We start from the raw sequence: 144,179 nt of genomic DNA, 5'->3' as shown, positions 1-144,179 counted from the left end.
AGTACCAGACTACCCCAGAGGCATACAGCCTTCCCTGACACTGAAGGTAAAAACATTTCTATAAGTTCTTATGCTTGTCCTTCTTCCTCGCTATCGTGTAGGGTTTCAAGGGTTAATTGTCCAATGCCTTCCTGAATCTCTTGCAGTTCCGGTAGCTGTTCGGGTGGGTCGGGTTCTTCTTCAATAGGTGGGGGGTCGGGGGTTGTGGGAAGCGGTGGGCACTTTTTCAGCCTGCTGGCGTGGATCCAGGTGTTTCCTTGGTCAGTCAGGACCGCAGTTCTGGACACCTTTTCAACCTTCCAAGGTCCAGAGTAGATTGGTCCGATCCTCTTTTTGTGGGCCAGTTGCTTGACTAGCACTTGATCTCCTGGGATGAAGGGGTGTGTTGGCTCTGTGGAGATAGGAGAGAAGGTGACAGAAACTTGTTCGTTCATTTCATGAAGCATACTTACCAGATTTTTCACGTACATTGCCTGTTGGGAATAAATGTCAATATCAGTGTCTTGGTCTAATGGGGGTAATTCTATGTTTGCGGGGACTCCCATCAAAATTTCAAAAGGTGAAAGTTTCGTTCTGGCGTGGGGTGCCGTCCTAATCTGGAATAACACAGAAGGGAGGTGATCAAGCCATCCCTTCATTGTGCCCCCTGTGGCCTTTTTCAATTTATCCTTTATATTTCTATTCATTCTTTCCACTACCCCTGCGCTTTGAGGGTGATAGGGGATATGTAGTTTCCATTGCAGCCCTAACAATTTAGCCACAGCCTGGGTAACGGAGGAGCTGAATGCAGGTCCCCTATCTGACCAAATAGATGTTGGTATGCCAAACCTACAAATCCAGTTATTCAGCAAGCATTTTGCTGCTATATTGGCTGTCTCACCTGCACAGGGAGTGGCTTCAACCCAGCCTGAAAATTTATCTACGACAACGCACAGGAATTTTAGGTTCCCCTTTTGTTTTGGCATGTGTGTGAAGTCTACTTGTAAATCTGTAAGGGGACCTATTGGTGGGGGTAGATGACCATGTAAGCCATGCCGTTTGCCCTGCACATTGTTTTGAGCACAGGTAAGGCAACTTGTGGTCAGGAGTTTGACTTGTTTGTTCAAGGCGTTTGTGCAGAAAGATTTGGTGTACATAGTGGCTAAAGGGACGGCACCTATGTGTCCTGGACCATGAAGGTAGGAGAGAATTAGAATACTGCTTGCCTCAGGTATTCCCAATATCTTCCCCTCTTTTGACCACAGACCCTCTGGGTCTTTGGTCAAGCCAGCCTTCACCCAATACAAGACATCTTCCTCAGTGGCTAATGATTGCATTTGTGCCACTACAGATTTAAAGTTAGGACAGGTGAAATGATCCTTAAAGTACATGGACGTGGGGGTGGGCTCCTGGGTGGAGGACTGGGCTGCCTTTTTCGCTTCTCGGTCAGCTAAAGCATTTCCCTTGGAAAGTTTGCTATTATCTGAAGAATGTGCTTTTACTTTAATTATTGCCACCTCTTTTGGGAGCAAAATAGCCCGAAGAAGTGCCTGAATCTGGGTAGCATTGGAAATAGGTTTATTATCTGCTGTTTTAAAACCTCTTTTAGCCCATATTACTTCGAAGTCATGCACCACCCCAAATGCATATCTACTGTCTGTGTAAATATTCACCTTCTTATCTGTAAATAAAATGCAGGCCCTGGTGAGGGCTTCTAGTTCAGCCACCTGAGCCGAAGAGGGGGGCAGTGGTTTGGCTTCTAATACCTTGTTTGGCAACTGGACTATTGCATATCCTGTTTGGAAGGTGGAATCAGAGGGACGGGAGCAACTACCGTCCACAAAAACATCGTCTGCATTGGTAATTGGTACGTCGGTGAGGTCTGGTCTTGGTGATGTGATAGACTCCACTTGTGTTATACAGTCATGAAACTGGTCTGGGTCTCGTGGTAGGCGTAACATGGAGTGCAAAAGACGGACGGCAGGGTTGTTGGCGGGAACATATTTGAGAAACAGATTGTCTGTGTTCATGAGGGAAATCTCATATCCACTGAGTCTTTGTGAGGTCATGTGTTGGGTGTTCATGTTCTGTATGAGGTGGGTGACAGAATGTGTGGTGTAAAGCGTCATCGGGTGTCCCAAGACCATCTTGTTGGCATCTTGTACGGCCATAGCACAAGCGGCTAAATTCTGAAGGCATGATGGCATGCCTTGAACCTGAAGGGGGAGTTTTTTAGATAGGTAGGAGACAGGACGGTAGCCTGTTCCATGCTGTTGTGTCAAAACCGCGGCAAAAGAGGTCCCCGAGACCACACAGTATAGTTGAAAAGCTTTACCATAGTCTACCAACCCCAGGGCGGGTGCACATGACAAACTGTTCAATAGGGCCTGGAAGGCTTTAAGCCGTTCCTCTGTCCAATCAACCTGCCTAGGTGCTGTTGAGGCGGTGGCCTCTCTTAGTATGCCATCATAATGAGAACAGTCAGGGATCCACTGGCGGCAATATACCACAGCGCCCAAAAATGAGAGCAGGGCTGCCTTGTCTTTTGGGGGGCTCAGAGCTTGTAGGGCTGCGGCGCGTTTGGGGGAGACCATCCTTGTCCCCCTTTTTAGTATGCACCCCAAGTATTCCACTTGTGGCATACACCACTGTATCTTCTTTCTGGATGCTAAATGCCCGATGTGGGCTAGATGGTTCAACAGAGATGTGGAATCGACCGCACAATCTTCAGCAGTTCGACTGCACAAGAGCAAGTCGTCCACATACTGTATTAGCACCGACCCTCGCTCAGGCGTCCAAGACTTGACAGTCTCATTGAGTACCATAGAGAAGGCAGCAGGACTATCAACATACCCCTGAGGCAGGCGTGTCCAGGTTAACTGACCCGTCAACTGGCCCTCCGTCCAGGAGAAGGCAAACATAGGCTGGGCCTCTTCCGCAATGGGAATGCTAAAGAAGGCATTTGCTAAATCAATCACTGTGTAGCATAGAGAATGTGCCGGTATACATGAGAAGATAAAAGTGATGTCTGAGACTAGGGGTGGAAGTGGAATCACTTGTTTGTTAACTGCCCTTAGGTCTTGTACAAGTCTCCACTCCCCACTGGCCTTTTTTACGGGGTAAATGGGCGTGTTCCAGGGACTGATGATTGGTTTCAGGATACCTTTTGATATGTAATCATTAATTTGAGGGGAGATGCCTTTGACTTTCTCTGGGGGTAGGGGATACTGTTTTTGATATTGTATCCCCGCATCTGATCGCATTTGGGGTGCATATGGTGTGCAATTAATAAAGCCCACACTACCTTTGTTTTCTGCCCAAATTGTGTGATGGTCAAGGGAGGAAGGTATCATTAGAAAGAAACTCCTGTGTGCATGTCTTTTTGGGCTGTGTAAGTCACAAAGAGGGGAACTCGCAGTGAGGGAGCCGTCTTTGTCAAACTTAATGGTAATGTTCAACTGGGACAGTAAATCTCTGCCCATTAGGGATACTGGACAGGAAGTCAGGACAGCGAAACTCTGCATACATAGCTCTAGTCCATCCGGGGTAGAGACTGGTAAAGGCGGGGTGACAGAATGAGTAACCGATGTCCCATTTATTCCAATAGAGTGTCCCTCAGTACACAGTGGTGTGTCATACCTCTCATCATTTAATGAGCTAAAAGTGGCACCTGAATCAAGCAGGAAACACACTATGTAGTTGTCTACGCGTAATATAACTTGTGGTAGACTCTTCCATGATAGGTTGTGGCACACCAGACTGAGGGAAGGGACATACTCTAGGCATCCCTATTGGGGGTGTGTTTGTCGGGTAGACGGCCACTGCATGGGGATTCGAGGGGGAGGTCTGTTAGAGGTTGGGGTGTAGGGTGGCTGCGCAAGCGCATGGTTTTGAGATGGTGTTTGGGGAGGTGGCGGGTATTGGGGGTACCTTGTAATGTGAGGGGGGGCGATTAGCAGCGTTGTACCCCCTTCCCCTGCCCCTTGGATAGCTCACCCTCTGTCTGTATGGGCACTGTGATTTCCAATGTCCCTGTTCCCCACAATTGAAACATCCTTGGTCAGGTGGGTAGGGCTGCATGGTCATGAGGTGCGGTGGTGAGGATGAGGTTTCAGGTGTGACTAGGGTTTGTGTTTGTGTCAAGGAGGGGAAAATTCCCCCTTTTTGTTCAAAGACCCCTGAAGTCTCTCTGGACCTAGCGTCCTTCATGAATTCATCTGGTGCTTGCTCCGCCCATTTGGGGTTTGTGAATTTGAGCAATTGCGTCACTTTGGGATCGCCTCCCGACATAATGGTAGTAGTAAATAATTGTGGTGTGGCCCCATCTACAGCTTTCCATAGGGAGTATACTCTGTTACAGTAATCATAGAATTTCTCTTTAGGTTCCTGCTTGGCTAGGATCAGTTCTTGGAGTGCAGATGATCCTTTGTATAATTTGGACCAATGACCTCCCATGCCTTTCCAAAAGGATATCCAATCCTTATCGGTCTGGATATGGGTTGTCCATAGATTGTCTACAGGGGCTTCTTCTGGGCTGTCTGGGTCTACAATGCTAAGAATACCTTTTATGTCATCTTTGTCAAGCCCTGTGCCTGCACTATATTTTGCCAGAAAGGTACCTGCATCTCGTGGATACTTCTTGGGATTGGGACATAGTTCTTTTATTTTGGAGAGTGTACCCAAAGGTAATGGTATATGCACTTCGGTGTCCCCTATGGTCATCAAAGGTGCTTTGAATGAAGCCCCTACTGCTTCTTTCTCAGTTTCCTCTTCTATGGATAATGTCCCTTTTTTGCTAACTGGACCTGACTCCTCAATTTTGGGAATAGGTGTCTCTTTTGTATGGATTCTTGTAGTGGTGGGGGGCAGCGCTATAATCCTATCCTGTGCTTCTTTTAACATTTCCTCCTTCTTCCCTAATTGCCTTTTTATCTTTTCTAGTTCCTTTTTTAAGTCCTCCATCCTTTGTTCCTCTCTCTCTCTCTTCCCTCCTGGAATTCCTTCACCCTTTCTTCCAAGTCTTTCTGATACCTTTCTAACTCTATTTTCCTATCCACTTGTACCTTTTCTGCCTCATTGAGGACTATTTCTTTTTGTTTTAGGTCTTCCATAAGTGTTTCTAACTCAGTTCTCCTTTTCCCTATTCTCTCTTCTTCCTCCGTTTTCTTCTCTTCAAACTCTTTTATTTTTGCCTCTAATTCCTGCTTTTCGGGACTACCCACCTCTTCTTGTCCTGTAACTTCTTCCTGTCTCCCCTCTTCCTCTCTGCCCCTACTTACTTGTTCCCATTGGGCCACTTGTTGTGGTGTTGCGGTGGTGTGTGCTATGGCGGCTAGGACTACAGGATCCAGTGAAGGATATAGTTGAAGGTATGAACCTGGCGTCCCATCTTCGTTTTTTACCATAACATAAGGTGGGGGTGGACATTGAGGCGGGGGAGGGGGAGGTGAAGGGGGTGCAGTGGCTTCAGCCATAGCACTGGGTCCTATATTTGGAGTAAGCTTTGTAGTTTTATTAATATGCTTCTTTTTATATTTGTGTAGACATTTGTCCCATGCATGGTAACAATCTTTCATATATTGAATATTTTCCCACTTCCCTGGAGGGTACGAATTTTTGTGGATTTGGCATATTTTACTTACTTCCTGCCAGTCTTCCTCAGTACAAGGACCATATGGCCCTGGGTCATGTATCCCCAATTGCTGACACCTTTCTCGGACTTGTGTCCAAAATGGTTCTACCTGGGGGCCAGGGATCATATTACTGACAAATTCATAGGGTGATGGGGTGGCCATGGTTTGGGTTGCTGCAGAATTCCCCATCTAGTAGTCTGGGCAGTGTGTGTCTAGTGGTAGGACACAGGTGATAACACCCGGTTTGTCCAACAATCCGGTCTCTGGTCTGGGAGTAGGATCCCTGATCTTTTTTGGGGCAGATGGACTTATATAAAACCATGAAGATTTACCCTTAATATACGATGAAGGGTAAATCTTTCCTGGTGGCGGGATATACCCCTCTTACACCAAGTCTGCAAGAGAAGCCTGTAGGTCTAGTGGTCAAAAGAATCTACCTTTCATAAATGCTAAGAAAAAAAATAAACCTAGCGTGCAGTGTGAACAGGCGGGTGCTACCTCACTACAATCTGGTTCTTAATACTCTGTATTCATTTAACAACATTTGGGTTTATTCAAACAGATATCCACTCTATATAATTATATCTTATACAACGTTAATACTCTACATACTTACGCAGGCCTGTACTGGCCATCGGGACTACCGGGAGTTTCCCGGTGGGCCGATTGGCTCAGTGGGCCGGTTGTCAGACAGTGTGTTATGTGTTTTAATCACTACACTCTCCCTGGACTCTCCGTGTCTGTCCTGTGTTACAATAAGGCTGGTGGCGGCAGCTCTGCTCCTGCACCCGGCACACAAGCACCACCCCCTCGTGATGCTGGCATAAGTTGTCCCGGAATGAAATTGACAATCTGGGAACAGGGGCGGACCGAGCCTCCATAGCGCTGGCTCTATCTCCGCCTCCACCTCCTCCTGATCACTGGTTGCTATAGCCGCCTTGCGTCTGGCAACCAGTGACGTCACAGCCCAGCGTTGAATGCGGAGGAGGATTTTACATCCTCCTCCTCCGCGCTAGTGCTGCTGGGAGTCACTGCAGGTTCTTTTACCTCCGCAATTGGCTCCAGTGACTGGCTTGCAGGCTGCAGCTTGTGTGAGGTATTTCTGTTCCCACACGCTGCGATTACAGTGTGTACTGCACGGCATCTCTCCCTTCCTCCCCCCTCCTGCCCACCTCACACTGACACATGGACTGAAGTCCCCTCCCCCTTTTCCTCGGCTCACAGACAGGAGAAGGAGGGAGAGGAGAATGGACACAACAGGACGGGATGTGCTGATCTGAGGTTTGTGCTTGGCACTTGCAGGAGAAGAAGACACAGAGACATGGGGCAAGTTGTCAAAAAATAATACTTGCAGTGATTTTGGGGGATAAGAGCATGCTGTATGTGCTAGGAGGCACTTTAGCAAAGGAGAGAAATTGTGCTGGAGGGGGGGGGGGGGGTCAGATTTTTTTATTCAACCCCCCCCTTTCTGCACAATTTCTCTCCCCTCCCAAAGTGTGCCCTCCTAGAACATACAGCATGCTCTTATACCCCCAAATCACTGCAAGTATTCTTCTTTCACAACTTGCCCCCTTCCCCATCTTCAAAGACAAACTGGCTGCTATCACGGGGATAATTGTACTGTCTGGTATCCTTGGAACTTTGACAGACTATCAGGAGGTGCACTCCTCTTCCTCCTCTCTCCACTAACTACCCCCCTGCCATACACTCCGCACTCCTCCCCTGTACATGTTACCCTCCTGCCATACACTCCGCACTCCTCCACTGTACATGTTACCCTCCTGCCATACACTCCGCACTCCTCCCCTGTACATATTACCCCCCTGCCATACACTCCGCACTCCTCCCCTGTACATGTTACCCCCCTGCCATACACTCCGCACTCCTCCGCTGTACATGTTACCCTCCTGCCATACACTCCGCACTCCTCCACTGTACATGTTACCCCCCTGCCATACACTCCGCACTCCTCCACTGTACATGTTACCCTCCTGCCATACACTCCGCACTCCTCCCCTGTACATATTACCCCCCTGCCATACACTCCGCACTCCTCCCCTGTACATGTTACCCCCCTGCCATACACTCCGCACTCCTCCACTGTACATGTTACCCTCCTGCCATACACTCCGCACTCCTCCCCTGTACATATTACCCCCCTGCCATACACTCCTCTCCTGTACATATTACCCCCCTGCCATACACTCCTCTCCTGTACATATTACCCCCCTGCCATACACTCCTCTCCTGTACATATTACCCCCCTGCCATACACTCCTCTCTTGTACATATCACCCCCCGCCATACACTCCGCACTCCTCTCCTGTACATATTACCCCCCGCCATACATTCTGCACTCCTCTCCTGTACATATTACCCCCCTGCCATACACTCCGCACTCCTCTCCTGTACATATTACCCCCCGCCATACATTCTGCACTCCTCTCCTGTACATATTACTCACCACCATACACTCCGCATTCCCTATTTATTAAACGTCAATTTGACCCACTTTTTTTTTTAAGGTTATTAACCGATTAATCAAAACAATAATCGACCAACTAATCGATTATGAAAATAATCGTTAGTTGCAGCCCTAAACAACACCCCCTTTAAGCCAATATTTAGTGCAATTTAAGACATGTGTTGTTGTTCTTAATGCCTAGGGCCCGCTTTTGATCTTGCACACAGGTCTGCTGATTTCATATGCCCCTGCCCCAAAAATTGGCTAAAAAATCATCTTTTTTTTGGGGGGGGGGGGGGTGTCCCTGAATGACAGTTTGGAAACGTGGTCACCCTACATTACAGGCTGCCTCCTTGTCCCGGCGCCATGACGTCACTCACGGCTGGAGGGCAGAGGCAGCCCGAGGACATGGGAGGAGCCGGAGCATAGTAAGCTGCTGCCCAAGCTTTGCTGTTTGCGACCGCAACCAAGAGGAGCCAGCGCCGCCGAGGAGGAACCTGAAAATTCCTTACAGCAAGTCCACTCCAGACAGCAGCACAGACAGGGTCAGGGGACAAAGAAAAGTCGATCAGTAAGTAAGTAAGCACTAAATAATAAGCTAATCAGACGCTATATGGGATGCAGGCTGCATGGCAGCATGCTTAATAATAAATTGAGAGTCTGGCTGTTACTGTCAGTGTCTGTGATTTCTCTAATATGCAGCATGGCGGGGGAGGGGGGGAAGGGTAAATGTACTGCCACTGGTCATGGTAACTGATTATTATTCATCAGTTACCATGGCCAGTGCTATTAAATGAATAATTGACCAGTGGCATTAAATAATAATCAGTTACCGTGACCAGTGGCATTAATATTAATTTAATGCCACTGGTCAATTATTAATTTAATGTCACTGGCCACGGTAACTGATCATCAATTACCGTGAGCAGTGGCATTAAATTATTGATCAGTTACCGTGGCCAGTGACATTAAATTAATAATTGACCAGTGCCATTAAATTAATATTAATGTCACTGGTCACGGTAACTGATTATTATTTAATGCCACTGGTCAATTATTGATTTAATGGCACTGGCCACAGTAACTGATGAATAATTTAATGGCACTGGCCACGTTAACTGATGAATAATTTAATGGCACTGGCCACAGTAACTGATGAATAATTTAATGGCTCTGGCCACGGTAACTGATGAATAATTTAATGGCTCTGGCCACAGTAACTGATGAATAATTTAATGGCTCTGGCCACAGTAACTGATGAATAATTTAATGGCACTGGCCACAGTAACTGATGAATAATTTAATGGCACTGGCCACGTTAACTGATGAATAATTTAATGGCTCTGGCCACAGTAACTGATGAATAATTTAATGGCTCTGGCCACAGTAACTGATGAATAATTTAATGGCACTGGCCACAGTAACTGATGAATAATTTAATGGCACTGGCCACGGTAACTGATGAATAATTTAATGGCTCTGGCCACGGTAACTGATGAATAATTTAATGGCACTGGCCACGGTAACTGATGAATAATTTAATGGCTCTGGCCACGGTAACTGATGAATAATTTAATGGCACTGGTCACAGTAACTGATGAATAATTTAATGGCACTGGTCACAGTAACTGATGAATAATTTTATCTTATTTTTTTGCGCAATTGTGTATAGTTTACATACTGTTTTTGTGCGTGTTTGCAAAATTAAAGTGGGCCGGTCTGAATGAAGTCCAGGGCCAATTTTCTGTCCCAGTCCAGCCCTGTACTTACGCTTGCACCTAAAGAGAAACAGACATATTTTTATGGTTTAAGATTTCAGCTTTAAAACATTACATGTACATTATCAAGTAATCACATCATGATGCAATTCATTATTTATAGTGCACTTTTAAAAGTTCTCAAAGTGGGCGTCCATTTAGCCAATCCTTATGTCACGGGCGTATATGATACCTCCCGTGTTAGAATATAATCATAAATATCTCTCTTAGGTTATAGTCGGACCAACCTAGTCAGACTCCTCAATACCTCTCTTAGTTTATAGTCGGACCAACCTAGTCAGACTCCTCAATACCTGCAAACCCTTTTCACCCCCCAAGGGACCAGCCTAGTCCGTTGCGAAGGCACAGTTTATATATATATATATAATTAAATTTCTTATAATGGTTGTCTGGACAGGTCAAGCATAAACGCCAATTACCATAAAAAGAGGCAAAAGGTGTAAATGACTTACCTGTACACACCCCACTTCCTGGTACCAAAACTGTAAGGTGTTCGTCTTCTAGATTCCCCTGGATAGCCTAGGCTGGAGTGGCTCAATGGAGGTCCCTAACGCCAGCGGATAATCAATACACATACACTCCATTTGTACGTGGTGAAGATTACAGGGTTTAATGGGAAGTGGACCTTCTTTTATATGGTATTTACAAAGCCCTGCCCAGTGAGTTTCACATACATCAACAATTTAACTCATGACATTAGCTCTTTCCTGAAATGTAAGTTAAAGGTTATCTCCTGACAGTTATTTTCAACATCTACTGACTGACCATATTCTTGCGTAACCAGTCCTTATCTTAGCTTTGTGCCTTTCAACAATGTTCAGAGAAGAAAACACAGGCAGATATTTTCCTGAGATATCAATATCTTGCATAGACCCTCTGGAGAAACATACAGCTATCTGTCATTTAGTCACGTTATCTATATAGTTTGTCACGTAAGCCAGTATGCTTGTATGTCTTTAATTCTGAACCTATTGAAATGCAAGCCTAAGCATATTGGTACTAGATTTTTGACTTAGTATATCTTTTGGTAATTTCAATAAGTATTCCCTTATAATACTCGGGGCTCCATCTGTCACCACTCCTACAAGATCTTGGATACTAAGCTGATATTTTTGGAGGATAGTTTTTGTTGCATTGAAAATATCGACTCACCTCGTAGTCCCTTTCAGTGGACACAGTGCTTAAAAAATTCTTCCAACACTTCTAAATTGTCATTCACTCCACAAATGAAAATAGCTAGCTGAGCAGTGTCTGTTAGGTCAGTGCTTTCGTGTGACTGTCTGTCTAGATAGGCTTATTTTTTTGAAGGCATCAATCTACTTAAGGCACATGCATTCCACAGCTGCTAAAATACATTCTCCATCCAAAAAATACTTTTTTTCGCAATAATTTCAACAATCGTTGCTTTTTACTACACTGTCGGCATCATCTGACACTCTCTTAAATACAAACTGTTGTGATTTCAGTGACTTCTTCAGTAAGTTTTTCTTGTCTGTTTGCAATTGGCCCTGAAGAGATTCAAAATTCTTTGCATGCTTCATTTCATAATGTCTTCTAAGTTTATATTCCTTCACAATCGCAACCGTTTATTTGCATATTAGACAGAGAGGCTTGGAATCATTTTCCACAAAGAAGTATAGATCTGTAAACTTTTCACTGAAATTCCGAGACACTTCACCATGACTTTGTTTCTTTGCTGTTTTTTTTTTTTTTAAATGTATATTTATTGAAAAAAAGATTTTTGTACAACAGACAAATTTGTACATTCTGATACAAATGATCAAGATTGACAATGTAACAGCAACAAAGAAAACCGCCGCAGGCGGGATATAAAATGTTAACATTTTAATACAGCACGTCAAAAGTTAAGGAGAAAAGGACACACCACGAATCTACCAATAAGGATACGTAAATAGACCATGCTCATGCACTCGGCAGTGTAGTGGAGCATCATGGGAAATGTAGTTTCAAAACATCAGGAGTGCCGAGGTTTGCCATCACTGGTCTAAGGTCTCAGGGTTAAACGTGGAATTGTCCCACCTGTCCCATATTTTAGAAAACTTGGGTAGAGAGTCTTGTACCAGCGCAGTCAAACGTTCCATCCTGCGTATGTATGCAATAGCAGAAATTAGCTGCGGCTGGGAAGGAGGGGAGGGGGACAACCAAAGAGCAGGGATCACTCTCTTGGCAGCTAGGAGAATATAGGCTGTCAGTCTCTTGGCGTGTTTAGATAACGCCGCGATAGGCAGGCCTAACAAGTAATGTTTAGGGTCTAACGGGATATCTACCTCCAAAACAGATTGTAGTAGGGATTGGACCATAGACCAAAAAGGTATAATCAAAGGGCAGCTCCAGATAATATGGTAATGGTTGCCCTCATCTCTTAGGCCGCGTACACATGCGGGGACTGTTCACCCAACTTTGTCCGCTGAACAGTGTTTCGGCGGACAGTCCGCCCGTGTGTGGGCTTTCAGCGGACAGTTTCAGCGAACAGTTTGCTGAACAAATTTCCGAAAAACTGTCCGCTGAAACTTGGTTTCAGCGAACAGTCCCCTCGTGTGTAGGCTTGTTCGTCAAACTAAGTTCCGCGCATGCTCAGAAAGGATTTACACGCCGAAAGTTGTAATGCAATGTATAGGACGTCGTATTTTGCGTCCCGTCGTACGTGCCGTTCACGTCATCGCGCACGGTTTCAGCAAACTGTTCGTACGTCGTGTGTGGCCATGTCCGTCCATGCTAATTTTGAGCGGACTGTTTGCCGAAACTGTTTGACGGACAAAGTTGGCCGAACAGTCCCCGCGTGTGTACGCGGCCTTAGGCATCTTCAACACAGCTTAGATATGGAATGATCATATTTATGTAACATTTCAGGGGTTTTGTACCAAAACATTAGTATCTTATAGGCCGTCTCTCTCTGCTCCACACATCTGGAAACTCTAGAAGTAGAAGTCCAGACGTCCTGCCATTGAGAAATGGTTAAGGGGGATGGTAAAATTGTAGCCCATCTTCTCATGTAGAGATGTGTTTCCGTGGTGGGCGAGATTGAATTGTGGAGGACACTATATATAGAGGATATAAGTCCTTTCTGGCATGGACCTTGTGAGCACAAAGTTTCAAAGGTGTTAGGGTTGGCTAAAGTCAGGTCAGGGGATCTGGAGTGGAAATAATGTTTAAATTGAATGTATGAAAAAAAGAGTCGGTCTGGAATGTCATATTTATCCTGAAGCTCAGGAAAGGATAGGAATTTGCGAGATACCGGATGCACTCGTTTCTTTGCTGTTTTGGATACACTTGCCATCATTGAGTTGAATGACAGAACTTGAATATAGGGTGGGGTAGGCAAGAGATGGCAATCTACCTGAACAATAGGGATGCGCCAAACACCCTCCCCCCCGACCGGTTCGCACCAGAACTTTTGAATGGACCGAAAATTTGTGCGAACTTTAAAACCCCATTGAAGTCTATGGGACTCGAACATTTGAAATTAAAAGTGCTAATTTTAATGGCTAATATGCAAGATACTGTCCTAAAAGGGTTTGGGGACCTGGCTCCTGCCCCAGGGGACATGGGTCAATGCCTAAAATGTTTTTTTAAAATGGCCGTTTTTTCGGGAGCACTGATTTTAATGGCGATTAAAGTGAAAAAAAAGTGATATAATATTCCTTTAAATATTGTGCCTGGGGGGTGTCTATAGTATGCCTGTGAAGTGGCACGTGTTTCCCATGTTTAGAACAGTCCCTGCACAAAATGACATTTAACGGAAAAAAAGTTATTTAAAACTGCTTGCGGTTTTAATGTAATATCTGGTTCCGGCAATATGGATGAAAATCATTGATAAAAATGGCATAGGTAGTGCTCCTGCCCATTACCAGCCCCTTTGGGTCTTGTACAGATATTAAGGGGAACCCCATACCCATATTAAAAAAAAGGAAAGGCGTGGGGCTCCCAGGCCCTATGTACTTAGAACAGGAGTATGCAGGCGGTGCAAACAAGGTAGGGACTGTGTAGGTTTGTTGTGTTAAGTAGAATCTGTTTGTAATTTTGAACTGGTAAATTTTTAAAGTGTAGCTCCAGTCAAAAAATCTATTTTTAAGCCTTTTGGAAAACATAGGGAAGGATTATCACCCCTGTATAATTTTTTTTTGCCATCTGTCTTTTTTCATCTCACTTCCTGTTGTCTCCTTCCATTTGCAAGTAGGAGACGTTTGTAAGTTGGATGTTTGAAAGTAGGGGCCTGCCCTATATGCTCTGCAGAAATGGCAGAACAATGTGTTGGTGTTGCCACAACACTGTAAGCCCTCAAAGTGACTCTTGGTGGGTGCTGGAGCGCCCTGCTGTGAATGATTATATCAAGAATTGTAATTACATGCCATTGTTGAACAGTGGTAGAAAAATTGGGCCTTTGGTGGTTGTGGTGGTGCTGGTGCCACAACACTATAAGTCCTCACAGTTACTCTTGGTGGGCACAGGAACGGGCCCTGCTGTGAAATATTATATCAAGAATTGTAATTACATGCACCTGTTAAACAGGGGCTGAAAAATTGGGCCTTGGGCACTGCTTGCTGGTGCCACAACACTGCAACCTCTACCAGATACTCTAGTTGGAGTGCACGAATGAGCCCTGCTGTAAAGCATTGCCTCAAAAATTGTAATTACATGCCCCTGTTAAACAGAGGCTGAAAAATTGGGCCTATACACTTTAACCTCTACCATATACTCTAGTTGGAGTGCAGGAATTAGCCCTGCTGCAAAAAAAATTGCATCAAAAATTTTAATTACACACCCCTGTTTAAACAGGGGCTGAAAAGTTTGGCTGGTGGCATCACCCAGAAACAAAAATGTTCTTCCAAGATATCAGCGGAGGAGGAAGAGGATAGTCAGTCAACATAACAGGAGAGTCACTCAGCATCAGCATATGCAGTCTTGAATGGATGTGATATTTCAAAAAAATATTATTCGGTTACATCAGCTTCAGGTGCTTGGTAGCTGGTGGTGATCCAAGACTGATTCATATTTATGAAGGTCAGTCGATCAACCGAGTCGGTGTAAAGGCACACCCTGTGATCGGTTACAAAGCCACCAGCAGCACTGAAGGTACGTTCCAAAGAACGCTGGATGCAGGACAGGCCAGTAGCTCAATTGCATACTGTGCAAACTATGGCCAGTGATCCATTCTCAAGACCCAGTAAGCCAGAGGATTTTCGTGGGAAAGGTGTCCAAGTCTGACCTTGCCCCTAGGTATTCCTGCACCATGTAAATCAGATGCTGGCGATGGTTGCTGGAACCAATCATACCTTGGGGCTGCGGACTAAAAAATTGTCTTAACGCATCGGTCAGACGGCCACCTTCTCCACCGCTCCTTCTGACTGATGCCTCAGCAACACGTTGTCCAGGACCAGGAGTTTGTAACCTCCCAGTCTCTGGGAACGCGTTGCACAGACCTTTCTGCAAGGCCTCCCAGAGATGTCTCATCCTCTGCTCCCTCTGCAACGGCAAGATAAGGTCTGCAACCTTACCTTTGCACCGTGGATCAAGGAGAGTGGCCAGCAAGTAATGGTCCTTCTCCTTGATCCGAAGAATACGAGGATTCTTCCACAAGCTTTGCAGGATCAGGGAGGCCGTGCAGCGTAGGTTAGCTGAGGCATTTGGTCCAGAGTCCGCTGGGTCAGTAAGGACAACATGATCCGCAGCTACCTCCTCCCAGCCACGTACAAGTCCACGGATTTCTTGGGACTGTAAATCATCCCTACAAGACCGCTGCTGCTGAGTACCAGGCTTCACCTCCATGCTGACACAATCATCCTCCTCCTCCTCCTCCTCTTCCTGTGTGATGGGTGGCACAGCAAGAACACTGTCTGGATAAAGGGGGCCTTGAGAGGCAAGGAAGTCCTCCTGATCCTGCCTCTGTTCTGCCTCAAGTGCCCTGTCCATTATTCCATGTAGCGTATGCTCCAACAGGTGGACAAGAGGTACAGTGTCACTGATGCATGCACTGTCACTGCTCACCATCCTCGTGGTCTCCTCAAACGGTGACAGGACAGTGCATGCATCCCTGATCATGCCCCACTGGCATGGTGAGAAAAAAGTTAGCTCCCCTGACCCTGTCCTGGTGCTGTAGTTGCACAGGTACTCATTGATGCCCAACGTTGAGTTCCACCTGGTTGGCATGTCACATATAAGGCGGGTCTTGGGCAGGTTCAACTCCTTTTGGAGCTCAGCCAGCCGAGCACTGGCATTAAATGATCAGCGTAAATGCACACAGACTTTCCTGGCATGCTTCAGGAAGCCCGGGTACCTGCCCACGAACCGCTGCACCACCAGGTTAAGGACGTGAGCCACACAGGGCACATGGGTCAGTTGTCCCTGTCGGAGGGCGGAGAGGAGGTTGGTTCCGAGGACAGAGCACTGGAAGAGGCCATGGAGGAAGAAGAAAAGGAGGGGTGGAGGACAGAGGTGTGTCACAACCAGTAGTAGTATTTTGGAGGCGTGGTGGCGGAACAACCTCCAACACTACTGCACCTTGTCCTGCATCCTTTCCAGCTGCCAGAAGAGTGACCCAATGGGCTGTGAAAGGCAGGTAACGTCCCTGTCCATGCCTGCAGGACCTTGAGTCAGCAGTAATATGCACCTTACAGCTGACCGTCCTGTCCAGCGAGGCAAGGACATTGCCTTCCACATGCTGGTAGAGAGCCGGAATCGCCTTCCGTGAGAAATAGTGGCGTTTGGGGACCTGCCACTGAGGAACCACACATTGCACAAACTCACGGGAGGGGGCCGAGTCTACCAACTGAAAAGGCAATAGTTGAAGTGCTAGCAATTTAGCCAAGCTAGCATTCAACCGCTGGGCATGTGGATGGCTGGGAGTGAACTTCTTTCTATGGTCCAGCAGCTGGGGCAGGGAAATGTGCCTGCTACAATCGGACGTGCTAGCAGAGTGCCCGCAAGCACTTGGCTGTGACACACCTAAATCTACACCTTCATTCCTCTCAGTGCAGGTTTCAGAGAGGACTGAAGGTCTAGTGGGGTTGGAAATCCCAGTTGCTCTTTGGTGTGGGTCTGTGAGGTAATCTTGCCAACGAGCTGCATGGCAGGTCAACATATGTCTGGTCAAGCATGTGGTGCCCAAGTGGCTGATGTTTTGGCCACATGAGATACGCTTGAGACATATGTTGCAAATAGCAGTGTGTGATCTGATGCACTCATCTTAAAAAAGGCTCACACCAAAGAACTTTTAGAATAACGCGCATAGGCAGCGCCCTGCACAGGCGGAGCTCTGCGGTGTGATTCAGTTGGTGTGCTGTCCCTAAGCCAGCCCCGGAGGGCATCCTGCCTCATTGGAGATGTGCCTCCTCTCTCCTACCAGGCACCCACGTGGAGTCAGTGCCCTCATCATCCCCTACCTCTTCATCACTGGAGCTAACCTGGCAGTAGGCTGCAGCTTGTGGAACATGATTGCTAGATTGCTGTCCTTCTTGAGCATCCCCTCTCTCTGCACTCATGCTACTGCCTTCCTGTAACTGAGTATCATCATCAAAGCCTACAAAACACTGAGCATCCTCCTGGAGCATGTACCCAACACTGTGTTCAAACAGTTAGGGGGACTCCTCAGGAGGATGTGGTGGGTCTAGGGAAGGAGTCACTGATGATGACATTGAGACAAGGGAAGAGGATGCATTGGCAGCTGCTTTGCTCTCTCACCCTGTGCCTGGGTGAGAGAGGATGAGGAGGATGAAGAGAGCTTGGTCATCCACTCTACAAAGTCTTTGGCATGATGCGGCTCAACACGTCCAGCTGCCAAAAATAAGGACAAGCGTGTCCCATGGCCACCTGCTGATGATGATGCAACCCGTCCACGACCAGCACTGTTGTCTCTAGACACAGAGCCTGCTTGCCCTCTTTTATTGGCTCGTGCCTGTCTGCCTCTCCTTGTTGGCCTTCCAGACATGACAATGGCCTGAAGGGAGATGGGAAAATCAGCAATTGGGTAGTGTATATTGTGCTGGAGGCACACAACACCCACTAACTCCTGCAGATGCCTGTATGATAGAACACCAGCAATAAAGGGTAGACACAGGTGTATACTGGGCTGGAGGCACACATCACCAATTAATTTCTGCAGATGCCTTTATTATAGAACACCAGCAATAAAGGGTAGATACCGGTGTATATTGTGCTGTGCTGGAATCAAACAACACCCACTAACTCCTGCAGATGCCTTTATTATAGAACACCAGCAATTAGAGGGTAGATACCGGCGTATACTGTGCTGTGCTGGAGGCACAAAACACCCACTAACTCCTGCGGATGCCTTAATTATAGAACACCAGCAATAAAGGGTAAATACAGGTGTATATTGTGCTGTGCGTGAGGCACACAACATTCACTAACTCCTGCAGATGCCTTTATTATAGAACACCAGCAATTAAAGGGTAGATACAGGTGTATACTGTGCTGTGCTGGAGGCACACAACACCAACTAGCTCCTGCAGATGGCTCAATTAGAGAACAGCAATATAGGTAGCTACAGGTGTATACTGCACTGGAGGCACACAACACCCACTAACTCCTGCAGATGGCTCAATTAGAGAAGGGCAATATAGGTAGCTACAGATGTATACTGCGCTGGAGGCACACAACACCAACTAACTCCTGCAGATGGCAGATGGCTCAATTATAGAAGAGCAATAAAGGGTAGATACAGGTGTATTCTGCGCTGAAGGCACACAGACAACATCCACTAACTCCTGCAGATGGCTCAATTAGGGAACAGCAATAAACGGTAGATAGAGGTGTATACTGCTCTGAAGGCACACAGAAAACACCCACTAACTCCTGCAGATGGCTCAAATAGAGAAGAGCAATATAAGTAGCTACAAGTGTACACTGCGCTGGAGGCACACAACACCAACTAATTCCTGCAGATGGCAGATGGCTCAATTAGAGAACAGCAATATAGGTAGATACAGGTGTATACTATGCTGAAGGCACACAGACAACACCCACTAAATCCTGCAGATGGCAGATGGCTCAATTAGACAACAGCAATAAAGGGTAGATACAGGTGTATTCTGCGCTGAAGGCACACAGACAACACCCACTAACTCCTACAGATGGCAGATGGCTCAATTAGAGAACAGCAATAAAGGGTAGATACAGGTGTATTCTGCACTGAAGGCACACAGACAACACCCACTAACTCCTGCAGACGCCAGAACACTACACAAGGCTGCTGCGCTGGCGGCCTTATATAGTGTGGGCTGTGTTCTACACAGCCTGAGCTATAATTGGCCACAGGCATCCTGCCTGTGGCCAATCATGGTTCTCCTCGCTGCCGGCGCTGTGATTGGCCAAGCATGCGGGGTCACAGTGCATACTTGGCCAATCATGAGCCGGCAATACACTGCGATTGGACAGTGCATTGTGGGCCGTGAGCGCCATGCAAATTTGTCGCGAAGGGCCCACAGAGTTCTGGCTTCGCCGAACGGGCGAACAGCCGGTGTTCGAGTAGAACATGCGTTCGACTCGAGCACCAAGCTCATCCCTACTGAACAACATGAAAGAGTTCAAATATCCCTGGGGTTCAGCGCCCTTTAATTTTTATTTTATTTTTTTAAAGAAATTTACTAGCAAGGCCTGGCCCTAACTAAAATAGTAAGGAAACCTTATAAAGATGTCACTGTCTATATAATATAAACTTAGCCTAGAGCAGTGGACAGTGTCAGTAGAGAAGTGGACGTGTCAGTGGAGCAGTGGACGGTGTCAGTGGAGCAGTGGATGGTGTCAGTGGAGCAGTGGATGGTGTCAGTAGAGCAGAGGACAGTGTCAGTAGAGCAGAGGACAGTGTCAGTGGAACAGTGGACGGTGTCAGTGGAGCAGTGGACAGTTTCAGAGGAGCAGTGGACGGTGTCAGTGGAGCAGTGGACGGTGTCAGCGGAGCAGTGGACAGTGTCAGTAGAGCAGTGGACTGTGTCAGTGAAGAAGTGGACGGTGTCAGTGGAGAAGAGGATGCTGTCAGTGGAGGTAGGTGGGTGTAAACAGACACAAGTCCGTTTACATCTGTTGCTCCATAGAGGTGAATGGAGGGTCTGACTGGGTCTGCCTGAAAAACAGTTGGATGGACCCTCCCTCCCTTTTTTGTTTTGGTTTGGGGGAAACTCCTACTTTCTCATGGTGCTGGGGTATTTGTAGTGGGTTTTCAGGTTTTATGTTGTTAGCTTGCCATTCAATTTCTTAGTGCTTTTATTTTCTTGTTATAGCAGCAGGCAGGGGGTCTATTAGGTCTTTGAAGGTAGTGCTGGGTAAATAATTGTGGAAAATTGTGGTTTGGGACCATCTGAGGTATGGATGTCCCTTCCTAACTGTGGACAATTGTGGGCCACCGCTCCTTATTCCAGCTCTTTTACTAGCGGTGGCCCGGTCTTCTGCTGCCACCGCTGCCTTCCGTTCTTCTGTTCTTCTTCTTCTGGAGATGTTGACTCGACGTTCTCTCTGGCCGCAATGCCAGGGACGCAGTGTGCGGCGACTTATATAGGGACAAGGGGGTGGGGTCACTGGTTGATGTCACATGGTGACCCCGTCCCCTTAAGATGTCACAGTCCCAGCATCCTCCGAGACTGTGACATCATAAAAGGGACAGGTCACCATGTGACATCAACCAGTGACCCCGCCCCCTTGTCCCTATATAAATCGCAGCACACCGCGTCCCTGGCATTGCGGCCAGAGAGAGCGTCGAGTCAACATCTCCAGAAGAAGAAGAAGAACGGAAGGCGGCGGCAGTGGCAGAAGACCGGGCCACCGCTTGTAAAAGAGCTGGAAGAAGGAACAGTGGCCTGGCAAGAAGAACCGAAGAGGGGGACAAGACCCCCGAAGATGGAAGAGGCGGCGGCAGCGGCGACAGAAGACTGGGCCTCCGCTAGTAAAAGAGCTTAAGGAAGAAAGCGGAGGCCCGGCAAGAAGAACCGAAGTTGGGGACAGGACCCCCGAAGTCGGAAGAAGAGGTGGCAGCGGCAAAGAAAAGAAGAAATCCGGGCTCCTCCGCTAGTAAAAGAGCTAGTAAAAGAGCAGAAGATAGTGGAGGAGTCCGGCGAAAAGACCCCCCAAGACGGAAGACCCCTGGAGCAGTGTAATAAATTATTTTTATATTGTGTGTGTTGTGTTTTTTCAAATTTTTTTTCCACAGGTGAATGGGTAGGGGTACATTGTACCCCATACTCATTCACATAGGGTGGGGGGCCGGGATCCAGGGGCCCCCTTATTAAAGGGGACTCCCAAATTCTGATAAGCCCCCCTGTCCACAGACCCCAACAACCAACGGCCAGGGTTGTCGGGAAGAGGCACCTTGTCCTCATCAACATGGGGACAAGGTGCTTTGGGATGGGGGGCCGCAGGGCGCCCCCCCTTCCCCCACAGCACCCACCCCCCCATGTTGAGGGCACACGGCCTGGTACGGCTCAGGAGGGGGGAGGGGCGCTCGCTCGCCCCCACCCCCTTTCCTGATCGGCCAGCTGCGTGCTCGGATAGGAGTCTGGTATGGATTTTGGGGGGACCCCACGCCATTTTTATTGGCGTAGGGGATTCCCCTTAAAATCCCTACTGGACCTAAGGGCCTGGTATGCCCCCAAAGGCATGCAGGCTTCATTAGTGAGGCGACATTATCGCCGATCTCTCTCACTCGCTACTATAGGAAAATATAATTTTCCTATTGCAGCCAGCGTGAGAACCCGTGCAATGGTATCGCGCAGGTTAGAGAAGCCTGTCCCCGGAAACCAGCGCGACAGGATCACGCTGGAAACACAATATCGGCGGCACCTACTGTACATCCAGGATCTGTCACGTCTACAGGTCCATACAGGCTGAGGTTTTTGTTGGTAATTGATTGTCGTCCCACAATCTTCTCGCCTATAGTCCATACATCATACGTTCACGTTCACCATTACACCTTTACTACTACCCACCATGATCTGTGGATTCCTTTGCCCTGAGTGTTTGTTTTTAATTTCCTGTCTGGGCGCTGCAGGTTGCTCGGGTCTCACTTCTGCATACACTAGGGTGGTGTCATTAGGTTCGCATTCATGCGCTGTTGGTCCTGTCATTTCGGCACCCACGTTCTTATACTTGTCAGGTACCAGGGGGTTTGTTATGTCACGGGCGGGTTGTCTTATGTTTTCTGGTTGTTTCACACAGCTGGATTCTCCGTGTTCTTCCACCGTGGGTTACCCATCACGCCTATGGGTTAACAGATTGAGGTGATCGTTTTTAATTGGCTTGTTCGGTGGCAAGTCTCCTCATCTGTTATTTCACCACTCACATTTTGTTCTAACTCATGTTTCTCATGAGGTTAGTTCTTATGCAAGTAAGTTTCTCATGCAATTTTCGTTTCTCGTGCAATTTACGGTTCTCATGCAATGTTACGATTTCTCATGCAATGTTACGTTTCTCGTGCTATGTTAGGTTCCTCGTGCAATGTTATGTTTCCCGTGCAGTGTTATGTTTCTCGTGCAATGTTAAGTTTCTCGTGCAATGTTACGTTTCTCACGCAATGTTACGTTTCTCACGCAATGTTACGTTTCTCACGCAGTTTTTGTTTCTCTCCTTTTCCAAGTTTCTCTCGTTTTCCAGGTTCTCTCGTTTTCCCTGGTTTTCTCTCGTTTTCCCTGGTTTTCTCTCCTGCCCCTGGTTTTCTCTCATGTCCCCTGGTTTTCTCTCATGTCCCCAGGTTTTCTCTCGTGTCTCCAGGTTTTCTCTCGTGTCTCCAGGCTTTCTCTCGTGTCCCAAGGTTTTCCTCTCATGGTTTCATCTGTTCACGTTTTCATGCAACCTTCGTTTCTTGTGCAGGTGGTGTGTTCTTGCAGCCTCGGTTTTATGCTGCTCACGTTTGTCAGCTCGCGCTACTCATGTTTCCCATTCAGTCACGTTTCCTTCTCACAGGGTACATTCTTGTCACAGGTTTCTTTTGTCTGCTCGCGTATTTTTTTTCGCAAATTATGTTCCTGACCAGTGGGGTGTCGCTCCTCACTACCTTTTATTTCCTAGCTGCGTCCGGCCAGGAGTTGCGCTATGGTACGGAATGATTGGTAAGTCAGCCTATTGCAGCTTCTACTGGCTCAGGGGCTTTGGTGGATCCCAGAACCCTCTTGGGGCCTAGGCCAGGGGCGGATCCAGGGGGGGGAAACGGGTCAATTGCCCCCCCCGAGAATACCGGCAGGCTGGTTCCGCGGGTCCAATCGCGGCCGGTTCCGCGGGTACCAGCGGGCCGGTTCCGCGGGTCCAATCGCGGCCGGTTCCGCGGGTACCCGCGCGGCCGGTTCCGCGGGTCCAATCATGACCGGTTCCGCGGGTCCAATCGCGGCCGGTTCCGCGGGTACCCGCGCTGAGTGGATGGTGAGGGGGGGGGGCAGCTGGGCGGCTTAGGAGGGCTGCTGGCCAATCAGGAAGCCAGCAGGCAGGGGAGCAGGGAGATGACATCATCTCTTACTGCCCTGCATCCCTCCAGTTCCGCCCTCACTGTGTGTGAAGCTGTGTGCAGCAGAGAGATTGCATCATCTCTCTGCTGCCTATCTTCACTCTGGGACCCAAGAAAAGACCACCTTAGCAGAAAAGTGACACAGTAGGTGACAATCCGCAATGTGTGGCAGGCTACGTGGCAATCCGCAATGTGTGGCAGACTACGTGGCAAGTGGCAATCCGCAATGTGTGGCAGGTGACGTGGCAAGTGACAATCCGCAATGTGTGGCAGACTACGTGGCAAGTGGCAATCCGCAATGTGTGGCAGGCTACGTGGCAAGTGGCAATCCGCAATGTGTGGCAGACTACGTGGCAAGTGGCAATCCACAATGTGTGGCAGACTACGTGGCAAGTGGCAATCCGCAATGTGTGGCAGGCAACGTGGCAAGTGACAATCCGCAATGTGTGGCAGGTGACGTGACAAGTGACAATCCGCAATGTGTGGCAGGCTACGTGGCAAGTGGCAATCCGCAATGTGTGGCAGGCAACGTGGCAAGTGACAATCCGCAATGTGTGGCAGTTGACGTGGCAAGTGGCAATCCGCAATGTGTGGCAGGCTACATGGCAAGTGGCAATCCGCAATGTGTGGCAGGCAACGTGGCAAGTGACAATCCGCAATGTGTGGCAGGTGATGTGGCAAGTGGCAATCCGCAATGTGTGGCAGGCTACGTGGCAAGTGGCAATCCGCAATGTGTGGCAGGCAACGTGGCAAGTGACAATCCACAATGTGTGGCAGGTGACGTGGCAAGTGACAATCCCCAATGTGTGGCAGATGACGTGGCAAGTGGCAATCCGCAATGTGTGTCAGGCAACATGGCAAGTGACAATCCGCAATGTGTGGCAGGTGACGTGGCAAGTGGCAATCCGCAATGTGTGGCAGGCTACGTGGCAATCCGCATCTGGTAGGAGGCGACGTGGCAAGTGACAATCCGCAATGTGTGGCAGGTGACGTGGCAAGTGACAATCCGCAATGTGTGGCAGGTGACGTGGCAAGTAACAATCCGCATTTGGTGACAAGTGACATGGCAAGTGACAATCCACATTTGGTGGCAGGCGACATGGCAAGTGACATCCTCAGGGCTCCCACTGATTCTGCATTATGGTGAGTTGAACCATTTAATTTTATATTACAATGTATTAATAGAAATAATACGCTTCAATCATCCTGACACCATAACAACCATGGTGCCGTAATGATTGAAGCGCAAATACCAGCCATTTCCCATATAAATTGCCCCCAAAAAAACATATTTTATAGCAGTGCCCCTCCCGAGATTAGACTCTGGATCCGCCCCTGTCCTAGGCCATTATCAGTAGGCTCGGGTCTTGGAAGCAGGTGGTGGCATCACATTTTCTTTTTAGTTCCAGTTTGTTTTGATGGATTGGTTTTCCTTTTGGCTGACGCAGCAGCCTTGATCATTAGGTTTAGTTTTGAATACCAGGAAGGATCATGACACTGATTGGCATGTTTTTTCAGGCTTTCCGGTTTAGGTTCCAGTCCTGATGGTTAATATCCAGTTCCTATTTGTTTTTGTTTTTTGCCTCTTCCAGCTTGTATCGGCGCACAGCACTTTCAGGACGTATCGGTTTGGATAACCTGTCAGGTTGTTTTATTTTCTGTACTTTTGATTGAAGCCGTCCTCAGGGTTCCAGCAGAGTGGACTTCCCATTATGAGTCTTATTTTTGTGATGTATCTGACATGCCCGCAGGTCTCCTTTTGCATTGCTTACCAGCTTGGGACTCAAGGCAGTGCTATAGCTGGCTTTTTATGGTTCCTAAGGCCAGGGGAGTGGTGCTTCTGGCCCAGGGTCTCGCTTACTTTAGCCAATCAACTGGTTGGCACCCCAGCCTTTTCTGTGACATCTGCATGTTCGCAAGATGCAGCATTACGGGGCGGCACTGTTATCAGGTTCTTGGAGCCTGGCAGGGTGTGGTGCTCGGGGTTGGTTATACCGTCTTGTTAGTGTTACTTTGTCAAACCCTGGGATGGTCCTCTTCTGCCTTTTCCTAGCGTTCCCCTTTCTGCAGCGAAGTATATACTTCATTGCCACCACCCCAGGTTAGATGTTAATTCACTGTGTAAGCCGGTTGTTAAGCTTTCATCCTACTGTTGTATTTTTACCCCCTGTTAGGCATACTGACCACGTGACCCCGGCACACTTCAGGTCTATGTTCTTTGTTGCTCTTTGTTCCTTTCCATACTATCCACAGATTGACTCAGAGAACAAGTATAAGGCTGACCGCAGATCAGCCTGTGTTTGTAGGAGGAGTCAGGGTGCATAAAGCCTGCCCTCCTCTGCCTCCTCCTCTCATTGGACACTGGCTCTCGTGTCCCACCCACCCATTCCCTTTTTCTTTCCATTTCTTTTATTACATTTCATAATTGGGTATGCCCCCTTTTAGGCATACTGACCACATGACCCCGGCACACTTCAGGTCTATGTTCTTTGTTGCTCTTTGTTTCTTTCCATACTATCCACAGATTGACTCTGAGTACAATTGTGGGTTTGGCCCATCTGCGGTATGGGTGTCACTTCCTAACTGTGGAAAATTGTGGGTTGGGACCATCTGAGGTATGGGTGTCCCTTCCTAGCAATATGGTGGTAACATGCGGGTATTAATTAGGTTGTATCTGGTAGTACATAAGTGGCTTATTGTCCCCAAGCTGGTGTAGTTGCGGCTTGAGGCCTTTGACTTGTTGACAGATGCAAGCGGTTAATTGTGAGTATATAGGCCTTCAAAGACCTTAGCAAGGGTCGGTTTATTTGTTATGCATTGAGTATATTATATGCATTGAACTTGTTTTCTTGTGAATGTTGTATTTAATAGTTTGTAATAAAGACTGCTATGGCCATTCGACTCCAAATAAAATGTATCGTCTGGTCATTTTGGAAGGGGGGATTGGTCAAGTGTTTCATGTTTTATTGATAATTGGAGCCTCTGCATTCTGCAGGTCCCTCAGTCATGAATGTTTTCAGTTTGTGGTGCTCAGATATAGTTATGTTACTGCCCGCCATCAATTGACAGCAGCAGAATGCCACTCCTGTGGGAGCTTTAAGGAGTATAGGGCTCTCACCCCCGCGGCGTGACGTAGGAGCTTGTGCGCGTTTCCAGCGGCCCTGATAGCTGCCGGCTACTCACGATTGCTCCTGAGAAGGAGAGAATGGAGATATGTCAATGTAAACAGACATCTCTGTTCTGTCAAGGGTGAGGAGAGCAATCTGTTGTTCCTAATGATTAGGAACAAGGATCGGTCTCCTCACCCAGGCAGCCCCATCCCCCCCCTTAGAATCACTCCCTAGGTAACACAATTAACCCCTTGATCGCCCCCTAGTGTTAACCCCTTTACTACCAATGGCATTTATAGAGTAATGGGCTATTTATGGCACTGATTGCTGTATAAATGTCAATGGTCCCAAAATAGTGTCAAAAGTGTCCGATCCGTCCACCACAATGTCGCAGTCCTGATAAAAATCGCAGATCGCCACCATTATAAGTAAACAATAAATAATAATAAAAAATGCCATACATCTATCCCCTATTTTGTAGATGCTATAACTTTTTCCCAAACCAATCAAAATACGCTTATTGCGATTTTTTTTTTACCAAAAAATATGTAGAAGAATACATATCGGCCTAAAGTGAGGAAGAAATTCGTTTTTTTTTATATATTTTTTGATGATATTTATTATAGCAAATAGTAAAAAATATTGCTTTTTTTTTCAAAATAGTCCGTCTTTTGTTTATAGCGCAAAAAATAAAAACCACAGATATGATCAAATACCACCAAAAACAAAGCTCTATTTATGGGAAAAAAAGGACATCAATTTTGTTTGGGTACAACGTTGCACGATCCACGCAAATTTCAGTTAAAGCGACGCACTGCTGTATCGCAAAAAATGGCCCACTCAGGAAGGGGGTCAATTCTTCTGGGTCTGAAGTGGACAATAGCGAATGAATATTCACTAATGTCACACTGGTTCTGCCTTCCGACCAATCAGGAAGCGGATTCTACGACCCGTTTCCCAATTGGCCAAAAGGAAAAGCTACTCCATTTGCCGAGGGAGGAGGAGGGAGGAGACACGCGGTGAGGACGCCGCTGTGATGTCAAGGAGGAGATTCACAGATGCTGCTGAGGAAGAGATGCACAGCGAGGACACCACCATGATGCAGATGAGGGAAGAGCTGCCCGGGTAATTGTTGCGGGTGACCGACCGACCCGTTGGGTGTCTGTGCATCGTTTGCCACCCTCTCCCCCCCAAAAAAATATACCATCGGCCGCCACTGGTGCCAGGTAAAACAGTACAGTTCGAGGAGGGGCTGTTACAATTGGGGGTCACTGGCAGTCCATCTGTGGGTTACATTCCTCTATTTTGGTAGCAGAGTAAGTAACACAATCAGGGTTTAAAAGCTGAAGCTTTCTCGGATGAGTAAGGATACAAGACCTGATTACCTCTTCATACAGTACTGAGCAGATTATGCCGACAGTGGAAATAGATCGCAAGCTCTTGGAACTAGCCAGGAATTTTAGCAAAAGGAACCACATCCATTTCTTTTATACACTTTATCCATAGAACTAGATTGATGGCTTGTATGATTAAGACAGCATACTTTAGAATTGCACACAATGAATCCTATAATAAATACAAGTCACTGCTCTCTGCAAACACATTTTATTTATTTTGTTTATTTACATTTTTAAGCAACTTCTGATACATTCAGTTACAGTATGTTTCAGATAAGACTCCACACCGCCCAATTAAAGGAAAATGCTACAATCAACAAGGCTAAATTTGATAACGCAGGCAAACAGCTGGAGGGATGTCAGGGTAACACAGGCGAAAGGCTGGAAGAGTCTCAGAACTGGTACCACAGACCCTCTGGCCTAAAAGAGTTTTTGAGAGGTCATGGATATATATATCTGTGATATATAAGGCAGACACAGGCATCAATAAAAAACAGACAGTGGTTCAAACCCTTCCACATTCCATGCACAACTGAAAATTAAGATTTGGCTTTAGATACTCTTGTTTAGAGGGTCTATGTATAAATATTTTTTTTTTTTACATGAAACTCACAAATTTCACCCAGGAGTAAATTAGGTTCAGTTGGCAGTGATGGCCAGTGCACTGTGGGTGCACGCTGCTGCTCTCCCTATCCCTGCCACTTTCAGGACGCCGGATGCATGGACTCCTATGGCGGGGTTGGAGGGGGTGTTTTTTAAGAACCAGAGGCTCTAATAGGCTTCAAAAAAGGGTGGGCTCGGGGAGCAGAAAGTGCACCCTGATCCCACCCTGTTTTGTAACCAAAATTACTTTTCACTATTTTTTACACAACAGTGCCTCCCCGACAATCAGGAGGCAGGTCAGTGAGAACTGTTGCCCGATTGGCCAAAGCGCCAAGTGATCCTATTGGATGCCCAGTGATTTGGCAGAAGAGGAGACACACAGGGGAGGAAGCTAGAGGAATGGACTCCTCCGCCGGCACTGCTGCCCCCACTGCTGCCCGCACTGAGACACAGGGGGAGAGGACCCAACAGCCCGGTAAGTGCCGGACCTCCCATGGGAGGTGGGGTGGGTGGGGGTTAGTTATGCTCCCAGTCACCCACGCAGTGTGGTGGGGGGTTTCGGTATAGTGAGACCCGAACCACAGGGGGTGAAGGGGTACTGTCAGTGTGCCAGCGAGACCCACGCGGGGGGGTGGTATGGGCAGTACTGTCAGTCCTATCTATGATGATGATCTATATACCCTGCTCTGTGATGATGATCTATATACTCTGATCCTCTGATTCTGGGGCTGTATACTCTGTCCTGTGATGCTGAGCTGTACAGTCCTGACACTATGGGTGGAAGCAAGTGGAATACAGGGGGCGGAATGAGTGGATTCTATAAGGGGTGTGGCTTATGAGAAGTGGGAGGGGTCAAAAAGGAAGAGTGGGGTGTGGTGCCCCCATCCTAAAACTTCACCAGCTGCCACCGTCAGTTGAGGAAATATGTGAATCCTGGGTGAAAGTTGTGTGAATTTTGGGTGAAAAGATTTAAACAGATCCCTAAGTTTCACTCACTTAAAATACAAATATATAGACTGGTGTTTCTGAAGAGTTTGAGTGAGTCAAGACTATAAGGTGTGGAAAATGTCCTCCTCCAGTCAGATGGGAAAACATAGATGTGTCATATTTTTCTGGGGCTAAAAGCAGAACTTCACTCTCTCATTCAACTTTGACTATTTGTAATCCTTATGCTGCTAGCATTAGTAAATAGATAGGAAAGTATATCATATTCATTTGTTTTAAATTTTATTTTTACATTTATTCAGTTACTTCCTAGTTTCCATGCCTAGGCAAATGATGTCATACATTCCAGGAGTCTTCGGGAGAGGAGGATGGGCTTTTTCAGAAAAGAACGCCCTCTTGCCTGCATGCCTAAACTAACGGCTGATGGATTCCAGGAAGTAAATGCTACATGAATCATCTGCCCTTACTCAAGATGGCCAACACTAGGGGGGGTTTCAAACTGATTTCTCAACAAAATAAAGCAATAAAGACATGGATGGATGGGGGAGTTTGCTTTCAATATATAAAATGAATTAAATTGTGTTTTTGGTTGTGCAGTGTAGTTCCACTTTAAGGACATGTTATTTCCTGGATATTAAATTTGATGATCAACTTCAGTATTCCTTCTGCCATGTTCCTCTGAGGTTTACCTAATAGCAGACCTGACACATGGGGTCACCGTAGACCTCCAGCTCACAAATGGTCAGGTATTCACTGCGCCCCGGGATCACCACACTGACGTATCGACCCTCCATCCCATTACAAGAGAAAGTTGTCGTAGGATCAGTAATTTGGGTGACCGTACCGCACCTGTGGAAGACAAATAAGGACCAACACAATGATACAGAAAGTGGCAATTGTTCACCTATTAGAGATTTACAAAATGGGTTCATAGTATACAAACGTCAATCGTTAAAAACTTCTTCAAAGGACAATAAATGTGGCCAGAAATACATCTTTTTAGCCACAAGGCAGAGAATTGCTAAATCCTGGGGGCAATCTCTATCTTTTGGCTTTGCATTGGAGGCACTATGATCAATGAGAAGCTTAGGGTTCTTTTTTAACCACTTGCCTACTGGGCACTTAAACACCCCTCCTGCCCGGACCAATTTTCAGCTTTCGGTGCTCTCACACTTTGAATGACAATTACTCAGTCATGCAACACTGTACACAAATGAATTTTTTGTCCCGTTTTTCCCACAAATAGAGCTTTCATTTGGTGGTATTTGATCACCTCTGGGGTTTTTATTATTTTTTGCGCTATAAATGAAAAAAGACTGAGAATTGTAAAAAAAAAATACGAATTTTTCTTTGTTTCTGTGATAAAATTATGCAAGTTATTAATTTTTTGTCATAAATTTTGGCCACAATTTATACTGCTACATATCTTTGGTAAAAATAACCCAAATTAATGGATATTATTTGGTCTTTGTGAAAGTTAGAGAGTCTACAAGCTGTGGTGTGAATCATACAAAATTGATCACATCTGATGTACTGGTGGCCAATCTCATTTCTTGTGACCCGAACAAGCCAGGAAAGTACAAATACCCCCCAAATGACCCCTTTTTTGAAAGTAGACATTCCAAGGTATTTAGTAAGAGGCATGGTGAGGTTTTTGATGTTGTCATTTTTTCCCACAATTCTTTGCAAAATTAAGATTTTTTTTTCCACAAAATTGTCAGTTTAATAGGTTATTTCTCTCACATAGCATGTGTATACCACAAATGACACCCCAAAATAAATTCTGCTACTCCTGCTGAGTATTACGATACCACATGTGTGGGACTTTTTCACAGCCTGGCCACTTAGAGAGGCCCAACATTCAGGGAACACTGTCACATATTCTAGGAGTATAAATTATACATCTAAATTGTTGACTACCTATTACACTTTTGAAGGCACTGTGGCACTGATGACAGATGGCACTGATACGTGGCACTGATGATACATGACACTGATGTGGCACTGATGACAGATGCCACTAATACGGGGCACTGATGACACGTGGCACTGACAGGTGGCACTGGGGACAGATGGCACTGGGGGCAGATGTCAGTTTATTTTACTTTTTTCTTTTTATGTAACTTATGGCCGCTGCAGCCGTTCAGCTCTCCTTCCTCACACGCTGTCTGTGTGAGGAGGGAGAGCGGCGCTGAGAGATGATCTCATATGTTTACATATGAGATCATCTCTCATTGCATACGCCGATTGCGCTGTAAACTGCCGCTGTGATTGGCCGTTTACAGCGATCTGTGACTGGCTGTGTCCAGGGGACACGGGCAGTACAGAACTTCCCCGATGCGCGCTCTCAGGACGGCCTCCCGGCAGGTAGCGTCCGCGCTGTAGCTGTCTTTCGGGTATAACGTGGGCAGGAAGTGGTTAAAGATAAAGATCCATTGGATTTGACCATTTTTTTTTAGTTAGTTTTTATTGAAAATTTGAAACATACATTGATATAAAACAATCAAGAGGGTCTGTGTGAAGTTACATTGTTTAGTTTGCAATACATGTTGTCAATACACATTGTTAATGCTTAGAGTAAAAATATGCATTCCAAGGTCCTAATTGAAACAAACCTCATTAGGAAGGTAGGTATTGCAGAAAAAAAAAAGAAAATACAAAGAAAAGAAACAAAACAAATACGTGCGGTTTAGAACTAAGAAAAATAAGATAATCTCGCCATCTCGTTACGGTAGGATATTACTCTGATGGTTTTAAACTCTAGGAACCTCATCAGGCACCCGGTGAGTCAGCACCTACAGTACACACATGGGTGCAGGCTTAGACAACTCCAGGGGTTATGTCTCTGTAATAAGGATGAGCCGAACACCCCCCTGTTCGGTTTGCACCAGAACCTGCAAACAGACCTAAACTTCGTATGAACTTTAGAACCCTATTAAAGTCTATGGGACTCGAACGTTCAAAATCTAAAGTGCTAATTTTAAAGGCTAATATGCAAGATACTGTCCTAAAAAGTGTTTGGGGACCCGGGTCCTGCCCCAGGGGACATGGATCAATGCAAAAAAAAGTTTTAAAAACTGCAGTTTTTTCGGGAGCAGTGATTTTAATAATGATTAAAGTGAAACAATAAAAGTGTAATATTCCTTTAAATTTCATACCTGGGGGGTGTCTATAGTATGCCTGTGAATAGGCGCATGTTTCCCATGCTTAGAACTGTCCCTGCACAAAGTGTAATTTCTGCAGGAAAAAAAGTCTTTTAAAATCACTCGTGGCTATAATGAATTGTCGGCTCCCGTAATACAGAGAACACTCAATGAGTGTTCTCTGTATTACGGGATCCGACAATTCATTCATTGATAAAAAAAAAAGCATGGGGTTCCCCTAAATTCAATTACCAGGCCCTTCAGATCTGGTATGAATATTAAGGGAAACCTCGCGTCAAATACACAGGTTTCCGTTACATCAGAGGGGGGCGGGGTCACCCATACATCATTGGAGAAGCCCTGGCTTCCCTCACTAGCGTCAGAGGGGGCGGGGTCAGGTGACGGGTGGCCTCACCCTCCTAATATAAGAAACGTCAGGCGTCGGGATCCCTGCAGTGTCTCCTCAGTGGAGACAGAAGATGAATGCATGGATGGACTGCGCTGGAATCTTTTTTTTTTCTTTTCTTTTTTTAATAAAGGAATTTGTCAAAAGTGTGTTTGTCTTATTTAACCATTTTTTACACTTTTTTTGTGAAATGGTAGGGGTACTTTTCAAACAAGGGGGGCGGGATCTGGGGGTCCCCTTGTTAAAGGGGGCTTCCAGATTCTGATAACCCCTTCGCCCGCAGACCCTCACAACCACCGGCCAGGGTTGTGGGGATGAGGCCCTTGTCCCCATCAACATGGGGACATGGTGCTTTGAGGGGCCACAGACCCCCAAAGCATCCTCCCAATGTTGAGGGCATGTGGCCTCGTACGGTTCAGGAGGGGGGGCACTCTCTCGTCCCCCCTCTTTTTCTGCGGCCTGCCAGGTTGCATGCTCAGATAAAGGGTCTGATATGGATTTTTAGGGGGAACCCCACATCAATTTTTTTAAAGAATTTGACGCGGGGTTCCCCTTAATATCCATACCAGACCTGAAGGGCCTGGTAATTGAATTTAGGGGGGACCCCACGCTTTTTTTTTTTTTTAATCAATGAATGAATTGTCGGCTCCCGTAATACAGAGAACACTCATTAAGTGTTCTCTGTATTGCGGGAGCCGACAATTCATTATAGCTGCGAGTGATTTTAAAAGACTTTTTTTTCCTGCAGAAATGACACTTCGTGCAGGGACAGTTCTAAGCACGGGAAACATGTGCCCCTTCACAGGCATACTATAGACACCCCCCAGGTAAGAAATTTAAAGGAATATTACACTTTTATTGTTTCACTTTAATCATTATTAAAAGCACTGCTCCTGATAGGTCCGGACGGAGAAGACATCAGACGCACCTTGCAGAGGCTCCCTCATCCCGGACCTATTCCTGAGCCATCCAGCGCCATCGGACAGCCCTGCAAATTCACAGACCCACCGCACTGTAGTCCGGGCTTCCCCTGACCGGATTAGTGCCAAATTACCAACCGCCCCGCATTTTAACTCGGCCCGCGGCCGGCGCCTTCTCCAGACCTCCGGCCGCCATCTTGCGGCCTATGAGGCCTCCGTGTCCACCAGGCTAGATTTCACCGCTCGGCTGGACCATCGGGGATCTCCATCATCAGCGGCGGCCCCCTGACGACAGACGGTCTTCTTGGCACCGGACGGCACAATCACTTTACGCCCCGGCTCGCGGCCGGATCCATCCCCCAACACACGGCCTCCATCCTGCGGCCATCGGGGCCTACTGCAGACTCCAAGCCAGTTGTAGCCACCATCCGGACCTACAGCTACCCTTTGCTAACAGCGCCCGCACTACGGCAGGTGATCAGGGGGCTCTGCGCCCTAAGGCTGCTGACACGCTCATACATCAGGCCTTCAGGCACCGTCCACCATTTTGCGGCCTACCAGGCCTCCTCTAGGCCTATTTGCTGTGCTCCGTGGGGTTTGCGGCGGCCCCCCTTTACTCTCCCGCACCAAAGGTCCGGCATCTCATCTCCCTTGAACCCCAAGGTCGGCTGGAGGATCAAAAGCAGAGCATCACATCTGAACATCAAGGTGAGAGGTGGCCATCTTGGTACACCCTGATCCACCTGTAGCCCCTCTGCCCCATCACAATCAGATCCTCTCCCTGATATATCACAGCAATACATCACCTTGGGGGCTCTCCCGGGCCAAGGCGCAGACAAGTCCACACCCCCTCCCTACCCTATCCCCACTACCAGCTGCAGCCACCACCTCTCTACCCCATAACAGTCCGGAATTGCTCTCTGTGGGGCCCCAAGAGCAACCCCCAAGTTTATCTTCTTGGAGAGAACTCCCTTTTGTGTTGCGACCAGTGACCGCTATTACTCTACATCTCCCGGACTGTTTTACCACAAACCCTGGCTACTGGTTTTTACCCTATACTCCTCAGGCAAAATGTAGCCGCACAATGATCCGGATACAGGCTATAACCCTGTGACCGTGAAATAAAATGAACTGAAGATATACTCACATACAATAGGGGACGCTTGCGAGCCGCGATGCAGTTCAGCATACGTATCCAATAACCCCATTGATTCAGCGAGGATTCAATACGAAAGATAGTGTTCTATTGCCTTTAATAGTCATATTTCATATAAAAATCCATACATTTCATACTAGTGCATGCCGTCGGGCAGGAAGGCGAACAATCGCCGTGCGCAACAGCACTTATTAACCACATACCCACTACGCAATAAAGAGCAAAGGAATATGGCTCAAAAAGGCACCAGCTCATCACAGGAGCAACCCTGCACGGCCGCTTCTGGCCCTCAAGTAAAGTCTCCTTCAAAACAAAATATCAGCGATCTCCCCTCCCAGATCACAAAGGCTGACCTAGATTCCAGTTTAACCAAGATCTACGAAAAACTTGTAGACAAAATACAGTGCGAACTCCAAAAGACTACAAACACACTTACTCAAGAAATTGCTACTCTAGGAAATCGCACAGATGTTCTAGAAACCAAACACGACGAACTCTCACTCGCGCACAACGATCTTAGAAGGGACTTTGAACTCTTGGCAGAAAACCACTCTTACTTACAATCACAAGTGGAGGATTTGGACAATCGCAACCGCAGAAATAACCTGCGGATTCGTGGCATCCCAGAGTCTGTCACGGAATTGTTACCTGCGGTGTCCAAGCTGTTCCACAACCTCCTCCCAGATTTACCTCCGTCCTCATTCACGTGTGAAAGGATTCATAGGGCCCTGCGTCCCAAGCCTCCCCCAGATAAACCCTCACGGGACATTATACTTTGCATGAAAGACTTCATAGTAAAAGAAAGTATACTTAGAGCATCTAGGAACATGCAAAATATTGAATTAGATGGCTCAAGAATCCAAATATTCCCAGATATCTCACAAGCCACCCTGGAGAGGAGACGCAAAATGAAAGAGATAACATCGGTATTACAATCAGCTCATATCAGGTACCGGTGGGGTTTCCCATTTAAATTAACAGTCCCTCACAATGGTACTACCTACACAGTCTTCAACATCTCAGAAGGCAAAGATCTTCTAGTAAAGTTGGGATTTCTGGACCCGGGCACAGTTGCAAGACCACCTTCTACTCCTCATACCTCACCTATCTGGGCCACCCCAGCCACACGTCGAGGACAAGGAAGATGGCACCCCTCACTCAGAAATTTAGACCCCTGAAGCTATATTTGCGCTCTGCCGACTGCTTTGTCTCCATTCTTTTACAGGAGCAGTGGAAACCCCCCCCCTTTTTTTTTTTTTTTTCTTTTTCTTTTTTTCTTTTTTCCTACGCTTGATCCTAAGTCCAACTTTTATAGTTTTTTATTCAGCAAGTACTAAAGTTTGACTTATTGCGATTGGTACTTAGCAGCTATATTCCTTCAGAAATTATCAGTTCGGTATTTACATAATCTTTTCTATGGGATTTCATGTGTTTGTATACACTTATCGCATCCCCCTCCTCCCCCCCCCCCCCCCTTTTAAATATTTTTTTTTTTTCTTTCTTTTTTTTTCTCCCCCATTCCCTACTGGTCCCTAAAACATAACCTTTATAGCCCAAATGATTCTAAATTTTAATATTTGTATTATTATGATCTATATTTAGCAGTTACACACCGTTAAGATTTTTCGAGTTGGTTTTATATAACCCCCTATGCATGTTTCTATATGACACTGTGCACCCGTGGTATGGTGAAAGAGAAGGGGAATTTCCTAAAGATAAAAATATAATTTTTTTTTTTTTTTTTCTCTTCCCCTTTTCTTCCTCTCTCCATAGGGTAATAGCACACTCTTGGTTTATTCTTTTTATAGTTTATAAAATCCTCGCTGAGGCTGTTCTTCTCCGCCTCTGCTAGTTTGTTCCCCTACTCACAAAGGACTCCATAAGCATGTTTCACCTGGTGGATACGCTTCTACTAATGAACCTGCTTTCCATTTTTTTTTTGGAGGATGCTCCATTTGTGAGTTATGGACATTATTGTCCACAGCAATTTTCTTTTTGGTCAGTTAGTGCTTCTCGCACTGACCCCCATGTTATTAATGACTATAATTCATTTATTTACAGTATTATACTTTATGTTCTGATACATTTGATTAGGTCAAACAAATATTCTCTACGTTATTTAATGCAATATGATGGTGAGGTTTTATGCTGGGTAGCACTCACACTGTTCAGGATCTTAGAATTGGTTTGGTTCTACACTTTAAGAACCCCTATGTACATTGTTTACGGGTATAGGTACAATATATCTCTTACTAAAAGAATAACTAGAATATACATACACAAGGTTTTGATGAAGTATTTAATATATACACTTGATATCACAGTCGGCCACATAGTTACCACAGAATTCCTCCCTTCGTTAGGTAGTATCTCCATCTTGCTTTACACCTTGTTGAAGGAATCAACCACATCACCAATATCAAATCAACTCAGCCTCAGATCAATCCCTGGGCCCCATGACCCCCTGCCACTATTTAATAACCTCTGTAGCCTATTAATGCCTCCACAATGGGTCTCAGGGTGATCTCTCACAATGCCCAGGGCATTAACTCACCTCATAAGAGGAAGAAAGCTTTTCGCCACTACAAAAGATTGGGGGCGGACATAATCTTAATGCAAGAAACCCATTTTGCTACAGAAAAACACCCCAAATTTTTTGACAAAAGCTTTAGTCAATATTACTGTACTACTTACAACACCAAATCTAGAGGAGCCGCCATATTCATTAGAAACTCAGTAGTTTTTGAAATTCAGAGTCTCTATAAAGACCCTGATAGTCGTTATCTAATTCTGAAAGGCTCAATTAAGGGCCGCTCCATCACCATCGCTTCGATTTATGCTCCCAATAACGCCCATTCAAACTTTTTCAATACATTTTTTGACACTCTGGATAAATATCACTCCACACACTTAATTGTGGGAGGTGATTTCAATCTAGCTGCCCATTCTGCCCTTGACAGAAGTAGAGTTGTCCCATCTTCAAAAGCCTTCCCCAAGTCTCTTAATAAATTATTATATAACCACCAATTAATAGACTCTTGGAGAGCACACAATGTTGGCATCAAATCCTACACATTTTATTCCCACCCACACAACAGCTTCGCCCGTCTAGACTATATCTTCTGCTCCCCAATCCTACTTGCCAACTCCTCCAAGGCTGACATCCACACATGCTCCTGGTCGGATCACCACATAGTTTATTTTGACACCTCTTGCATAGGTCTAGCCAAAACTACACATTCATGGCGAATTAACGACTCTATACTTACTGACCCTTCATGCATCCAGCAAATTCGATCTCACCTTGAGCAATATTTTGCAAATAATGTAACACCGGACATGTCTCCTTCAAATGTTTGGATGGCACATAAGGCGGTGATTAGAGGCCATTTGATTAATATCGCCTCATTCAAAAACAAGTCCAAGCTAGCAGACATCAGGTCCCTCACAAAGGATCTAGACCATCTATATCATAGAAATAACCAGAACCCGTCTAGCGACCTTCTTAAACAAATCCAGGAGAAACGCACAACTTTAGACTCATTATTAACCTCTGATACTGAAAAAGCCCTTAGATGGTCTAAAGCTAGATTTCTACTTAACAGTAATTCATATTCCACTATGTTCGCTAGAAAATTAAATCAATCCATGAAACCACCCCACACATATAAATTAAGAAATACATCTGGAAACACAGTGTCTCACCCCAAAGAAGTCATGAAACTGTTTTTAGACTACTATAAAAATCTCCTCTCTACTCCACAACCCTCTCCTAATCAAACCTCTTTAGATTGGCTTAATGACATTACACTACCTACCCTCTCCGCGGAACAAGTTGAATCTCTCAATGCCCCTTGCACTGACACTGAAATCAATAAAATCATTGGCACTTTAAAGATATCCACAGCCCCTGGCCCAGACGGCTTTTCCACATCATATTACAAAAAATTTTCCTCTATTGTTACTCCACACCTTACTAAACTATATAACAATATTTTACAAGGCGCCCAATTTCCATCTGAGATGCTCTTAGCCAACATGTCCCTTCTTCCCAAACCAAATAAAGACCATACGGCCCCCCAAAACTACCGCCCAATATCAGTGATAGATAATGACTTGAAAATATTTGGTCGTATCTTGGCAGATAGACTATCCAGAGTTATCTCTCCTTTAGTCGACCCTGATCAAACAGGCTTCATTCCAAACAGGCAAATTACAGATAACATAAGATTGACCTCAAACATTATTCAAGATTCCAACTTACATTCCAAACCCACTGTACTACTTAGCCTAGATATACACAAAGCTTTTGATAGCGTATCCTGGTCATATCTAGACATTCTACTTCCCAAATATGGCATTAACAATAACTTCGTTCATGGATTTAAGGCTCTGTATCACAACCCACAAACACGTATTAAACTCCCTGGCAACAATTCTGAATTCTTCCCCCTGACCAAAGGCACAAGACAGGGATGTCCCCTTTCCCCTCTACTTTTCACACTTGCAATAGAACCCCTAGCCTGCGCTATCAGAAACAACCTAGATATTAAAGGATACTCCAAAGGAACCAGAGAATATAAATTAAGTCTTTATGCTGATGACGTGCTTCTATTTATAACCGACCCTCTCATCTCTCTTCCCAACCTTACAAAAACCCTAGACATCTTTCATGACTTGACAGGTCTTTGTGTAAACTTGTCCAAGTGCTCGGCTTTACCGATTAATATTCCCCCAACCTTAATTTCTTTGCTTAACCACTTTCAGACCGGACCATTTTGCTGGTAAATGACCAGAGGTCTTTTTACACTTTGGCACTGCGCTGCTTTAACTGGTAATTGCGCGGTCATGCAATGTTGTACCCAAACAAAATTTGCGTCCTTTTCTTCCCACAAATAGAGCTTTCTTTTGATGGTATTTGATTGCCTCTGCGATTTTTATTTTTTGCGATATAAATGTAAAAAGACCGCAAATTTTGAAAAAAAATGATATTTTCTACTTTTTGTTATTAGAAAAATCCAATAAACTCAATTTTAGTCATACATTTAGGCCAAAATGTATTCAGCCACATGTCTTTGGTAAAAAAAAAGTCAATAATTGTATATTTATTGGTTTGCGCAAAAGTTGTCACATCTACAAACTAAGGTACGTTTTCTGGAATTTACGCAGCTTTTAGTTTACGACTGCCTATCTCATTTCTTGAGGTGCTAAAATGGCAGGGCAGTACAAAACCCCCCCCAAATGACCCCATTTTGGAAAGTAGACCCCCTAAGGAAATTGATAAGAGGCATGTTGAGCCCATTGAATATTTTATTTTTTTATTTTTTTGCCTCAAGCGATTGAATAATGACAAAAAAATATATATATTTTTTTTTTTACACAAAGTTGTCACTAAATGATATATTGCTCACACATGCTATGGGCGTAAAATAAATTCTGCTGCTTCTCCTGAGTACGGGGATACCACATATGTGGGACTTTTTGGGAGCCTAGCCGCGTACGGGGCCCCGAAAACCAAGCACCGCCTTCAGGCTTTCTAAGGGCGTAAATTTTTGAGTTCACTTCTCACTACCTATTACAGTTTTGAAGGCCATAAAATGCCAAGATGGCACAAAACCCCCACAAATGACCCCATTTTAGAAAGTAGACACCCCAAGCTATTTGCTGAGAGGCATGTTGAGTCCATGGAATATTTTATATTTTGCCACAAGTTGCGGGAAAATTACAAACTTTTTTTTTTTTTTTTTTTTTTTTCACAAAGTTGTCACTAAATGATATATTGCTCACGCATGCCATGGGCATATGTGAATTGACACCCCAAAATAAATTCTGCTGCTTCTCCTGAGTACGGGGATACCACATATGTGGGACTTTTTGGGAGCCTAGCCGCGTACGGGGCCCCGAAAACCAAGCACCGCCTTCAGGCTTTCTAAGGGCGTTACAGTTTTGAAGGCCATAAAATGCCAAGATGGCACAAACCCCCCCCCAAATGACCCCATTTTGGAAAGTAGACACCCCTAAATTTAGGGGTACACTAGTGAGACTAGGTAATAAATGGCGGGTGCCCTGAAACTATAAAAAAATAACTAACCAACCAGCGTCACCTGTAACAGTTATATGGTGATCACTGGTGAAAGGGTTAACTAGGGGGCAATCAGGGGGCTTTATGCGGTAGTATATGGGGGTCCCTGGCGCTATAAAAAGCTGCAGCGAACCTAAATACCTACCTGCCTAACTAGCGTCACCTGTGACACTAATACAGCGATCAGAAAAACGATCGCTTATTAGGCTGGGTTCACACTGGAGCGATGCGGGAACGCCACGAATGCGCGGCGGGTTCCCGCATCGCATGCCTCCCGGCGGCAGTTCACACTGCCCTATGCGAACTGCTGGGAGTGTCAGTGAAATGTTACTGACACCCCCAGATCAGTTCGCATATCGCAGTGCGATCTGCAAACTCGGATCGCATGGTGTGAACACCCATGCGATCCAATTCTGCTGCGGGCCAAAAAAAGGGTCCCGTGCGAATTTGCGGCGGGTGTGGCGGGTGTGGCGGGTGCGGCGGGTGCGGCGAATGGCTGAACTCGAATCGCACAGAGATCGGATGTGATTTGCACTGCAGTGCGGTGCGAATCACATTCGTTCTCATAAACCGCTGCAATGTGAACCCAGCCTTAGTGACACTGGCGACGGGGGGTGATCACGGGGTTAAACCTTTATTGGGGGGGTTAGGGGGGTACATTAGAACTAAAGGGGGCTAACTCTAACTGCCCTAACAGTTATTACAGTCACAAATGACACCAATGCAAAAAAAAAAAAAAAAAAAAAAAATGACATTGGTGTCACTGTGACTGGGGGGCAGGGGTAATTGGGGGGGTGATCGGGGGGTAAAGGGGGGGTGTGAGTGTGCCTGGCATGTTCTACTGTGTGTGTAGAGTGTTGGCGCAACTCACCGATCCGCTCTCCTCCGTGTCGGAACGGAAAATACCAACACGGAGGAGAGAATACATCACTTCCTCTCCTGTGTTTACATTACAGGAGAGGAAGTGATGTCACGGGGGATTTCTATTCGTCGGGAGCGATCGCGAGGGGGTGGCCATGAATGAATGGCCACCCCCTCGTCCCGGATCGCTCCCGGACGAAAACCGACCGCCGCAGGCACCGGGCGGGGGCCCGATCAGGGCCCCCGACCCGCGGGAGGCAAGGGACGTACATGTAAGCCCTTATGCCTGCCCGTGCCATTCTGCCGACGTACATCGGCGTGCGGCGGTCGGCAACTGGTTAAAGACAATTTCTCCTTTAACTGGAATGAGGACTCATTCAGATATTTAGGTATACAGATTACACCATTATATAAATCACTATACCAAGCAAACTACCCCTCATTAATCAACAAGATTAAAAATCTACTTAAACTTTGGTCGTCATACCACATCTCATTCTCGGGCAGAATAGTTGCCGTGAAAATGATGATTTTACCAAAATTATTGTTTTTTTTTAGAGCTCTTCCCATTGCATTAGCTAAAAAAACATTAGACTCCCTACAAAGGGACATCAATAAATTTATTTGGCTTAACAAAAAAAATAGATTTAGCAATTCTCTTATGTTTAGACCCCAAATAAAGGGAGGTCTAGGTATCCCTAACCTCTGGCAATAAGCCGCAATATTATCTTTCGGCCAGATTCACCCAATTAGCACAATGGTATGCACATTCACCTCATATCCCTTGGCTTCGCTTTGAGGAAGAATCTATCCTACCCTATAATCTACAAGGACTCCTCTGGTCCAAATCTATTCCTCCACAGAAACTAAGGCATTTAAACTCTATCGTCACTCACACTCTTCAACTATGGAATAAACAGATCACTAAATTTAAATTATCCTCTGATACCCCCCCCTTGCTTCCTTTCTAGGCGACCCTCGCTTTTCCCCCCCAGAGAGAGCTCAAGATCATAATTCTCTATCTCATTGGAAGCTACATAATCTAATGCACCTAAAATCACTCTCTCACAATAACTCATTTCTCACCTTCACTAGTCTACAAATAAGATATGATCTCCCACCCTCGGAATTAGAGAACTATACCAATATAAAACACTTCTATCAGAAATTTTATTCACTCACACTCCACCCCCCTTACACACAATTCGAGCAAATTTGCATTTCCTTCCCTCGAGATAGGGGCATAATATCCAAGATTTATAAGTGCTTAAACGAGTCCAATATGCCTGAGAAAACACTCCCCATGCTACAGTGGGAATCTGATCTAAATACCACATATACTTCTGAGCAGTGGGACTCTATCCTTACAAACCTACATAAATGCACAAAAACAACCTCAATTAGAGAATCTTCCATCAAATTGTTACATAGATGGTACCTTACCCCTGCCAAACTTAACACTTTCTATCCCTCAATTTCTCCTCTCTGCTTTAGGGGTTGCCCCTCCCAGGGAACCCTATTACATATCTATTGGGATTGCCCTCACATAAAAAACATTTGGCATAAGGCCAGCAAAGTTATAGAAAAAATAGCCGGTAAAAAGCTCTCTCTTACGCCCCAAATATGTCTCCTATTCTTCCCTTTACAAGATATCCCAAAGAACAACATTACCCTAATCCATACATTCCTAAGCACAATACATTGGGCCATAGCCTTTAATTGGCGCTCCACTACAGTACCTTGGCCACAAATCCTCAACCGCATGATGAACATCAAACTTTCAGAAAGAATTCACCACATGCTATACGACTCAATGCCCCTTTACCAAAAGAAGTGGATGCCATGGGATACCGCTCTTTTAATTTAAGAGAGAATGGGAGGTATGGGGTGAGAAAAGGGGAACCTAGGCTCAGCTTTTTACTATCTTCCACCCCCCCGCCGCAACATTCAAGTATCAATTGCTATATAACCCTTCCCACCTCTACCACTTATATATAGCCAACAATACAACAATGTGCAAATTTACAGATTCTTTTCTAGTATTCATTTAACCATAATCCTTGTTATATTCCTGTACTACATTTATTGTTATTATCATATACTTTTATACCTGTACCTTCGCTTAACTGTTTTATACTCTGACCTTACAAATAATAAAAATTGTTTGTAAACAAAAAAAAAGCACTGCTCCTGAAAAAACGCCCGTTTTTAAAATGTTTTTTTTTTGCATTGATCCATGTCCCCTGGGGCAGGACCCGGGTCCCCAAACACTTTTTAGGACAGTAACTGGCATATTAGCCTTTAAAATGAGCACTTTAGCTTTCTCCCATAGACTTGTACAGGGTGTTCCGGCTTTTCAAATTTGCTGCTAACAGCCAAAATTGTTCACTGTTAGCTGAACAGGCCAACAGGCAATGTTCGAGTCAAACTCGAAGCTCATCCCTACTCTGTAACATAAAATCAATTCTCTATACACATTATGTTTTCTTCTAAGACATCCATAACTTCCAATGGTAATCGAAAGTCCTTTTGGTGCTTTGTTGGCATGCTAAAATATTCTCAAATGTGAAATTATATTGTACCATGTTAATCACTTCAGACACACTGGGACCTAGGTTCGTCCTCCATTTCCTAGCAATGAGTATTCCAGCTGCTAAAAGGATGTGGATAACTATTCTACGGCAGTCAGGTGGGAATGAGTCTATGCCAATATTAAAGTGGTTCTGCACCTAAAAAAAAAAATATTAAAAGCCAGCAGCTACTAATATTGCAGCTGCTGACTTTTAATAAAATCACATTTACCTGTCCCAGGGTCCAGCGATGTCGGCGGCAGATGACAAGCGATCGCTCGTCTCGCTGCTGCCCCCGCCGCCATCCTCTGTCAGGGAATTGGGAAGTGAAGCATCGCGGCTTCACTGCCCGGTTCCCTACTGCGCATGCGCGAGTCGCGCTGCGCGTCTCTTCTGGTCCCCCGCTGTCTCCTGGGAACTGTGTGTTTCCCAGAACACAACGGGGGCGGGGCGTCTGCGGGGGTCTGCGGCGGTCTGCCCGGAAGTGGGTGCAGATACCTGGATTATCCAGGTAACTGCACCCCCTCCCCCCTGAAAGGTGCCGATTGTGGCACCGGAGGGGGGGGGATCAGATTAGCAGAACTTCCCTTTTAGGGTAAAGAACCGCTTTAAGTATTACTAAAGCTGCCGCAGGAGGGGGGAGTATGCTAGTTATCTCAGAAATTATGTTCTCAGAAAAAACTATTCTGCAGTTTGTTCCAAAAACTTGTCAAATGTTTACATGTCCAGAAGATATGCATAATCTGTCCTACCCCTCCATAGCCTCTCCAGCAAAGTGGGGAGTGTGATGGAAGAAACTTAGAAATTCTATACGGTGTAAGGTACCATCTTAAACCACCCGCCCGCTTCTCCCGGCGTTCTGACGGGGGAGGGAGGGTTGGTCTGCCAGTCAGCTCCTGTGTCCACGAGGGAGCCACTTTTTCTCCCAGTGTTTCTGCCAGGGGGAGGATTCAGCCGCCTGCTTCTCCCATTTTTTTCTGTTGGGGGGAGGGGGGTTCGACTGCCTTACAGCTCCTGTCTGTCTCCAAGGGAGCTGCTTCTCCTGACCCCCCCCCCCCCCCGCTTCTACCTGCGGCAGTCTCGGGGCTTTGGTGTGGCTGCACGAGAGAGGTTTTTGCAAGTGGATGGCATGCTTTGGATGTGTTTGGTGCACATGTGATGTGATGTGTGTTGGGATGATTGGTCTGGCAGGGGGATCCATATGTTTGGGCAGAACTGCAGGGCCTCATTGATGGGTGGTGGGTTGAACACACCTCGTGCCGCCAGAGGTGAGGGAATTGAGTCACTGCCAGGAGGTTTGGCTCCCTTGCGTGGTTTGCATTCTGCCCGTCTCCACGTGGGGGGGGGGAGCGGTTTCTGTGCTCGGTCGGTGCTGCAGCTGGTCGGGGTCATCCTGGCGCTGTCCCTCTGTGTCGGGCCAGCTTGTGTGTACATGTTTGTGTGGGTGGAGTGACCATGCCTGCCTGGGGTTTTGTTGCATCGTCGCTTTCTCATGCAGTTTGCGTTCTCTCATGCAGTTTGCGTTCTCTCATGCAATTTACATTTTCTCATGCAATTCACGTTTCTCATGCAGTGCACATTTCTCATGCAGTGCATGGTTTCTCGTGAAATTTGCGGTTTGCTATTTGCGGTTCTCATGCAGCTTGCGGTTTTTCATGTGGGTTGCGGTTTCTCATGCAGTTGCGGTTTCTCATGCAATTTTTGTTTTTTGTTTTTCTCTCGCTTCTCGTGCCAATTCATGTTTTTCTTACTTTTCTCATGTTCTTACATGTCCCGTGGGTCTTACGTGTCCCATGTTTCCTCACGTTTCCCATGTTTGCTCATGTTTTCCCATGTTTGCTCACATTTTCCATGTTTGCTCACGTTTCCCATTTGTGCTCACGTTTTCCCATGTTTGCTCACCTTTTCGCATGTTGCTCACGTTTCATGTCACGCGCCTTTAGTTCGCTGCTTTTCCATTAGCTAGTGCTCACATCCAGGATCTGTCACGTCTACAGTTCCATAGGGCTGAGGTGTCATTTTATATTGATTCTTGGCCCACTATCTTCTCACCTGTATTCCATACGTCATACATGCAATTTATGGTTTGTCATGCAATTTATGGTTTGTCATGCAATTTATGGTTTCCCGTGCAAGGTATGGTTTTCTTGTGCAAGGTATGGTTTCTTACGTATTCCCTTGTTTCTTACGTATTCCCATGTTTCTTACATATTCCCATGTTTCTTACGTATTCCCATGTCTGGCACGTTTCATGTCATATGCCTTTCATGTCATTGCCCTTCATTCGCTGCATTTCTGTTAGCTGGTGCTTACATCCAGGATCTGTCACGTCTCCAGGTCCATATGGGCTGAAGTTTCGTTGGTAATGGATTGTCCCACAATCTTCTTGCCTGTAGTCCATACTTCATATGTATACGTTCACCATTACACCTTTACTACTACCCACCATGGTCTGTGGGTACCTTAGCCCTGAGTGTTTTAATTTCCTGTCTTGGCGCTGCAGGTTGCTTGGGCTCGCTTCTGCATACACAAGGGTGGTGTTGTCATTAGGTTCGCATTCACGCGCTGTTGGTACTGTCATTTCGGCACCCACGTCCTTATACAGTGGTGTGAAAAAGTGTTTGCCCCCTTCCTCATTTCCTGTTCCTTTGCATGTTTGTCACACTTAAGTGTTTCGGAACATCAAACCAATTTAAACAATAGTCAAGGACAACACAAGTAAACACAAAATGCAATTTGTAAATAAAGGTGTTTATTATTAAAGGTGAAAAAAAATCCAAACCATCATGGCCCTGTGTGAAAAAGTGATTGCCCCCTAAACCTAATAACTGGTTGGGCCACCCTTAGCAGCAACAACTGCAACCAAGCGTTTGCGATAACGTGCAATGAGGCTTTTACAGCGTCCTGGAGGAATTTTAGCCTACTCATCTTTGCAGGATTGTCCTAATTCAGTTACATTAGAGGGTTTTCGAGCATGAACGGCCTTTTTAAGGTCATACCACAACATCTCAATAGGATTCAGGTCAGGACTTTGGCTAGGCCACTCCAAAGTCTTCATTTTGTTTTTCTTCAGCCATTCGGTGGTGGACTTGCTGGTGTGTTTAGGATCATTGTCCTGCTGCAGAACCCAAGTTCGTTTCAGCTTGAGTACACGAACAGATGGTCGGACATTCTCCTTCAGGATCTCTTGGTAGACAGCAGAATTCATAGTTCCTTTTATCACGGCAAGTCTTCCAGGTCCTGAAGCAGCAAAACAGCCCCAGACCATCACACTACCACCACCATATTTTACTGTTGGTATAATGTTCTTTTTATGAAATGCAGTGTTCCTTCTACGCCAGATATACTTGGACACACACCTTCCAAAGAGTTCCACTTTTGTCTCATCGGTCCACAGAATGTTGTCCCAAAAGTCTTGGGGATCATCAAGATGTGTTGTGGAGAAATTGAGACGAGCTTTGATGTTCTTTTTTCTCAGCAGTGGTTTTCTCCTTGGAACTCTGCCATGCAGGCCATTTTTGCCCAGTCTTTTCCTGATGGTGGAGGCATGAACGCTGACCTTAACTGAGGCAAGTGAGGCCTGCAGTTCCTTGGACGTTGTTGTGGGGTCTTTTGTGACCTCTTGGATGAGTCGTCGCTGCGCTCTTGGGGTAATTTTGGGCGGCCGGCCACTCCTGGGTAGGTTCACCACTGTTCCATGTCTTCGCCATTTGTGGATAATGGCTCTCACTGTGGTTCGCTGGATTCCCAAAGCTTTGGAAATGGCTTTATAACCCTTTCCAGACTGATAGATCTCAATTACTTTCTTTCTCAATTGTTCCTGAATTTCTTTGGGTCTCGGCATGATGTGTAGCTTTTAAGGATCTTCTGGTGGACCTTACTGTGTCAAGCAGCTCCTATTTAAGTGATGCCTTGATTGTGAACAGGTGTGGCAATAATCAGGCCTGGGTGTGGCTATAGAAATTGAACTCAGGTGTGGACAACCACAGTTATAGTATGTTTTAACAAGGGGGGCAATCACTTTTTCACACAGGGCCATGATGGTTTGGATTTTTTTTCACCTTTAATAATAAACACCTTCATTTACAAATTGCATTTTGTGTTTACTTGTGTTGTCCTTGACTATTGTTTAAATTGGTTTGATGTTCCGAAACACTTAAGTGTGACAAACATGCAAAGGAACAGGAAATGAGGAAGGGGCAAACACTTTTTCACACCACTGTACTTGTCAGGTACCAGGGGGATTGTTATGTCACGGGGGGATGTCTATTATGTTTTCTGATTGTTTCACACAGCTGGGTTGTCCATGTTCTTCCACCGTGGGTTACTCATCACGCCTATGTGTTTAACAGATTGAGGTGATCGTTTTTAATTGGCTTGTTTGTTGGCAAGTCTCATCTGTTCTTACACCGCTCACATTTTGTTCTAACTCACGTTTCTCGGTTAGTTTCTCATGCGGTTAGTTCTTATGCAGGTAAGTTTTTCATGCAATTTACGTTTCTCATGCAATGTTACGTTTCTCATGCAATTTACGTTTCTCATGCAATTTACGTTTCTCTCGTTTTCCAGGTTTCTCTCGTTTTCCAGGTTTTCTCTCGTGTCCCCAGGTTTTCTCTTGTGGTTTCATCAATTCATGTTCTCATGCAACCTGCGTTTCTTATGCAGGTGGTGTTTTCTTGCAGCCTCGGTTCTTATGCTGCTCACGTTTGTATCAGCTCGCGCTACTCTCGTTCAGTCACGTTTCCTTCTCGCAGGTTACATTCTTGTCACGGGTTTCTTTGTTTCTCTCTCAAGTTGTGTTCCTGACCAGTTGTGTGTCATTCCACACTACCTTTAATTTCCTAGCTGAGTTGTGAAATGGTATGGAACGATTGGTAAGTCAGCCTATTGCAGCTCCAGCAGCTTCTACTGGCTCAGGGCTTTAGTGGATCTCAGAAACCTCTCGGGGGCCTAGGCCAGTATCAGTAGGCTTGGGTCTCGGAAGAAGGTGCTGGCGTCTCACTTTCTCTTCAGTTCCATAGTAAGCTTTGGGCACCTCCACACCATGTGTATAAGGTCCCCATATCCTCGGCATCTAGGGCAGTCGGCATCCTTCCTCTTTCCAAATAGTAACAGCCTCTTAGGGGTGAAGTAGGCCCTGTGTATCAACATTAAATGTGATACTTTCTGTGACGGGGAGACTGATACCCATGGACCTAATTCCAATATTCTCTTCCACTGTTCCTCTGTGATTTCGCCTATATCCTCCTCCCACTTCTTCTTTTGCTTAACTAAGCCTGTCTCTGTTTCAGATGTCTTACATAGTAGTTCATAAAGGGCGGAAATAACTCCCCGGGGTTTATCTACTTCCATTATCTTCTGGGGTAGGGATATCTTATCCCGTTCCGGTATCTGTGGACCAAACTGCGCTGTCAGGGCGTGTCGGAGCTGCAAGTATCGATAAAATGTTTTTTGCGGAACATCAAATTCCCTTTTTAAATCCGTAAATGTTTTCAGGGTTGTACCGTCATAGATTTGACTTAACCTGGTTATACCCTTCTTCTCCCAGATACTAATTTTCCCAATTGACAGTACTTCTTGTAGATTCATATTATCCCATAATGGGGTATAATCTGTCCATCCTTTACATCCTAACATCATTTTTGCCGTTTTCCATACTTTGCATACCATGTTTATTATGGGGTCCTTACGGTGGAAAGAACTTGCCTCTAGTACCTCCACCATGGTTTTATGTGGGGCACCTATCAGCATTGCTTTACCATTTGGATTAACCTCTCCCTCCTGATCACCACCCACCAGGTGTTGCATCTGAGCTGCTAAGTAATAATTCCTGGGGCTAGGCACCGCTAAACCCCCCCTATCTATTGGCTGCTGCAATGCCTGGAGTCGAATCCTCGCCTGGAGTCGAATCCTCGCCTGTCCCCCCCTCCAGATTAACTTCCGGAAGAGGGTCTCAAATTTTTTAAACCACTTTTTCCCTATCCACACTGGGGCATTGTGCAGAACATATAATAATTGTGGCAGCCATATCATCTTTATCAGACTACATCTGCCCGCTACTGACAGTGGGAGTCGACTCCAGGCATCACAGCTTCGCTTAAATTTACCAATTAACGGGGCCAAATTTTTATCAACATATTGCTCTAGGTCCACTGTTAAATATATGCCGAGGTATTTCATTACCTCTACCACCTCCAACTGCGGAATCCCCATTGCAATTCCCACACCTAGTTTATCTAATTGAAGCAGCTCTGACTTTCCCCAATTTATTATTAGACCCGAAAATCCTCCGAAATTTTCCACTAGTTTAATTGCCCTTACCAAAGATTGATCAGTGTCCCCTAAAAATAGGAGAACATCATCCGCGTATAACGCAATCCTTTCCTCCCAGCCCTTTTCCATTTGAAACCCTGCTATCCCCGGATCTAATCTAATAGCGGTCGCTAATGGCTCCATTGCAATAGCGAAGAGCATTGGGGAAAGTGGGCACCCCTGCCTTGTCCCTCTGCTCATTTCTATCCTTTCAGATTGTTCTTTATTTATTCTTACTTTCGCACTGGGAGCACTATACAACATTTTAATCCACCCGATGAATGTGGGTCCAAACCCACATCCCTCCAAGACACGCCACAAGTATTCCCATTCTAAACTGTCAAAGGCTTTTGTCATGTCCAAAGACAGGATGGCCCTCGAGCCCACGCCCACCGGGGGTGCCTGAATGTTTAAAAATGCCCTTCTTATATTCATACTAGTTGATCGCCCTGCAATGAAGCCTGTCTGATCTATATGTATAAGCTTCTTAATTACCTTATTTAGCCTATTTGACAATGCCTTAGCTAAAATTTTTGCGTCCGAGCATAAAAGTGATATTGGCCTATATGAGGCTACCTCTTGGGGGTCTTTCCCTTCCTTTGGTATCACAATAATGGTCGCCTCCCTCATAGATGCGGGTAGTCTCCCCTCTAACTTAGCCCCCTTTAGAGTCCTAAGTAGTTCTGGAAGTAGGATATCACTATATTTTTTATATATCTCCACCGGCAGGCCATCTGGCCCTGGAGATTTTTGATTGGCCATATCTAACACCGCCTGCTGTATCTCACTCAAGGTTAAGGGGGCTTCCAAGTCCTCCCTCTCCTCTTGTGTGAGGGTTGGAAGTTTCGCTTTCTCCAGAAAAACACCCATATCAACTTCATTTCTCTGACCTCGGGCTCTATATAAGTCCTCATAGAAGGCTCTAAATGTTTCTACAATCTCCTTCCCGTTTGTGAGAACTGTTCCATTCATGGACTTGATCACTGGGATTATAGATGGGGGGGGAGTTAGTTTTTACTAGCTGAGCCAGCATCCTGCCCACACTCTCTCCTTCTCCAAAGCGACATTGCTTCTGGAATAACCGCTTATTTTCTTCCCTTTTAATAATTACTGATCTGTACCCCTGCTGTTTATTCAACCATATCCCTTTCTTTTCATAAGTAGGGTCTTTAACATAGTTCTCCTCTGCCTCTATTACTTCCTTCCTAATCTTTTCCTCCCAGCTCCTATTTTTCTGTTTGATTTTAGCTACTTGCTTGATCAAAATGCCTCTGACAAACGCTTTTAATGCGTCCCATATTATATTATCCGGAGCCGTACCTATATTAAATACCAAGAACTCTTTTATATTTATTGGGATTTCTTCTACATCCGTCAATAATTCCAACCAGAATGGGCTAATTCTCCAACCCTCCGCTGTTATTCTTTTTTTTTCCCCTATACTCAATACTATTTTCAATAAAGAGTGATCCGATATCCCTCTAGGCAGATACTCTATATTCCTTACGTCCTGTAGTACTTCCTCATTTCCCAGGGCCAAATCTATACGGGAGAGTGTCGAATGCGAACTTGAGAAGCAGGAATATTGCTTAGCGTTCACATTCCTCACTCTCCATATGTCTATCAGTCCCACTTCCTTCAGGAAGTGACACAGTCTTGTTGACCCTGTCTCTCCCAATTGACTTTTAATGGGGAATCTATCAGTCCATCTATCAAGGACTTCATTAAAGTCCCCTAGCATTATAACTGGAGCCTCCTCCTTATCCACCAGGAAGTCCATAAATTTGTACACCACCTCCATCTTAAACGGGGGCGGTACATAAACACCTGCTAAGACATAAGGTTTATCCTCCAAACTACCATATAAAAAAACATAGCGACCGAATTCATCAATACTGGCCTGTCTGCAAGAGAACCTCACACCCGTACCTATCAACATACTTACTCCTCTCGAGTAAGATGTATAAGTAGAGTGGTACTGATTTTGATACCTCCTATTTTTAAGTTGGGGTATGGTTAATTTTGTTAAGTGTGTCTCCTGCAGACAAGCCAATCCGATCCCATGCCTCTCCAACATTGAAAAAAACGCTGCTCGTTTAATTGGGGTCCCCAGGCCTCTTATATTCCAGGAGGCGACATTAAGTATTTTATCCTGCACCATTCAGCATCCAAAAACAATAAAGTGAACGGAGGGGTGAGGATACACTATTCGTGCTCCATCCCCAACCTCCTAAAATATGAGATCCCCATAATTGTGTCATCTTTATAATGTTAACTTCTGAATTAACTACTATTTGTGCACCCTCTATACAGTGTTCAACCTTCAACTTCTTGTAATCCCCTAACACCAAAATTACTTGATCCAATCCTTCCTCTCTCCCTTCCCACCCATTTCTAATAACCCCCTCCCTCCCCACCCCCCCTACCCTCCACCTATCTAGGCACTCCCCCAAGGGGGTACTCATGGCCTTCTCACACTCCACCCTACCATCCTTCCCATTCTTCCCTTCCCCACTCTTATGACCTTCTTCTTCCACCGAGAAAAGTGCAGAAACCAGTAGTGATGATAAACAAGTAACAAGAATTACCACAAATTTTGCCCTTATCTCCCCTTCTATCAATATTTCATACCTCATTTAGACCACTCTCATCTCTCTCCCCGTGCTCCCAAAAAATAAAAAATAAAAAAAATACTCAGTAACAAAAAGTGAAGCATAAGAAATCCCACTTCCCCCTTCACTCCTCCCCCACCCCCCTAATATGTCTATATTGACTCTTTATTAGCCTCCAACCATAAGACTACATCACCCGGGGATTCAAAAAGCTGTGTTCCCCCCAGCGCCGCTATTCGCAAACGCGCTGGGTATAAGAGGGCATATGTGATCCCATGGGACCGTAATGTACGTTTAACCTCTAAGAACTCAGCCCTACGTCTTTGTAATTCTGGCGAGTAATCTGGAAAAAAAGAAATCTTCACATAATTATACATAACGTTGCCCAAGTCCCTTGCCCTACGCATCAATACCACTTTGTCATTATAGTTGAAAAATTTCAGAATCATTGGCCTGGGACGACCCCCTGTAGGTGGGGGCTTGAAAGGGACTCGATGTGCCCTTTCTATTGAAAAAAATGCTGAGAATTTTTCTCTGCCAAACTTTTCTATAAACCATGATTCCAAGAATTTTATAGGATCAGGTCCTTCACTTCCCTCAGGTAGTCCCAGCAACCTTATGTTATCTCTGCGGAGTCTATTTTCTATTTCATCCACTCTGGTATATTGATTGACTAGTTGTTTCCTCATGCTAACAACTTCTTGCTGCACTGGGTGCAAATCATCTTCCATTTGGCTTATCCTTGTTTCTAGCAGTGCTGTTCTTTCTGCTGCTTTTTGCATGTCCTGTCTGATCAGTGAAATCTCCTCCTTCATACTCTTAAACTGACCGCATAACTCTCCCAATGACTTTTTGCATGCATTAACCGCCTGAAGAACCTCTCTCAAGGTTGGGTCCTCCTCGGCGGGTATAATACTCTTAGCAGAGATTTCCGCTTCCCCATGGGTTACCCCTTGACGTTTACTTGCATTCTTTGTACCTGGTGCGCCAGTAGTATTTAATGCTGAGGATTGGCCCTGGCTTTTTCTGTCCCCTGAGCCCCCCTGTTGCGGCTTCGTATGTGTAGGTTGAGCCAGCGATATCTGTTGCTCTCCCCTTGTTGGAGACTGACCTGATGTGCGAGTGTACCGCTCTAATTTTGCTGCAGCAGCTTGTGCTACTTGTAAGTTCTTTTCTTTTGAGGAGCGAAGATGCTGAGCTCCTTCACTCTCCACTAGCACATGTTCTTCTCCTCGGCGCCTCGCCATCTTTTATTCGAGAATAAAAAGAAACAACCCCAGAGGCCAATACTATAGTCCAAGAAATCTTAGAGAAGTTAAGTAAATGTTCCCCTACCACCTCAAAAGAGATCCAGGGTAAAAGGGAGGGGGGGAAGGGAAGGCAATAGTGGAGGGGGGCAAATAAGAAAGTCCCGTGTGCTGGGTTGCTAGATAACCAACTGATCAACATCAATCATTTTTCCTTCATTTAAAAAAAAAAACGTTATTCAATGCCGAGGCCAATGTAAACAGGATATATCTTGCTATACCTCTCTTATGCGATTTCAGAAGAGGAAAAAAAAAGAAAGATCCCAGCGGTTCAAGCATACACACAGATCTTATACTTTATAGTTCACAAGTCGGGCTAACCATTATTAACCAGCATGGAGTGTTTAGAGATGGTAAAGTATCAGTCCGCATTATATATAAGTTGGAGTCTTCCTTAATACGTATCTCTAATGTGTACTTATACAGATCTTCTTACCACTGCGCAGCTAGGACTGGGGTCTGGGGTAGAGGGAACAGGTAGCCCCTTTCGCTGCTGTTGAATATTCTGACTCCTCTTCCTCCGTCCGATCCTCCCATCCCCCCTTCACATACCTCAAGCCTTTGGAGATTTTAATCTCCTCCACTCCACAGCCATATGCAGCTCCTCTCACCGCTCTCAGCGTGTCCCCCAAGACCCTCAGTACCCGGCCATAGCGTATCCCGTGGTGTTTCTCATACCGCGAGTCCTTCCGGCTTGACTCGGCGTGCTTCGGCGGGACTCAGCAACTTCCGGCGAACCTCGGAATGCCTCGGCTCCCCTCGGCAAACTCCGAAGTCTCCCCTGTCTCCTCGCTTTATCCGTGCCCCGCCACTCGCCGCTCCGCTCAGCCGCTCAGTCGCTCCATCTCCCCAGCCACTGTGTGCATAGCAATGGAAGCACAGGGAGAGAGCCTGTCAGTCCCTCACTCACATCTCTGCGCATGCCCTCCGCACCTTACACATCCGGCCACTCCCCCGACCTATTATCTATATCTGGTTGGAACCAGCAACGCAGTTGAGCCATTTGTGTTGATACCCAGTAATCCCTTAGGTCAACCATGCCCATGGGAGCTTCGGGGTTTCATATCTCGCCAAATCCGTGCTCTCAGTAACCTAGTAAGCGTTGCAAAATCTGTTTGTTTGGGTAGTATGGGTAGCGTCCTAAATAAATACAATATTTGAGGCAGCACAAATATTTTAAAGGCAGCTAAACGTCCCATCCAGGACAGTTCATACTTAGTCATGTTTTGGAGGGGTTTGGGAAGGGTTAGCTTTATTACTAGCTTCTACAGAGTGAATCTCCCTCAGCGTCCCATCAAGCAGTCAAAGCCTTTGCCTTCTAATGCGTGAGCACATTTGAATAAAAATACCTCTAATAAAGGCTTTATGGGCACACCAAGTCACAAATGGGTCAGAGACAGACTGAGAATTAATCCGAAAAAACTGCCAGAGTTGCTTATCAATATCTGCTACATTTTGTGTGAAGTTGAATAATTGTGAGTTGACTCTCCACACATATGCAGGATTGAGTGTTTACTCCTCCAGTATAGATATTGAGACAGGAGCATGGTCTGACCATGTAATTTTTATGTATACTAGAGGAGGACACTGCCTGAAGCAGGACCCTGTCCACCAACACCATATCCAATCTTGAGTATGAGTTATGTCGTGCTGAGTGGAAAGTAAAGTCTCTCTCCTCAGCGTGCTGGCACCTTCAGACATCATAAACATCCTCCTTATGGAATAGCGGTTGGAGTGCCACATGGAAGCGTGAGGGTTTAGCCGTCAAGTCTATTTCTGGATCTGCTGTTAAATTAAAATCTCCACAAACAATCAAGGATCCTTTCCTAAATTTAGCAATTTTGTAGAAAAGCTTTTTCGCAAACCGAAGCTGGTGTTTATTTGGCGCGTATGCATTCACTATTGTATATGGTTTGCCATTAATATCACACAAGAGGAGCAAAAACCTGCCTTCTGGATCTTGTATCAAACTGTGTAATCTGAAGGCCACTGTGTTCTTTACTGCTATGAGTCCCCCCCTCCGTTTATGAGGGGCTGAGGCAACAAACATATGCGGAAACTTTTTGTGAGTAAACGTGGGTGAAGCTAAGGCTTGGAAATGTGTTTCCTGAACACAAATCAGGTCGCTTCCCAGTTTGAGGGCCTCTTTCCACAGAGAGGCATGCTTAGCTGGGTGGTTGAGTCCTCATACATTGAAGGATGTTACTGTTAATGGCATAACAAGGAACAAAAATGCCTTATAAATGTTGCTTTCAAAGTAATAAGTCCACAGATCCTGGGTCTGTGTAGTCCAGTAGTGCTGTAAGTGATGCTGTCCTCTCCATCTCCCAGGGAGATATCAGAGTGCCTGAGGGTCAAGAGATCGTATGCCTGGCGAGATAAACCAGTGAAAAAAAGAAGAAAAACGTAAAAACAAAGTTATAGCTTTTAAGTAAAAAGAGGAAGGCGATCCCTAAAGGGATCTGATTGCAGAATCGCTGCACAAATCTCGTAAGGGGTATTCATGTGAAGCGTTGTTCCAGGTAATAATTAGCTTTGTGGGGTATCCCCATTGGTACGTGAGGTCATGGTTCCGGAGAGCCTTTGTAATCTATATAAACAATCTCCTCTTTCTTAGGGTATATTGGGAGAGATCTGCGAAGAGTTGGAGGTGAGAGAATCGCTCAGGCAACTGCTCTTTTTTCCCGAAAGAATGTCATGAGCTGTTCTTTTACATGGTAAAAGTGTACCCTCATTATCACATCCTTAGGAACATCATCATGTAAGAAAGAGGGCTTTGGCAGGCGATGAATCCAATTCAATTACCACTTCAGCAGTTGGTATGGTGGGTAGAGCCATTCAGATCAAATCGCATGCGCGTTGATTCAGTTGGCTTAGTTGAACCGATTCAGGGACGCCTCTGATCTTTAAGTTGTTTTACGCCTTGAGTGGTCCACAAGGTCTGCAATTTTGGCTCTGAGCATCTTGAGTTGGTCATCCTGCTCATTATATGCGTCTATCAGCATGTTGTGTGAGGTCGCAAATTCACCATATTTTGTTCTCATTGTGATCAACTCTGCTTCCCAGTTCGTTAACATCAGCCTTAACTTTAGCCACACATTGCAAAATGTCAGCATTCAGGGAGGCTCTAAGTGATACTAACATGTCCTTCAATACAGTCTCTGAGACCGGTTGGTTAGAAGCAGGGAAGGAGTTATACGTGTCTGGCAGTTCAGTAGTGGTGTTAGCAGAGTTAAATCCAGGGCTTACCTCTATGGATGGGGAATCCACCGACAGCCTAGGTTTGCTCTTTGCAGGGCTTTGTGTCCCCTTCTGACCCAGAGCTGTGCGTCATGGGAGAAGATCCGCCGGACGAAGCTGGCGAGGAGCCGCCAGTGCCATCTTGGCCTCGTGTATGGCGCTTAGGGGGGAAGAAATGCGTGAGTTTTCCCGTATTGGCTGACTCCCTCTTTCCTGCCCATCCCAGCTGAGTCTCCTTAGGAGGTAGAGGATGCAGTTTTTGAGTCGATCCGCCGCCGCTGTGCTCTGCATACCCCGGCTGCTTGGAGGAGCGACGAGCTCATGCATCCATCCAGCTGCATGGTAGCCATGCCCCCTCGATTTTGACCATCTTGATCTTGCCTTTTCTGCTTCTGTGTTCCCCCTAGAAGTAAGCCCTCTTTTATTTCATCCATATCCCCTCATTTTTTTAGCTTCTGATTTTCTTGTTTCTCTCTTTTGCTTCCACATTCCCCTTTTTACGCTATAGATTTTACTTTTCTTTTTGGATGGTCTTCTGAGTCTGACTATCTGCTAGGTGCCTTCTTTGTTAATGCTCAGAAAAAGAAACAATAACAATTTCGTAAGAGCAACTCTCATAAATACTATCACTTACAGCATTTCTGAGAAGACTGGTGTTTTAGTCACTGTTGTTCCTCAGTCTTTTGAGTAATATCTGGCTACCTGCAGGAAGTCTTCCCTTCCCTTCCCAAATCTTGGTGTGGCTGTCAAAACTACATATCCCAATGTCAGGCCTGGACTGGCCATAGGGCACACCAGGCAGTTGCCGGGGCCACCAGGCTGCATGTCCTGGCAGGAGCAGCCTGTTGGGGACCAGGACCTGTGGCAGGAAGTGGACAGTGGCCGTGGTTCAGACAGGGCTGATGCAAGCCGTGGTCACCTCTTGCTTCCCACTGTGTGGCCATGCCTGTGTCTCTTCTCCTGGTGTAGAGTGACGATCTGTATCCTCTGCAGTAACTGCAAATGCACCAGATTTAGGCAAAACAAGCCGAGCTGCACCCGAAGAGGTAATTTAACTCAGTCAACTCCTTATATGCTAAATGGTGGCTGGGGGTATTTTTTTGACCCGGTCGGGTCACCTGCACCTTCCTCCCCGGCCAGTCACCAGGCCACAATACTTACCCCGGGTGACCGGCTTCACCTGTGTCTCCTCTACTCGCATCTTCTCCCTCCTCCTCCCGGGGGCCAGCGTAGCTTCTCCTTTCGGCCAATCGGGAAACGGGTCTCAGACCCACTTCCTGAATGGCTGGGGGAGGATTCGTGTGAAAATAGCGAATTTTCATTTGATAGTGTCACATAACTGGGTGAGCCCACCCCACTTTGAAGCCTATTAGAGCCTCTGGCTCTAATTAATCACATGCTTCAACCCCCACCCCAATTGGAATCTGTGCATCTGGCGCCCTGCATGTAAAGTGCCTTGCAAAAGTATTAACCCCCTTGGCATTTTACATATTTTGTTACATTACAGTTTTTAGTTCAATGTTTTTTTTTTAATCTGAATTATATGTGATGGATTAGAACACAATAGTCTCAGTTGGTGAAGTAAAATTAGAAAAATATATACATAAAACTATTTTTCAGAAATAAAAAACTGACAATTGGGATATGCGTATGTATTCAATCACTTTGTTATGAAGCCCATAAAAAGCTCTGGTGCAACCAATTACCTTTACAAGTCACATAATTTGTGAAATTATGTCCGCCTGTGTACCATCTAATGCTGCGTACACACACCCGGACTTCCCAGCATACTACGTGCGATGGTCTTCCCGACAGACTTTCGGCGGAGTTTCGACTGACTTTCCGAACAAACGGACTTGGCCACACACGAATGGACTAAGCCCCTGTACTCACGGTCGGACATTTCGATCACCAAATCCATCGGATAATTTCCAACGGATTTAGTCCGGAACTGGTGTTGCATACACACGGTCGGACAAAGTTGTCAAAATTTCTGGTCGTTAAGAATGCGGTGACGTAAACCGCTTACGACGGGACTAGAAAAGGGAAGTTCAGCACCACGTGCGGCACCCTTTGGGCTCCTTCTGCGGAAGTTTGGTTAAAAACAATTTGCGCTTTTCAGATTTGTGCTTCAGATTGTTACTGCTCTTCAGTTTGTCCTTGTGGGTGCATATCTGCTTATCAGTGCGTGTAGTCAGTTCGCATTTGTTGGTCATTGTGGACTCTTGGTATAGTACGCTTTGATTTTCAGTGCTTATTGTCTGCTCGTTTCTGGTTTTCAGGTCGTTCTTTCAGGCCTTGCTGTTTATCGGTGCTTTCTGTTGTCTGTTCTGACCATCCGACTGTTTTGAAGCCATGCTTTGTGTGCATACTCGTCATAGAGTTCGAGCTGTTCAGGCGGTTGGTGTTGGGCTTTTAGCTTTGACACAAGCCCAGTCCATGAACAGGGCGAGGAGGAGTTTGTTGAGCAAGAATTGGTTGCTCCAGCATGAACAATTCTCGCACATGCCTTTGCTTCGTGAGATCTGGGAGAATAATCCTGATGATTTCAGGAATTATCTCCGGATGACGGACCCCGTTTTTCACCGTCTTCTGGCTTTGCTGTCCCCTTATATCAGCAGGCAGAATACCTGCATGCGGCAAGCCATCATTCCGGAGCAGAGGCTCATCGTCACGTTACGCTACTTGGCGACAGGGAGAAGTCTTCAGAACCTGAAGTTCGACAGGCATCTCCCCCCAGGCTCTGGGAATCATTATTCCAGAGACCTGTTCTGCCATCATACAGGTCCTGCAAAAGGATTATATTAAGGTAAGTTTTCTCCTTTAACATCACATTCTATGTATTTAATGTTTGCTAATGTATTGTATTTCTTTCCTCATTCCCTAATTACCATGATTGCAATATGCTGTAATTGATATGCTGTGCCCCTTTGTCCTCATGCATGCTGGAAGCTTTTAAAGTTTATTTTTTGTAATTCATGCATATTTTCCTTCACTAACTTCCACAGCATGCTCTTCTTGGCCCATAAACCTATAGCCTAGTCACTTAGCAATGTATTTTGTCAGCTCCATAGTATTGCTTTCCCCTAAACACCCCCTAAAATGTGTAAAAATGTTATGCCTGTGCTTAAATTTATGCAGAGTGTCAGAGGTTTTTTTTGATGGGCCAAACTCATTAGGAACCCCCCTCAACCCCAACTGCTAGGTCAGCTGATAGCAATCCTCTATCTGCTGACTTTGCCAAACCCAATACACACTATACCTACCTCTTTTGTTGTCAGATTTATGGATGAATTCACCAAAGCATGTAGTGCAAGGGCCTGTCTCAATACTTTCAAATGCTACAGTTTCAAGTAGTTTTTCCCCTATTATTATCTTGATAGGTAATAGCAGAATGTAAAAAAGTGCTTCCATTTGTTCCCTTTTTTTTGTATTATGACACTTCTTACCTGTCCGGTGGGCTGCCAATAGTGTAAGGAGGGGCTGGCCAAAGTATCAAACATTATTTATGCATTCAGCTCTCATTGAAGTGGAGAGGGTTACCTGTCCAAAACATCCACCGCAAATTTTTTGCAATTGCCCATCAAATGGGGGGGGGGGGTGAGGAATCCGATAAGGGGACCTTATACTTTTGTCTTTAACCACTTGCAGACCGGACCAATTTGCTGGTCAAAGACCAGACCCCTTTTTGCGATTCGGCACTGCGTCACTTTAACTGACAATTGCGAGGTCGTGCGACGTGGCTCCCAAACAAAATTGACGTCCTTTTTTTCCCACAAATAGAGCTTTCTTTTGGTGGTATTTGATCACCCCTGCGGTTTTTATTTTTTGCGCTATAACCAAAAATAGAGCGACAATTTTTACTTTTTGTTATAATAAATATCCCCCAAAAATATATAAAAAAACATTTTTTTCCCTCAGTTTAGGCCGATACGTATTTTTCTACATATTTTTGGTAAAAAAAAAAAATCGCAATAAGCGATTATTGATTGGTTTGCGCAAAAGTTATAGCATTTACAAAATAGGGATAGTTTTATAGCATTTTTATTAATAAATTTTTATTATTTTTTTTTTACTAGTAATGGCGGCGATCAGTGATTTTTATTGTGACTGCGACATTGTGGGGGACCCATCGGACATTTGACACATTTTTGGGACCATTGTCATTTATACAGTAATCACTGCTATATAAATGCAGTGATTCCTGTGTAAATGACACTGGCAGTGAAAGGGTTAACCAGTGGGTGGCAGTGTAGGGGTTAAGTGTTGCTAGGGGTGTGTTACTAACTGTGGGGGGGTTGGGCTTTCATTTAGTGAACACTGATCTCTGCTCCAATCACATGGAGCAGAGATCAGCGTCCGCGACCGGACTCACGGGGGTCCCGACCAGCGCGGGAGTGCGCCGTTGGCGGCGCGCTCCCGATGGCTAGGGCGGCATTGAATATTGGACGTACCTGTATGCCAATATGCCTGCCCGTGCCATTCTGTCGACGTACATCGTCGTTCGCTGGTCGGGAAGTGGTTAAATACTAATTTCAAAAAATGTTATACTGATCTTGGCCAAAAATGTTTGTGTCTAATCTGCTTGCAATGTTGATGTGCAAAATTACTATTTTTTTTTCTTGTTTGACTCCACAGCTTCCTTCAACGCCACAGGAATGGCAAACTGTGGCCTCCCACTTTGCCAGCCGTTGGGACTTTCCCAATTGTGGAGGTGCAATTAATGGGAAACACGTCCGCATCGTCCCACCCCCCAACTCAGGGTCCTACTATTATAATTACAAGGGGTATAATAGCATCGTGATGTTGGCGGTGGTGTTAGCGACATATGACTTCCTGTATGTGGACATGGGGAAAAATGTCTGGATGTCGGATGGTGGAGTGTTCGCACAGACGGAGTTCTACTGGCATCTCCAGAGTGGCAGTCGGGGCTTGCCACCTCCAGAGGAGAATGTGGAAGGACTCCCCTTCGTTTTCGTCGCAGATGAGGAGTTTGCTCTGGCAAACCATCTGATACAGCCTTTCCCGATGAGGACCCTCACCCTGGACCAGAGGATCTTTAATTTCTGGCTGGCCAGAGCCAGAAGAGTAGTGGAGAACACTTTCGGGATAATGACCAGCTGGTTCTGCCTATTTTTGACTTCAATCCACATGGCAGAATATAAACTCAATTATATTGTGCTTTCGTGCTGCATTCTGCACATTTTTTTTTTTTTAAAAACCCAGCAAACTATATGGCCTCAGTTGGGCCTGATGCAGACTTATCTGAAAATGCCAACCTGATGGCCCTTGAAGCTGGCCATCCTGGCTTGCCCCCCCCCCCCCCCAAAGCGCCCGTGAGGTCAGAATAAGATATGTGGAGTAATTTGTGGATGTCTGAGAGGCCTTTTTTTAATATTTTTTTCTTTCAAACTCCAATAATCTTTGTTTTAATTTACTGCTTGGCTTTGTTTTATGTGACTCCTAGGTTTTTTTTGGGCCTTTTTATACAACAGTGTAAACCCAATTTTAGAGCGAGATGAGGTGACAGTCTCTTCTTCAGATAATCTTATTATGTTGTGGGTCTGCTACACACACACCTTGTTTTTGTTGATAATGTATGTAGTGCATTACTGACCAAAATATTGCTCATTTTCAGCACCAAGGCAGAAATATGTGGGGTCATTAAAATGGCGTGATTGTAGAAATTTAAAAAGCACTGTGGGTGTTATTTACTAAAGGCACATCCACTATGCACTACAAGTGCACTGCAAAAGTGCACCTGAAACTGCACTTGGAGTGCAAAGTGGTTTTGCCTTTAGTAAATAACACCCATTACCACAGAAACCAACAACTTTACTACAAATACTGCTTTTGCGCATTGAAAAAGGAAACCACACATTGTTGATAATTTGTTGATAATTTTACTTTTTACTCAAAGCACATTCATATGTGCATTTAGAAAAGGGTTTTTACAACAAACCAACATATTTGATGTATATAAAACATTATTTTTGGTAACATTTTTCTAAGTTGTAATTTTTGCGTAAACTGGCATGTATCAAACATAACATACAGAACACAGGAACTTACAAAGTTCAACTTTGAAAAGTGAAGACAATATCAGACATGAGTATGTACAAACTGTGCTGATATTGCCTTCATCACATGGGGTGTCACCCCTGTAAAAGCCAAATTTGGAAGATGCACACAAATTGTGAATCAAAAAGTGGCCAGTTTCCTCCTGATCCCATGCCTAATGTCAACATGTGCTATCTCCCATCATGGGGTATCAGTGTACGTGTTTTGGGGGTGCAACCCCTTCATCTCAGCCACTTTAGTAGCAAGGAAGGGGTTGCACCCACAAAACGCGTACATTGATACCCCATGATGGGAGATAGCACATGTTGACACACTGTGTACATCTTCCAAATTTGGCTTTTCGAAAAATATAAAAGTGTTTTGGAAAAATTAAAATGGATGCTAGCTAGTTTTGGGTGTTTCAGATTCTCCCTAAAACATCAATGATGTTCTTCATTTTTTGCTGAACATCATTGATGTTTTTCTGGATATTCTCTAAATTGCGATTCCACCCCATTATCTCCCCAATGAGGATCTGGGCACTTTCACTGGTAAAATGTGATTCTTCTTCCACAACATCCCCATCACCTAAAAATAAACCAAAAAAACACTGTGTATTATAAATATGCAGGTATACATTGATTAGCTTACCAGAAGCTGTGGTCTCAGACACTCACCTGTTGTGGTGCCAATCTCTACAATCTCTCATTCCTCCTCCTCCTCTGCTTCTGGTGTTGGTATTTCCCCTTCTTTGGGAGGTGGGGGGTCCCTGGTGTCCTCAAACGTCCCAAGTCTTCTCTCCCCTATGAGAATGTAATTGTGTTGTGTCTTGCAGAGAAGATGGATCTCTTCAAGGAACCACATTTTCTGGAGCTAATCATTGATATGCTCAGGAGCTGCCCTGCCTATGGCAGATGAACAACCCCCTTTCTAAAGACCTAATAAGAAACAGGAAGGCAGTGCTGGAGAAACTGCTCGGTTTAGTGAAGATCATGCTCCCCATGGCAGACATGACCTATGTGATGGCCAAAATTGGTGCCCTGAGGAGTACATATCTGAGGGAGTGCAAAAAGTTCCAGGATTACCTGACATCAGGAGATCCAGATGACATTTATGTCCCCAAGATGTTGTACTACAAGAAGCTGCATTTTCTGGCAGACCAGAGGGAACCCAGGCCAGCACTCTACAGTCTTCCTTCAAGACTTCCTTCACCCCCAGCTGAGGCTTCCAATGTCCAACCTGGGCCTTCCAGGCAGCAACATGTGGAGGGGCCCAACTTGAGACAGGTATAGCATTGTTCAACATATTTCTTGTCGTACATTTAATGATGTTAACTAGATGTTATTATTGATCAGTAAGTTGTGATTTAACAAAGTGGTTTACATATCAATAGACAGTAGTGACCAAAAATGATTGGGACAAGAATGAAAAATGCTGGGCTCAGAATGATAGTCTGTTCTATTTGGTAACATTCAATTTGCAACAGTCTTGAGCACAAAATTGTGTGATTGATGACCAAAAAAACTAAAACTATGTCCCATTTTCATACACAGGAAGACCTCAGCAGGGAGGAGGCTGTGGCAATTGGCAGCCGGGAGGTTGACCATCGCCCTCCTCTTCCCCAAGCTCCTGCCACAACTACAAGAGCAGAGCCACAGCCTGGAAGGAAGCCTGGAGGGAAGTGCCTAAGGAAGACCAGAGAGTGATGACTTAGGTTTAGTCTGGTCTGACATAAGATGCAGGCTCTTGTATGACCACAGCCTGGGGACATAGATGTCATCTGCTCTTCCTGATCTCTTGAACTTCTGGACCAGACTGTTCTCCCTTTAGATATGTACTCCTCAGGCCACCAATTTTGCATTTAAAAAATAATTGATGTCTGCCCTGGGGGCCAAAAGCTTCGCCAAATGGACCAGTTTCTCCAATGTTGCCTTCCTGTTTATTTGTTTATGACACCTAAATAAAGTTTTTTTTGGGATCAAGAAATACTTGCCTATGTGTTTTACTTCAAAAAGGACAGTTTATTTGTGAGTAAGCAGGTACATTTCAAAAATACAAAGTAAAATTAATAACAAGGGGCACCAACACCAAACAATCTCCTAGAGATTAAAAAAGAAAACAATAAAATAAATAGATAATAATGGTGTTGTGGTAAGTTGACACACAAAACACACCAAAAAAATTACGAAGATGAGCAAAATGTCATAAAAGGAGATCTTGATTAAAAAAACAACCACAAAATTTACAGAAAAAAAAATCAAAAATGATTGGGGAGATGTGACGAATTAAAATATTGTATTCATGAAATGACCAAAAAGAATAAAGAAATACATTTTGGAGAAGTGTGTGTGAATGTGAGCAGCAAAACAACTTCACTCTTGTAGCATTATAAAGAAAAAGAGAATGTGCTGCATTAAATTTTTTTTAACATTGCAGAGTAACGAATGTGCTATATTGATTCCGAACTGTAGTTTTACCTGACCGATCGCTTCCGTCTCAATGTGTGGCACTTTGTCCGTTGGACTAGGCTACACATGATCGGAATTGACACGCATCGGATCATGTTGTTGGAAAATTTTATATCCAGCACTCAAACTTTGTTGGTCGGACATTCCGACGGGAAAAGTCCGATGGAGCCCGCACACGGTCGGATTATCCGACAACATGGTCCGATCTGACATTTTCTGTCGGATTTTCTGACTGTGTGTACAAGGGCTAAGTCCGTTCAAAAGCCCGTTCGTTTTGAACATGATGATGTAAACGGGACTAAACAAGGAAGTTCAATAGCCAGTAGCCAATAGCTTCCCTTGCGTCATATTTGGTCCGTCGAACCAGCACAAAGAAGAACAGTTTCCTGATTTTAGTCCGTCGGAATTGAGTCCGCCGGATAGATTTGAAACATGTTCTATTTCTAGGTCTGTCTGATTTTTTTTTTTTTTTTTTTTTTTTTTTTTTAGACGATCGGATTAGCCCACACAAGATAGCAATGTCCGACGGATTAATCCCTTCGGACCTAGTCTGCCGGGAAATCCGGTCGTGTGTATGCAGCATTAGTGTCACATGATCTGTCATTACATATACACACATTTTTCAAAGGCCCCAGAGGCTGCAACACTGAAGCAAGAGGCACCACTAACCAAACACTGTCATGAAGACCAAGGAACTCTCCAAACAAGTAAGAGTCCATTCACTCATGGGCAAATTTGGATCCGACTTGATGTCGTCCCAAGTTGCCTCAAGTCGCGCAACATGATAAAATGAATGTAAGTGAATGAGAGCCATCTTAATGTACATAACTGAAGTCGCTCCGACATCAGAAAAGGTTTCTGCTACTTTAATCCGACTTCTAGGCAACTTGTACCCATTGATTTCAATAGAAGTTGCCTCCAAGTCGGATCCCCTTTCTTAACTGAAGCAACTTTCTAGGAAGTAAAAATAGTTTTCTAGGCAAACCCCTCCCTCCCACAGAGCTGATTATTATGTGATTGGCCACTGGCAAAGTCCCCTATCCTGGAGGCAACTTCAAGTTGCCTTGTAAGTTGCCTCAAGTCCTGCTGTGATTCATACTCAAGTCTTGTCCAAGTTGCCTCCTAAAGTTTCGCTGGAAGTCGTGTTGCCCATGTGTGAATGGACTTTAAGGGACAATGTTGTTGAGAAGTACATGTCAGAGTTAGGTTATAAAAAAAAAATCCAAATCTTTGATGATCCGTAGGAGCACCATCAAATCTATCATAACCAAATGGAAAGAACATAGCACAACAGAAAACCTGGCAAGAGATGGCCGCACACCAAAACTCACGGACCGGGCAAGGAGGGCATTAATCAGAGAGGCAGCACAGAGATCTAAGGTAACCTTGGAGGAGCTACAGAGTTCCACAGCAAAGACTGGAGTATCTGTACATAGGACGACAATAAGCTGTACGCTCCATAGTGTTGGGCTTTATGGCAGAGTGGCCAGAAGAAAGCCATCACTTTCAGCAAAAAACAAAATGGCACTTTTTGAGTTTGCGAAAGGGCATGTGGGAGACTCCCAAAATGTATGGAGGAAGGTGCTCTGGTCAGATGAGACTAAAATGTAACTTTTTAGCGATCAAAGAAAACGCTATGTCTGGTGAAAACTCAACATATCACATCACCCAAAGAACACCATCCCATCCCCATCATGCTGTGGGGATATTTTTCAGCAGTCGGGACTGGGAAATTGGTCAGAGTTGAGGGAAAGGTGGATGGTGCTAAATACAGGGAAATTCTTGAGCAAAACCTGTAGCACTCTGTGTGTGATTTGAGGCTAGGATAGAGGTTTACCTTCCAGCAGGATAATGACCCCAAACACACTGTTATAGCAACACTTGAGTGGTTTAAGGGGAAACATGGGATGGCCTAGTCAAAGCCCAGACCTCAATCCAAGAGAAAATCTGTGGTCAGATTTAAAGGTTGCTGTTCACAAGCGCAAACCATCTGACTTGAAGGAGCTGGGGGTGAATAGTTATGCACATTGACTTTTTCTCTTATTTTGTCCTATTTGTTGTTTACTTCACAATAAAAAAAATCTTCAAAGTTGTGGGCATATTCTATAAATTAAATGATGCAAATCCTCAAACAATTCATGTTAATGCCAAGTTGTGAGGCAACAAAACATGCCAAGGGGGTGAATACTTTTGCAAGGCACTGTAGATTAGGGGTTGGATGCATGAACGGGGGGGTGGTGCCTGTGCGCCCCTTATGGACAGACCGCCACTGGCCGGCAAGGACACAGTCATGAAACAAGCTCTGGCACCTTAACAGCTGAGTCATCATTATTAACAGTGGGGGTATAGGGGGATACAAGGTTTCAAAACAGCTGTAGCATGAATATTGGGTGGGGGGTGTTTGGAGGTGGAAGGAGGGGGCAATATTTTGGGGGGTTTGGGATTGGAAGTTGGAAGGTGAAAGTTTATGAGCTGAGGAGTCTGTCAGTGGTGGGATGAAGCGGTAGTTGGCGTGGGGGGAAGGGCAGTAGGTGGAGGGATCTGTCAGTGTGGGCTGAGGGTCTTTTGGGAGGAGGGGCAGTGGTGGGGTTTGCATTGCAGTGCAGAGGAATAGCTCCATGGTTGTCCTGTCGCTGGCCACCCAGGAAGAACTGACTGCTCGGTCTGGAATGTCCGGGTCTGTTGTTTGTCCCAGTCCGAGCCTGCCAATGGTTCATAGAGAATGTAGTCTTAACAATGGGCAGTACATGGAATTTTCTTTGCTTCCCTGTCACCTCCCACTGTTGGAAAGCAGTATGAGGAACTGCTATGGGTGGGTACTGATAGGCAGGAAGAACAGTTCTAAATATAACCCCACCCAAAGTTGGGATTGCTCTGCTGTGCTTATATCTGTATGTAGAGCCGGCTTCTGATGATCACAGGCTATATGTTTTTGAAAATTAATAATTTTGCCAAATTATTGTTTCAGTACCAGTCTAGCTGGATTGCACTGGGTTCTCCTTAGCTGCAGATGTCGCTGTCACGCCAGCAAGTGTAATAACACAGTCTAGTTGGGTGTATTGGGTACCATTCTTGTCTCTGAACCAGCCCATTGGGAGTGTTGTCCTGCTGTGCATTCTGGGCGGTGGTATTTAAGGTACTGTGATCACGTGCTTCTGGGTTCCAGTCCAGAAGAGATTTTCGGTCTGTTTGGTCCTGGTCCTCCTGACCAGCCCCCATGGCCCTCTTGGCATGGGGTGCGGATCCATGCAATTCCGAGCCTTGGGGTTGGATAGCCCAATGCGAAGCAACTGCAGGGATAAGCCTGAATGGATATGAGGCCATAACGATTCAAAGGTGGTCCGGTGCCGTCTCATCTAGGGGGAGGCCCAGCAACTGGAGAAGCATCCAGGGGAGGTCTCTTCAGGAGAAGGCCATGCGCAAGGCTGGTTTCTCAGAAGGAGCCTGGAGACTCAGCTGAAGGACACTTTGGGGATCTATATTCATACTGTATCATAGACCAGCTGAGAGATACTGGAACCATATGATAGTTCTCTAAATTTGTCTACGTGCCTCAGTTACATCCAAATCTGTGGCAGAGACTTTGCTTTACTTAACACCCTGCCAGCTGCTAGGCCTAGTGAGAGGAGGTCTATCCGGAGGTTGTGAGAATCCAGCTGTGAAACGTTTATTCTCTGGATTTTGAAGTTCTAAAAAAGTACCTGAACTTCCTTTCTAACTCTCTACCTTTTATTAAGAAACTGTGTTATCTTCTAAAATAAATAACCCAAAAGAGGATCCAGTGTCAGTTTCTGCATTTCTTTGGGCCATCTACCACGGGAACCCCTAGACGGAGGTAAGGTCAAGAAGGTAACGGCAAGGGACCCTCCCTGAGTCCATGACAAAGGCTAATATTATTTTACTGCTTAAACCGGGGAAAGATCCAGTTGACCTGGGGTCCTAAAGGCCCATCTCATTACTACAAAGTGATGTAAAAATCCTTGCTAAAGTCCTGGCGCTCCGGGTCAATGGGATAGTTTCCACTATTATCCACCAAGATCAGGCCGGCTTTATGCTGCAAAAATCCACGGCAACGAACCTCAGGAGATTGTTTATTAACATGCAACTACAGGCAGATAGTGGGGAGTGTAGGGCCCTTCTGTCTCTTGATGCCAACAAGGCATTTGATAGTATAGGCTGGAGGTATCTCTGGGCGGTGTTGCTTAAATTTGGTTTTGGTCAGCGGTTTGTTGCATGGGTTAAACTGTTGTACGCATCCCCGAAGGCGAACATTAGGGTAGCGGATAAGATGTCAGATGCTTTTGCTCTGGGCAGGGGGGTGAGGCAGGGGTGCCCACTGTCCCCCCTGCTCTTTGCGATTGCGATAGAACCACTTGCAGCCCTCATAAGAGATAACGTGCAAATGCAGGGATTTAAATATGGGGTCACCCATGAGAAAATCATGTTGTATGCAGATAACATGCTACTTTTCTTGGCGGACCTCAGCCACTCCCTTGCAGAGGTAATGTCCATAATAGAACAATTTGGTGGATACTCAAGCTTGACCATTAATTGGTCCAAGTCGGCTATGATGATGTTAGATGGAGGGGATGTCACAATCCTGGAATCTTGTCCAGTGCAAGTAGTACCCAGTTTTAAGTACCTAGGGGTACAAATTACACCCAGAATAGGGAAATACTGTTCCCAAAACATATGTCCACTGCTGTCGAGATTCCGGGACAGGATAAATACGTGGAATAACCTTAAGATGTCGCTGGCTGGAAAAGCTAACCTAATAAAAATGATCCTAATGCCCCAACTGTTATACTTCCTCCATAACTCACCGGTAGTAATACACCTAAAAATTTTCAGAGTGGTAAATACTTTATTCCGGAGGCTACTGTGGAATACAAAGCCCCCTAGGATTAAGCTGGAACAGCTGCAGTGGTCTAAGGACAGCAAAGGGTTGGCGGTCCCCAACCCTTGGGTGTACTACATAGCGGCCCAGCCGCAACACTTGGTGAGTTCCATGTCACATGTCAGCTGTGAAGTTGATGCTGCATGCATCCGGAGCGGAGACCATCCCTATGGGACTGGAGGCACAAATGTTTAAGAGCTCCAACAAACAGACCCCAACGTTATCCATGATACAAACAATTTGGAATAAGGGCAGACAGATTCAGGGGGTACAGGGATTCAGAGAATATAGTCCCATATGGGGCAACCACACATATGCAGAGCTAGATAAACTACAGCCAGACCCAAGATGGCGAGCCCATGGCGTGACAATGCTGTCCCACATATTTTGAGATGGTAAACTGCTTTTGTAGACTTACGGACTAAATTCAACCTTCCTGAAGCCATGACCTTCCCATATATGCAGCTGCGACACGCGGTGGCTGCGCAGGGGGACGCAGGGGACTGGGTATTGTCGCCCACCCCGGTGTACCATGCGCTGCATTCCTCAGACGTCACAAAGGGAATGATATCACAATGCCACCAGATGCTGCTAGCAAGGCACTTGTGTGATCATCCCTGTAAAGGAATGCCAATGTTGGAAAGAGACGTAGGACAACTCACGGGAGAACAGTGGGAAGAAGCCCTGCAAGCATGGGCGTCCGCAGAACTTTTTCCAAGAGGGGGCATCATTTTAAGGCCACTCACGGCCCTTTTCGACAATCTCATGAAAATCTTTCCATTGGTAATATGTATGTGTTATATAACAGTAATTCATCTTCACTTTGTATTGGAAGTTACTCTGGCAGCTGTGTTCCATGCCCATATAGCCTAGAGAATGTACAAAAAAAAAATATATGGCAATAACAGATGTATTGCAATGTAAAAAGATGTACATTCTCTAGGCTATATGGGCATGGTACGCAGCCACCTGAGTAACCTTGCGGACGCCCATGCTTTCAAAAACCAGCCCTGGAGAAAATTTTATACCAGCCTCACAGCATTATTATACCAGCCCAACAGCATTACGTCATTATTTTCTTGTTCATGAAAAGGAAAACCATACATTTTAAAGCACATTTGATGAAGAGAGTATTAGATATAAATATGAAATCACATAGGGCTTATATATATATATATATATATATATATATATATATATATATATATATATATATTAGGGATGAGCTTCGTGTTCGAGTCGAACATACGTTCGGCTCGAACATCGGCTGTTCGCCCGTTCGGCGAAGTCCGAACGTTTTGGTCCGTTCGCGCCAAATTCGTGTGGCACTCACGGCCCACAATGCACTGCGATGGTGCAGTGCATTGCTGGCTCATGATTGGCCAAGCATGCACTGTGACCCCGCATGCTTGGCCAATCGCAGCGCCAGCAGCGAGGAGAGCCATGATTGGCCACAGGCAAGATGCCTGTGGCCAATCATAGCTCAGGCTGTGTAGTGCACGCCCCACACTATATAAGGCCGCCAGCGCGGTGGCCTTGTGTAGTGTGTTGGCGTCTGAAGCAGTGGGTGTTCTGTGTACCTTCAACACAGTACACACCGATTGTTTTCGGCCGATTTTCGATCTTTCTGTTGTGTAGTGGTTGTTGTCTGCGTGCCCTGACCGCAGTATGCACCACTATATTCACCTCACCTATATAGCTAGTGATCTATCTTTTATAATAGAGCTTGCAGTCAGTAGTGTTAGGAGCTTGTGCGTGCTGTCTGCGTGCTCTGTACCCAGTACATACCGCTATATCCACCTACATAGCTCTTCTCTATTTGAGCCCACTTGCCATCTGCAGGAGTTATTGGAAGTTGTGTGTGCCTCCAGCACAGTATACATCTGTATATACCCCTTTATCTCTGGTGTTCTATAATAAAGGCATCTGCAGGAGTTAGTGGGTGTTCTGTGTACCTTCAACACAGTACACACCGATCGTTTTCAGACGATTTTCGATCTTGCTGTTGTGTAGTGGTTGTTTTCTGCGTGCCCTGACCGCAGTATACACCGCTATATTCACCTCACCTATATAGCTAGTGATCTATCTTTTATAATAGAGCTTGCAGTCAGTAGTGTTAGGAACTAGTGCGTGCTGTCTGCGTGCTCTGTACCCAGTACATACCGCTATATCCACCTACATAGCTGTTCTCTATTTGAGCCCACTTGCCATCTGCAGGAGTTATTGGAAGTTGTGTGTGCCTCCAGCACAGCACAGTATACATCTGTATATACCCCTTTATCTCTGGTGTTCTATAATAAAGGCATCTGCAGGAGTTAGTGGGTGTTGTGTGCCTCTAGCACAATATACACTACCCAACTGCTTTTTTACCCAACTCCCTTCAGGCCATTACCATGTCTGGAAGGCCAGCAAGGAGAGGCAGACAGGCGCGAGCCAATAAAAGAGGGCAAGCAGGCTCTGTCTAGAGACAACAGTGCTGTTCATGGACGCGGTGCATTGTCATCAGCACGTGGCCATGGGACACGCTTGTCCTTCTTTTCGGCAGCTGGACATGTTGAGCCGCAACATGCCAACGACTTGGTAGAGTGGATGACCAAGCCCTCTTCATCCTCCTCATCCTCTCTCACCCAGTCTCAGGGTACTAGGAAAGCAGCTGCCAACGCATCGTCTTCCCTCCTCTCAATGTCCTCATCAGTGACTCCTTCCCTAGACCCACCACGTCCTCCTGAGGAGTCTCCTGAACTATTTGAGCACAGTGTTGGATACATGCTCCAGGAGGATGCCCAGTGTTTTGTAGCCTCTGATGACACTCAGCTAGAGGAAGGCAGTAGCGTGAATGCAGAGAGAGGGAATGCTCAAGAAGGACAGCAATCTGGCAGTCATGTTCCACAAGCTGCAGCATACTGCCAGGTTTGCTACAGCGATGAAGAGGGAGGGGATGATGAGGGCACTGACTCCACGTGGGTGCCTGGTAGGAGAGAGGAGGAGGAGGAGGAGGAGGAGGAGGAGGCACATGTCCAATGAGGCAGGATGCCCTCCGGGGGCCAGCTTAGGGGCAGCACACTGACTGAATCACACCGCAGAGCTCCGCCTGTGCAGGGCGCTGCCTCTGCACGTTATGCTAAAAGTTCTTTGGTGTGGGCCTTTTTTGAGACGAGTGCATCAGATCGCACTGCTGCTATTTGCAACATATGTCTCAAGCGTATCTCGCGTGGCCAAAACATCAGCCGCTTGGGCACCACATGCTTGACCAGACATATGTTGACCTGCCATGCAGCTCGTTGGCAAGCGTACCTCAAAGACCCACACCAAAAAACAAAGCGGCCCTCTCCTTGCTCCTCATCAGCTGGCATCTCCAACCCCACTAGACCTTCAGTCCTCTCTGAAACCTGCTCTGAGAGGAATGAAGGTGTAGAATTAGGTGTGTCACAGCCAAGTGTTTCCGGGTACTCTGCTAGCAGTACACTCACGTCCGATTATAGCAGGCAAATGTCCCTGCCCCAGCTGCTGGACCGGCGAAAGAAGTTCACTCCCAGCCATCCAACATGCCCAGCGGTTGAATGCTAGCTTGGCTAAATTGCTAGCACTTCAACTGCTGCCTTTTCAGTTGGTAGACTCGGCCCCCTTCCGTGAGTTTGTACAATGTGCGGTTCCTCAGTGGCAGGTCCCCAAACGCCACTTTTTCTCACGGAAGGCGATTCCGGCTCTCTACCGGCATGTGGAAGGCAATGTCCTTGCCTCGCTGGACAGGGCGGTCAGCGGTAAGGTGCATATTACCGCTGACTCATGGTCCAGCAGGCATGGACAGGGACGTTACCTGTCTTTCCCGGCCCATTGGGTCACTCTTCTGGCAGCTGGGAAGGATACAGGACAAGGTGCAGTAGTGTTGGAGGTTGTTCCGCCACCACGCCTCCAAAATGCTACTATTGTTTGTGACACACCTCTCTCCTCCACCCCCTCCTCTTCTTCTTCCTCCATGGCCTCTTCCAGTGCTCTGTCCTCAGAACCAGCGGTGCTCCGTAGGCGTTCCAGGGGCTACGCATGTACGCAGGCAAAACGATGCCATGCCGTGCTTGCGCTGGTTTGTTTGGGGGACAGGAGCCACACTGGGGCGGATGTTTTGTCAGCTCTGCAGGGGCAGGCCAAGAGGTGGTTGACGCCATGCCAGCTTAAGCCAGGAATGGTGGTTTGCGACAATGGCACCAACCTCCTCTCCGCCCTCCGACAGGGACAACTGACCCATGTGCCCTGTGTAGCTCACGTCCTTAACCTGGTGGTGCAGAGGTTCTTGGGCAGGTACCCCGGCTTACAGGATGTCCTGAAGCAGGCCAGGAAAGTCTGTGTGCATTTCCGCTGATCATTTAATGCCTGTGCTTGGCTGGCTGAGCTCCAAAAGGAGTTGAACCTGCCCAAGAACCGCCTTATATGTGACATGCCCACCAGGTGGAACTCAACGTTGGCCATGCTGCAGCGGCTGCACACGCAGCAGAGGGCCATCAATGAGTACCTGTGCGACTACAGCACCAGGACAGGGTCAGGGGAGCTCGGATTTTTCTCACCACGCCAGTGGGGCATGTTCAGGGATGCATGCACTGTCCTGTCACCGTTTGAGGAGGCCACAAGGATGGTGAGCAGTGACAGTGCATGCATCAGTGACACTGTACCTCTTGTCCACCTCTTGGAGCATACGCTGGTGGAATAATGGACAGGGCACTTGAGGCAGAACAGAGGCAGGAAGAGGAGGACTTCCTTGCCTCTCAAGGCCCCCTTTATCCAGACAGTGTTCCTGCTGTGTCACCCAGCACACAGGAAGAGGAGGAGGAAGAGGAGGAGGAGGATGATTGTGTCAGCATGGAGGTGGAGACTGGCACTCAGCAGCAGCAGTCTTGTAGGGATGATTTACAGTCCCAAGAAACACGTGGACTTGTACGTGGCTGGGAGGAGGTAGCTGCGGATCATGTTGTCCTTAGTGACCCAGAGGACTCCGGACTGAATGCCTTAGCTAACCTACGCTGCATGGCCTCCCTGATCCTGCAAAGCCTGCGGAAGGATCCTCGTATTCTTCAGGTCAAGGAGAGGGACCATTACTGGCTTGCCACTCTCCTTGATCCACGGTACAAGGGTAAGGTTGCCGACCTTATCTTGCCATCGCAGAGGGAGCAGAGGATGAGACATCTCCGGGAGGCCTTGCAGAAAGGTCTGTGCAACGTGTTCCCAGAGACTGGGAGGTTACAAACTCCTGGTCCTAGACAACGTGTTGCTGAGGCATCGGTCAGATGGAGCGGTGGAGAAGGTGGCCGTCTAACTGATGCTTTCAGACAATTTTTTAGTCCGCAGCCCCAAGGTATGATCGGTTCCAGCAACCATCGCCAGCGTCTGATTTACATGGTGCAGGAATACCTAGGGGCAAGGTCAGACTTGGACACCTTTCCCACCGAAAATCCTCTGGCTTACTGGGTCTTGAGGATGGATCACTGGCCAGAGCTTGCACAGTATGCAATTGAGCTACTGGCCTGTCCTGCATCCAGCGTTCTTTCGGAACGCACCTTCAGTGCTGCTGGTGGCTTTGTTACCGATCACAGGGTGTGGCTGTCTACCGAATCAGTTGATCGACTGACCTTCTTCAAGATGAATCAGTCTTGGATCACCCACAGCTGATGCTGAGTGACTGTCCTGTTATGTTGATTGTCTATCCTCTTCCTCCTCCGATGATATGTTGGAAGAACATTTCTGTTTCTGGGTGATGCCATCAGCCCAATTTTTCTGCCCCTGTTTAACAGGGGCGTTTAAGTACAATTTTTGATGCAATGCTTTGCAGCAGGGCTAATTCCTGCAATAAAACTAGAGTATATGGGAGAGGTTGCAGTGTCGTGGCACCAGCACCAGTGCCTAAGGCCCAACTTTTCTGCCCCTGTTTAACAGGGACATGTAATTACAATTCTTGATATAATATTTCACAGGAGGGCCCGTTCCTGTGCCCACCCAGAGTAATGGTGAGGACTTATAGTGTTGTGGCACCAGCACCACAACCACCAAAGATCAATTTTTCTACCACTGTTCAACAGTGGCATGTAATTACAATTCTTGATATAATCGTTCACAGCAGGGCGCTCCAGCGCCCACCAAGAGTCACTTTGAGGGCTTACAATGTTGTGGCAAAACCAACACCTTGTTCCGCCATTTCTGCAGAGCATATAGGGCAGGCCCCTACTTTCAAACATCCAACTTACAAACATCTCCTACTTGCAAACGGAAGGAGACAACAGCAAGTGAGATGAAAAAAGATGGACGACAAAACAAATTATACAGGGGTGATAACCCTTCCCTATGTTTTCCAAAAAGCTTAAAAAAAATTTTTTTGACTGGAGCTACACTTTAAAAATGTACCAGTTGAAAATTACAAACAGATTCAACTTAACACAACAAACCTACACAGTCCCTGTCTTGTTTGCACCGGCTGTATACTGCTGTTCTGAGTATATAGGGCCTGGGGGCCCCACGCATTTCCTTTTTTTAATATGCGTACGGGGTTCCCCTTAATATGCGTACAAGACCCAAATAGGCTGGTAATGGGCAGGGAGGGCTACCCATGCCATTTTTCTCAATGATTTTCAACCATTTTGCAGGAACCAGATATAACATTAAAACCGCAAGCAGCTTTAAATGACGTTATTTCCGTTAAATGTCATTTTGTGCAGGGACTGTTCTAAACACGGGAAACACGTGGCACTTCACAGGCATACTACAGACACCCCCCAGGCACCATATTTAACTTTTTTTTTTTTCACTTTAATCATCATTAAAATCAGTGCTCCCGCCAAAACGGCAGTTTTTAAACCTTTTTTTTGCATTGACCCATGTCCCCTGGGGCAGGAGCCAGGTCCCCAAACACTTTTTAGGACAGTATCTTGCATATTAGCCGTTAAAATTAGCACTTTTAATTTCGAACGTTCGAGTCCCATAGACTTCAATGGGGTTCTAACGTTCGTATGAATTTGGGGTCCGTTCGAAAGTTCTGGTGCGAACCGAACCGGGGGGTGTTCGGCTCATCCCTAATATATATATATATATATATTCAAATTCCAGTTAATAGTGGTAAGTGATCAATCATCAAGGGGGACCCCAGAAACTCAGAACGTGGGGGGGGACCACCTTCTGCAGAAAGAATACTCTAAGGTAAGGGGGGTGGGTTACTAATATAAGGAGGAAACCCTTTATATCAGTGCCCCTTACATTATCGTATTCACTCCCCCTTACATCAGTGACCACCCCCCCTCCCGACTGGCCTGGCGTGCTTTCACTGACTTCCTCTCAGGTGCACTGTGCAGAGCTCAGTCAGTCGGCTCCAGCTTGGTGGCTCTGGTTTTATCCTATAGTCTCCTGTCCACAGTCCACACAAGTCTGACTTCTCCCATGACCCCCATCCCGGCGGTGCTCCCACCCTTGACTCCTCTCCAGACTCCCTCAGAGACTGCAGACATGCTACAGGAGATGGTCAGAGACTACAGACTTGATGCAAGAGCTCAATGCAGCCTCAACAGTGCCCATCAAATGCAGCCTCATTGTGCCCACCAAATGCAGCCTCACTGTGCCCATCAAATGCAGCCTCACTGTGCCCATCAAATGCAGCTTTATTATGCCGTGAATGCAGTCTCACTGTGCCCACCATTGCAGCCCCTCCTGTGCCCCATGTCCCAGTCTGCAGTCCCTGCCTGTGGGAAGGTGTGTTGTTGATGCTCGGTACGGTACCTTGCATGCCAGCAGGATATCCATGACGGCCAGCAGCAGGCAGGGTCTGTTCTCGTTTTGGTTGGGGACGGTGCTCCTTCCAGAGGATCTGTTTGCTGTGAGATGGAGTGGTTCCTGGCCACCTGCACCTTCAGCCGTCCTCATTTTCTGGCCCCAGTCAGCCTGTCCTCTGGTCCTGGGGAAGTGGAGAGCACTGGGTGGGAGTTGGAGAGAAGGGGGAGCAAAGAGTACGGGCGGGGTTGGAGAACACATGGGTGGGGGCAAAGAGCAAAGGGGAGTGGAGAGCGCTGGGGGGGAACTTGAGAGCACTGGGGGGGGGCAATAAAAACACGGGTAGAGAGCACGGTAGGCTGAAAGCACTGGGGGGCTAAGAGTGTGGGGTGGTGAAGAGCACTGGGAGGGGGGCAGAAAAACAGGGGTGGAGAGCACGGGGGCTGGAGAGTACTGGGGGGTACAAAGAGTAGGGGGAGTGGAGAGCAATGGGGGGGAGCTTGAGAGCACCAGCGGGGGGCCAGAAAGAACAGGGGTGGAAAGCACGGGGGACTGGAGAGCACTATGGGGGGTGGAGAGCACATGGGTGGGGGCAAAATGCAGGGGGAGTGGAGAGTACAGGGGTGGGAAGTGGAGAGTACTGGGGGGGAGCACCAGGGGGGCAGAAAGAACAGGGGTGGGGAGAATGGGGGGCTGGAGAGCACTAGGGTGGGGGCTGGAGAGTGATAGGGAGAGCTGAAGAGCACTTGGGGGGAGAAAGAACAGGGGGGAGAGCACTGGGAGGAGAGCACGGGGGGAGAAAGAACAGGGGGGGAGCACTGGGGGGAGAACACTGGGAGGGGAGAAAGAACAGGGGGGGAGCACTGGGGGTAGTGGAGGGCACTGGGGGGGGGAACAGGGGGGAGAGCACTTGGGGGGAGAGCACTGGAGGGAGTGGAGAGCATTGGGGGGAAAGAACAGGGGGGAGAACAGGGGGGGAGCATGGAGGGGAGAGAACTGGGGGGAGTGGAGAGCACAGGGGGGAACAGGGGGATAGAACTGGGGGGGACAGGGGGGAGATCACTGGGATGGTGACTAGAGAAGGCTAGAGCTGGAGAGCAGGGGGGGCAGCAAGAACAGGGGAGGAGAGAACTGTGGGGGGGGGCAGGAGAGTGTGGTGGTGGAGGAGAGCACTGGGGGGCAGGAGAGTGTGGTGGTGGAGGAGAGCACTGGGGGGGGCAGGAGAGTGTGGTGGTGGAGGAGAGCACTGGGGGGGCAGGAGAGTGTGGTGGTGGAGGAGAGCACTGGGGGGGGCAGTTGAGTGTGGTGGTGGAGGAGAGCACTGGAGCCCCCCCTCCTCGATCCTCCTATCCAGGCACTGTCGCACACAGGGAAGGCTGTACAGATGGGCATCTACTCCTCTGGATCACAGCACTGGCTGGCTCTGTGTTCGGCGGCCGCTCTGTAACACAGTCACGCCCCCCCAGACCGGCTCATGTGATAGGCGGAACGTTGATTCTATCTGCTATCACACAAGCAGGTCTGGGGGGACCGGGCCATGTTACAGAGCGGCCGTCGAACACAGAGCCAACCAGCGCTGTGATCCAGAGGAGAGAGTGAAGGATGCAGCCGCCAGCGGACTCAGTAAAAAAAAATGCAGCATGGCGGCGGCTGCAACACCTTGGGGATTCCAGGGGTGGGCCCTTGACCCCCCTTGCACCCTGCTGCGAATGCCCATGCCTGCAAGCTATAACCTTATGTTCCGTAAATGTGCCGCAAAAAGCCTCCCAACTCTATATCATACTGAGAACATATTACACACCGATTAAACTTTACAAGATGGGCAGGCTAGCTGACCCCTTGTGTGGTAGGTGTAGGCAACATGAGGGGGACCTCGTCCACCTCCTGTGGCTCTGCCCGAAGCTCCACCGGTACTGGAAAGAGGTAATTGACACACTCAATGTGGTGTTTCAAACACAGATACCTACGGACCCCATATGCTGTATTCTAGGGGTCCTGGAGGATGTGATTCCTGAGGAAGGTCAGAGTCACAGTCTCCAGGGCACCATTCCAGGCAAGAAAACTCATATAAATGGGCTGGAAATCCGCTGTGCCTCCGGCTACGGCGGCCTGGATAACACATATGGGTAACACCCTTATAATGGAAAAATATATCTACCAGCACGAGCAGGTTTGAGCGCATATGGTCAAGATGGCTAGACTCACCTGGGCTGAGCTCAAACGAGCTTGTGATGTCCAGACTTCTACAAGGTCTATAAAAAAGATAGCCTGTGTCAGGAATGACAAGCAGAATGTGGTATCCTTAAACTGGTTCTGCACCTTTAAAAAAAAATATTAAAAGCCAGCAGCTACAAATATTGCAGCTGCTGACATTTAATAAATTGACACTTACCTGTCCCAGGGTCCAGCGATGTCGGCGGCAGATGACAAGCAATCGCTCGTCTCTCTGCTGCCCCCGCTGGCCATCCTCTGTCAGGGAATCGGGAAGTGAAGCGCTGCGGCTTCACTGCCTGGTTCCCTACTGCGCATGCTCGAGTCGCGCTGCGCGTCTCTGCTGGTCCCCGCTGTGTCCTGGGAACTGTGGGTTTCCCAGAACACAACGGGGGGCGGGGCATCTGCGGCGGTCTGCGGCGGTCTTGTCACGGAAGTGTGTGCAGATACCTGGATTACCCAGGTAACTGCACCCCCCTCCCCCCTGAAAGGTGCCGATTGTGGGATCAGATGATCGGAACTTCCACTTGAGTTATATGGGCAGCTGGGGGGGGGTGGAGGACCACAGAGGGGAAAAGTGTGATGATGTAACGCCTGTATGTACATTAGCGAGTAAAAGCTGCATAGTTGTATTTGTGCACTGGAAATTGCTGTATACCTATGAGTTCAATAAAAACCTTTCTGATTTAAAAAAAAGAAGGTAACAGTAAGCCTAACAAAACCAACAGCTCCTTCGGGGGTCAGTGCTACAAGTATGGATGTGATTGATGGAAAAATTTGTTTAACCACTTGAGACCCGCGCTATAGCCAAATGACGGCTACAGCGCGGATCTCCTTTTCCGGGACGACATCAATAGACGTAGTCCCGCGTACGAGCGGCCTGCGCGCCCCCTGAGGGGCGCACGTGGCGCGCTCTGTGATCGGCGAGTCCATGAGACTCGCCTGATCACCGATCCGTGCAAGGGGTCGATCCCGACCCCTTATCACATGATCAGCTGTCAGCCAATGACAGCTGATCGTGTGATACAATGGAGCCGGTAATCGGCTAGTATTCCTCCTCGCGCTGACAGCGCGAGGAGAAAAAAAAAAAGCCGATCACCGGCAGCCGTGATCGGGACATAAGTCCCGATCACGGCCAGCAATGAAAGCGATCACCTGCCCCCTGCCAGTGCCCATCTGCCCCCTGCAGTGCCATCCTGAATAAAAGTAAGTGCCCCCCGTCAGTGCCACCCAGCAGTGCCCACAGTGCCACCCACAGTGCCCACAGTGCCACTCACAGTGCCACCCAGCAGTGCCACCCACAGTGCCCACAATCTGCCTCAAAGGTGCTGCACCCCAGTGCCGCCCATCAGTGCCCAGCAGTGCCACCCATCAGTGCCCAGCAGTGCCGCCCATCAGTGCCCAGCAGTGCCACCTATCAGAGCCACCTATCAGTGCCACCTATCAGTGCCACCTATCAGTGCCCATCTATCAGTGCCCATCCGTGCCACCCATCCGTGCCACCCATCCGTGCCACCCATCCGTGCCACTTATCCGTGCCACCCATCTGTGCCATCTTATCTGTGCCCATCTTTGCCCATCAGTGCCGCCTTATCTGTGCCCATCGGTGCCGCCTTATCTGTGCCTATTAGTGCCGCCTTAACTATGCCTATCAGTGCCCACCAATGCAGCCTATCAGTGCCCACCAATGCAGCCCATCAGTGCCCACCATTGCAGCCTATCAGTGCCGCCTAATCAGAGCACTTCAATGAAGGAGAAAAATTACCCGTTTGCAAAATTTTATAACAAACTATTAAAACATGATTTTTTTTTTTGCATCTTTTTTTGTTTGTTTAGCAAAAAATAAAACTCCGAGCTGTAACTAAATACCACCAAAAGAAAGCTCTATTTGTGGGAAAAAAATGATAAAAATGTCATTTGGGTACAGTGTTGTATGACCGCGCAATTGTCATTCAAAGTGCATCAGCGCTGAAAGCTGAAAATTGGTCTGGTACTGAGGGGGGTTTAAGTGCCCAGTAAGCAAGTGGTTAATTAAGTTAATGATTTCCTTATGGCAAAAGGATATTTGCTATTGTCTTCCTGATTCTCCTCCCGACCAATCAGGAAGGATGGGAGTCTAAGGACGAAAATTTTAACAAATCTGAAATAAATTATAAGGAAACTAAATATGGAATTGATTTGTTTAATTTAGAAGCGTCAAACATCTAAATTAAACAAATTAATTCCACATTTAGTTTCCTTATAATTTATTTCATATTTGTTAAAATTTTCGTTGCTATTGTGATTCAGAGATTCATGTACCTCCGAAGAATGAAAATTTTGTTCGAATTTCGATTCGTAATGAAGTCTTTACATCAGTGCGATAGATAAAAGAAATGACATAGGAGTGTGGAGGGGACCGGTTCCCTATTCTACCCACAGCAGACTCAGGTATTCGGGTTCCTGCACAAGAAAATGTTACAGTTTATGCCTCTGAAAGATGAATTTAGCAGAAGATATCAGACCAAAGGAGAAGAAATCAGGATCAGGTAAGTCATAGAAGGTCAGATACACCTGTCATTGAATTCTAAGTGATCTCAGAAGCATCTCAAACTGAGGCCATTGACATAAGGCCCAAAGACCCTTTGACATAGATACCCTTACAGTTTGTTGGCCCCGTGGTACTCACACTGGGTTCTTATTGACTGGAGAATTTCCAATTCGGACCTCGGCACCCATCAGCCGCTCCATAGCAGCATCCGATCGTCCAGTGAGTACAACAGTATTTACTTTGTATCTCTGTTTCATGTCTAGCCTCCACCAGGGCGAATGGTCATTATTTGTGTGGGAACAGAAGCCATTATGCCATTTTGTATCTTTCACACTATCAATGGCCTTGTAAGCGTCATTTCTAGGCGAACTGAGATCAAAAACGGAGCTCTCTGAGGCTTCCCCAGTTCTGGCGATATTAAAGGCTGAAAAAGAAAAATAGGAGACACTTAATAATTATAGATTTTGGGGTCCGTTGGCTGAACGAATGTGGCAAATATCTGCACAGCTCCTCAAAACTTATATTCTGTGTAATATAATTATCTCCTATGTTAGCAAGCGCCATCTAGTGGCTGTTATGCATTTTTTTTTCTAAACGTCTCAAACAGGAACAAAATGCATTATGGTCACTAGATGGCGCTTAAAAACATAGAAGATAATTATACAGAATAAGGAAAGATTTGTTGAAGCAGTGCAGACATTTTTCATATTCATTCAGCAAACTTTTTTATACACTTAACCCATAATGTTTTTACATTCTTCTAAAGCAGTGGTGGCTGGTGCTAAATATTTCAGGGGGGGTTGCAAACTAATGCCATCCACCCCCCCACCAGGGAGATGGACGGGAAGGCGGCGAATAAACTGCACACTGACAGTAGGCTTGGGGCATTGTTGCTCTAAAGTAGGCCAGTAAATGACACAGTGTGCACACAATGCTTTGGATAACCCAGAATTGCTTTCAGAGGTGTAAAAAAGAGAAAACAGGAAATGCCAGACGCCTCTAATAGCAGCATTGTTTATGACAGTCTACATGAAGCCTTAATGCTATCCAGAGCTCTGATAGAGAGATTTCCATTAACTTCCTGTTCTGGGGACAACCGTTTACCAGACAAGAAGTGATGCAAAATCTGCAAAAAGAAAAAAATAATAATTTACTTGTCCAGTAGTGAAGCTTCCCTCCAACCACTCTGCATATTACTTTATATATACTGTGATTCTGTACTTGCCAAATATGCTGCAGAAATCCCCCCCCCCCCCCCAGAGTCTGGCTGCAGCCATTTTAACTGTGGGCAGATGAAGCTGCTGCCTGTTCACTTCCTGGACTCAACCCCCCCCCCCCCCTTTCCTGGCAAACGCTCACGAAAAGGGAGCGAGAGAGAGAGAGAGCTGTGCATGATGTCATAAGCATAAGGGATTTACTGGCAGAAAGAAAATGTTTTACTATCCAAAGTTAAAACAACAACAACAAGGGCAGACGATTTAATAGATGGAAAGATGAAAAAAACGTTCCGCTTTAAAGTGATTGTTATTTTATTTTTTTCCTTTACAAACATGTCATACTTACATGCTCTGTGCAGTGGTTTTGCACAGAGTGGCCCCCGATCCTTCTCTCACCTTCTCCCCCCCCAGCGCTCTGGGCCCTTCCCCCTGGCCCAGTGCCCCTATAGCAAGCCACTTGCTGTGGCGGCACTCGTGCGTGCTCGCTCCCCGAGCCCCCTCTCTGCATCTATAAGACACAGAGAGCACAGATCAGCCCCACCCCCCGCTCCTGCCTCACTGGCTGTAATTGGCATCTCAGCCAATCAGGAGGGATAGACCCGGGAGAGCCTCAGGTCTTGTGCACATCGCTGGATCAAGATTACGCTAAGATAAGTATTGGGGGGCTAAGGGGGGAGATGCCCACTGAAGATTTTTACCTTCACGTATATGCATGGAGGTAAACAACCTTCACCCCTGATAAACACTATAAATACTTCAGCTCTGGAAGGTTTTAGCCCCTTCATGACCAGGCCTTTTTTTGTGGCACTGCAATAATTTAAAGTGGAGGGCCACCCTGAAAAACCAAAATACATTAAAATTTTGAAAAAAAATCTGAAAAAAAAATGTTTTTTTTTTTTTTTAACTTACCAGAAATGCCTGTTGCTAGGCACATCGTCCTAATCTGCCTCTTCCTCCTCCGCGGTGATCTTCGGTCCTCTCTCCTCTGTGCAGCATCTTCTGGGTAATGGGTCGCGCTGTGTTCTGGGAACTATGTGTCCCAGAACACAGCGCGCCCCATTCACAAAGCGCTGCGCAACTCGCGCATGCGCAGTAGGAAAAGGGCAGTGAAGCCACAAGGCTCCACTGCCTGTTTCCCTTAGTTAAAATGGCGGCGCCGGGACCCGAGAGCCGAGGGACGTGTCAGCCTCGGGCGGCTGACATTGCGGGCGCCCTTGACAGGTAAGTGCGATTATTAAAAGTCAGCAGCTACAGTGTTTGCAGCTGCTGACCTTTAAAAAATTTTTTTTTAAACTGGCCCTCCTCTTTAACTGACAATTGTGCGGTTCTGCGACCCTGTACCTAAATTAAACGTACGTCTTTTATTTCCCACAAATATAGCTTTCTTTTGGTGGTATTTGATCACCACTATGGTTTTTTTTTTCTGTGCTATAAACAATTTCAATATTGAAAAAAAAAAAAATTTTTTACTTTCTGCTATAACAGTGCTTTTGGATCGGTGAATACACGGCTCCTAAAGCACCCCTTCCCATTGAAATCAATGGGAAGCGTCTGAAAAACGCCTGCAAAGCGCTTTTGGCAGTGGCGCTTTGTGGATGCTTTTAACCCTTTATTTGGCCACTAGCAGGGGCTAGTTTAAGCGGCACTTTACCAGCATTTTTCAGGCGCTGGCAGTGTGAAAGGGCTCTTTTTATCGTTCAAAAATTTTTATTTTATGTTAAAATAAATTACATGTACAGAATGTAAGACAAATTATGTGATACCAGAAATAAAAAGTAGACATATTGAAGTACGGATGATACAAAGCAAAGAAGAATTTCAGGATATTCTCGTGGGAATGACAATAAATGGCCTTTATATATTTTAGAATTTGAAAACAATCTTATAGCTGAATTTTAAACATTTTAATCCCAAGAAATTATAAATATGTCGAAAAGAAAATATATGATTTTAAAGTTTTGACCATAACTTCTAAAGTATGTTTATAGTAATTATTATATAGTAAGGGAAGAACATAAAAGGTATATAGGAGGGGAAGGGGAGGGAATAATTCTCCGGAGGAGGTTTTATATATCAGCTAATGTTGCAATTCTATAAAAAATCTTAATCACCATAACAATAAAACTCGGTTGTCAATATTATCTGACGTATAATATTTAATCCAGGGTTTCCATATGATATCAAACTTTGTCATCTGGTTTTTATCTATAGCGTCCATTTTAGCATGGATGAAAGATTGATTCATTCTACGTTTGGTTTCTGCAATATTCACCACATCTGTTTTCCACGCATTGGCTATAGCCTGCTTTGCGGCTATAAGGAGTGTAAGGCCGCGTACACACGGGCGGACTGTCTGTCCAACTTAGTCCGCTGAAACACGTTCGCTCGTGTGTGGGCTTCAGTGGACTTTTTCAGCGGACAGTCTGGCGGACTAAGTCTTTCGGAATTTCCGTAATACAGTCCGTCCAACTTTGGTTTCAGCGGACAGTCCGCTCGTGAGTAGGCTAGTTGGACGGACTAAGTATGGCGCATGCTCAGAAAGGATTTACACGGCGAAAGGTTGCATTGCTGTCTATTGGACTTCCGATTTCTAGTCCCGTCGTACGTGCTGTACACATCATCGTGCAAGCTTTCAACGGACTGTCTGCTCATCGTGTGTGGTCAAGTCCGTTCATTCGAAAGTAGGACGGACTGTCTGTCGGATTGTCTGATGGACTTAGTTGGCCAGACAGTCCGCCCGTGTGTACATGGCTTAAGAACTAATTTGAATTGTTTCTGATTCAGAAAGGCTGGTTTTAAATTAAGGAGAGCTATAATTGGGTCTGGAAAAATTGGACGATCAAAAAATTTTGTAATTATCAGAAAGATCTTTTTCCAAAATGATTGTACAATTGAGCAATGCCACCAGGTATGTATATAGGTACCTTTTTCTGGACAGCCACGAAAGCAGAGGCCGTGTGAAAGGGCTCTTAAAGCTCTTGGGCTTTCACATTGGGATTGCAGATGAGGCTTCTTTCAAGCGCTTTACAGGAGCTTTTTTTTTACGCTAAAACGCCTGAAAAACTCCCCCAGTGTGAAAGGGGTCTAAAACATATCCAATAAATAAAAAATAAAAAATCTAATTTCTTAATATGTATTCTGCAAAAAAAATCCCAATAAGCATATATTGATTGGTTTGAGGAAAAGTTATCATGTCTACAAATTATGTGATATTGTTTTGGAATTTTTATCGATTTTTTTTTTTTTTTTTACTAGTAATGGCAGGAATCAGCGACTTATAGTGGGACTGCGACATTGCGATGGACAAATTGGACACCAAGTGACACTTTTGAAATTTTTGGGGGGACCAGTGACACTAATACAGTGATCAGTGCTAAAAATATGCACTGTCACTGTACTAAGGACACTGGCAGGGAAGGGGTTAGCATCAGAGTAGATCACAGGGTTAAATGTGTCCCTAGGGAATGCTTTCCAACTGTGGGGAGGTGCTTGTACTGTGGGAAGGCAGAGATTTGTGTTCCTGCTTAGCAGAAACACAGATCTCTGTCTTAACCTGTCACAGAACAGGGATCTCCCTTGTTTACATTGGCAGACCACCATCCTGTTTTACCTTAGGAATGATTGGCGGGTCCCGGCAGAGAGCAGGTCCCCGGCGGTGCGTGTGCACGCCCCCAGACCCTGAAGCCGAAATCATGTACAACTACGTAATTTTGTGCTTAAGGGCCGCTCTGCCACAGTATATGTACGTGGGGCGGTCCTTCAGCGGTTAAACTGACTTCATCTGTAGCACCCTGATGTTTAGGCAGGGTTGCTAGTAAATTTACCTGCCAGGTATAGTTACTGTGGCCAATTGATAGGAGATCAATTGATTCCACCCTAATTCTGGAATTGCTGCACTTCTCTCTTCTGTCACTAGATGGCCAGGTATCTATCTAGTGGCATTAGATAATACAAGGGCATTGCAAGGACAGATTAGGAATAGATGGGGTGTCAATGGGCAGGTATTTTCTTGGGTCCCTTGGCCTGCTGAGAGTGCCTATTTATTTGGATGAGGTCAGGTGATTGGGGTTCTGTGCCACCTGGACAGCTGTCTGGGTGGACATGTTTTACATAGTTAGTAAGGTTGAATAAGGACACCAGCCCATCCAGTTCAACCAAGTGAGTGTCTACAATTGTTCCTATCCCTGTACATTGCACAATCACATCGGTCCCTACCCTCAAGGAGCCCACAATGCAAGGTCCACATTCATATGCTAGGGCCAATTTTTTGGACAGAAGCCAATTAACCTACCTGCATGTCTTTGGAGCGTGGGAGGAAACCGGAGTACCTGGAGGAAACCCATGCAGGCACAGGGAGAACATGCAAACTCCAGGCAGGTAGTGTCATGGTTGGGACTTGAACCAGCAACCCTTCTTACTGTTATGCGAGTGTGCTAACCACTACACCACTGTGCCGTGGGGTTCTGCCCAAGTCCCAGAGCCTGAGGCCATACCAGGGACATCTGGCTGCTAGGTTGAGTATCCAGGGCCAGGGACCCAGCCAGGTGACACTTGCAGAGCAGCCTTGTGTGTCAAGCCAGGGACCGAGTGAGCCAGTGGGGTGAGGCTTGAGGAGTATCTGTGAGTGCCAAGTTAGAGACCCAGCAGGGATGTGGGGATGACGCTTGAGGAAGACACTCTGTGAGAAGATTAAAAGAGCTCAGGAGATCCAGTGGCAGTGGATCAGCGGGTCTAGTGAGAGAGACTAGGGATGAGCAGAACACCGCCCGGTTCAGTTCGCACCAGAACCTGCGAACGGACCGAAAATTTGCACAAACTTTAGAACCCCATTAAAGTCTATGGGACTCGAACGTTTGAAAAAGTGCTAATTTTAAAGGCTAATACGCAAGTTATTGTCCTAAAAAGGGTATGGGCCCGACCCCAGGGGACATGTATCAATGCAAAAAAAGTTTTAAAAACTGCAGTTTTTTCAGGAGCCCTGATTATAATAACGCTTAAAGTGCAAATAAAGTGAAATATTCCTTTAAATATGGTGCCTGGGGGGTGTCTATAGTATGCCTGTGAAGTGGCACGTGTTTCCCGTGTTTAGAACAGTCCCTGCACAAAATGACATTTCTAACGGAAAAAAAAACGGAAAATTGTATACTAACCTTCCGTAATTTTCCTTTCCTGACGCATCTACATGGCAGCACACATTGGGTTGTGACTTCGCCCCCACAACCTGACAGGATTGGATTAGCTATAAATTTGAAGGGGAGACCCCCCGCTGCATTCTCTGTATATATCATCACAAAGAGACAGGGAGGGAACCGTGTGTTGCCATGAAGATGTGTCAGGAAAGGAAAATTACGGAAGGTTAGTATACAATTTTCCGTTTTCCTGACGCCTTCATGGCAGCACGCACTGGGAAATAACTTGCCAGTTGGGTGGGTGCAAGTAAAAAATAAACTTTAATTCCTTATAATGCGGAAGAATTTGCTCTAATGATGGATCTGCCGAAGTCAGTCATGGACAAGTGAGCTGAATCCACCTTGTAAATGGGAAATAAAGGTATGCCTGGAGGACCAAGATGCTGCTCTGCATATCGTCTCTGGAGACACTCTGCAATATGCCGCACAGGAGGTAGCCACTGCCCTTGTAGAATGAGCCCTGATGCCTTCAGGAATTGCCAGTTGCTGGGAGGAATATGCTTTCTTAATGATTCTAACCAGCCAGGATGCGATGGTACGTGAAGAAGCTGCTTGTCCGCGCTTGGATCCATGAGGGATGACCAAGAGAGAATCTGTCCTTCTAAACGAGGTAGTAGCAGTTAGATAATTGATGATGGCTGACCTCACATCCAGAGGGTGAGGATCCCCCTGATCGTTAGAGAAGGACGGAAGAATGATATCCTGGTTGTAGTGAAATGAAGTGGCCACTTTGGGTATAAACTGCTCCGAGGGTCTTAGAATCACTGTCAGGAAAAATAACTAAATGAGGTTCTGAGATCATTAATGCTTAGATTTCTGATACCTTTTTGCTGATGTAATTGCAATCAGGAAAGTCAGTTTTAAAGTCAAGTCCCATAGAGAGATTTTTTCAGATGGATTAAAGACAGGAGGTGAAGACAGGGCGTGAAGAACTACTGATAAATCCCATGACGGGAAAATTGGTTTCATGGGTGGTTTGATTTTCAGATAGGCTCTTAAAAACTGGATAACTAGAGGATGAAAAGCCCATTTCGTATCCGTTTTGGTTGATAGGGCGGACACCTGAAGCTTGAGGGTACTTAGACTCTAGACCCCTGATTGGAGAAATTCCAGAATGTGAGCAGGCTCTGGAGAAACGCTATTCCATCCCTTCTGTTGAGCCATGGAGCAGAATCTTTCCCAAATTCTAGAAAAAATGGAATTGGTTGTAACTTTCCTAGCTTGCATTAGAGTCGATATGACCTCCTGAGAGCATCCCTGGGCTCTCAACCTAGCTCTCTCAATCTCCAGGCCGTCAGGTGCAACCTCTCCGGAACTGGATGCAGTAACTGACCTTGGGACAAAAGATCCGGAGATACCCGAAGGGGAATAGGAGGTTGAAGGCTGAGTTGCAGAAGTGTTGTGAACCACGGCCTCCTCGGCCATAGTGGAATAATTGCGATCACCGTCGCTGAGGATTTCCGGAGTCTGGACAGAAACCAGAAATGGAGTTGGAGGAAAAATGTATCCCAACCTGAAGTTCCATGGGTGACTCAGACAGTCCACGCCGATGGGAACGACCCTCTTGATAGGAACCTGAGGCATTCGCTGGGGTAGCTGCTAGGTCTATCTCTGGCATCCCCCAAACTTCCGTCAAAAGAGAGAAAGTTAGAGGGTTCAGGGACCACTCGTTGTTGGATAAAGTCTCTCAACTTAGGTAGTCAGCTAATATGTTTTACGCTGCCGGAACATATACTGCTCTTAGACTCGAAAGATGAATCTGAGCCCACTCTAAAATGGTCCCAACTTCCTCCATCAAAGTGACACTCCTGGTACCTCCTTGCTTCTGAATGCAGGACACTGCCACTTTGTTGTCCATGCGGATAACCACATTCTTGCCTCTCAGGAGTGGCGCAAAAGCTTTCAAGGCTTGGAAAGCCGCTCTGAGCTCCAGAATGTTCGAGACTAGGCCTAACGCCTGAAAATGCCACTGCCCCTGGGCTGCCTGGTTCTGAAAATGGGCTCCCCAACCCGTCTGGCAGGCGTCTGAAGCGACTATTTTTGGATCCGGAGGGACTATTGGTCTGTATCTCCCGAGATTGCTGTGGTGTGTCCACCACCATATCGACTGATTCACTGATCTGGAAACAAAGATGATTTGATGCATCGATACTCCATCCCACTGCCTGAGAAATTAGTTCTGGAGAGTTCTCATGTGCCACTGTGACCACGGTATCATAGGTATGGTTGCCGACATGGATCCCAGTACACTTAGGCAGGCTCTGGCTGGCAACTGGTTTGCCAACAATAGTTTCTGCATTTTCCGCACTAGAGGCTTGACCTTCTCCTGTGGAAGCTGTATCCTGTTCAATCTGGTGTCTAGGTCTGCCCCCAGACCATTCTCTGTGCAGGTTGTAAACTGCTCTCTTTCTCCAGTTGATTATTTTCCTGTTCAATCTGGTGTCTAGGTCTGCCCCCAGACCATTCTCTGTGCAGGTTGTAAACTGCTCTCTTTCTCCAGTTGATTATTTTCTGAAGCGTCGCAAGGAGAATCTCCTGGTGGAGAATCAGAGATTCCTGATCTTCTGCTAACAGCAGGATGTCGTCCAGATAGTGGTGAACTCGCAATCCTTTTTCCCTGAGAAAAGCTACTAGCAGTAACAGAATTTTGGTAAATGTCCTGGATAGTGATGGACGAACTTCCGACGGGACGTTTTGCGAACGCGGCCGATAGTCCGCTAACCAGAACGTTCACGGCGGGCCCCATTGACTTCAATGGGAGGCGAACTTCGCAAACCCACAGGGCAAATTTGCAGCCACAAAATAATTAAATAGCTGTGCAAACATAGTCCCACCACATGGCCAATGACATAACACATGTATGAGGTGAATCTGGGATCGACAACTACAAGCATTCTTTTTTTATATGGGAAATTGTTGTGACAATTCAGGACTGTGGAGCGCATGAAGGCAATGGAGGAGAGGGAAGGTCAGGGACCAGGGTAGGCAAAGAGGGTGCAGGAGATTATCACCAGCAGCGTGACATACAGCAATGACACCTGCACCGTAATAGAGTCATCTGACAACAGCACCGTGATAGAGAGCACTGACATCAGCAGCGTGACATAAAGTACTAACACCAGCACCGTGATATACAGCACTGACAGCAGCACCGTGATAGAGAGTACTGACATCAGCACCGTGATATACAGCACTGACACCTGCACCGTAAGCAGCCCCAGGAGGAAGGCAGCATAGCACAGGGATGGTGGGAGCCCCTCATAATGAGCATAGCACAGGGATGGTGGGAGCCCCTCATAATGAGCATAGCACAGGGATGGTGGGAGCCCCTCATAATAAGCAGCCCCAGGAGGATGTCAGCATAGCACAGGGATGGTGGGAGCCCCTCATAATAAGCAGCCCCAGGAGGATGTCAGCATAGCACAGGGATGGTGGGAGCCCCTCATAATAAGCAGCCCCAGGAGGATGTCAGCATAGCACAGGGATGGTGGGAGCCCCTCATAATAAGCAGCCCCAGGAGGAAGAAAGCACAGGACAGGGATGGTGGGAGCCCCTCATAATGAGCATAGCACAGGGATGGTGGGAGCACCTCAAAATATGCACAGCAGAGGTACAGCCCCAGGAGGAAGTCAGCACAGCACAGGGATGGTGGGAGCCCCTCATAATATGCACAGCAGAGGTACAGCCCCAGGAGGATGTCAGCACAGCACAGGGATGGTGGGAGCCCCCCATAATAAGCAGCCCCAGTAGAAATATGACACCGTTCAACCTTTTCAAAGAGGAGGGTATGGGCATATAGTACGGTGTGCTTTTTTTGGACAAGGAAGTGAGACAAATGAAGACAGAAGGTCTCTGTGCTCGATAAAAAAAATTGTTTATAGACATATACATGGTCTACTGGTCACATGTGTTGAATTCCTCCGAGATCCATGCCTCATTCATTTTTAGAAATGTGAAGTAGTTAACACTGTCGTGAGCTAGGCGAGTACGCTTATCGGTCACGATCCCCCCTGCTGCGCTGAACGTCCTTTCGGACAGGACACTGGATGAGGGGCAAGCCAACAGTTTGATTGCAAATTGAGCAAGCTCTGGCCAGAGGTCAAGCCTGCCCACCCAGTAGTCCAGGGGTTCATCACTCCCCAGAGCGTCCACATCGGCCGTTAACCCGATGTAGTCGGACACCTGACGGTCTAGGCGTTGCCTGATGTTGGATCTGGATGACACCTGTCGATGGGTCGGCTGAAAGAATGACCTCATATCCGAAGTCACCAACACATCTTCAACCGGCCTCTTCTTGCAGGCGCTGTTGGATTGGTACCCGCAACTCCGTCTCTGGGAGTGGGAATTGCTCCTCTGGCTGCGAACGCAAAAGTAGAATGCAGCATTTCTCGAAGCAAGGCCTGGAAGTGCTGCATTCTGACAGCCCTCTGTGACGGCGGTAACATTTCCGCCATTTTGTGTGTGGCAGCACGCAGGTAAAGTCACCTGGTTGTATCCAGGATGGGAAATATGTGTGCCCTAGATTCAGGCTTTATGCAGACTTTTACAATTAGAGGGGAAGAGTTAATGAGCCCAGCTGAAGTAAGTGGGCTCATTAAGACCTCTACAAAAAACCCCAGCATGCTTAGGCAGATGCTCCATCCTGGAACCAGTTTTGTGTTGTATAGACTGGGGAGTGTGATACCTGTTCTGTGCGGTGAGTTAACGCCTGTGTGGCAAACCTCTACAACAGAGACAGGGACTGGTGCAGCACAAGGCTGCACTCAGTTAGACAGGGAATCTAAGTGTGTAGTTAGAGGTCAAGCTGACCAGGATTTATTTTCATGTTTTATTTTTGTTTGGCTGTTATATGTATCACTGCATGTCGCATAAATAAACCGCACCTTTTGTTTTTTGCACCTACAACGCTGTCTGCTGTGCCTGATTTTGTGTTGTGAACCCATCCAGGGGGTCACACACACCCGCTGCCGAGCTAACCCCTCACAGTTGGTGGAGAATTTTGGCAGTTTTTTTTTCTATTTTTTTAAAGGCCAGCATGGAGGAGATACTGAGACAGCTGGCTCTAGCAAATGCAAATCAGCAGCAAACAAATGCGGCTTTACAAAAGAGCCTTGCAGCCCAGCAGAAAGTTCACCTCCAGAGTCTGGAAGTTCAGCAACAAGCCCAGCAGCGATCTGAAGCCCGCTTCATAGACCTGTTGCAGAAGCAAGAGCGGAGTTTTCAACAGAAAATAGAGACATTAATACAGCAACGTCCGCAGACCAATGAAGCAAGTGGTTACAATAATACCGCATCCTTTGGTGTGAGCCGTTTACTGACAAAAATGACTGGAGAGGATGATCCGGAGGTGTTTTTGACCACATTTGAAAGGACTGCTGAAAGGGAAAAGTGGCCTAAGGAGCAGTGGGCTGGACTGGTGGCCCCTCTGTTAACTGGGGAATCGCAGAAAGCTTATTATGACCTAGAGCCTGACCAAGCAAAAGACTATGTGGTGCTAAAAACAGAAATATTGGCACGGCTGGGTGTCACCCTGGCCGTCCGGGCTCAGCGTGTGCATAATTGGACTTTTCAGGTTGGAAAACCCCCCGGGTCTCAAATGTATGATCTCATTCACCTGAGCAGGAAGTGGCTGCAGCCAGAGACTTTGACCGCACCAAACATTGTGGAACGTGTTATGGATCGTTTCCTGAGAGCTCTTCCTACTGCCATCCAAAAATGGGTAAGCCATGGAGACCCAGAAAATGCAGATAAACTTGTGGATCTGGTTGAGAGGTACTTGGCTACAGAGAACCTGACCACCTCTTCCAGGGACTCACGGACTTTCCACCCTAAGACCAGATCATCCCCAGTGGCGGGTAAGATGACTCCAAGGGGTGAGGGTGGAGAGAGTGAGAAGGTGGGAGTTCTACCTAAGGTCTGACGGGAGCAGGCCAGGAAGCCCATGCTGCAAGAGACAGCGAAAAAGATTATTTGCTACCGCTGCCGGCAAGAGGGACATATTGCAGCCAATTGCCCCGTTGTGGATGAGCCTATGCAATGTGACTTTAAAAGGGAGAAACGTCAGTCGCTGTTTGCAACAGTTGCATGCACTTCCATTCGGGGACCTGAGAAACATTTATGTAAAATGTGTATTAATGGTAGAAATGTTGATGTGTTGCTGGACAGTGGCGTAACTAGAACCTTCAGGGCCCCGATGCAAGAAACCACGAAGGGCCCCCTGAACCCCAGCTAGGGCCCTTCCCTCCAAGTCCGGCGGTGGAACTCCAGGGCGTGGTCACAGGTATGACCTTTGTGAGCCCTGTAGTTCCACCACTAGCATCAGTAGTTTTTTTTTATAATTTTTTTTTAATTTTTAGGTGCCCCATTGGGGGACTGTCCCTAGGCAGGATGGGGTCCCCGTCCCCAGAAGAGATGAGGTTCTTTTCTCCAGGGCAGATGAAGTTACTGCCGCCGGGTGAGAAGGGGTCTCTGTCTCCAGGGGAGATGGGGGTCCCTGTCCCCACATGAGAAGGGGCCCCTGTCCCCAAAGGGAGATGGAGGGGGTATGTAATGGTGTGTGGAGGATGGGGTCCTCTCACTCACCATGACCAAGCTGCAGGCCGCGCACTAATCAATGTTGGCCTGGGCTCCATCCAGTGTGCTGGACGGGTGATCAGCATATCTCCCAGAAAGACCTTTCATCATCTGTGGGTGATGGGGGAGGAGGGGGGCTGGCAGACAAGCCTGCAGTGTCCTCCGGGAGCCGGCTCTCATAGGGCTGCACTGCATCTGTATGCTTAAAGTTTGTTTACCCGGTAGAAGTATGCAGTGCAGTGATGGTCGGACTCGGGGGGGGGGGGGGGGCGGGACTCTGGCTGGGGAGAACAGACATTGGACTGAGCGGCAATGCATGGAGCAAGAGAGGGGTACTCTGAGGAGCCGGCCGAGGACACAGGTCATGCGGGGAATGCACAACTAAAGAGCAGCCAGTGCGATAGTCGAGCATTGAGCTCTGCTAGTCACCCTCCACCTCCAGCCACCCATGTGCATGGTGCACTGGTACCCCTAGCTGCCTATGCTGCTGCCGGCCATATGTAGAAGGGACTGTATGGGCCCCCTGCAGCACAGGGCCCGGTTGCGGTGGCGACTGCTGCACCCCCTATAGTTACGCCCCTGTTGCTGGATTCAGGTAGCCTGGTAACATTGATAAAAGCTGAATTAGTTACTACAGAGGTCTCTGGGAAGAACAAGGTGGCTGTTATTTGTGTGCATGGGGACACCCGAGAGTATCCTGTAACTTCAGTCTTTTTTGAGACCCCCAAAGGTAACCTCTTTCATCAGGTGGGGTTAGTGTCTCACTTACCACATGATGCTATTGTGGGAAGGGATTTTCCAAAATTCTGGGAACTCTGGGATTGTCCTGAGCCCCCCCACTGGTGCCCCTATAAACCAGGAAGATGACCAGAATTCCTCTGGGAGTGGTGAGGACTCTCCTGAATTTCCCTTGTCGGTATTGGCGGGGGAAACTCGAGAAACTGGGGAGGAGCCAACATCCTCAGATGAAAACATGCCGTCTGTGGAGTTTTCGGGTTTCTTGAGGTTCACAGGGAAAATTTTGCCACAGAACAGTTAAAAGACCCCACCCTAATAAAGGCACGGGAAAATGTGGTGAAAATAGATGGTGAGTTAGTGAACCCAGATAAGACTTGCCCTTATCCTTACTTCACTATGGAAAGGGACCTGCTGTATCGAGTGGCTCAAAGGGCAGAAGAAACCATTGAGCAACTTGTAGTGCCCAAACCTTACAGGAAGTTGGTGTTAGAATTGGCTCATGGGCACATTCTGGGAGGTCATCTGGGGACAGAGAAAACCAGAGAGAGGGTATTGCAGAGATTCTATTGGCCTGGGGTCATGAAGGAAATAGAAAATTATTGTTCCTCCTGTCCTGTGTGTCAAAAGTCGGCACCTATGCCACATTTCCATAACCCGCTGGTACCTCTTCCTATCATTGAGGTCCCCTTTGAAAGGATCGCAGTGGATTTGGTAGGTCCGATAATGAAGTCCGCCAGGGGGCATCAGTACATTTTGGTTATATTGGACTATGCCACCCGTTATCCGGAAGCAATTCCTCTCCGAAATACCTTGGCCAAAACCATAGCCAAAGAGCTATCTCTTTTTTTTAGCCGCGTGGGTATCTGTAAGGAACTGCTTACGGACCAAGGTACACCCTTTATGTCCCGGGTTATGAAAGAATTATGCAAGTTGTACAAAGTGACGCAATTGCGTACATCTGTGTATCACCCCCAAACAGATGGGTTGGTTGAAAGATTCAACAAAACCCTTAAACAAATGTTAAAGAAGGTGGTGGATAGAGATGGAAAGAATTGGGACTATCTAATACCCTATCTAATGTTTGCCATTAGGGAGGTACCCCAATCCTCTACGGGTTTCTCACCCTTCGAGTTGCTCTATGGGAGACACCCAAGAGGGCTGCTGGATATCGCCAAGGAAACTTGGGAAAATGAGAGTTCTCCTCACAGGAGTGTGATTGAGCATGTCGCCCTGATGCAAGATAGAATTGCACAAATAATGCCAATTGTAAAGGAACATTTAACCCAGGCGCAGTTAGCACAGCAGAGAGTGTTGGGGCCAAGACCCGTACTTTTTCCCCGGGGGATAGGGTCTTGGTGCTAGTCCCTACGGTTGAAAGCAAATTTCTGGCCAAATGGCAAGGTCCATATGAAGTAATTGAAAAAAATTAGTGAGGTGAACTACAGGGTTAGACAGCCAGGAAGGCGAAAGCCGGAGCAGATCTATCACGTCAATCTGCTGAAAGCCTGGAGGGATAGGGAATCCCTAGTCGCAGAGACTTTGTCACAAGTACAGCCTGATTGCTTAGTTCCTGAGGTTGGAATAGCAGACACCTTATCGAAGCCCCAACAACAGGAGGTTAAAGAGTTTGTACTTCGTAACAAAGAGATTTTCTCTGAGCTTCCGGGACAAACATCTGGCGTAGAGCATGACATTATCACCCCGCCAGGAGAAAGGGTAAAACTAAAACCTTATAGAATACCAGAGGCCCGACGGGAGGCAATACGTGGGGAGGTTCAAAGGATGTTGGAATTGGGTGTGATAGAGGAGTCCCAGAGTGACTGGTCCAGTCCTATCGTACTAGTGCCCAAACCTGATGGGAGCTGGCGGTTTTGTAACGATTTTCGACAATTAAATAAAGTTACAAAATTTGACACCTACCCCATGCCGCGTATAGATGAGTTGATTGACCGGCTGGGAACAGCCCGATATATGACAACTCCTGATCTCACCAAAGGGTATTGGCAAATTCCCCTGGCCGAGTCGGCCAAGGAGAAAACTGCGTTTGTAACCCCAGATGGGGCTTTCCAATATCAGAGAATGCCATTTGGGTTACAGAATGCACCGGCAACATTCCAGCGGAAAATGGATAAGATTCTGAGGCCTCATCAGAAATATGCTGCAGCTTACCTGGATGATGTGATTATCCATAGCACAGACTGGGTCTCACATTTGCAGAAAGTACAAGCAGTCCTAGACTCTATCCGGGAAGCTGGGTTTACGGCCAATCCAAAGAAGTGTACCATTGGACAGGAGGAGGCCAAATATCTTGGGTACACTATAGGGAGGGGGGTGATAAAACCCCAAGTCAATAAAGTCGAGGCCATACAGAGTTGGCCACGTCCCAACAGCAAGAAACAGGTACGAGCCTTTCTGGGAATCGCTGGCTATTATCGACGATTCATTCCCCATTTTGCTTCTCAGGCTGTGCCCCTCACCTACCTGACAAAAGGGAAAGAGCCTGTCATGGTTAAATGGTCCCCAGAGGCTGAAGAAGCATTTCAGTCCTTAAAAACAGCCTTATGTAGCCAGCCAGTGTTGTACTCACCAGACTTCTCTAAGGACTTTGTTGTACAAACTGATGCATCAGACGTTGGGTTAGGGGCAGTGTTATCCCAGGTCTGGAATGGGGAAGAGCACCCAGTCATTTACCTCAGCAGGAAGTTGAAGTCCCATGAGGTAAATTACGCCACGATTGAGAAGGAATGTTTAGCAGTGAAGTGGGCTCTAGATTCCCTTCGGTACTATCTGCTAGGTAGGCATTTTGACCTAGTGACTGATCACGCTCCTTTAAAGTGGATGGCTCAGAACAAGGAGACCAATAGAAGGGTAAATAGGTGGTTCCTGGCCCTACAAGAATTTAACTTTACAGTTAAGCATCGCCCTGGTGTTAAAATGGGGAATGTGGATGCTTTGTCTCGGATACATGCGTGTCTGACTGCTTGTGTTACAACCCCAAGGTTGAAACAAGAGGGGGGGGGGTATGTGGCAGCACGCAGGTAAAGTCACCTGGTTGTATCCAGGATGGGAAATATGTGTGCCCTAGATTCAGGCTTTATGCAGACTTTTACAATTAGAGGGGAAGAGTTAATGAGCCCAGCTGAAGTAAGTGGGCTCATTAAGACCTCTACAAAAAACCCCAGCATGCTTAGGGAGATGCTCCATCCTGGAACCAGTTTTGTGTTGTATAGACTGGGGAGTGTGATACCTGTTCTGTGCGGTGAGTTAACGCCTGTGTGGCAAACCTCTACAACAGAGACAGGGACTGGTGCAGCACAAGGCTGCACTCAGTTGTTAGACAGGGAATCTAAGTGTGTAGTTAGAGGTCAAGCTGACCAGGATTTATTTTCATGTTTTACTTTTGTTTGGCTGTTATATGTATCACTGCATGTCGCATAAATAAACCGCACCTTTTGCACCTACAACGCTGTCTGCTGTGCCTGATTTTGTGTTGTGAACCCATCCAGGGGGGGTCACACACACCCGCTGCCGAGCTAACCCCTCACATGTGTTTGTACTGGGGGTCTAAGTACGTTGCCACCCAGTACTGGTCCTTGACCCTTATGCTTTTTATACGGGGGTCCCTATTAAAACACTGGAGCATGAAGGCCCCCATTTGCACTAAAGTGGAAGCTGTGTGGTGGCCTGGCTCCTGTCATCCAGGATAATGTCGTCCTCTTCATTCTCCTCTCCCCATCCACGCACAACAGGGATCCCAGAAAGGTTTAAAGCATGCTCTTCTTGCTCCTCCTCATCCGCCCCGGCACCATCCTCCTCTGACTCCTCTTCAGACTCCTGCTGTAGACTTGTCTCAGATAGAGTAGCCCCCCCCTGGGAATTCATCCAGCATTGCGACTTCCTCATCTTCCCGCTCCTGCTCCTCCACAGCTTGATCAATGACATAACGCAATGCACGCTCCATAAAGAAGGCATAAGGTACCATGTCACTGATGGCGCCATGGCTGCGACTGACCAGTTTGGTGATCTCCTCAAATGGGCGCAGAAGTCTGCATGCGTCGCGCATGAGCAGCCACTGGCGCAGTGAAAAAACCCCCAGCTCCCCAGAACCGTTTCTGACGCAGAGTTCATACAGGTAGACATTAACTGCACATTTCTGCTGGAGCAGCCTATCAAGCATATAGAAGGTTGAGTTCCATCGCGTCGGGCAATCGCAAATAAGACGTCTGACCGGCAGATTGTGTCGCCGATGAATGTCAGCAAGGAGAGCCATGGCCGTGTAAGATCTTCTGAAATGGGCCAAGATTTTCCTTGCCTGCCGCAAGATGTCCTGGACCCCAGGGTATTTGACAACGAATCGCTGCACGACCAAGTTTAAGACGTGTGCCATGCATGACACGTGCATGATTTTGCCCTGTTTCAATGAGCTAAGCAGATTGGCACCGTTGTCACACACCACTTTACCAACTGTCAAATTGAGCGGTGTTAGCCACTGATCTGCCTGTGAACGCAAAGCTGAAAGGAGTGCCGGGCCAGTGTGGCTCTTGGCTTCCAGGCACAACAGACGCAGCACGGCATGGCAACGTCTCACCTGGCATGTCGAATAGGTTCTGGGGAGCTTGGGCGGCGCAGCGAAAGAGATGCTAGCAGCGGAAAAGGAGGAGTCAGCTGAGGAGGAGAGGGAGGAGGATGGAGTAGGAGGAGGAGGAGGAGAAGAAGAGTCAGGCCTGCATGCAATCCGTGGCGGTAAAACCAAATCTACACGAGTGCCACGGGTTACATGCTTGACGGCCGTCAGAAGGTTCACCCAGTGGGCAGTAAAAGTGATATACCTTCCCTGCCCGTGTTTGCTAGACCATGTGTCTGTGGTCAGATGTATCTTGGCACCGACACTGTGTGCCAGAGATACATTCACTTGCCGCTGAACATGGCCATATAGCTCTGGGATGCCCTTCTCTGAGAAATACTTGATACCCTAGATACCTGGTGCCGTAGTCGCACAGGTCATTCATGGCCCTGTGCTGCGTGTGCAGCTGCTGAAGCATGGCCAACTTTGAGTTTCACCTGGTGGGCATGTCACAGATTAGGCAGTTCTTGGGCAGGTTCAATTCCCTTTGGAGGTCAGCCAGCCGAGCACTGTCATTATATGACTGGCAGAAACACACACAGACTTTCCTGGCCTGCCTCAGGACATCCTGTAAGCCCGGGTACCTGCCCAAGAACCACTGCACCACCAAGTTAAGGACGTGAGCCACACAGGGCACATGGGTCAGTTGTCCCTATCAGAAGGCGGGAGAGGAGGTTGGTGCCATTGTTGAAAACCACCATTCCTGGTTTAAGCTGGCATGGCGCCCACCACCTCTCAGCCTGCCCCTGCAGAGATGACAGAATCTCTGCCCCAGTGTGGCTCCTGTCCCCCAAGTACACCAGCGCAAGCACGGCATTGCATCTTTTTGCCTGCGTACTTGCATAGCCCCTTGAACACCTACGGAGCACCGCTGGTTCCGAGGACAAAGCATAGGAAGAGGCCACGGCGGAAGAAGAAGAGGGGTAGAGGAGAGAGGTGTGTCACAATCATGGGTAGTAGCATTTTGAAGGTATGGTTGAGGAACAACCTCTAACACTACTGCACCTTGTCCTGCATCCTTCCCAGCTGCCAGAAGAGTCACCCAATGCGCCGTGAAAGATAGGTAACCTCCCTGTCCATGCCTGCTGGACCATGAGTCAGTGGTAATATGCACCTTACCACTGACTGCCCTGTCCAGCGAGGCATGGACATTGTCTTCCACATGCCGGGAGAGAGCCGGAATCGCCTTCCCTGAGAAAAAGTGGCATCTGGGAACCTGCCACTGAGGAACCGCACATTGTACAAACTCGCGGAAGGGGGCTGAGTCTACCAACTGAAAAGACAGCAGTTGAAGTGCTAGCAATTTAGCCAAGCTAGCATTCAACCACTGGGCATGTGGATGGCTGGGAGTGAACTTCTTTTGACGGTCCAGCAGCTGGGGCAGGGAAATGTGCCTGGTACAATTGGACGTCGGTGTACCGCTAGCAGATTGCCCACAAGTGCTTGGCTGTGGCACACCTAATTCTACACCTTCATTCCTCTCAGTGCAGGTTTCAGAGAGGACAGAAGCTATAGTGGGGTTGGAGATCCCAGCTGATGATGAGCAAGGAGAGGTCCACTTTGTTCTTTGTTGTGGATCTTTTAGGTACGCTTGCCAATGAACTGCATGGCAGGTCAACATATATCTGGTCAAGCATGTGGTGCCCAAGCGGCTGAGATTTTGGCCACGCGAGATATGCTTGAGACATATGTTGCAAATAGCAGCGGTGCTATCTGGTGCACTCATCCCAAAAAAGGCCCACACCAAAGAACACCAGCAATTGGGGTAGCTTTAGGTTCACAATGTCAGGAAAGGCTGACTGGGGACAGTTGTCCGTCGCCTGTCTGTGCGCGCCTGGTTACTGGCGCCAGGCGGGCTATTTAAACCCAGTTCTCCCTTCAGATCTTGCTGCTTGATCTACAGCGTTCCTGAGCTTATTGCCTGAACCTGATCTGATCTTGTGTTGACCCGGCCAGACCTGTGACTTCCCTTGCCTTCTGCCTGCCTCTGACTTCCGGCTTGTCTACGACTTTGCATCTGCCTTATCCTCTGGTCCATCCGTGCTCATTTGTTACCGACCTGGCCTGTTCCACAATCCTGCCTCTGCCTGCTCTATCTGTTCCTGTACTGACTGTCTGGTTTGACCCGGCTTGCCTGACTCTTCTGTGTGCCTGCTCCTGAGTGATCTACCTGTTTCTGTGGTTTCCCTGCTGTCTGCTGGTTCCCGTCTGCTGCTGCTGAGGTCTGCTTATCCAGCTTCAGTTCCTGAAGACTGCCTGATTCATCCTTTGGCTGTTGATCCTGCCAGGCACTCGTGCTACCTTTGACTCCCGTTCCTCCTGTCTCCACCATCAGGGACTGTGAGTCAGGGATGCACGAGAGGTCTCCTTCTGCATTCCAGGCTCACCACTAGGTACGTGACACGCACTGTGCAGATGGCACAATACACAGACTGTAATTACTGAATCTGCCTGCCTGTGGTATAGGATCTGAAGAACACCAGCAATTGGGGTAGCTTTAGGTGCACACTGTGCAGATGACACAATACACCAACTGTAATTACTGTATCTGCCTGCAGTATAGGATCAGCAGAACCCCAGCAATTGGGGTAGCTTTAGGTGCAAACTGTGCAGATGACACAATACACCAACTGTAATTACTGTATCTGCCTGCAGTATAGGATCAGCAGAACGCCAGCAATTGGGGTAGCTTTAGGTGCAGACTGTGCAGATGACATAGTACACCGACTGTAATTGCTGCAGCAGCTGCTTGTGGTATAGGATAAGCAGAACACCAGCAATTGGGGTAGCTTTAGCTGTACACTGTGCAGGTGGTAAAATACACTGACTGTAATTGCTACAGCTGCCTGTGGTCTAGGACAAGCAGAACACCAGCAATTGGGGTAGTGTCACGTACCTGGTAGGAGTCTGAAATGACGAGGTCAGCCTCTTGTATCTCTGGCCCCAGCCCCACTGGAGGTGGAACAGATGGTAGCTAGGTTCAGGAGGAACACGAGTGCCTGTAGATGTTTCGTGCAGAACTTGCAAGTAGAGTTGCAGGCTTGGAGGTGCAGGTAATGCATCAGGTGAAGAACTGTACCCAGGAAAGCCGAGATGATGGTCAGCCAGCACAGGCACTCAGAGACAGCGTGGAGCCAAGTAGGAGGCAGAAGCAGGGTCACAGGGATAGCCAGGTTCAACAACAAGCGGGCAGCAGGGTACCAAGGAATAGGCAGAAGCAACATCAGCAGGAAAGCCGGGATCTGGAACCAGTAGTCAGCGTAATCAGAGTCCAAAGCAGAGTCGAGGGAAGCCAAGATCGGTAACGGGAATCAAGCCAGGTATAAACAGGGTTCAGAGTTTCAGGACACAGCTGTAGACCAGTCAGCACCTTCCGGAAGTCAGAGCATCCTTTAAATAGGCTGTGTGGCGCCAATTGCCACCAATGCACATTGGCGCTCATGGAAATACTTTGTTGCCAGTGATTGCGCACATTAGTGCTCATAGGATTTCGCCGTTGCTCATAGGCGGGCGCATGCGCACAAGTGCACACCGGGCGCATCTTAGCAGATCTCTTACAGGTAGCTTTAGCTGTACATTGTGCAGGTGGCACAATACACCGACTGTAAATTGCTACAGCTGCCTGTGGTATAGGACCAGCAGAACACCAGCAAAATTTTTAAACAAAAGGCCACATTTTTGTCCTTCAGACTTTAGGAGGGACGGATTGTGGCCAGCAGGGGCAGAAAATGTCACGGGCCCAGTATCATTGAGAATAAATATGGTCTCAAGGTTGGTGGTCAATAGATAGTATAGCCCCTATTAGTAGGAGGAATAGTATTCCATCATTGGTATCGGTGGAAGATATAGTTCCCCATTGTTGGTGTCAGTGGGAGGAATAGTGCCTCATATCAGTAGGAGGAATTGTGCGCCAAGGACCAGATAAAGGCTAGCAAAGGGCCACATCTGGCCCTTGGGCCGCAGTTTGGAGAACCCTGCTTTAGGTGTACACTGTGCAGGTAGCACAATACACTGACTGTAACTGCTACAGCTGCCTGTGGTATAGGACCAGAAGAACACCAGCAATTGCGGTAGCTTTAGGTGTACACTGTGCAGGTGGCACAATACACCGACTGTAATTGCTGCAGAAGCTGCCTGTGGTATAGGATCAGAAGAACACCAGCAATTGGGGTAGCTTTAGGTGTACACTGTTCAGGTGGCACAATACACCGACTGTAATTGCAACAGCTTCAAAGGAAATTCCGACATTGTCTCTCTATCACTCTGTCTCTCTTAGCTGACGCCACACACTATGCAAGGCGGCCGCGCAGGCGGCCTTATATAGTGTGGGGTGCGTACTAAACCCCTGGCCAATTATGGCTCTCTTCACTGACGGCGCTGTGATTGGCCAAGCATGACCCGCATGCTTGGCCAATCATCAGCCAGAAATGCACTGCGTTCCTGCAGTGAATTATGGGCCATGAGCGCTACTCGAATTTGGTGCAAATGGCCCATAATGTTCGAATTTCACCGAACGGGCAAACAGACAATGTTAAAGTCAAACATGGGTTTGACTCGAACATGCAGCTCATCCCTTAGAGAGACTGGGAGCTCAGTTGAGTGAAGATCTACAAGAGGTGATTGTAGAGGAAGTGAAAGAGTTCATTGTAACATTTTGTTAGGAACTGTTCAAGATTGTTGCCAAAGGGGACAGCGTGTCTACACATGCAGATGTGGTGTCAGGCTCGGTAACTTTCCCTACATGGCTGTCTACCTATAGACGCCTCTGAGTCTAACAATTAACATTAAAACCCGCTAAAGGGTGTCCTGGCTCTAAACCCTCTCTCCCACAGTTCTGTTTACGAAACAATAAATCCCTTTATTTTAAAGGGGCTCAGTAGAACCCCCCACTAAACAGACCACCAACTCATTAGTACCCCTGTTCAGCAGATCCCCAGCTTATTAGTACTCAAGTAGTGTCTGGCATCCATGAATCTACCTTGGATTACACACACCATGCCTCGTAAATCACTCTACATAGAAGGATGTCAGCTATCCCTAACTCTGGAGGTTCTCATTAGACCAAATGGGGCTCTGGACTTGGCCACACATCTGCAGATAAAAGTTTATCCCTTTGATCTGCAGATGAATGAACAGAATGATGCAAAAACAACAATATGTCACATTGTATCTTTCTGTAGCCTCTGAACAAGTGTTTTATAAACACTGTCAGACTGGAATTTTTTGACAGCTTAAAGTCATTTTTTCATCTTTCCATCTAATAAATCGTTTGCCCTTGTTGTTTTAACTTTGGATAGTAAAACATTTATTTTCTGCCAGTAAATAACTTATATAGCCCACTTCCTGTTTTTTGTCTGGTCATTAGCCTAGGCTTATGACATCATGCAAAGCCCTCTCTCTCACTCTCGTGAGAGTTTGCCAAGAAGGGGGGGGGGGGGGGGGTGAGTCATAAGAGGTCCAATGAGAGCTGCAGAGCTGGAGGTGTGTCTGTGTAAATCCAGGAAGTGAACAGGCAGCAGCTTCAGCTGCCCACAGTTAAAATGGCTGAAAACAGACTTAATGGAGGGAGATTTCTGCAGCATATTTGGCAACTACAGAATCACAATATAATGTATATAAAATAATATGCAAAGTGGTTGGAGGGAAGCTTCAGAATGGCAAAGATGTTTTTATTACAAATTATGTCAGCAGATGATCACCTTGTAAAACATACTTAGGGTTGTTAACAGAAATCTTCCAGGAGTTATTTTTATTTACTAGTTTCTGCCATGAGAACATATTCAGAGCACCCAACCCCCCCCCCCCCCCCATCTAGTGCACCACAGTTATTTTCTATATTTATATTATTCCGTACTTACCTCCAGGTTCAGGATTGCACCAAGCCAGATCCAAAGAGCCCAGGAATAGAAAAGCCACCAGAGTTTTCATTCTGAAGGAGATATCAGGACACACAAAGTCTGTTATCATTCTAAAACAGTTAAATAATTCAGAAATATACAATGAATCAATCAATAGGTTAATCAAACGATTATAATAAAAACAGACTTTAGAAAATAACTCCAGGAATGTCTTACTCCTCTGTCCCCAGTCAGTAAAGGCTTTATTCTAGGGACATTCAAACAAGTTCAGCGGGAATTGAGCATCATATATGCAGGTGGTATCTCTACTGCCATGTACACACAATCGGACTTGCCCACACACGACTGGACTTTTCCGGCGGACTAGGTCCAGCACACAATCCGCTGGACTATGGCGGAAGTCCGCTGGACTTTTGAAATGAACGGACTTGCCCACACATGGAGAAAAGTCACGGCTCCAGGTAGACGGGACTAGCAAAGGAAGTCAATGACACCGCCTCCATCAACGAGATTGACATGACGCTAGCCCTGTCACCTGGTATGTACTTAAAGGGGAAGCCCTATGCCAAAAAAATGGCGTGGAGGTCCCCCCAAGATCCATATCAGACCCTTATCCGAGCCCGCAGCCCGGCCGGTCAGGAAAGGGGGTGGGGGTGAGCGAGCTCTCAACATGGAGGGGTGCTTTGGGGAAGGGGGGCCCTGCAGCCCCCCCACCCCAAAGACCTTGTCCCCGTGTTGATGAAGACAAGGGCCTTTTCCCGACAACCCTGGCCGTTGGTTATCAAGGTCTGTGGGCGGGGGGCTTATCGGAATCTAGGAGCCCCCTTTAATAAGGGGCCCCCAGATACTGGCACCCCACCCTATGTGAATGAGTATGGGGTACTATGTACCCCTACCCATTCACATGGTGAAAAAAAAAGTGTAAATAAAAAAACACAACACAAGCTTTTAAATAAATTTATTGGACAGCTCCAGTGGTGTTCCATCTTGGGGGGGGTCTTCTCGCCGGACTCCTCCGCTATCTTCTGCTAGCCCTTTTACTAGCGGAGGAGCCCGGTTTTCTTCTTCGTCATCGCTGCCATCCGAGGGTCTTCTTCTGACTTTGGGGTCTTGTCCCACTCTTCAGGGGTCTTGTCCCCCTCTTCCGTTCTTCTGCCAGGCTTCCGCTATCTTCTGCTAGCTGGTTTACTAGTGTTGACCAAGTCCGCCGGATAGTCTGATCGTGTGTACGGGGCATAATGCTTCTATACAGGGCTGTCTTTAATATTAATTGGACTATCAATAGTCCAATCAATATTAAGTTAGGGAGGGAGGCCTCACATGATGCTGTTGATGTCAATGCGTTTTGCAATGAAGACCACGTAGCGAACGTGAGACGAAGCTACGTGATCTTCATTGCGAAATGCGCTGACGTCATCAGCATCACGGGACGCCTCCTTTTGTGTCCCAGAAGTCCACCCACAGTCAATGTGTGCACGAGAGGCTGTGGGAACCCGATAGCTGCTGTATATGTGGAGATCGTTTACAGCTAGATGAGAAGTATGCACCGGACTAACCGGATTAATGTCTGTATCGTGCAACACGGTGTGTTTTCAAGCACAACAGAGGACGAATACTAAGCAGTCCCTTGGATGTAGACCTGATATAGATTGCATCACAACCGGAGGGTATCATATGCTAGATAGTGATGGACAAACATCTGACGGGACGTTTCGCAAATGCAATCCGCGAACGTGCCCAAATGTTCGCGAACCGCAAGGTTTGCGGTGGGCTCCATTGACTTTAATAGCAGGCGAACCTTAAAAACCTCCAGGTCATATTTCAGCCACAAAATACTTACTAGCTTTGCACACATAATCCCACAACATGGACACTGACATACCAGAAGTATTAAGTGAATCTGGGATGGACAACGACAAGCATTCTTTTTTAATCTGTGAAATTTTGTCAATTCAGGAGTGCATGAAGGCCATGGAGGAGAGGCAAGGTCAGGCCCGGCTATGAAGGGGGTGCAGGAGATGATCAGTGCCACAGTCAGGGCAGCGCAGTCTTGGTCTATGGTGCTAGCACTGCCTGCTGATTGGCTTCTCCGCTGCTATCTCCCTCACTGACACCAGCACTGAGATAGAGAGCACTGACACCACACCAGCACCGAGATAGAGAGCACTGACACCAGCACTGAGATAGAGAGCACTGACACCAGCACAGAGGTAGAGAGCACTGACACCAGCACAGAGGTAGAGAGCACTGACACCAGCAACGTGGTAGAGAGCACTGACACCACACCAGCACCGTGATAGAGCGCACTGACACCAGCACCGAGACAGAGAGCACTGACACCAGCACTGAGACAGAGAGCACTGACACCAGCACTGAGACAGAGAGCACTGACACCAGCACCGAGACAGAGAGCACTGACACCACACCAGCACCAAGATAGAGAGCACAGACACCAGCACGTGATAGAGAGCACTGACTCCAGCATCGGGATAGAGAACACTGACACCAGCACCAAGATAGAGAGCACTGACACCACACCAGCAGCGTGATAGAGAGCACAGACACCACATCAGCACCGTGATAGAGAGCACTGACACCAGCACTGACACCAGCAACCCGCTCTGGGACCCAAAAAAATTACACCGCTCAACCTCTTCAAACAGGAGGGTAGGGGCATATAGTATGGTGTCCTTTTTTTGTACAAGTGAGCCAAAGGTAGAACAAAGGTCCGTGTGCTGGATTATATAAATCGTTTATAGAGTTATGCATATACATGGTCTACTGGTCACATGTGTTGAATTCCTCCGAGATCCATGCCTCCTTCATTTTTATAAATATGAGGTAGTCAACACTGTCGTGAGCTAGGCGAGTACGCTTATCAGTCATGATCCCCCCTGCTGCGCTGAACGTTCTTTCGGACAGGACATTGGAGGAGGGGAAAGCCAACAGTTCCATTGCAAATTGGGCAAGCTCTGGCCAGAGGTCAAACCTGCTCACCCAGTAGTCCAGGGGTTCATAACTTCTCAGAGCGTCCACATCGGCCGTTAACCCGATGTAGTCAGACACCTGTCGGTCTGGGCGTTCCCTGATGCTGGATCCGGATGACACCTGACGATGGGTTGGCTGAAAGAAAGATCTCATATCAGAAGTGACCAACACATCTTCAAACCGCCCTCTTCTTGCAGGCGCTGTTGGATTGGTATTCGCAACTCTCTCTGGGAGTGGGAATTCCTCTGCCAGCGCACGCAAAAGCAGAATGCAGCATTTCTCTAAGCAAGGCCTGGAAGTGCTCCATTCTGACAGCTGTCTGTGATGGTGGTAGCATTTATGCCATTTTGTGTTTGTACTGGGGGTCTAAGTACATTGCCACCCAGTACTGGTCCTTGACCTTTATGCTTTTTGTACGAGGTTCCCTGTTAAAACACTGGAGCATGAAGGCCCCCATTTGCACTAAACTGGTTTGGTGGCCTGGCTCCTGCTCATCATCCAGGATAATGTTGTCCTCCTCGTTCTCCTCCCCTTATCCACGGACAACAGGGATCCCAGAAAGGTTTAAAGCATGCTCTTCTTGCTCCTCCTCATCCGCCCTGGCACCATCCTCCTCTGACTCCTCTTCAGACTCCTGTTGTTGACTTGTCTCAGATAGAGTAGCCCCCCCTGGGAATTCATCCAGCATTGTGACTTCCTCATCTTCCTGCTCCTGCTCCTCCATGGCTCGATCAATGACAGGACGCAATGCACGCTCCATAAAGAAGGCATAAGGTACGATGTCACTGATGGCACCATGGCTGCGACTGACCAGTTTGGTGATCTCATCAAATGGCCGCAGAAATCTGCATGCGTTGTGCATGAGAAGCCACTGGCACGGTGAAAAAAAAAACAAGCTCCCCAGAACCTGTTCTGCCGCAGAGTTCGTACAGGTAGTCGTTAACTGCACGTTTCTGCTGGAGCAGCCTATCAAGCATATAGAAGGTTGAGTTCAATTGTGTGGGGCAATCGCAAATAAGACGTCTGACCGACAGATTGTGTCGCCGCTGAATGTCAGCAAGGCGAGCCATGGCCGTGTAAGATCTTGCCTGGACCCCAGACACAACAACAGACGCAGCACAGCATGGCAACGTCTCACCTGGCATGTCAAATAGGTTCTGGGGAGCTTGGGCGGTGCAGCGGAAGAGGCTAGCAGCGCAAAAGGAGGAGTCAGCCGAGGAGGAAAGGGAGGATGGAGTAGGAGGAGAAGAAGAAGAGGCCGACCTGCATGCAATCCGTGGCGGTAAAACCAAATCTACACGGGTGCCATGGGTTACATGCTTGACGGCCGTCAGTAGGTTCACCCAGTGGGCAGTAAAAGTTATATGCCTTCCCTGCCCGTGTTCGCTAGACCACCTGTCTGTGGTCAGATGTATCTTGGCACCGACACTGTGTGCCAGAGATACATTCACTTGCCGCTGAACATGGCCATATAGCTCTGAGGTGCCCTTCTGTGAGAAATACTTCCTTCCTGGGACCTTCCATTGTGGTGTTCCAATGGCCACAAATTTTCGAAAAGCCTCCGAGTCCACCAGTTTATATGGCAGTAGTTGGCGGGCTATCAGTTCTGACAAGCCAGCCGTCATCCGTTGGGCAAGAGGGTTATCCGGCGTCATAATTTTTTTACGCTCGAACATTTGGCCTACAGAAGCCTGCCTTTTTCCAGAAAAACGTGAGGATGGCATGATGGAAGGTGGAGTGGAGGACAATTCTGAGGAGGAGAAGGAGAAGTAGAAGAGGCTGGATGGTGAGAGCCTGGAGTGTGGCTTTGTGGGTTCCGTTGCTCCCACTGGGCTCGGTGATGGCTGCTCATGTGCCTTCTTAAGGCGGTCATCCCTAGGTGAGTGTTGGGCTTACTGTGACTTATGCGTTGACTGCAAAGGCTGAAGATGGCAAAACTATTGTCAGCAGCGGACATGTTAAAAAAGCCCACACTGCTGAGCCATGTGCCGGTGTCCTGGGAGCGCCATATGTGACCGTACATGGTTGATGCCTCGCTCCTGATACATTAGCAGTCTGGTTTGTCCCTCCTGTGCAATGTAAGTTCCGCCTGCTTCTCCTCCCTATCTGCTGGTCCATATTGCCCTCTGAACTCCCCTCCTCTTCCTCTCTTGTGGGCGCCCACGTGACATCACTAGACACGTCATCATCGATGTCACCTTCCCCACCGCTATAATTAATGATCTCGGAGTAGGCAGCAACACCAGGGACCAACCACCTTGGGCTGATCTGGGTACTGTCGTCAGACTGCTGAGTGGCGGTTGTTGCTACCTCCTCTTCCTGATCCAATGCCAAGAATGGCTGTGCATCGGCAATGTCTTGTGATAATTCCTGTGACTCAAGCGAAGGGTATATGGTGGTGGTGGTGTTGGTGGTAGTGTCTTTGGGGGCGCACACAGCAGAGAGTGAAGAGGGTGCAGATCGAGAGGATGAGGAGGGTGCAGAAGAGTAAGGCTGAGTGAGCCACTCAACCAAGTCTGGTGCATCCTTTGACGTAATCGAACGCACCTTTTTCAATTTGCCATTTTGGCTCAAGCCTGTTGCTCCTGTCCTACCCCTACCACCCCTGCAGAAGGGCCTGCCTCTTCCTCTGCCTGTCATTTTTTAAATGACCCTGTGACAAAAGTCTCTAGAGAAGTGCAGTATATGTGGAAGAAGGTATATAACACCCTGTTTCAATTTGGGGGGCCACTGGTCTATCACACCAGTTATAATACTTTTTTCAAATTGCGTTTGTCACTCTTTGTAGTATCGCTGCAGAACCGCTCAGCAGTCACAATGCTGCACAGTGGAAATGCACTATAATATGCTCTATATTTGAAAGAAAGTATATTATACATGTATTACAACCCTATATACTGTACACCTATACCAGTCCTTAAAAGGACCTTTGTGGACCTAATAGTAATAGCTAATGATTACAGACTGACTGTCCCTGCTCCACACAGCGTCCTTTCCCTACACTGACAAAAGACAGAATGTAAAATGCCCGCCAGATCAGGTCTATTTATAAGGTAGGGGGTATGTCCATGTGCTGAAATGTTTCAATTTGCTGTCCTGTACCCCATGATGGATGTGTCATGGGTCAAAGTTCTTCACATTGTAAATGAATATGTCTGCCGCGAACAGCGCCAGAAGTCTGCCGGTTTGGCGAATCACGAACGAGCAAAGTTCGCCGTGAACCCACCGCCGGGCGAACTTCAAGGCCTACTCTAATGCTAGATCTTTATGCCACATACACATGACCGGACTTTCCAGCAGACTAGGGTCCACTGGAATTCCCGCCGGAATTCCAGCAGAGTTCTGACGGACTTTCCATACGAATGGACTTGATCACACATGACCGGACTTTCCGGCAGACTAGGTCTGCTGGACTTCCCGGCGGAGTTCAGACAGAGTTCTGGTGGACTGCCAAATGAACGTACTTGCCCACACACGGACTAAAGTCCCATCATTTTGAACGTAATGCGTTATGACGGGACTAGAAAAGGAAGTCAATCTCGCCGCTTTTAGTGGCGAGATTGACACCTTGCGAGCCCGTCGCCTGGTATGGATTTTAAGGGGGGCCCCCTACGCCGAACTCCGCCGAACCCCCCACCCTATGTGAATAAGTATGGGGTACATCGTAGCTCTACCCATTCACCTGGGGGAAAAGTGTTGATAAAAAAAAAAGAACACACTACACAGGTTTTTAAAGTAGTTTATTAGGCAGCTCCGGGGGTCTTCTTCCGACTTCTCTGCGCTTTCCGGTTTTTCTCCTGCTCTCTGGCCTCTTCTCCCACTCCCCGGTTCTTCTGCTGAGCTCCTCTGCTATCTTGTGCTCTTTTGCCACTCTTTTGTTAGCGGTGGCCCAGCTTTCTCCTTTGTCGTCGTCGCCGTTGCTGTCGCTGTCATCATCTACTTCTTCCTTCTTCTGTTCTTCCGATGTTGACATGACACTCTCTCCCGCTGTAATGCTGTGGACACGGTGAGCAACGACTTATATAGGCATAAGGGGCGGGGTCACCAGTCACCCAGCCCCTTATGATGTCATAGTCCCAGCATGCCCCGGGACTGTGACGTCATAAGGGGAGGGGGATCACCGGGTGACCCCCTTCCCTATGCCTATACAAGTTGTTTCTCACCATGTCCACAGCATTACAGCGGGAGAGCGTTGCATCGACATCTCAAGAACAGAAGAAGGAAGAAGAAGACGATGTACCCCATACTTATTCACAGGGTGGGGTGCAGGGATATGGGGCCCCCTTATTAAAGTGGGCTCCTGGATTCCGATAAGTCCCCGCCGCAGACCCCGACAACCAAAGTCCATGGTTGTCGGGAAGAGGTCCTTGTCCTCATCAACATGGGGACAAGGTGCTTTGGGGTGGGGGGCCCCCCAGGGCACCCCCTTCCCTAAAGCACCCACCCCCCATGTTGAGGGCATGCGGCCAGGTACGGCTCAGGAGGGGGGGGGCGTTCGCTCGTCCCCACTTTTCTTTCCTGACCGGCTGGGCTGCGTGCTTGGATAAGGGTCTGGTATGGATTTTGGGGGGACCCCGATGCTGTTTTTTCAGCATAGGGGGGTTCCTCTTAAAATCCATACTAAGGTCCTGGTATGCCCCTGGAGGGACATTTCCCCTTGCGCTTGCTGTGATAGGAAAATTTGCTTTTCCTATTGCAGCGAGCGCGAAGTGTACAGTACTCTGTCGCCTCAATCCCCAACATCCAGGTATATTATGGACTGGTCCTTACTTTATTCCTTTTGCCGTCACATGGATGTTGTCCCCATAATTTTTCTACAGGGCTTTATTTTTGGCAATTTTTATGGAATGATAACGGACTGTTACTGTTTATTTTTCAGCAGTTACGCTTCTTTTTCAGGTGCCATTATTTTCCATCCAGGCTGTCTCTTCCATTATCAGCAGATATTTACTTTATTGGGGTTCCTCTAATATATTAGTTTCCTCTCGAGGCACAGTCTCTCCCCCTCCCCCTTCCACTTCCCCTTCCCTTTCCATCCATACCGTGGGTTCGAGCTTCCCAGGAACCCTTATATGGATGTCCATACCTTATTTTTTACAATTGTGTTTCATTCCATACATCATTGACGTGACATGCGCACCCATATACAGATTCTTGGTGTCCAGACGATTATTTGATTTTCATTTTTGTGTGTTTTGTCTATGTCCTGTGCTGTCTCTAGCCACACCCAGAGGTGACTTGATGCTGGCGTCTCTGGCTGTTTGTCAAGTTTTTTACAGTATCCACATTATTTTCTCCTATTGAGGAGTTTTGTAATGACTTCTATTTATTAATAAAACTTTATTATTTTTCACTTTCCTATACATTGTATACTGTGTCACTCATTTTGGTCCTCTGGTTCCTTTCAGCCTTGATTAAGGCAGCCCAGTTTTTTGTATATGCTATATTTGTAGACTAAAATGACACTACCCACACTGGGTACATGATGTATTGAGGACATATTTGTGTATTACCACACACATATTTAGGCCCTTTTTTGTTTTTTTTGTTTACACAAATCACAACTTATCAACTATTTGTGGGCAGCAAATGCTCAAGGGGCAGCTCAGCTGTTTGGGTCCCACAACAATGACTGGGCCCAGGGCAGCTTCCCCTTTTACCCCACATTAAAGATGGCCCTTCTTCTATATATGACAGCTTTCCACTATTACTAAGGCAGCCCGGGTGCTTAAACCCATAAAACAAAGACAATTCCATAGCTCAGCTCACCAACCAGTCAGCAGACTGGTTGGCGAGTTGAGTTATGGAATTGTCTTAGCTTTATATGCATATGCCCTCCATGGGCTCCTCACTGTGAAGGATAGTTATAGGTGTGGGCAGTGGCCAGTTTTTTGTTACCGGGTTAAACCCACAGCGTCCCTAGGAACCACTGGCATCACCAGGAATCCCTGCCAACTAAGCAAAGGGGCGGGGATAGCAGTGACATCAATGCCCAAATATAGCCATGGCCAGATTCGGTCAATGATGTCACCACTATTCCCACCCCTTCTCTGATATAGCTGATGACAGCCCAGGGAGCTGATAAGGAGTACCATTGAGATTGGTCATCCTTTTTCTTTTCTTTTTTTCAGTGGGCATCATGATTGACAATGGATTTACAACCAGAGACTTTTTTTTAATTATTTTAATTTTTAATTTTTTTTTTCCTGTTTGGAAGTAACAGAGTTGGTCTAACTATTCGCTCAGTGAGGTGTGCATTGATTATTTGCCTCTAGTTCTCCTTCCTTGAGGGTTTGGTTTTTTTGTTTTCCTTGGCAGGGGAAGGGAAGGGGCAACAGATGGTTTTGTCCCTTTTCTTTCTTAAGTCTTTCCTTTCTTGAAGTAAGGGGAGGGGCAACAGGTGTCTTGTGTCACCTTTACTTCTTAGATCTTCCCTTTGCCATAAGCTCAGTTTTCCCTCGGGACTCTCAACTAGCTCCTTCACTGAGGTCCCCTGAAGTTTTCCACCAGTTTTGGGAAGAGTAGTTTCTGTAGGGCTTTCAGAGTAATTAAGGGCTGATGCCGGTCTTGGTACACTCAGCCCGAAAGTGTCCAACTTCCCACATCCGTAACATATTTTCTCTCGTCCTTGGACAAATCTTAACTCCCCTTGGCGAGTCCCTTGTTCTTGGACTCTTGGACTTTTGCTTGGGTCTCCATTACCCACATCAAGGCATGATAAATCTGAGTTTGGGTCTGAGCTACCTGAGCCATTAGTTTGATTGGCCCAAGTTCATCTGCTGGCTTATTAGTGTCAGGAATGGCCAGCCCTACTGGGTTGGTGTCACGATCACCCTGGCGTTTCGGCCGTACACAGGAGACTTACCCATAGAAACCTGTCGTGGAGAACCCGTCGTTTCCCCTTGACGCGCGATAAAGTGAACGAACGCACTCGCGTCAACATGAACGAGCGCACGCACACACGTGGGGTCACGAACGAGCGCACGTCTACTCGCGGGGACACGCTGACCCGTCGTACGACAGTTTTGGCGCCCTAAGGTCTTAAGGCACTTGCTCCTTCCCATCCGTGCTGTCCAGTCTACAGCGTGTCCGTGACCTTGCTTTCTGTACCTGTACCCGTTACTTTGGTTCCTGATACCCGGCTTGTTCCTTGACCCTGATCCGTTGCTGCCTGCCTACGACCTCTGCTTGTCTGACCACGTCTCTGCCTCATCCTCTTGTACCTTGCTGATCGATCCCTGCTGACCCGGCCTGCACCTGACCCTGCTGTTCCTGCTTACCCGTTGGGGTTCCTGTATTTCCTGACGTCCTCCTGCCCGCCAGTCTATCCACTTGTGCCTGCCTGCTACAGTCAAGTACCATCAGCTCTACCTACTCGCTGTCGGTGCCCTGCTGCTTATCCGGACCGGTCTCCATCCGCCAGGCACTTGTGCCCCCTGAACTTTTGAATACCTGTCTCCATCTCCAGGGGTTCATTAGCCAGGGGATACGAGGGGCCGCTCCCTGCATTCCAGGCTCAACTACTAGGTACGTGACAGTTGGACTCAGTTCCACTGTCCTCATCTGAGAAACTCATCTCTGTGTGAACCGCCCAGTCCAACACGTTCTCTCTATTTCCAGCAATAGGACCCACCTCCCTGATCCTTTGGCTTTTCTCTTTTAATAAAGCCTCTTCTTCTCATACTTCTCTTATCAGTTCAGGGCATGTAGGCACCACTTTGGTTCTCTTTAGTAACAACTTTAATGCAATCGGGTGATTCGGCCTAGCCCCTTGCAGAACTTGGTCTAGACGAGCTTGGTCAGCATCTTTGGGATCAATACCCCTCTTGAGGATAATTTGATGCAGCATTCTGTATAGACTCTCCCCTTTCTGCTGGTGGGTGTGGATGAATTTGTACTTCATATCTGCAATAGTTTCAACTCTTTCAAATACAGTATACAGGGAGTATATGGCAACACAAGATTTCTTCCCCAGATTACGAATCACATCTGCTGCCAGGCAGCCAAGACTCTCACTGAGCCATTGCCATTTCACAGCCTCTGGAACACTCCATTCTTCCATGGCCTGTAGAGCTTGATTCATTGAGGCTTCAAACTCATCTTCCCCTACAAGGGTTGGTAACTGCCCGAGAAAAACCTGAGTCTCTGATAGCTGATTGGCATTTCCAGTGCCATCCAGGTTTCAAACTCATCTTCCCCTACAGGAGTTGATAACTGTCCTGAGAAAAACTTGAGTCTCCGATAGCTCTGGTTGGCATTTCCAGCACCATTTTTCACCAAACTATCGACTGCCGGGTTCATATCCATGTAAAAAGAGAGAGAAGGGACATTGGCCCCTTGGGGGTCGGCTCCCACTGGTACTGGTTCCTTTTCCTGATCCCTTGATGGGGGCTGTTGCTCTCCCCCCTACTTTGAGTGGGATCACTCTAGCAATTATTCCTTTGGCTAGGCATACTGCTTCCCTGTGGAAACACACAGGTATCTCTTCTTGCCACTCCAGTAGCACCCAGACTTGATCTCTTCTTGCCATAGTGTAAATATGAGATCTGAGATCTTTTTGACCCCACATCTCATATTTAAGAAGTCCTGTCATGCTTTTTTCTATTATAGGGGATGTTTACAGGAATAAAAGTGACACCATTTTTTTTCTTAAAAAATAGTGTAAAAATAAAAAATAAAAGGTAAAATAAATAAGACAAGGGGGGCGTAGCCCAGAGAGCGATGGAGTAGGATGCATGCAGTGAGCGCTTGCTCATACTCCTGTATTAGATATCCTGCCTCAATCCTGCTCGATATTCTTCAGCCTCTACACTTCAGCAGGCCTGTCTTGCTCCCTTCACACTCCTCAGAGCCTCCCAACTTGTTAGAGCGCCACCCGAAGCCAGCATCGCAGGGCTTCTCCATTCTGCAACTGCCTGAGAGACAGACTGCGGCTCCAGCCTAGCTCCCAGAGCAGCGGCCATCTTGCTTTATCCGACGATGGCCCCTGCAAGTTCTCCTGGCCTCCCTGACTACCCTGAGCCCAGTCTCCTCTTGATACAGCTGTCAGACCGCCTGAGGCCATTATCGCAGCGCTTCCTCATCCCACCGCTGCCTGAGGGACAGTCCACGGCTCCGAGCTAGCTCCTAGAACGGCGGCCATCTTGCTTCACCCAGCGACGGCCTTGGCAAGTACTACAGGAATCCCTGACCACCCTGTGCCCATTTTCCTCCTGCTACAGCTGCCGGACCTCACAGCTAGCCGACTGCTACCTGCAGCTCCCACTGTGACTCTCCTAAATTGTGGCGGGAGGGGGACATCAAGGATCCGGCATTGTAAGCAGCAGCCATCTTGGTACACCTGAGGAACCTCCCGACCTCCTCTGGAGCATGTCTCCACCGAAAAAGACTTCCAAGGCTACCGACAAACTCGCCAAGTACCGCCGGATTGAAGATGCAAGCACTAAACTGCTATACATAAATATATTTAAACCTGGTTTATGTGAAGTTACATAAATAAGAAACCACATGTTTAATAACTGTATTAAATGTTTAAGAATCTATTGTACTGGAAAGGTTATACATTGCTTCGTACAGACATGCAATGTGCACCATCTAGTGGTCAAAAGAGAGAAATTCCCTCACCTAGAATGGTGGCGGCAGCAGCAGAGAGCTGAGCGATCGATCGGCCTCGGCATCGCTGGACCCCGGGACAGGTGAGTGTCCATTTATTAAAAGTCAGCAGCTGCAGTATTTTGTAGCTGCTGGCTTTTAATATTTTTTTCCGCAGTGCAGTCCCGCTTTAAAGCAATACAATGCAATTATCATTATGGTACAGTGTACCAGAGAGATAAAGATAATTATCAATAACACTGAATAAAAAGGAAAATATATGTTTAATAAAATATAATAATGTTCATTGTTGTAACTATGTTTTAAAGTATTTCAGTCAAAATCTGTACTATTATCATTGTCAATGGTTATAAACATGTGACTATAAGAAATGGAATATATGTATTAGTATGTAAAAGCAAAACAACTTTAGTCATAAAAGTGATTGGTCATATCAGATGTTTGCGTCTACAGTCATCGGCTCTCTTAATTTAGATTTTGAGACCGGTAACACATCCACTGGGATTGATCAGAGGGATTGCAGAGACTGAGCATTAGTGATGGACGAACTTCCGACGGGACGTTTCGGGAACGCGGACCGCGAACGCGGCCGATAGTTCGTGAATGGAACGTTCGCGACGGGCCCCATTGACTTCAATGGGAGGCGAACTTTGCAAACCTATAGGTCAAATTTGCAGCCACAAAATAATGATTAGCTGTGCAAACATAGTCACACCACATGACCAATGACATAACACATGTATGAGGGGAATCTGGGATCGACAACTACAAGCATTCTTTTTTTAATATGGGAAATTGTTGTGACAATTCAGGACTGTGGAGCGCATGAAGGCAATGGAGGAGAGGGAAGGTCAGGGACCAGGGTAGGCAAACAAGAGGGTGCAGGAGATGATCACCAGCAGCGTGACATACAGCAATGACCCCTGCGCCGTGATAGAGTGATCTGACAATAGCACCGTGATAGAGAGCACTGACATCAGCAGCGTGACATAAAGCACTCACACCAGCACCGTGATATACAGCACTGACAGCAGCACCGTGATAAAGAGCACTGACATCAGCAGCGTGACATAAAGCACTCACACCAGCACCATGATATACAGCACTGACAGCAGCACAGTGACAGAGAGCACTGACATCAGCACCGTGATATACAGCACTGACACCTGCACCGTAAGCAGCCCCAGGAGGAAGTCAGCATAGCACAGGGATGGTGGGAGCCCCTGATAATGAGCATAGAACAGGGATGGTGGGAGTCCCTCATAATAAGCAGCCCCAGGAGGATGTCAGCATAGTACAGGGATGGTGGGAGCCCCTCATAATAAGCAGCCCCAGGAGGATGTCAGCATAGCACAGGGATGGTGGGAGCCCCTCATAATAAGCAGCCCCAGGAGTAAGTCAGCACAGCACAGGGATGGTGGGAGCCCCTCATAATGAGCATAGCACAGGGATGGTGGGAGCACCTCAAAATATGCACAGCAGAGGTACAGCCCCAGGAGGATGTCAGCACAGCACAGGGATGGTGGGAGCCCCTCATAATGAGCATAGCACAGGGATGGTGGGAGCACCTCATAATATGCACAGCAGAGGTACAGCCCCAGGAGGAAGTCAGCACAGCACAGGGATGGTGGGAGCCCCTCATAATATGCACAGCAGAGGTACAGCCCCAGGAGGATGTCAGCACAGGGATGGTGGGAGCCCCTCATAATAAGCAGCCCCAGTAGAAATATGACACCGCTCAACCTCTTCAAAGAGGAGGGTACGGGCATAAAGTACGGTGTGCTTTTTTTGGACAAGGAAGTGAGCCAAATGAAGAAAGAAGGTCTCTGTGCTCGATTTCAAAAATTGTTTATAGACATATACATGGTCTACTGGTCACATGTGTTGAATTCCTCCAAGATCCATGCCTCATTCATTTTTAGAAATGTGAGGTAGTTAACACTGTCGTGAGCTAGGCGAGTACGCTTATCGGTCACGATCCCCCCTGCTGCGCTGAACGTCCTTTCGGACAGGACACTGGATGAGGGGCAAGCCAACAGTTCGATTGCAAATTGGGCAAGCTCTGGCCAGAGGTCAAGCCTGCCCACCCAGTAGTCCAGGGGTTCATCACTCCTCAGAGCGTCCACATCGGCCGTTAACCCGATGTAGTCGGACACCTGACGGTCTAGGCGTTCCCTGATGCTGGATCTGGATGACACCCGTCGATGGGTCGGCTGAAAGAAAGACCTCATATCCAAAGTCACCAACACATCTTCAAACCGGCCTCTTCTTGCAGGCGCTGTTGGATTGTTACCTGCAACTCCTTCTCTGGGAGTGGGAATTTCTCCTCTGCCTGTGCACGCAAAAGCAGATGGCAGCATTTCTCGAAGCAAGGCCTGGAAGTGCTGCATTCTGACAGCCCTCTGTGATGGCGGTAACATTTCTGCCATTTTGTGTTTGTACCGGGGGTCTAAGTACGTTGCCACCCAGTACTGGTCCTTGACCCTTATGCTTTTTATACGGGGGTCCCTATTAAAACACTGGAGCATGAAGGCCCCCATTTGCACTAAAGTGGAAGCGGTGTGGTGGCCTGGCTCCTGCTCATCATCCAGGATAATGTCGTCCTCTTCATTCTCTTCTCCCCATCCACGCACAACAGGGATCCCAGAAAGGTTTAAAGCATGCGTTTCTTGCTCCTCTTCCGCCCCGGCACCCTCCTCCTCTGACTCCTCTTCAGACTCCTGTTGTTGAATTGTCTCAGATAGAGTAGCCCCCCCCCGGGAATTCATCCAGCATTGCGACTTCCTCATCTTCCCGCTCCTCCACAGCTTGATCAATGACACGACGCAATGCATGCTCCATAAAGAAGGCATAAGGTACCATGTCACTGATGGCGCCATGGCTGCGACTGACCAGTTTGGTGATCTCCTCAAATGGCGCGGTGAAAAAAAACCCAGCTCCCCAGAACCGGTTCTGCCGCAGAGTTCATAGAGGTAGACGTTAACTGCACGTTTCTGCTGGAGCAGCCTATCAAGCATATAGAAGGTTGAGTTCCATCGCGTCAGGCAATCGCAAATAAGACGTCTGACCGGCAGATTGTGTCGCCGCTGAATGTCAGCAAGGCGAGCCATGGCCGTGTAAGATCTTCTGAAATGGGCCGAGATTTTCCTTGCCTGCCGCAAGATGTCCTGGACCCCAGGGTATTTGACAAGGAATCGCTGCACGACCAAGTTTAAGACGTGTGCCATGCATGGCACGTGCGTGATTTTGCCCTGTTTCAATGTGCTAAGCAGATTGGCACCGTTGTCACACACCACTTTACCAACTGTCAAATTGAGCGGTGTTACCACTGATCTGCCTGTGAATGCAAAGCTGAAAGGAGTGCCGGGCCAGTGTGGCTCTTGGCTTCCAGGCACAACAGACGCAGCACGGCATGGCAACGTCTCACCTGGCATGTCGAATAGGTTCTGGGGAGCTTGGGCGGCGCAGCGGAAGAGACGCTAGCAGCGGAAAAGGAGGAGTCAGCCGAGGAGGAGAGGGAGGAGGATGGAGTAGTAGGAGGAGGAGAATAAGAGGCAGGCCTGCATGTAATCCGTGTCGGTAAAACCAAATCTACACGGGTGCCACGGGTTACATGCTTGACAGCCGTCAGAAGGTTCACCCAGTGGGCAGTAAAAGTGATATACCTTCCCTGCCTGTGTTTGCTAGACCACGTGTCTGTGGTCAGATGTATCTTGGCACCGACACTGTGTGCCAGAGATACATTCACTTGCCGCTGAACATGGCCATATAGCACTGGGATGCCCTTCTCTGAAAAATACTTCCTTCCTGGGACCTTCCATTGTGGTTTTCCAATGGCCACAAATTTGCGAAAGGCCTCCGAGTCCACCAGCTTATATAGCAGTAGTTGGCGGGCTATGAGTTCTGACAAGCCAGCCATCAACCGTTGGGCAAGAGGGTTATCCGGCGTCATAATTTTTTTACGCTCGAACATTAGGCCCACGGAAACCTGCCTTTTTGCAGAAAAACGTGAGCTTGGCGCGATGGAAGGTGGAGTGGAGGACAATTGTGAGGAGAGAGGAGAAGGAGAAGTAGAAGACGAGGCTGGACGGTGAGAGCCTGGAGTGTGGCTTTGTGTGTTCCGTTGCTCCCACTGGGCTCGGTGATGGCTGCTCATGTGCCTTCTTAAGGCGGTCATCCCTAGGTGAGTGTTGGGCTTACCGCGACTAATGCGTTGACTGCAAAGATTGCAGATGGCAACGCTATTGTCAGCAGCGGACACGTTAAAAAAAGCCCACACTAAGGAGCCATGTGCCGGTGTCCTGGGAGCACCAGATGTGACCGTATATGGTCGATGACTTGCTCCTGATACATTTGCAGTCTGCTTTGTCCCTCCTGTGCAATGTAAGTTATTCCTGCTTCTCCTCCCTATCTGCTGGTCCATATCTCCCTCTGAACTCCCCTCCTCTTCCTCTCTTGTGGGCACCCACGTGACATCACTAGACACATCATCATCAACGTCACCTTCCCCACCGATATAAGTAGAGATCTCGGAGTAGGCAGCAACACTGGGGACCAACCTCCTCCTTGGGCTGATCTGGGTGCTGTCGTCAGACTGCTGAGTAGCAGTTGTTGCTGCTTCCTCTTCCTGATCCAATACCAAGAGTGGCTGCGCATCAGAAATGTCTTGATATGGATCGGAAAATAATTCCTGTGACTCAAGCGGAAGGTATGTGGTGGTGGTGGTGTTGTTGGTGGTAGTGTCTTTGGGGCTGCACATAGCAGAGAGGGAAGAAGAGGGTGCAGATCGAGAGGATGAGGAGGGTGCAGAAGAGTAAGGCTGAGCGAGCCACTCAACCAAGTCTGGTGCGTCCTTTAAAGTAATTGAACGCACCTTCTGCAACTTCCCACTTTGGCTCAAGCCTGTTGCTCCTGCCCTACCCCTACCACCCCTGTGGAAGGGCCTGCCTCTTCCTCTGCCTGTCATTTTTTAAATGACCCTGTGACAAAACTCTCAGTCCCTATACTGATGAAGGACTGCTGCAGTATAGGGCAGCGGTCAGCAGTAGTGCATCTCAACCCTATGTATTGTGGACCTATACCAGTCCTTATAGAGTAGCAGACTGTACCTCACTCAACCCTATGTACTGTAGCACCCTATACCTTACCAGTCCTTATAAGGACTTTTGTGGACCAAGTAGGTTGTGTGTGAGTGATTAGCAGACTGTACATCAGTCCCTATACCGATGAAGGACTGCTGCAGTATAGGGCAGCGGTCAGCAGTAGTGCACCTCAACCCTATGTATTGTGGACCTATACCAGTCCTTATAGAGTAGCAGACTGTACCTCACTCAGCCCTATGTACTGTAGCACCCTATACCTTACCAGTCCTTATAAGGACTTTTGTGGACCAAGTAGGTTGTGTGTGAGTGATTAGCAGACTGTACGTCAGTCCCTATACCGATGAAGGACTGCTGCAGTATAGGGCAGCGGTCAGCAGTAGTGCACCTCAACCCTATGTACTGTGGACCGATACCAGTCCTTATAGAATGGCAGACTGTACCTCACTCAACCCTATGTACTGTAGCACCCTAGACAGACCAAGTTGCCAGTCCTTATAAGGAGCTTTGTGGAACAAGTGGGTTGTGAATGATTAGCAGACTGCAGCAGAAGGGCAGCAGTCAAGTATAATATTCTTTCTATATTTGGAAGAAAGAATATTATACGTGTACAAGCCTATTACCATATCACTGATACCAGTCCTGAAAAGAACCTTTGTGGAACTAATAGTAACAGCTACTGATTAAACTGACCCTCACTGCCTCACACACTGCTTCCTGCCTGTCCCTATATAAACTGACAAAACAGAGGCTACTGGAACAATAATTGAATTAGCACTTTTGTGGACCTGATAGTAACAGCTAATGACTAAACTGGCTGTCCCTGTATCACACACTGTCCTGTCCCTTTCTCTAAACTGACAAAAGACACTCAGGCTGCTGCAACAATCACTAGCACAGCACTGCCTATCCTGAACTACACCTAACACCTATACCAGTCCTGAAAAGAACTTTTGTGTACCAAATAGCTAGCGATTTGGGTCACTGTAATCTCTCCCTGCTCCACACAGCAACTTCTCCCTATAGTGACAGAAGAAAGAATGTAAAATGGCCGCCAAATCGGGTGTATTTATAAGTTAGGGGGAATGTCCAAGCGTCCATGTGCTGTAATGTCTCAATTGGCTGTCCTGTACCCCATGATGGATGTGTCATCATAGGTCAAAGTTCTTTTACACAGTAAACACGGAAGTCCTCCGGGCGAACGGCGCCAATAGTCCGCCGAACGGGCGGACCGCAAACAGCCGAAATTCACCGCAAAACGACCGCCGGGTGAACCGTTCGGCCATCACTACTGAGCATGCCACACTGCCTACAAGCTGTGAGTACTTTTCTTTTCTCTCCCCTGCTCTCCCCTGTGCCCGCACTGCTGCCTGTTTCCATCCTGATGCTCAGCCCTTCAGTGGGTACATTGCATGTGTATGTCCTCTACCGGAGAAGGGGGGCAAACCTGGAAATACTTTTCTGTACTACATTGGACCTCTCAGCATGCCTGCAGCCTCCGGGTGACCTTACTGTCTCATGATCCCCGTTCTCCCCACACCTGAGAGATGCCTGTGGAAGACAGTATATCGAACGTTGCTGTGATTTCCTGATTCCCTTTACCTACCACCCTGATGGCAGGTGCCCCAAGGTGTTGGTTTGTCCACAACATTGTAAGCCCTCAAAGTGACTCTTGGTGGGCGCTGGAGCGTCCTGCTGTGAACGATTATATCAAGAATTGTAATTACATGCCATTGTTGAACAGTGGTAGAAAAATTGACCTTTGGTGGTTGTGGTGCTGGTGCCACAACACTATAAGTCCTCACAGTTACTCTGGGTGGGCACAGGAACGGGCCCTCCTGTGAAATATTATATCAAGAATTGTAATTACATGTCCCTGTTAAACAGGGGCAGAAAAATGTGGCCTTAGGCACTGGTGCTGGTGCCACCTCACTGCAACCTCTCCCATATACTCTATTTTTATTGCAGGAACAGTGGGTATTGCAGAGTTAGTGGGTGTTTTGTGCCTCCAGCACAATATACACCTGTATCTACCCTTTATTGCTGTTCTCTAATAGAGCCATCTGTAGGGCTTAGTGGGTGTTGTGTGACTCCATTACAGTATACCCCTTTATCTCTGGTGTTCTATAATAAAGGCATCTGCAGGAGTTAGTGGGTGTTGTGTGCCTCTAGCACAATATACACTACCCAACTGCTTTTTTACTCAACTCCCTTCAGGCCATTGCCATGTCTGGAAGGCCAGCAAGGAGAGGCAGACAGGCGCGAGCCGATAAAAGAGGGCAAGCAGGCTCTGTGTCTAGAGACAACAGTGCTGGTCGTGGACGCGGTGCATTGTCATCAGCACGTGGCCATGGGACACGCATGTCCTTCTTTTCGGCAGCTGGACATGTTGAGCCGCAACATGCCAACGACTTGGTAGAGTGGATGACCAAGCCCTCTTCATCCTCTTCATCCTCTCTCACCCAGTCTCAGGGTACTAGCAAAGCAGCTGCCAACGCATCGTCTTCCCTCCTCTCAATGTCATCATCAGTGACTCCTTCCCTAGACCCACCACGTCCTCCTGAGGAGTCTCCTGAACTCTTTGAGCACAGTGTTGGGTACATGCTCCAGGAGGATGCCCAGTGTTTTGTAGCCTCTGATGATGACACTCAGCTAGAGGAAGGCAGTAGCGTGAATGCAGAGAGAGGGGATGCTCAAGAAGGACAGCAATCTGGCAGTCATGTTCCACAAGCTGCAGCATACTGCCAGGTTTGCTACAGCTCGTTGGCAAGCGTACCTTAAAGACCCACGCCAAAGAACAAAGCGGACCTCTCTTTGCTCCTTATCAGCTGGGATCTCCAACTCCACTAGCCCTTCAGTCCTCTCTGAAACCTGCACTGAGAGGAATGAAGGTGTAGAATTAGGTGTGTCACAGCCAAGTGCTTGCGGGCACTCTGCTAGAAGTACACCCACGTCCGATTGTAGCAGGCAAATTTCCCTGCCCCAGCTGCTGGACCATAGAAAGAAGTTCACTCCCAGCCATCCACATGCCCAGCGGTTGAATGCTAGCTTGGCTAAATTGCTAGCACTTCAACTTCTGCCTTTTCAGTTGGTAGACTCGGCCCCCTTCCGTGAGTTTGTGCAATGTGCGGTTCTTCAGTGGCAGGTCCCCAAACGCCACTTTTTCTCACGGAAGGCGATTCTGCCTCTCTACCGGCATGTGGAAAGCAATGTCCTTGCCTCGCTGGACAGGGCGGTCAGCAGTAAGGTGCACATTACCACTGACTCATGGTCCAGCAGGTATGGACAGGGATGTTACCTGTCTTTCACGGTGCATTGGGTCATTCTTCTGGCAGCTAGGAAGGATGCAGGACAAGGTGCAGTAGTGTTGGAGGTTGTTCCACCACCACGCCTCCAAAATGCCACTACTGGTTGTGGCACACCTCTCTCCTCCACCCCCTCCTCTTCTTCTTCCTCCATGGCCTCTTCCAGTGCTCTGTCCTTGGAACCAGCAGTGCTCCGTAAAAAAGATGCCATGCCGAGCTTGCACTGGTTTGCTTGGGGGACAGGAGCCACACTGGGGCAGATGTTTTGTCAGCTCTGCAGGGGCAGACCGAGATGAGGTTGACGCCATGCCAGCTTAAGCCAGGAATGGTGGTTTTTGACAATAGCACCAACCTCCTTTCTACCCTCCAACAGGGACAATTGACCCATGTGCCCTGTGTGGCTCACGTCCTTAACCTGGGGGTGCAGCGGTTCTTGGGCAGGTACCCGGGCTTACAGGATGTCCTGAAGCAGTCCAGGAAAGTCTGTGTGCATTTCCGCCGATCATTTAATGCCAGTGCTCAGCTGGCTGAGCTCCAAAAGGAGTTGAACCTGCCCAAGAACCGCCTTATATGTGACATGCCCACCAGGTGGAACTCAACGTTGGCCATGCTGCAGCGGCTGCACACACAGCAGAGGGCCATCAATGAATACCCGTGCGACTACAGCACCAGGACAGGGTCAGGGGAGCTCGGTTTTTTCTCACCACGCCAGTGGGGCATGATCAGGGATGCATGCACTGTCCTGTCACCGTTTGAGGAGGCCACAAGGATGGTGAGCAGTGACAGTGCATGCATCAGTGACACTGTACCTCTTGTCCACCTGTTGGACCATGCACTGCGTGGAATAATGGACAGGGCACTTGAGGCAGAACAGAGGCAGGAAGAGGAGGACTTCCTTGACTCTCAAGGCCCCCTTTATCCAGACAGTGTTCCTGCTGTCCCACCCATCACACAGGAAGAGGATGAGGAGGAGGAGGAGGATGATTGTGTCAGCATGGAGGTGGAACCTGGCACTCAGTATCAGCAGCAGCAGTCTTGTAGGGATGATTTACATTCCCAAGAAACCCAAGGACTTCTACGTGGCTGGGAGAAGGTGGCTGTAGATTATGTTCTCCTTAGTGACCCAGAGGACTCCGGACCGAACTTTAGCGCAAACCAATCAATATATGCTTATTGCAATTTTTTACCAAAAATATGTAGAAGAATACATATAAACTAAAGGAAAAATTCATTTTTTTTTTATTGTATATTTATTATAGCAAAAAGTAAAAAAATGGTGTGTGGTTTTTCAAAATTGTCGCTCTTATTTTGCTTATAGCGCAAAAATTAAAAACCGCAGAGGTGATCAAATACCACCAAAAGAAAGCTCTATTTGTGGGAAAAAAATGGCGTCCATTTTTTTTTTTTTAGTGCAACGTTGCACAACCACGCAATTGTCAGTTAAAGCGTCGCAGTGCCGAATCGCAAAAAGTGCTCTGGTAAGGAAGGTGATAAAATCGTCCGGGGCTGAAGTGGTTAAACTTACCCTGTCACGCCGAGCTCACGTGCAGAAGCGAACGCATATGAGAGTAGCACCCACATATGTAAACGGTGTTCAAACCACAGATGTGAGGTATTGACGCAATCAGTAGAGTGAGAGCAATAATTTTTAGCCCTAGACCTCCTCTGTAATGCAAAACATGCAACCTGTAGAATTTTTTAAACGACGCCTATGGAGATTTTTAAGGGTAATAGTTTGTCGCCATTCCAAAAATGGGCGCAATTTTGAAACATGACATGTTGGGTATCAATTTACGCAGCGTAACATTATCTTTCACAATATTTAAAAAAATTGTGTTGTTGTCTTATTTTTTAATTTAAAAAAGTGTATTTTTTCCCAAAAAAGTACGCTTGTAAGACTGCTGCGCAACTATGGTGTGACAGAAAGTATTGCAACAACTGCCATTTTATTCTCTAGGGTGTTAGAATTTTTTTTTATAATGTTTGGGGGTTTTAAGTAAATTTCTACCAAAAAAAACAGTTTTTAACTTGTTAACAACAAATGTCAGAAAGAGGCTCGGTCCTTAAGGCGGAGTTCCACTTAAAAAAGTGGAACTTCACAGCCGGGCACCCATTGTGCATGCGCGAGCCGCGTCACGCAGGATAACTGACCACGTAATCATCTGGGATCTGTCATGTGTCCCAGATGATTGCCTAGAGGGAGAGGTGATCTCCCTTCCTGCACCGAGGGAAGCGCCGTCAGGAGCCCAGGCACTGAAGGAGGCAGATTTTGAGGGACCACATAGCAACAGGCATAAAAAGGTGAGTAAAAAATAAATAAAAAATTCCAAATGTTTATTTTTTATATTTTTCATGCACCTTAATGAAATTTCTTTTTTTTGGGTGGAATTCCACTTTAAGTAGTTTAAAAAAATCATTGCACATGACCAAGTGGATTTTTTAAAATGTTTTTAAATTGTGCATGGGCTTTTTTTTGTTTCACTGATTCAGCTTTCATTCATTTCTATGGTGTTTGGGTTTGGTATCTGAACTTCTTTAAAGTTTGCCGAACCTTGCTAAAACCCGAACGCAGGGCAATCCAGCTCATCCCTAATGAAGAGGTATTACAGGCTGAAACTCAAGTGGTTAAATTGGACCGTCACCCAAAAAACAACTTTTTCTCCTGGTTCCTCCTTTCCAGTGACAAAGCTAGATGAGGTTGGTGTCAGTAGAGCAATGGATGGTGTCATTTTTTTTATTTTTATTATTTTATTTTTTACGGGAGAGCACAGCGGAAAATTTCGTTTAGTTTCGGTTCGTTGTCCTTCGTAAAATACATAATTTTGTTCTGTTATATTCATTATGTTACGTTAATACGTTTTCAGATAATTTGTTATTATTCATAGAGTGTCGATATTCGTTATATTGAATCTCGAATCATGTCGAATTAATTCGTTATATGCGCTATAATTTTGTTCTTATTCGTTGAAATTCAATATTTATGTATGTATAGACATTCGTGATAATGATTCGTAGTTTGGAAAGTCGTTTGTTTATTGAATCTTTTAACACACACAATGACAACGTCTCTTCTCCTCGGCTCAGAATACAATACAACACCCTTCTAGCTCAGTTCTCAGGAATGCACTTTGCCAGTAATCCAACCTCCGGCACAAAATGAATCAGCTGATTGGAATATAAGATTTACTTTGAGCTGACCTTTTGTTTCATTAGATCTTTAAAGAATTACAGAATCATGTCAAATTCATTTGTTATATCTGCTATAATTTCTTTCGTATTCGTTGTAATTCGTTATTTTTTTATTCGGATGCATCCGAATGTCCGAACGATGCAAAATTCGGCCAAATTTCGATTTGTTATGAAATGAATTGCACAAGCCTAGAAACCGATGCTCAGCGGGAGGACAAGAGGGCATTGGTGTTCAGTGGGGGAACAAGACAGGCACTGGTGCCCAGAGGGGGGACAAGGGAAGCAGTGGTGCTCCATGTAGGGACAAAGGAATGGCAGTGGTGCTCAGTATGGAGCACAAAAAGAGAACTGGTGCTCAGTGGGGGAACAAGGGGGCACTGCTGCTCAGTGGGGGGACAAAAGGGGGCACTGGTGCTCAGTGGGGGGACAAAAGGGGGCACTGGTACTCAGTGGGGAGGATAGGGGCACTGGTACTCAGTGGGGAGGATAGGGGCACTGGTACTCAGTGGTGAGAGAAGGGGGCACTGGTGCTCAGTGGGGGACAAAATAGCATTACTGCTGCTCCCTGGGGAGACAAGGGGGCACTGGTGCTCAGTGGGGGGGGGGACAAATAGCACTGGTGCTCAGTGGGGGAACAAGAGAGGGCACTGATGCTCAGTGGGGAGACAAGGGGGCACTGGGGCTCAGTGGGAAAACAAAGAAGACACTGGTGCTGAGTGGGGAGACAAAAGGGGGCACTGGTGCTTAAGGGAGTGAGCAGGTGCCGCAGGTGTTCAGTGGGGGCATAAAAGAGGGCACTGGTGCTCAGCGGTGGAACAAGGGGGGCACTGGTGCTCAGTGGGGAGAGAAGGGGGGCACTGGTGATCAGTGGGGAGAGAATGGGGGCACTGGTGATCAGTGGGGAGAGAATGGGGGCACTGGTGATCAGTGGGGGAAAACAGGTAGGCAGTGGTGCTGAGTGGGTAGAGACAAGTGGGGAGACAAGAGGAGCCCCAGTGCTCAGTTGGAAGACAAGGGGGCACTGGTGCTCAGTGGGGAGTCAATAGGAGCAAAGGCATTCAGTGAAGAGGGAAGGGGGGCACTGATGTTCAGTGAGGAGAGAAAGTGGGTACTGCTGCTCAGTGGGGAGACAGTGGGACACTGGTGCTAAGTGGGGACAGGAAGGGGGCACTGTTGCTCAGTGGGGGGACAAAAGGGGACACTGTTGCTCAGTGGCAAGACAAAAGGGGACATGTTGCTCAGTGGGGGGACAAAAGGGGGCACTGTTGCTCAGTGGGGGGACAAGGGCTAAGTGGGGGAAATGGGGGTCCTGGTGCTTAGTGGGGGACCAGGGGGCACTGGTGCTCAGTGGGGGCCAGTGGGGAGCACTGGTTCTCAATACCTGCTGGGCTTCAAATTTCCAGCCCCCACTCTCCTTTTCTGAGGCACAGCCCTGGGGATTGAAGTGTGGACAGACACAGAGGGGTAGGGGCAGGAGGAAGAGGTGCAGATCTCCTCTTCCGTTTATGTGCTTGTGTGTATGTGGGGGTTGTTAGTGCTGGCTTTGGGAAGCATGAATGAGGCCGCGTACACACGCGGGGACTGTTCGCCCAACTTTGTCCGTCAAACAGTTTCAGCAAACAGTCCGCTCAAAATTAGCATGGACGGACATGGCCACACACGACGAACGAACAGTTTGCTGAAACCGTGCGCGATGACGTGAACGGCACGTACGACGGGACGAAAAATACGACGTCCTATACACTGCATTATAACTTTCGGCGTGTAAATCCTTTCTGAGCATGCGCGGAACTTAGTTTGATGAACAAGCCTACACACGAGGGGACTGTTCGCTGAAACAAAGTTTCAGCGGACAGTTTTTCGGAATTTCCGAAAAACCTTGTTCAGCGGACTGTTCGCTGAAACTGTCCGCTGAAAGCCCACACACGGGCGGACTGTCCGCTGAAACACTGTTCAGCGGACAAAGTTGGCCGAACAGTCCCCGCGTGTGTACGCGGCCTGAGAGTGTAACAGACACTCTCAGCTTAGACACCTGCAACCAGCAACCTTGCTGGAAAGCCATAGTCCAGTCTGAATAATGAGTCCAGGTTTCCTGGACAGGTGGCAACCCTAGGTGGAAGTCTTCCTTTGCCACCTGCTCTATGTTTAATTGGTTAAGCTGACTCTGCACTGGCATCCCTTCAGATAGCGAGACCACTGTCAATATTTCTGTCTTAATGTGCACCCCGGGCACACATTCCCCCCTGCCCTCCAGTTTTGGCTCTGATCCTCCCGCTCTCCCCCACAATTTGAAAATTATTCCTTATTCCTTTTTAATGCTTGCCTTGGGGAGAATGACGTAGTGCCCCCCCCCCCCCCCCCCATCAATGTTGATGTTTCCACAACACGCAAAAAAGTCCATCTCTTTTGCAGGCATGCAACCGTGCACACGCCAAAATGCATGCTAGCATAGTGCCCTGTGTTTTGGTGCAGTGAAACCTTTAAAAAAAAGGAATATGCACTTTTGTGTGATTTTCACATTATGGCTGGGTTCACACTGATGCGGGTGGGGGTCACAGCAGGGGGTCCAGTGCGTGTCTATTTACCGATTCAGGTGCGCATCAGGTCCACATTTGTGCCTGAATTCGCACCTGAAACTGAGCTAAAGACGCACAGGACCCTTTTCCTATGTACAGCGGCTCCATTGATAGCCGGTCGCACTCGCCTGTCACGCGAATTGGATGCGGGGAAACCCGCATTCAATTTGCATCAGTGTGAACCCAGCCTTAGGGCAGCCTATTGATATGAATGGGCTGCCCCTAAACAAGACACAAAAATTGCACAAAAAACGCATGCGTACTGTAGAACTTGCATAGGTGTGAATGGAGCCTAACTATTCCTTTATCCTATTTGACTAAAACAATTATCATTAGATACACTTTCATTTCTCTGACACCTTTGGGATGTCTTTGTATCCCCTTGTGCTTTGCAACCTAAGCAGTTGCCCTCATCCCCCTCCCCCGCCAACAGGTATTTCTACATATGAAGTTCTTACCTGTACAGAGTCTTGAAGCTTCTGAAATTTTCATAGCCTCCCCTCTGTATTTATATGGGTGTTTGCTTTACACATTTCCTCCCACACCAAATCCCGTCCTCAATGAGGGCGGGGAACCTGGTCTGACTTATCCCTAAAAATCCATCCAATCCCTAATTATCCTGGGGAGGGGGGAGGAGCTGTGTAAAGTCAGAAGACTGTAATTGAATTTTTGGATATACAAAGTTCATTTTGTCAACCAGTTCAACAGAACTGTCAATAAATGATAACAACGATGTTATACATGTGCAGACAATGCAGTGTCTTGAAAAAGTATTCATACCCCTTGAAATTTTCACATTTTGTCATGTTACAACCAAAAACATAAATGTCTTTTATTGGGATTTTATGTGATAGACCAACACAAAGTGGCACATAATTGTGAAGTGGAAGGAAAATGATAAATGTTTTTATTTTTTTACAAATAAATATCTGAAAAGTGTGGCGTGTATTTGTATTCAGCCCCCTTTACTCTGATACCCCCAACTAAAATCTAGTGGAACCAATTGCCTTCAGAAGTCATCTGATTAGTAAATAGAGCCCACCTGTGTGTAATTTAATCTCAGTATAAATGCAGCTGTTCTGTGAAGCCCTCAGAGGTTTGTTAGAAAACCTTAGTGAACAAACAGCATCATGAAGGCCAAGGAACACACTAGACAGGTCAGGCATAAAGTTGTGGAGAAGTATAAAGCAGGGTTAGGTTATATAAAAAATATCCCAAGCTTTGAACATCTCATGGAGCTCTGTTCAATCCATCATCTGAAAATGGAAAGAGTATGGGCACAACTGCAAACCTATCAAGACATGGCCGTCCACCTAAACTGACAGGCCAGGCAAGGAGAACATTCATCAGAGAAGAGCCAAGAGGTCCATGGTAACTCTGGAGGAGCTGCCAGGGCCACTGATAGGCCAGTACAACTGGCCCTGCTGTACCGGGCCTGACCAGCAGAGGGGCCCGGGCAACCTGAACTGCAAAATTCTATGTATAAAAAAAAAAGTTCCTCCTCCACTGATCAGTGATCGCTATAACGCTGCCAATACTCTGCAATACTTACCCTGCCAATACCCTGCAATACTTACCCTGCCAATACTCTGCAATACATACCCTGCCAATACTCTGCAATACATACCCCGCTAATACTCTGCAATACTAACCCTGCCAATACTCTGCAATACTTACCCCGCCAATACTCTGCAATACTTACCCCGCCAATACTCTGCAATACTTACCCAACCAATACTCTGCAATACTTACCCTGCCAATACTCTGCAATACTTACCCTGCCAATACCCTGCAATACTTACCCTGCCAATACTCTGCAATACTTACCCCGCCAATACTCTGCAATACTTACCCTGCCAATACCCTGCAATACTTACCCCGCCAATACTCTGCAATACTTACCCTGCCAATACCCTGCAATACATACCCCGCCAATACTCTGCAATACTTACCCCGCCAATACCCTGCAATACTTACCCTGCCAATACTCTGCAATACATACCCTGCCAATACTCTGCAATACTTACCCCGCCAATACTCTGCAATACTTACCCTGCCAATACTCTGCAATACTTACCCCGCCAATACTCTGCAATACATACCCGCCAATACTCTGCAATACATACCCCGCCAATACTCTGCAATACTTACCCTGCCAATACCCTGCAATACTTACCCTGCCAATACTCTGCAATACATACCCTGCCAATACTCTGCAATACTTACCCGCCAATACTCTGCAATACTTACCCTGCCAATACTCTGCAATACTTACCCCGCCAATACTCTGCAATACTTACCCTGCCAATACTCTGCAATACATACCCCGCCAATACTCTGCAATACTTACCCTGCCAATACTCTGCAATACTTACCCCGCCAATACTCTGCAATACATACCCCGCCAATTGTTTCAAGGTGGGGTCTGGGGAGGGGCAATGGGTGGGGCTGAAGGAGGGACCAGGGGCGGGGCCTGGGTGGAGCTGAAGGTGGCCCCATCAGGTAGGCTGTACGGGGCCCCATGATTTCTATCAGCGGCCCTGGGAGCTGCAGAGATCAACAGCTGCGGTGGGAGAATCTGTCCACAGGACAACTATTAGTCGTGCTCTCCACAAATCTGCCCTTTATGGAAGAGTGACAAGAAGAAAGACATTGGTGAACTACAGCCATAAGGAGTCCCATTTGCAGTTTACAAGAAGCCATGTTGGGGACACAGCAAACATGTGGAAGAAGGTGCTCTGGTCAGATGAGACCAGAATTTAAATTTTTGGTATAAAAGCAAAACTGTTTGGGTTTGAGTAAACATTTTGTGTGCCAATCTGTCTCGTAGTTCAAGCAGACATGGGAGTAAGTCACACATGTGCAAGTCACAAGCAAGTCTCAAGTCTTAACCTTCAAGTCTCAAGCAAGTCCCAAGTTACTGTGGCGAAAAGCAAGCAAGTCAAGTCGAGTCCCTGCTAGAAGTCAAGCAAGTCATTTATTTTGGTCAAGTCACAAATCAAGTCAAAATACTGATCTACCCCATTTTCACCTTTAAATGAGTTAAAAGTCAGTGTTCAGGAAAGGTTTTGTTTTATTTTCAACATTAACAAAACTGCTTTGTGCTTTTTTCTTGGCATATTAAAGAAACACTTTGAAAGACATGTACGGAGCTGTATTAAAAAGGAAGCGCAGGACATACATGACAGGGTGCAAGGGAATGACTGGGCTAAGAAAAGGAAGCGTGGGGGTGGTTTTGGGATGCAGGCGTACTTACCCCATTGGTGGATGGTCACAAGGGGGGGGGGGAGTGTGGTTCCTTCTTCCATGTGCCAGGGTGGGGCAAGTCAGCAGTTGGGGGTCAGCAAGCGAGGAGAGACATTCCCGCCCGCCCTCCCTAATAATAGATAGTGGTTGGTTAGTAGTGTTGTCGTTACGGGGTGTGGCGTTGGGTCCTTGACGACTGCTATATATATATGGAAATATATATGTAGAAATGCATGGGTCATTTGAAAAAGGTTGGGACCCATGCCGGAGATGGAGTCATTGTGTTTGGGCTGGTGTCAGTCCAGATTAATGGCTAACATGTGTTGGGGGTCTGTGGTCAGTTAGTGAGTCCTCGAGGCAAGTTTGGTGGCTGGGGACAGATGCTGATGAAGAGGGGATCACAGGCTCAAAATAATAAGGGGTCGCCAGGGACCAGCCAAAAAAGCACTTAGGGTCTTTTTGGTAACTGGAAGTTGTTACAAGTTTTGTATTATTAAAATATTTAAAATAAAGTTTAGTTTTTTATTGTTATTTAAATAAAGGCCGTTGAGGCCATTTTCATCCAAGCAAGTGTCCGAGTATTTATTTTAAGGTTAATAGTTAAGGTCTACATGTATTGTTGGGGAAGTAAGTTATCTGGCTACCCTAGTCATGTGTCCCATAGACTTTAATGGTGTTCGCATGTTTGCACACATTTTTGGTCTGTTTGCATGTTCTGGTGCGAACCGGGGGGGTGTTTGGTTCATCCCTAGCGCAGAAATATTGGTGTTGGCGTATTGGTGTCCAGATGGGGATGGGATGTTGCCTCTATAGTTAGATTGCGCTTGAGCTGGTTGTTCGGGGATAATTCACATTTACTCGGTGTAACATTATCTTTCACAATATTAAAAAACTTGGGCTAACTTTACTGTTGTCTTATTTTTTTATTCAAAAAAGTGTATTTTTTCCCAAAAAATTGCTCTGGTAAGACCGCTGCGCAAATACAGTGTGACATAAAGTATTGCAATTTAATTCTCTAGGGTGTCTGAAAAAAATATATAATTTTTGGGGGTTCTAAGTAATTTTCTAGCCCAAAAAAAATATTTTAACTTGTAAACAACAAGTCTGAAAAATAGGCCCGGTCTTTAAGCAGTTAATCATAGGTATATGCTTGACATTACTTTAGTAAGGCTCAATCATTTTCATAAGGCCTAGAAACTGTTAGGCCGCGTACACACACGGGGACTGTTCGCTCAACTTTGTCCGCTGAACAGTGTTTCGGCGGACAGTCCGCTCGTGTGTGGGCTTTCAGCGGACAGTTTCAGCGGACAGTCTGACGAAAAAAAAGTTTTTCGGAAATTCCAAAAAACTGTCCGCTGAAACTTGGTTTGAGCGGACAGTCCGCCCGTGTGTAGGCTTGTTCGTCAAACTAAGTCTCGCGCATGCTCAGAAAGAATTTACACGCCGAAGGTTGCATTGCAGTGTATAGGACGTCGTTTTCTAGTCCCGTCGTACGTGCCGTTCACGTCATCGTGCACGGTTTCAGCGGACTGTTCGTTCGTCGTGTGTGGGCAAGTCCGTCCATGCTAATTTTGAGCGGACTGTCCGCTGAAACTGTTTGACGGACAAAGTTGAGCGAACAGTCCCCGCGTGTGTACGCGGCCTTAGTTTTAATGAAATGATTTATTGCAAGCTAGTGTGATAAATATGTCACAAGCAGAGAATCAGTTCGACCGTCTAAATACACAAGCCCCTTTCTAAATCAACAAAATAGTTTATTCTGCTTGCTTACTTTAGCTAGATTAAATATGCACTAATTGAGAAATAATAAATAATTAATCAAGGTGGTTATGCCTTAACCACTTCAATACAGGGCACTTTCACCCCCTTCCTTCCCAGCCTTCCCAGCCCAATTTTCAGCTTTCAGCGCTCTAGCGCTTTCAGTGACAATTGCGCGGTCATGCTACACTGTACCCAAATGAAATTGTTATCATTTTGTTCGCACAAATAGAGCTTTATTTTGGTGTTATTTATTCACGACTCCGTTTTTTTTTTTTTTTGCGATATAAGCGCAAAAAAAGCGGAAATTTGGGAAAAAAACAATATTTTCTTTTTTCTATTTGAAAAGAAATCCAATAAAATCAAATTTTGTCATAAATTTAAGCCAAAATGTATTCTGCTACATGTTTTTGGTAAAAAAAATTCTGTATAATAATTGGTTTGTGTTGATCACGGACATATGTACGCAAATGATCATGTACATATGTGTGCAGGTGATCACGTACATATGTGTGCAGATAATCATTGGGACATGTGATTTTAGTGGGACATATGTGGGGGACATGTTTTTATTATTAGGGACATGTGTTTTTATTATTTGGGGACATGTATGTTTTGGGGACATGTGTGTTTTGGGGACATATGTGGGGACTGTGTTTTCACTGTGTGGTGTGTTGTGTGTTTACACTACACTGATGATCAGTGAGTAAAAAGCTGTGAAAAGAAGCCCATACTCACTGATCATCAGCCGGCTGCAGCGATCTGCTCTCCTCTCCTCAGCGGTGACTTCCGTGTGAGGAGAGGAGAGCCGATTGCCTAGCAAACGGCTGTTTGTTTACATCACATGACGGCCGTGATTGGACACGGCCGTCATGTGATCAGGAGGGCCAATCACAGAGCCCTCCTGCCGATCTGAGATGTGCCGTGTCCGGGTGACACGAGCACATCGGGATCGCGCCGCTGCGCGGGCGCGCGCGCGCAATCCCGCTACTCCTGAAGGACGTTCCTGAACGTCCTATCAGGAGCAGGCGGCTCCCACCCGGCCGTATATATACATTGGCCGGATGGGAAGTGGTTAAATTGTACTTTGATATGATGTGGTTTTGATGTGTTATATAAAGTTGAATCATCTATGTTTTGATAATGCACGCACAAATGTATAATTATAATCAAAGTGTATACGCCCAGATATAACTGTTAACGTACTGTATGAATACTCCCAATTGTACAATTATTAATGAACCTGTACACCCCTTTTTACCTGTATAAAATAAGGAATTAAGCTATCAATAAAGCAGATCAGAATCTGTTTACACACTGATCTCCCACCTGGTGTGTCTTTGTTCACCATCAGTCAAAGATTGAACCTATCTATTGATAATAGCATGGGCGTAGCATAAGGGGTTGCAGGGGTCACAATCGCAACCCCGTCCCTAGTTCCTGGGGGCCCCTGCAGCCTCCCTGTCATATTATCATATTCTCCACAAAGTCCAGCTCCGATCTGCCCCAGGGCCCCACAGTAAACACCCCTCTGTTCTCATTGGCTGGGGAGAAGCTGTGAGCCATGTGTATAATTATAATCAAAGTGTATACGCCCAGATATAACTGTTAACATACTGTATGAATACTCCCAATTGTACAATTATTAATGAACCTGTACACCCCTTTTTACCTGTATAAAATAAGGAATTAAGCTATCAATAAAGCAGATCAGAATCTGTTTACACACTGATCTCCCGCCTGGTGTGTCTTTGTTCACCATCAGTCAAAGATTGAACCTATCTATTGATAATAGCATGGGCGTAGCATAAGTGGTTGGAGGGGTCACAATCGCAACCCCGTCCCTAGTTCCAGGGGGCCCCTGCAGCCTCCCTGTCATATTATCATATTCTCCACAAAGTCCAGCTCTGATCTGCCCCAGGGCCCCACAGTAAACACCCCTCTGTTCTCATTGGCTGGGGAGAAGCTGTGAGCCATTTCCTGAATGGAGAGGAGCATGGGGTGAGAACAGCCCAGGATGGGGAAGTGTCTGTGCTGTGTGCTGGCTACATGGAATGGTAACTGAGCTCAGCGACTTAAGAGGAGAAGAGTGCGGTCCTGTAGCCATGGTGGGACCGATGTCACTGGTGAGTAGGGATGAGCCAAACACCCCCCGGTTAGGTTCGCACCAGAACTTTCGAACGGACCGTAAATTTGTGCGAACTTTATAACCCCATTGAACCCCATTGAAGTCGAGCCCATGGGACTCAAACGTTCGAACAATAAGTAGTTATCATTAAGCTTATACAGGGAACTTATACAGGGAACTGTTCCGTCCAAATTTTCCAATGGCGTGTGGCCTTCCCCCCCGATCCCCGCCTCCGGGCCAAAAGGATTTCATACACAGAGTGAGTCTGTATGATTGGGTAGATTTCAGATATGTTTGGTGCCGCATCGCTTCTCCATTTTCTGGTTATAAGCAGTCTAGCGGCCAAGAGCACACGAATAACCACAGTGCGGAGATCCGGGGGAAAAACCTCAATACCCAAATTCAGAAGAGCTAGGCTTACATTTGGATGGGTAATCATCCCCGTAACTGAAGAGATCAAACGAAACACTGAATTCCAAAAACTATTCAGGTTCTTACAAGACCATAGAATATGCACAAGGTTTCCAATTTCTCCGCATCCCCTCCAGCATAGCTGTGAGTGACTGTGAGAAAATTTATTCATACGGTAAGGTGTTAGGTACCACCTCAGGACTACCTTTTGGTGAAGCTCCCAATAGTTAATACACTTAGTTGCTTTATACAGAGTTGTAAAGGCGGATTGCCACTGTTGAGTGGTATATGTGGTCCCCACCTCTTTTTCCCATTTTAGATATGGTGATGTTTTAGCAAACACAGTCTTGTGTTGGAAGAGCAAATAGAAAATGGATATTCCCCTCTTTTGGGTCTGCGGTGAAGTAAGATATTTCCATGCGGTCTTGTGGACAAACAATTTGTGGGATTGAAGAGACCCAAAAAATGAGAAATTTGACCATATGCGTACCTGTCGTTAGTTTGAAGCCCGTATTCTTTTTGGAGAGTGTCAAAGGAACGTATGGAGTTGTTATTAAACAAGTCAGTAATAGTCTTAATCCCCTTGGACCGCCATCTCCCGAGTGGTACATTTGGGATGATATCTGCTATTATTTCTAGGGGTATTGGAACGTCAGTTTTGTTATCACTTGGTGACAGGGTATTACAGAGTGCTCTCCATGCCTGCAAAGAGGCCTGGATAGTCAAAGGCAGTGCCTTAAGTGGAAATGGTTTCCACATGTCCACCAAAAGCATAGACGATAGATCTTTAGTAGGGCCCATTTCCCATTCAATAGCACCCCACAGAGAGACTTCTGTGTTATGAAGCCACGTTCTGAGTTGGACAAGTATTGATGCTCTGTAATAGTCTAAAAGGATTGGGTATCCCATCCCCCCTGCATTCCTGTGTTTCACTAGTTGAGCTTTTGAGCATCTAGGTTTTTTGGATTGCCAGACATATTTGGTCAATATAGAGTCCAAATTTCTTAAATGTGTGGTTTAAAGAGGCAATGGCAAAGTTCTAAAGACATATAAGATCCGTGGGAGGAGGAGCATCTTAAATGATGCCAGTCTTCCCGACCACGTAAGCTCCACTTTAGCTAATCGATTTGTTTCTTTAAGCAATTGGTCTGAAAGTAGGTGGTAGTTTACTTCAGCCAGTCTCGTTGGGTCTGCAACTAACTGGAGGCCTAAATAGGTTATACATCCTGTACTCCTGGTGTAAGGGAATAATCTTTGTAGGCTAGCCTGAAGGTCAGAGGGGAGATTGATAGGTAGGATTAATGATTTGGAAAAATTGATTTTGTAATATGAAATTCGGCTAAAACTTTGCAAGATGGTATGGGCATAAGATAGGGAATGTGTGGGAGAGTTCAGGAATAGGATGACATCATCAGCAAATACATTTATCTTATGGGAGGTGTTATGAAATGAGAAGCCAATAATATCTGGGTGCGATCTAATTTTTTCCGCAAGGGGTTTTATAAGTAAATTAAAGATGGAAGGTGAGAGGGGACACCCTTGTCTCGTGCCATTTGTAATCATGAAAGTCCGGGATAGGGTGTTTGATGTATATACCTGGGCAGAGGGCGACGAATACAGGGCCAGAATAGCTGACAATATGGGTCCATTAAAACCAAATTTTTTGAGAATGTGTACCATGTACCCCCAGTGTATCCTGTCGAACGTCTTTTCCGCATCCAAGGAAAGGAGCAGAGAAGGCGTCCGACTAGATTTTGCATGTTGGATTATGTTAATAACTCT

At 47.0% G+C, this 144,179-nt stretch overlaps 1 protein-coding gene across 1 annotated transcript; it reads right to left on the bottom strand.

Moving 5' to 3' along the window:
* Positions 1-28,015: 28,015 nt before the first annotated feature.
* LOC143997924 (pentraxin fusion protein-like) lies at positions 28,016-135,340 on the bottom strand. Its single transcript, XM_077493745.1, has 4 exons — positions 135,313-135,340; positions 108,086-108,156; positions 84,025-84,310; positions 28,016-30,220 (listed from the first exon to the last, which is right to left on the bottom strand). The coding sequence occupies exons 2-4, from the start codon at positions 108,153-108,155 to the stop codon at positions 30,061-30,063; spliced, it is 516 nt and encodes a 171-aa protein (XP_077349871.1). The 5' UTR covers position 108,156; positions 135,313-135,340; the 3' UTR covers positions 28,016-30,060.
* Positions 135,341-144,179: the final 8,839 nt, after the last annotated feature.

This window comes from Lithobates pipiens, unplaced genomic scaffold (genome assembly GCF_037356315.1).
Source record: "Lithobates pipiens isolate NorthernLeopardFrog02 unplaced genomic scaffold, aLitPip1_a1.2 Scaffold_19, whole genome shotgun sequence".
In the NCBI taxonomy this organism is placed as follows: Eukaryota; Metazoa; Chordata; class Amphibia; order Anura; family Ranidae; genus Lithobates; species Lithobates pipiens.
The sequence above is the reverse complement of the archived record's forward strand: the minus strand, read 5'-3'. Positions and strand labels throughout refer to the sequence as shown.

What these genes read in the sequence shown, in the direction of transcription:
- LOC143997924 (XM_077493745.1), bottom strand. Translation starts at nt 108,155, where the DNA reads ATGAAAACTCTGGTGGCTTTTCTATTCCTGGGCTCTTTGGATCTGGCT. An exon ending in GTGCAATCCTGAACCTGGAG is followed by an intron (nt 84,311 to 108,085) that starts GTAAGTACGGAA and finishes TTTCTTTTTCAG; the next exon opens with CCTTTAATATCGCCAGAACT. An exon ending in CCAGTCAATAAGAACCCAGT is followed by an intron (nt 30,221 to 84,024) that starts GTGAGTACCACG and finishes TGTCTTCCACAG; the next exon opens with GTGCGGTACGGTCACCCAAA.